Source organism: Carlito syrichta, unplaced genomic scaffold, assembly GCF_000164805.1.
Source record: "Carlito syrichta isolate Samal-C Ts95f unplaced genomic scaffold, Tarsius_syrichta-2.0.1 Scaffold169463, whole genome shotgun sequence".
Taxonomy (NCBI): Eukaryota; Metazoa; Chordata; class Mammalia; order Primates; family Tarsiidae; genus Carlito; species Carlito syrichta.
In genome coordinates this window covers 130,937-275,115 of record NW_007113559.1, presented here as the reverse complement: position 1 = coordinate 275,115, position 144,179 = coordinate 130,937, and the positions used below count along the sequence as shown (strand labels likewise).

Below are 144,179 nucleotides of genomic sequence, written 5' to 3'. Positions count from 1 at the left end.
GTGGAAGTCAGTACCAAAACGGCAAAGGGACTGAGAATCAGGAAAAGGAGGCAGACCCCAGGCACAAAGGCTGAGGGCCACATGAAAGGGGAGACTCCCTATCCAATGCAAAAAGAAGCCAAAGAGGGACTTAAGGTTGTCCAGTGACAAAGTAGTAATTCTGTTGGAAGAAGACCTTGAGGGCCATTCTGTGGCAAGGATTCGAGGGGAAGAAAATGGACATGAAGAGCCCAGCAGGAAGGCAAGGAAGCTCCGGCAGCTGTTGAGGCCAGAAGCTCCAGCAGTTGTCAAGGCGATTGGTCCAAGGTAGAGATGGAGAGAGAGGACAGAGTCCAGATATGCCCGTCACCTCAAACAAGGTGACACAGGGTACCTCGGCCCTTGGGTGGGAGTCCTCATCCTGCTGTGTACTCACAAGCTCCACACCTCAGCCGTGTCATTCCCATGAGCCTCCATTTCCTTTTCTATAAAATGGAAATGACAACATTCGCCAGGTATGAGGAGGCAGTGATGTGAAGGCACCCATCTACTGGGCTGGTTGGTGTATCACAAGCATTCACTTTTTCCCTCTTGCTCAAACACAGGCCAGGGGGCCACTGGTTGATGCTGATCTAATACATCCAAACCATGAAATGCTATGAATACTGAACATACACTTGATGCCAAATCCTCCTAGTTTTGGATGTGCTGTCAGTCCTCGTAGGTGCCGTGAGCCCCAGGGTTGTCTTGAGGGACAGAAGACTGTCTGGGTCCCACCCCATCTCAAGTCTGGGAGTCCCAAGTGGGAGGGTGTGGCTGGGTGGGCACCTGGCCGCCAACATGGATAATGCAACTTCCTACAGCTTGCAGAGGAATGTGTTGGAAAGAAGGTGGCAACCACCTCCAGCAGGTTTACTTCCAAATCTGTAAGGGTTAAGGAGACAGAACTCCTTCCGTCCCACAGCAAACATGCTCTAGAGGGAAGCAGATGGGTTTGTTAGTGTCAGGTCCCTGCTTGCTGCTCCGGGGGAGTGAAGAGCTTGTCTAATAACAGGGCTCGTGGTTCCAGTCACAATCCTTTCCCTTCCTCCGGGCTTAAAGGTTATCTCACCAACAGAAATCCCTTTTCTAAAACAGCTGCAGGCAGGAGAGAATTCTTTAGATTTCCTAAACTCGGATTTGAGGGATTGAAGAAGGATGGTGCTGCTGGAGGAAGTCTTGCTTAAAACAAGGCATCATGTCTGAACAGAATCTGTTTTTCAATGTGCCGAATAGCAGCCCAGGACTAGAGTGGTAGGGAAGGTTGCTGTGGTATGGCCCACCCATGTGAGGGCTCTGGGGACTCTGCTTCCATTCGCTTTCTGGCCTTGATTGATAGGCCCAGAAACCCCAAGTACAGATGACAGAAGGGCTCATCATGCCCTTACACTGTGTCCTTCTCACAGTGGCACACCTCTATCAGGTGGGCCTCCCCAGGAAACCTTAAATCCAAACCTAATGTGTTTGGTCCCAGATTTGCCCTCAGCTATGGGCTCTTGAGCCTCCAAGTCTCAGTACAAGCAGCGAAGAGGAATGAAGGCTATAGAATTAAAGGCAAGGAACTTGTCCTTCAGTCCGTACGGCCCACAAGGGGTGAGGGGTAGAGGAATGTCTCCACGTACCATCCCCATCCCCTCCCTGCCCAAGCTAAAACAGTTGCCCCTGCTCAGATGATAAATTATGAAAGCAAAGATCAAAGGAGAAGCTCTACCTTATTCCTACTTTAACTGCTGTAATGAATGTTTATTCCTTTCATTTGTGCCCTGGGCAATTTTCAAAAATAAATGAGATGAAATAATCTGCAGATGAAATAATCTGGCACAGAGCCAAGTCCTCCCAGACCCCCCCACCCCCGCCCCGCCCCGCCCCGCCCCGGGCATCCTCTAGGCAGACTTGAACACCACAGCCTATCATTAACCAGCTACCAGGGAGACCCAGGATTGTGAATATTATGGACACAGAAATACTTCTCAGAAACCAGGGCCAAGCACATTAAAAGTTAACCAAGGTGATTCCATTTCCAGGTATATACCCGAGAGAATTGAAAGCAGGGACTTGAACAGATATTTGCACATCTATGTTCACAGCAGCAGTATTCACAATAGCCAACAGGTGGAAGCAACCTGGTATCCACTGACAGATGAATAGATAAGCAAAATATGGCACATAGATGGAGGAGGGGCTCAAAAAACTCCAGAATTTATTTATGAAAAATTGTGTATTTATTCTTACATGTTTAAGCTTCAGTCACCTTCAAAGTACTCTCCGTTTGATACAATATGCCTATTGAGATGCTTTTTCCACTGCTCAAAACAGTTTTTGAACTTATCAATTTTGGTGCTTTTTAGTGCTTCTGTTGTTTTTTCACATCGGCAAAACATTCCCCTATGATAACTTTTTTCATCGGGAAAACAAAAAAAGTTGCTCAGGGTGAGATCAGGTGAATAGGGAGGGTGGGGCACAGGGCTCATGCCATTTGGGGTCAAAAACTGCTGAACGCTCAGCATGGTGTGGGTGGGCACTCATAAACCACCCATCACGAAATGGGCGAACACACTGAAAGAATCTCCAAAATAAAAAACAAGCCACTGAAGCTGAACACAGACTCTTACAACAACACTAGCTTGTACGCTGATGCTGATAGGTTCCTATCAACACTTACCTAGTGGGAGGAGGCCTGAACTACAAGGGGCCCGCCCTTCAAAAACCAATTCTGTTTTTTTAGCGTGCACTCCCGTATATGCAACAGGATACTATTCATTCTTAAAAAGAGGTTCTGACACATGCTACAACATGGATGAGCTTTGAGGACCTTATGCTGAGTAAAATAAGCCATTTATCCATAAAACAACAAACGATGTACAATTCCACTTCTATGAGGTACCTACAGTAATTCACAGAGACAGAAAACAAAATGGTGACTGCCAGGGGTTGGAGGAGGGGGAATGGGGAGTTAGTGTTTAACAGGTAGAGAGTTTCAGTTTGGGAAGATAAAAAAATTTTTGAAGATGGATGGTGGTGATGTCTGTACAACAAGGTGAATATACTTGATGCCACTGAGTTGGTACACTTTAAAACACTACAGATGGTATATTTTATATTACATATGTGTTTTATTACAATACAAAATTTTAAAATCTGCAAAAAGTTAACAAAACTCCCAGAGTTGGTTGATTACCTTGAAGGCCAGGTGGGGGCCAGCACGGTATTCTCAGGTTGTGCCCAGCACGGTATTCTCAGTTTGTGCCCACCAAGGCTCATGTCCTGAAAGAAGACCACTAGCCAAGAATCCCCAGAACTTTCTCCATCTTGTGTGCTTTGTAGACACATGAGGAAATGTGTGGGTCCAATGAACAGCTCAGCACAAAGGCTGTACTCTCAAGCGCTGCCCAAACTGCCTCTGCTTCAGAACAAGCGTATCTGAGGGGTGTGGACAAAATGGAGTTTCCTACACATGGAAATGTGTCCCAGAAGCCAGCCCTGGAAAGTAGAGGATGAGGTACCAGAGACTTGTCCTCACAACAAGCAGGATTGTATGGGGCTCCCACAACCCCAGGCCCATGGCTAGGGTCATCAACACCTGCTTCCCTGTGGTTGATTAGAGAGAGTCTTGGCCTGATGATCATGGCCCTGCCAGCGACTTCTGTGTGAACCTGGAGATGTCCCTGAGCCTCCCTGTTCTTAGGTTTCCTTCAGCCAGCCTGTGGGAAACAAGCTGTGGGATCGCATCTCCATAAGGGGATCCAGTTCTTGCATCCTTTGTCCAGGCTGCTGTTCTGAAAGAAAGCAGCCTGGACAAAGGATGCCGTATGCCAGTCTCCCAGGCACCACAGCCCAGCTACATGACCCGAGCCGAGATTCCAGTGGGAATGGAGCATCAGGGGTTCCTTCAGTTTCTGTACCCTCCCCACCCACAGCCCCACCTAATCCACTCTAAAATTCCAGAGGTCCCACTCAGCAACATAACACCCAAACACAGACAAGGAGCCATTGCGGACCTTGGTCAGCCATGAGGTCCATCACTCTCCACCATCCTCCCACATGTGGGCCCCCTGAGGCTTCATGTCACAGCCCATCTCCTCCTCAGCACTCAGGCCCTGTACTCCAGAGCTCATCATGCTGGGCAAATAAGGGCACCTGAAGCCTGGGCCAGCCCTAGCCCTGTACCTTCCCCAGACCTGGAGACCTTGGCTGCAGCTGGTCCCCAAACCCTGCAGATTCCTGGAACTGAGGCATGCTGACACCCCCAACCCTGGCAGAACCCACGGCTGCCGTCCCCTCCAGAACCTCAGTCCTGGGTCACTCCTCTCACACCTGCATCGCTGAATCCTGCCCTGTCTCCTCACTCCTTCACCCAAGCAACAAGACCGATTTCAGCCTCGTACTGAGTGCTCACTGTGGCCGTAGCTGAATCATTGATTTGCTTACCAGGAGAAGGCTCAGGGAGGTTCTCTGTTGTGAGTGACAGAGCAGGCACCTACCCCAGATCAGTCTGAGCCTAAACTCCACATCCAGGGGTTCTAAGCCCTTTTCCCTCAACAAGATACTTAACTCTTATTCTTTCTGGCTAGGCTTCTCTCTCCTTTCCCTCAGTCAAGTTCAGCAATTGCTGTTTCTACTTCTCATTTCTATCCATTTTTTGATTTGTACCTGTCAAACATCCACCCCCAACAACCCCTAATGCCATTCCAACTGGCTTGTTAACCAGTCCCTTCTGGCACCTGCATGCCTTCCTTCGGGACAACTTCCTCCCAGGTATCTGCCCCATTCTCCCCAAGGATTGGCGCTCCATGGACTGTCTTCAGCCAGTTTCTCTCCTCCCCAGCATGCTGCGGTAGGACAGTGCTGGCCACTCCCCAGCTGCAGCTTCCAGCCCTAGGCTGAAAAGCCCCACGTCCCTGTTTCCAGCCAAGACCTCCATCCTGATCTCCGACCTTGAATTCAGCTTGTACTGAATAGAACTCCTCATCATGGCCCCAAATGTCCTGCTCCTCCTTTTCTCAGCCAATGGTTCTATCAACCAATCAGGCATCCACCTGGAAGCCCAGGTAGAGACTGGATTTCCCTCACCTCCTCCTCCTGCCTCCCCAATCCTAGCGTCCAGCAGGTCATCAATTCCTGCAGCTCCTTCCTCCCAGCACCTTCTCCCTCCCCACTCCTGCTCTCTCAGCTCTGACCCTCTCCCTATCTGCGCTCCGTCCCCACTGCTCCTGGGCACGCTGATCCCTTCCCCTCAGTGGCTCCATCCTCAGGGTAGAGACCCTATTCCCTGGGATGTCTCACCCCCTGCTCCACCCTGTCCACATCTCCACCTACACGATAAAGGCTCCTCCACTGCCAAGGTCAAACCACCTACCCTCCCCAGCAGAGCTGATGGACCTCCGGGTTTGGCTCCTGCTGTGCCCACTGCTTAACCTCGCCACCCTGCCCCAATTTGGTGAGCATGTACTCTCTGCTCAGGTTTATTCTTTCACAAAGCCTCCACACTGTAGGATGCTCCCTTACCAGTCTCCATCTGGACCCCAGAATCCCTGCAGATGTTTCTACTGTAACACAGATGCTTTATTCATCTGTTAATACTATCACCTTCTAAGAGAAGGACCAAGTCCTTTTTGTATCTGAATCCCTGTCACCTAACACACTGCCAACACAACATGAAGACCTTCAAAAATACTTGTTGGATCTAGGATGCTCTCAAAGATCCTTCAGTGTGTCCTATCTGAGGAGCACAGCCTCACTCCCCAACCTACCATCTAAAGCAAATTTCCCTCTATCTCATCCAACAAATCAAATGTGGACATGGAATTAATGACCACTTTTTGACTCCTTGGAGCAGGGTCAGGACCCACCCGACTTTGACTGCCTCTTTGAGTGGGTCTTGCACATAGCGATAGTCCTGAGAAACCCTCATGTAAGGAGTGGCCCAATCGCTGCACAGATCTGGCACTTCAACACCACACCAGGGCAGACGTTCTCCCATAGGGATGCCCACCAGTCAACTGCCGTTCATGACAGCTGGGGACATCCTCTACCTCCCAACCTAGCTTCTCCTCACCTGGGGACATAAGGACCTAGCACCTGCTTCCAGAGCTCTCATCAAGTGGAAAACAGAGCCAAATCGCATCAGGACTCACCATGTTCATGACAGTGAGGATAAACCTCTGGGCAGCCTCCGCTCCGTGGTACTGCACCATGTCTGCGTCAGCCACCACCAGGGTTTCCACTGTGTGCTCGTTGGTGAGCCGTATGGCATTCCTCCGCTTCCGCCAGTCCTGCAATGGCCTCTCCCTCCTCAGGTTCTGCTTTTCTAAAAAATGATGGAGATGTTAGTGCAGTACTTAGCTGATTGATGTCCAAAACCATGCAGCAAAAGGTGTTCTGTTGAAACTCCCCAAGAGAATGGTCAGACTCAGCGGGTCCCTGTGCCCACCAACCTCCTCCATCACGTGGCACACTTGGGCTCACCCACGGGAAGGAGGATGACTCAGCACAAGGGAAAGGGCTGGGGAAGCCAGATGCCAGGTGGGCTCATACCCATCCACCACCACAGCCGAGGAGGTGAATAGGGCTGGATGAAGAGAAAACCTGCTCCTTCGGAGGAACACAGACAGCCCGCAAGGCTTCAGAGGAAGAAGCAGCCCAGACCTAGTGGGGAGGGTCTCAGGTCTATGACACAGAACTTGCAAAGGCTTCTGAAAGGCTGTGCCCACTGCTGATAACTGGGATACAGGACGCTGTCCTAGAGGCTGGCATTCCAGCAACTGTTTAAGTCATGAATGAGGAGCCATAAACATCAGCAGACAAAAAGGCATTATTAAAAAAATAATAATAATAATCGAAAAAAATCATAACCCACATTCAGGCTAAGATGTGAGTTTGCCCTTTCCTCATAACAGAGTAGGACTATTAGAAAAAGTGTGAGTTGACTCTATTGACTCTTCAGATAAAATATTTCCCTGTAAGATCTTACCTTGATAAACAGATATTGTTATCAATTAAAGAGTTCACCCTGTATACTCAAAGTTGCGGTGTGAGGAATGACACCTCTAACCCACAACAGGTGGACATGGGCAGCATACACTTCCAGAATCTAAATGTAAGTAGGACAGTTGTGCTTCGATTTAGTAGCTATTGCTTCTGTGTCAGCACTAGCCCACACGGACACATCTCTGCTACAATGAATGCAGTAAAACACTGTCTACATATGCACCAATAGGTTTCACAGAGAGACCCAATCATTCCAGAACCAAAAATGGATACAGTACCCCCCTTACCTGTGGAGAATATGTTCCAAGACCCCCAGTGGACACCTGAAGCCACAAGTAGGACCAAACCCTGTATCTATTTACTGTGTTTTGTTCTTTACATACATACCCATAACAAAGATTAATCTATAAATTGGGCATAGTAAGAGATTAACAACAATAACTAATAATAACATGTAACAATGATAATATGTTCTAATAAATGAAAGTTATGTGAATATTTCTCTCTTTCAAATATCTTATTGAACTGTATTTACATATTTTCAAACCATTGGTAACTGAAACTGTAGATAACAAAATCACGGATAAGGGGTAGCTACTGTATTATAAAATAATCTGAGATATGGATCATAATTTACAAACAAAAATTTGCTACACAGGAAATCAGGAAAAGGGGTCCAGCAGTTGAAATATCCAACTACAAAGAAAGCCAACTATGGTTGGTAAAAGGTAAAAGTCATGAAAATTACATTTGGGAAGATTATTTATTTAGTGATACAGAGAGAAGCAAATATAAATCTGTATGTACAGTTAGAGCCTAATTTTGCAAGCATGTTATACACAAGTATCTTCGGGCCCCAAAGAAAAATAAATAAGTACATACTAAAAAACCTAGGAAGAACTTAACTAAAACGTTAGTGGTAGATGATGTGTGATCTTCATTTTCCTATTTTTCCTCTCTGTATTTTCCAAGTTTATCTAATGAACAAGTATTACTTTGTTTGAAGAAATAGCACTGAGTTTGAGAAAAACACAGAAGTCACTTTAAACTCTAAATGACAAATACAGAAGGCATGAGGGTGCAAAGTGTGCCATCTGGTTTATCACAAACATATAAGATGGATGTCTCATAGGTCCCACGGGATGGTCCTCCTCCCCAGAACCAGACCCAAATCCCCTTGTGCCTTCTGGGCCTCAACAAAGGAATAAGGGAAAGAAGGGTCCATTCTAAGACAAAAGGCAAGGTGCTAGACAGCTTCACCTTTGCACATGGGCAGGATGAAAGAGGCCTCTGGTTGAAAATCTACTGAACTACCCCCACATTCACCAGCCAGGTTACCTCTGACCTGTCCAACCTGGAATTTGCAAAGAGCCTCCTTGTTTCCATTTTAAAGCAGCAGAGGTGACAAGCCACCCAAGCAGGTGTTTTGTTGTAACCACAACACCCATGTTCTCCCAGACAACCAGTTGTGAGCCAGATGGCAGACACTGACTTTCTCAATGTCAGTGTCCATAACATCTCTTAGAGCCTCCAGCGTGTGTTCTCATCTGTAGATGTTCCCCACATTGGCTGTTCGGCACTTATTTTCACACCTTGTCATACATTTTTGCTCATGTATGTACAGAAAGAAAGAACTGCACTCTTAGCATGGCCCAAAGGACGCATCAGGAATACTTATAAGAGCTGATAGTTTCCTAAGAAAAGTAGCCCATCCCATACCAGAGGAGCAAGTTGTTCCTGGACATTTAACACATCAAAATTCTGCACCGGGTATCTGTCTTTCAAATTTACAAAGGAGACTAGACTAAAACCTGTCTTCTCTCCCCATAGGGCCTTCGAGCTAATATAACAGGGTGTCATAAAGGGTGACATGCTGTGAGTTAGTGTATGTCCAAAATACTAAATAGCAGGTAAAACACAGGTGGTCAGATATGCTATGGTTGGGAAAGGGTTTTCACCATGACTATCCCATTTGCTCCTTTCATTGCTCCCAGCACACACTTGGTAGGAAATAAACACTATTGAACAAATGCATGCCGTGAAGTAATGAGAGGGTAATGAAAGATGCTTGCGCAGGTCAGGGCTTGCTGTGAAATGAGCGTCTAAACTGCAGGATTTAGGAACTGCAGATAAGAGACTGTGGACCTGCATTCCCCCTTTCAATGCAGATGTCCCTCCTAGGGGGGCTGACAGTGGGAAGGGGAGGAAGGGGGAGGGGACGGTGAGTGGGTGGCTGGAAAGCACCTCGGCCTTCACTTCCCCAATCTCATCAACCACTCCCCAAGATCTCTGTGGTTGTCACTTTCAACAAGCATTTCCGTCCTTACAGAGAGAAAAGAACCATAATATGTTTCTACCTTTAGTTTCCTAAGCTGCATAAATACACTCTATGGACAATGTCTCACAAATGCCAATATACACAGATGATAAGCATCTTCAAAAGTCAGAAGGAGAACACTAATTTCAGAAGAACACGCGAGCCGGGTCTCGACCTCACTGGAGAGGTCTGAGTCCAGGCGGGCAGGCGTGTGGCCGACTGGGGAGCATGCCAAGCTCTGCTGGTGACCAGCTGTCTCCAGCTGCAGTGGGAACAAGGGGGTGGCCCTCACCCCACTGATGAGGACACCACAGCCATGTCAGGCCTCAGGCCTTCTCCTGCTGTCACAGACACCAGGGATCATTCTTGAAGTCAAGCCCAGCAGTTTCTTTTGCCAGCACATTTCTGGAGTTGGTACAGACGCAGGAGGTTTGTAATTTCTGGTTTCATATTATTTTTCTTACATCCACTTTCCCTTTGCCTCAGTTATCCACTAAAAAAGAAATTTTTATGTATTTATATAAGAGACCTCAAATCCTTTTGGAGCAAAATGACGATGAGAAAAAGACAAGGAAGGAATAAAAGGCATTCTAAATGTACTTTTTTAATGTTTGAACTGTGACTTTAAAAGTTTGGGGAATGCTAAAGATACTCAGCAAATACTTACATTGTCATTGTAGTTACCAGTTTCACACTTTGAAAATGAAAACAAATTCTCAACTGTGAATCATCATATATATCCCTTTAGTTTAACCACAATACAGTATCCAGGTATTTACTAGGGAAAACAACACATGGATGACAAAATATCTGATGTGAAAGTTCAAAGCCAAAACCCCTCTCTAATTCCTCTACTTCCTGCTACACAAGACGAATCATCGCACCTTCCATTCTACCAGCGCCATTTCCAGGGCAGAACTCGAGTTACTCTTTGTGCCAGGCACAGGAAAAATCAGCTTCTCTCAGTTGCAGAAACAAATTAGAGGGCAGGGAAAGCAGACAGGGCAGAGGAAATGAAGGCAGCTCAAGTGGAAGGGCAGAGGGTGCTTCAGGCCAAGAAGACAATAACCAATTAGGTACATCAGCATCCAATATGCTTATAAAGTTGATGGGAAGACACAGGCTTAAACTTGGAGTCAAACACGAACATTCCCTACATCAGCATCTAGGGCCAGTCACAAGAATGCCCTCACTGTGGGCACAGGGAACAGTGGACAACCAGATGCTAGGCACCTAGGGAAGACTCCAGAAACAGACCTTCTCTCATTCACATGGACCACAGGTTTTCTCCAGTTCTTCTATGGGTAGGGTAAGGGGAATTCCATCAGAGCCCCCAGCACCATGATGGCGTGTTGCAAAGAATTCACGTGTAGGAAAAGGAAGTCCTCAACCCTTGTCCTCTCCTTGTGCAGACTCAGTGACCATGTGGAACAAGATAAACCACTTCCCCTGAAACATGAACCAGCTCTAGCACATGGAACACTGTGAGAGAGACACAAGGACAGGGAGGGAGAAATGACTCTGAGCACCCTCATAGGTTACTTCCTTGCATAGAAAATTTAAGGTGACTTACCTCAAAAATATACAAATTAAAATAAAATTGGGCAGAAGAATTAGGCAAAAGAAAAGACAAATATACCAACCAAGGGTTGACACAATAGCTCTGGTGATAAAGATCATAGCAGATAGTGACCCCATGCGCATGGAGCTGCCCACCATGTGCTGAGTCAGGGTTACAACTCATCCTACAGATGCACAAACTGAGGCACGAAGAGATTTGGTAAATTTCTTGCCTGGGGCCATTAACCTAGCTGACTTGGGTTCCAGGCCAGGCAACATAACTACTCTCCCTTCTCCCTTGAAATAAGGTTCTGACTTTCCTGAAACCAGAAGGAAAAAAAGGTAGGCAGATTACAGGTTTGTTGTTCTCTTCCAGCACGAGGAAGGATACCATTCCCCAGGGACAGATAATATTTTTCCTAACACCAACTCTAAAATAGAAATACCAAGGAAGACCTCATATCCTCATAAGGGTCAGTGATGCAATAGGCCCTATTTCTTTTCTTTTTTTTTTTTTGAGTTGGAGTCTCACTCTGTCGCCCAGACTGGAGTGCAGTGGCCGCTCCCGACCACCGCAGCCTTGACCTGCTGGGCTCCGGTGATCCTTCCGCCTCAGCTTTCCGAGTAGCCGGAATTACAGGCATGCGCTACCACGCCTGGCTGATTTTTTGTAGAGATGAGGTCTCGCTGCCCAGGCGGGTCTCAAACCCACAGGCTCAGGCAATCCACTTACCTCAGCCTCCCAAAGGTGCGGGATTACAGGCTAAGCCACCGAGCCCGGCATAATAGGCCCTATTTCTAACAACATTCTATGGCAAATGCAACTGTGAATTTTATTTAATTGTATCTTAGAGAAATTTTCAATAATGCCAAATTATCTAAAATTAAAAATGCTCAACAAAAAAAATTCTAGAAAATATTCAATCTGTGTATTCCACGTTGACAGTCTCAGGGGTCCCTCAGTCCAGAGAGAGCAGTTCAAGCACCCAGAAGAGGAGCCAACAGAACAAAGAACCGGTAGAGATGGGGGATGCAGAACTCCAAGAAAGGATGATGACAGAGGTGGCCTGAGTTAGCAGGGAGGGGGGCGATCCTTGTTTTCTGAATCAGAGTGGCGCTGGTCAGCTGGGTGGCACAGCTTAAGGGGGTGCTCACTGGGCAGCCCATATGAAGAGCAAAGGATCTGTGGTCCCCCAGGCTGAGCTGCTGGGCTGCTACGTAGGACACATGGATGGATATGCTATGGGTTTTTGGGGGAGGGGTTTTTTTTTCTGTAACTGCCACATCAAAAACTAATTCAAACCTAGAAACCAGAAGTAATCGTGGGAATGGCAGAATCTCTCAGACTAGATAGAGTAGGAGACTGGAGCTCAGGAGGCCACTCAGAGGGACCTGAAAGCCCCCAAGTAGCCCATTACTGGTGGGAGATTTGGACAGTCACCCTTGAAGGGCCCGGAGTGTCTTCTGACCCTGACCTCTAGCGCTCCTCCTCTAAGTTACACAGATAGTAGCATCCACTTTGCAGCCTAATGTGTGCCTGTGCCTTCTTGACTACATTGTGAGCCTAAGGACCTAAATATTCACCTTTGGATACACCACAGCACCTAGTACTGCCTGGTATATGGTAGGAATTCAACAGCATACTTATTGAATGAGTTGTCTAGAACGTTTTGGTATTGCTAATTAATAGCAATATTAATTTTAGGAAGATGCACATGAATGTTCTGAAATGAAATACTCACAGGTCACTTCCTCCACATAAGAGGGAGGGGCAAAGCCGGTTTGACATCCAACAGAGCTGGTTAGAATCTGCCCATGGACTTCCAGGGTGACCGTGGGTATGTTTCCTTGTCTACAAAACAAGGTGATGATTGATTCTGCCCTCTTGGGGTAGATGTGGGATTAAGTAAGGATCCACACTCAGCCTCTAACACAAGGTCAGATATATCCTAACATGCTCAAGTTGTACTGCTAGTCTTATTTCTAACATCTTCATGACATTACTATTACTGCTGTAATTACTAGGGTCTAAATACTCATTTAAAAACTTTGCATGACCCCAGAACCAAATAGCAAACTTAGGTGCTTTTATGTACCCTTCGGGTCTGACGTGTCATGTCCTCCATCTGCCAGAAGCTCTAGTCTAGACACTCACCCACCAACTCGCTGCCTTCCATATTTCCTACTCAGCAGGGGGCATGGACGAATTTCTCTCCAAAGGCCACCCTCAATCACACAAGAATAAACTGGAACTAATATAAAAATAACAGTTTCAAGAAGGGTCTGGGAGTGGCCCGTAGCCGTTCTTCAACATCCCACTGTAACATCCCAACATTCCAGGGAGAAGGGAACTTAATCATCGTAAACATGCTAGAACATAAAACGTGACTGTATGTGAAACCAGCTCTTTAAACCATGAAGCATCAGTGACTTTTCACATTGGTAGGAAAAATGAAAATCAAATGTTTTTCATTAAGATGGAAAGCAGACAGACAGTCTTTCTCCTTGGGAGAAAGGCCAACGGCCTCACAACTGGGCTTTCTGTGATCGACCCTCTGCTCTTCTCCACCTGCCCCCACAACCACATCAACTCTTTTTCAGGGCACCAAAGCTACCACTACTGCAGCATAAAAAAATAAGATGTGTGGATTCTCCTCACATCTAATAGCCCCACTATCTTTTGTAATTGACTTTCTTAAAATAAGAAGCATGAAGTATAATGAAAACACCATCAGGTTGGGAATCAGAGCCCTGGATATTCACCAGGCCTCATTTTGGTGGCTTTAAAGGTGTCACTTAACAGAAATGTCTCTATTTCCTATGCACCAGTTATCTGTCCCTTGTCTCCCAGTCCCTTCCTCTGTACTCCACTCTGTGGCACTGGGGCTGAGAGCCTGCTAACTATACTCCTCTGACCCCCCTGCACATGGCTTCCTGTTGAGCTTTGCCAGTAGAGGGTGCCAGGGGGATAATGAAAGGCAGGAGGTGAGGAGATGAGTCTCCTTGTGTTTTCAGCTTAGGAGGGCACTGCACCAGAAGTACTGGGGATAACCATGGCTCCAGTCTCCAGCTCTTGAAGTACTCCTACACCTAGTCTCCCATGATCCCTCAGAAGCACAGCCATCTGGACAAAGCCTAGCTGTACTGCCTAAGTGGTCTGGTCCCCTTAGAGGTCTACAGCCTCTACAGCCCTCTTCATCCAAGCTCTTTGATCTTGGAAATTCATCTCTTCCCTTTCATCTCTCCAGCCCTAGAGTGATAGTTATTTCCTGGGTCATCTCAGTTTTCCCTTTTGCTCATTCAAGCAGTGGCAATGATGTAACCAACACCCTGTGTTAAATCCCTCTGTTAGAAGTACCTAGCATGGTTCCAGTTTTCCTGGCTAAACACAACTGACATAGCCTAAAATGACAGGGTTAGTCTCTAAAGTTTACTGTTTTCATTTCATTCAAGATTAAAAGTTTTCTCCCCGTTCTGGAACTAAGGATTTTTTTTTTTAACCACAGAAATATTAGGATATTAGATGTGCACCTTCACTTTACTCAACACTGCCACAGACAAGAGTGTTGGGCCTATATTCTGAGTCACCATTTAACAAAGTCCTATGATGGAAACTCAAGTATCAAAGTCTACCATAGATTTCTCAACAACCTATGATCACCGTATCTAAGAACCTGAGGACAGGGCCTTGGAAATTCAGAGTCAAAGTGAGGAAGGTACTACAGGAGGAAACCTGAGCACAGCAGTAAGCCAGCAGTAGTTTTTCAGGTATAGTTTAAAGTTTAAACACATGCACTTACAAATACCGTGCTTTCCAGTAAAATTTTCAGGCCCCCCTCCAAAATTATTTTCTGACCACCTTTTTTTCTTTAGCAAAAGCAAAGAGCCTGTTTTATAGAAAAACCACCTTCTTGACTGGAAATGATGGCTCCACGTGTGCAGAACAGCTCCCAGCCAGGTGAAGTCTTCAGCAGCTGCACAAATCCAACATCCTTGAAAAATAATGGTCTTTTCTTTCTTTCATATTTTTTTTTAAAAAGGCAAAAAATAAGTTTTGCTCTCCAAGTATGAATTCTTGAAATAACTTCCCCCAAGGCCAAGTCATTTTTATAAAAGGCATCTTTTTCATGCAAATTCCTTATTTTAAAAGGTGGAAAATAAAGATTTTGGGGGGGGGTAGTAGGGTTGTGTGTGTGTGTGTGTGTGTGTGTGTGTGTATGTGTGTGTGTATGGTTAAGACCTTAAATGAGGAACTGATAAACCTTGGAGTCCAAAATCAGACTCTACATGAGAAAGGAGGTATGATCCATACCCATGCCCTGGAACACGGCAGGTCCAGGGTAGGAAAGCTGAGCTGGATCTGCTGAACCCTTCCACCCATGGTTGGGGCCACGTAAATACCATCCAGTGCACCACTGCCTACAGGGGAAGTTGAAAGATATTCATCCAGTCCACAAATATTTATTGAGAGCCCGTGTGTGCTAGGCACCACCACAATGTAGGTGACCATTTAGAAGAAACAGACATGAACCAAACAGACTTATAACTAAAACATTAAAAATATGACAAGTGCTAGCAAGTAAGGGTAGGCAGTGCTATGAGAGAATATAAGGAAAAGATCCCAATTTACATTGGGGGTTCAAGAAAGCTTCCCTGAGGAAGTGACACAAGGTCAAGATAGGAGGGATAAGTAAGAGTTAATGGGTAGGGGTTGAAGAAAGGAGCTGGCAGCAGTCCAGGCAGTGGGAACAGCATTGCACAGGCCCTGGTCACAGAAGGAAGCATGGCATGTTCCAGAACCTGCAAGGAACCAAGAATAAGACAGTTCGTCGATGCCAAAAAAACCTAAGCAATAGGCAGGGTAAAGACACAGAGTCAAGCAGAACATGTCAAAGGCTTTCTTTTTATTCCAGGAGCAGGAGGATGCCACTTATGGATTGTGTTCTGAATGCATCACCCTGAATCCTGCTATAAAACTGATTCCAATGCGGAGGTGAGAACACTGACAGGACAACTATTATATGGGCCCAGGTGAGAAGGGACAATAGCTGGACAAGAAAGGCAACTGCAGGTAGAAAGAAGCAAGTAGACTCAGCAGATATTTCAAAGCTGGGACTAACAGTACTGGAATTATGTAGGTGAATAAAGAAGAGGTACCATAAAGGGTAATTTTTCACTTACTTGGGTGAGTGGTGGGATCTCTGTCAGTGAACCAGGAGGCACTAGAACAGGGTCAGGTGTGCAGAAGGTACTGTGGGTTTTCACTTAGTTAAGTTTCAGGAGCTTTAGAAGTATCCTGTTGTTGGAGACAACTGGCTGACTGTTGGCTCTGCAGTCTTGGAGCCCAAGAGCAAGGAAGGCCTTCGTGCTCAAGGCATTCAGGAATCATTGGTATCAGACGAATCCCTCAGGTACCTCAAACCACATGACTAGATAGAAGAGACAGAACCACTCTGCTTGGGACCCAAGGATTTTAAAATTCCCTCAACTGACCTTTCACCCCTAGATTGACTTCTAAAGACTCCTATTACAGGCAACCTGCTTGGGTCCCCTCCCACTCTGGGAGCATCTCTGTCCTCTCAACAAATCCTGCTTTAAAAAAAAAAAAAAAAAGACTCATATTACTTGGAAGAAATCCAGAAGAGGGAGAAGAGAAAAAGGAGTCAAGAATGACTCTTAATCAGAAGATGAAGCAACAAGGCATCATCTGGGAACCAGGGAACAGGCCCTTACCAGACAGCGAGCCTACTAAAGCCTTGATCTTAGACTTTCCAGTTTCTAGAACCGTGAGAAATGATTTTGAAAAAAAGAAGCAGTGATGGAACCAACACCAGAGAAGAGAGACAGAGAGAGGCTCAAGATGCGAGGACAAAAGCAGAACAGGGTGTTCTAGGAGTCAGCCCTCTCAGTAGGGAGGACTGCTTGGCACCTCCAGTGCAGCAGAGTTCCCAGTAAAGAGGGAACTGACTGAACTACAGGGAGTCACTGGAATTGGGGGGGGGGGGATCTCAGTGAGAGCACAAGTAGGGGTGAATGGGGGGAAAATCAGACTGGAGAGGGATGAATGCATGTTTGAGAGGTGAGAAAATGATGAAAGCATGTTTGGGGCGGAGAAAGAAGACAGGGATGCAGCTGAAGGTACCAACATCGAAGGAGGATTTCCTTGAGATGGGAAAAACTCAAGTATCTGATGAGAAAAACAGGTCCACTGAGGCCTGTCTCCCTCGTTTTCTACCTTTTATCTCTACCAGTTGCATCTGTGGATGGCAGTTCCACAGACTCCCAACTAGGAAGAACAAGGCTTCTTCAGCACCCACTTCATGCATGTTCAAGAGTCCTACACAGCCAAGGATATGTTGTTGTTTCCTAAGCCTCTAAAAAGGGGACTCAAGAATTGTTTTATTCTTGTGTTCATTTCCTTCATTCTCTCATTGAATGTCCCTTCATGTACATTCAACCAGCCCTCATCAAGCCCTGACTGTACTAGCTACTCCCCACAAAGGAGGGAGAAAAGCATGTAAAAACTTATCAGTCCCTTAAACACCTCACGGATGAAAGAACCATGTCACAAATACTCATGCAGGAAATGCTGCAGAATGCCTGGGAAAAACTGACTTTAGACTGGAGGGAAGAGGAAAGGAAAAAGCACAGTCAGTAGATTAGGAGAGAACAAAGCCAGATAATTACTCCCCCCCAAAAAAAACCTCCAAAAACAGAGAAAATGGAAAATGTAACTTAGCATCATCTAGGAGGAGAAGACGAGTCTAACCTAGTAAGACTGCTTCAGATAGGTCATCACAGGATACCCCAAGAGCAGAATGCTACATTTTCTGGTTCATTTTACAACAATCTTTCACCTTTGTCTCAACCTCTAATAAATATTAAATGTACTTGTAAAAGATACAAGTACTGTATTGATTTGCTAGGGCTGCCATAAAGATGGGTGGTTTAAACAACAGCAATTGACCGGGCACAGCGTCTCATGCCTGTAATCCCAACACTTTGGGAGGCCCAGATGGGAGGATTGCTTGAGACTAGGAGTTCAAGACTAGGCTGGGCAACACTGTAAAACCGCATCTCTATAAAAAATAAAAATAAATTTTCCGTGCATGATGGTGCTAGTCCCAGCTACTCAGGAGGTGGAAGGATCACCTGAGCCCAGTAGCTTGAAGCTGCTGTGAACCATGATAGTTGTGATTATGCCACCGCACTCCAGCTTAGGGAAGGGTGGGACCCCGACTAAAAAAAAAAAACTCCAGAAATGTACTTTTTCACAGTTCTGGAGGCAGGAAGTCCAAGATCAAGGCATGAGTAGGGTTGGTTCCTTCTAAGGGCCACAAGGGAAGGGTCTATTCAAGGCCTCTCTCCTTGGCTTGCAAATGATCCTCCCTCTGTGTCTCTGTCCAAATCTCTCCCTCTAAGGACATCAGTTGTGTTGCAGTAGGGCCCACCCTCATCTCCTCATTTTAACTTAATTATCTCTTTAAAGATTCTTTCTGCAAATACAGTCAATCAGTAACCTCCCCACACACACTGGGCAGTTAGGACTTCAATGTATGAACCTGGGGGTCCACAATTCAGCCCATAACACTCATCTTCTTTCCTGCCTCAAGCAGTGTGGACAGGGCAGGCCACCTTGGCATGACTAGCAATGAGGTGTGTGTATGTAATTACCCAATCAGGACAGTGTGTCGATTCGCAGGAAGGACAGTCATTTCAGACAAATTAAAAAAAAAAAAAAAAAAAATGCCAGTGCTTAGAATGATCCTGTGCTTCCCACCACCACGTCTCACTGAAGTCTACCGCTGAAAGATAATACTAGCCTCCTAGAGCTTGACAGTTTTATCTTCTAAATTGATGGGGAAAAAAAAAAAAAATTCCCCAAACACACAGCTTGAGGGAGAAATTAATTAACGTGTTCATGTTTCAACCAGAGCAAGACAGAACAAACAAAAGCCTGAAAAGAAATCTAGGTTCTCTGCACCTGGAATCCCCCGTCAGGATCCTGGGAATTGTTTCTTTTGACAGATGGTCTTTCATCTTTGACAGGGAAGCACAAGAAACTGCAGACAGCTCAGAAATTCCTCCACCTTCACCATGAGGCTGAACCATTCTACAGACTAGTAACCCAAACCCTTCGACTTCACTGCTTTCACACAAAACGACCACAAAGCTGAGGCTTCCTCCTTCCACTCCTCCCCCAGTCCAGTCCCCCAAAACACTGAGCACATCCCGTGGTGATCTGAGGAGCCTCATCTCCCCAAGTTCTGGGCTTGTGGGCAGGAAGAGGCCTTCCCGCCTCAGGGCAACTACACCCAGGAGGGTACCGGAAAGCAGGCAGCATTTATTTATTTATTTATTTATTTATTTTTTGAGTTGGAGTCTCACTCGGTCGCCCAGACGGGAGTGCAGTGGCCGCTCCCGGCCACAGCAGCCTCGCCTGCTGGGCTCCGGCGATCCTTCCACCTCAGCCTTCCGAGTAGCCGGAATTACAGGCGCGCGCTACCACGCCTGGCTGATTTTTTGATTTATTGTAGAGATGAGGTCTCGCTGCCCAGGCAGGTCTCGAACCCGCGGGCTCAGGCAATCCACTCACCTCAGCCCCTAAAGGCGCGGGATTACAGGCTGAGCCACCAAGCCCGGCTCTTTCTTTTTTTTTTTTTTTTGAGTTGGAGTCTCACTCTGTCACCCAGACTGGAGTGCAGTGGCCGCTCCCGGCCACCGCAGCGTCGACCTGGTGGGCTCCGGCGATCCTTCCGCCTCAGCCTTCCAAGTAGCTGGAACTACAGCCGCGCGCTACCACGCCCGGCTAATTTTTGATTTATTGTAGAGATGAGGTCTCATCAAGTTGCCCAGGCGGGTCTCGAGCCCGCGGGGTCAGGCAATCCACTCACCTCAGCCTCCCAAGGCGCAGGATTACAGGCTGAGCCAATGAGCAGGCTCTATTTAGTCCTTTTTAAATAGATACGTTAATGAGAGAATGAAGGAAATAAACACAAGAATGAAACAATCCTTCAGTCCCCTTTTTAGAGACTTAGGAAACAACAACATATCCTTAGCCCCATAGGGCTCTTGGATGTCAGAATTTCTTCCAAATAGTGAAACACCTAGAGCAGTTTATAATTAGATGTTCTTCACCCCTCCATAGGCCCTGGAGTTTCACAGAAGCTCTACATGTCCTCCAAATGGGGGAAAGAAAGGTCAAATAGCCAACTGGTAGGACTAGAAGTGGGAAAAGAAGTCAAAATGTCCTCTTTTGGCCCAGACCAGTCACAGGAATATGATTCTTTCCTAAAGGAAGAACCCCCTTTCCAAATGACAAGGACCCCCAAGGCAAAAGGAACTGCCTAGAAAGGCTCAATCACTGAGCATGGCCGCATGCTTGGAAACCACTGATCTAATGAGGTTTCTACTCTCAATCTTCTGATGCCCTCATTAGGTTACCAAGGGGAGAGTGGTTCCTTGACAACCAGCTATTTCTTGAAGTACTTCTACATGCAAAGCAGCCCTCAGCTCCACCAGGGTGAACAAATCAGTCAAACAGTGAAGGGGATGGAAGCCCTTGTTAGACAACTCACAAATTCACCAGAACCCCCCACTCTCGATTTCCTAGAGCCTTTCTGTGTTTCCTGTGGCTTCCTCCAAAATTCAACTAAGAGGCTGAGCATGGTGGCGCATGCCTATAATCCCAGCACTTTGGGAGGCCGAGGCGGGAGGATTGCTTGAGCCCAGGAGTTTGAGATCTGCTTGGGCAACAAAGCGAGACCTCATCTCCAAAAAATAATAATAATAATAGGACAAGGAATTAAAAATAAAATAAGATCCAACTAGGAAGTTACCACATCATCACGCTAGCCTCCATGAGTTCAAGCATCTCCTCTGTTGCCCACACCATGACCTCTGAGCATGCTGTAGCTCCATCTGGGAAATTATTTTCCCCAACAGTCACTCATATGCACACCTCAACTGCCAGGTCCTAGCAGCTTCCCTGGATCCCTGAATCTAAATCACAATAGTTCATTTTTCTTTCCCTGGGAGTACTCACCACAATTTGTAATTAATTGTTCCTATACAGGAAACTCAAGAACAAGAACTATCACCCTAGTGCTTAGCACACAGTGGATGGCCAATAAATAATTTTTAAATACATGAAGAGTAAATAAAAAAAATTAGACTTTTGTGGTACTAAGGTAAATATGTTCCCATTATCATCTTTTAATTGTGTTTGATGATTAAATCTTTATCCATGCATTTACGTTAACCTTTTAACTCATTTCCGAGTCTTTATCTTTCAACTGAGGCTTTTAGTGCCTTTATATGATAAAAATTGATAATATTTGATCTGTCATGTTTTATGTTCCTCTTCTCTCTATAGTTTTCTATGTGATTTATATTTCATTAGGCCTATTATCTCTAGTAATTGGGTAGGCAATTCTACTAGTAAATTATCTTTACAATCTTAAGAAACATCCTTTACTCTATACAGTTTTCTGATAATCAATGTCAAGAATAAAATAGAAATTTGTTTTTATCTTTTGTACAAAAAAGAATTTAGCATCTTTTTTTTTTCCTCCTACATCCTTTTCCACTAACTCTGATTTGTAAACATTTTGTAACTTGAGGCAAAAATTATTATTAAAGCATTATACTTTACATTTTGTATCTTTCCTTAAGTTCTGAAACAGCCTTATTGAGATATAATTCATATATTATACAATTTGCCCATTTATTTTAAAATGCAATCGTTTTCAGTATATTCACAGAATCATGCACCATCACCACAATTTTATAAGTTTCATTATCCCAAAAGAACCCCACGCCTGTAGCAACCACTTTTTTTTTAATTTTAAAAATGTGGGGTACAGTTCAGGGTTAGGTACATAGTGATCATCATACAGGTAAAGTGTGGGTACCCTTATTGATGCCTCCCCCTTCTCATGGCAGTGTCCCACTACTGCCAATCCCTTTCTTATAGCATTATGGTAAATGTTCAGGGTCCACTTATGAGAGCAACCACTTTCTATTCCCTCTGCCCTCCCGCATCCTCAGGTCTAGGAAATAATTCATCTATGTTCTGTCTCTACAATGTTGTCTATTCTGGACATTGCACATTAACAGAATCATAGGATAGTCTTTTGTGTCTGGCTTCTCTTACTTATATTTCCAAGGCTCAACCATGCTGTGAGTGTGTCAATGCTTCATTCTTTCTGATGGCCAAATAAGGTTCCATTATATGAATGTACACATTTTGTTTATCCATTCACAAGTTGATGGGCACCTGAGTTGTTTCCATTTTTGGCTACTGTCAACAATGCTGCTGTGGACATTCATATACACATTTTTGTGTGGATGTTTTAATTTCTCTTTCATTTTTAAATTTTGATAACTCCATTTCATTTCTCTTGGGTATGTATTAGGTGAAACAGCAAGGTCATATAGTAACTCTATACTTAAACTTTTGACTGTTTTCCAAAGTATAATAGCTGTAGAATTTTACATTTCTAGCAGCAGTGTATGAGGGTTCCACCACACAACAGAACAGGAGCCTCAGCATCAGCAGTGTCACCTACCCACAATTATAGAGGTGTGTAGTAGTTTTAAATAAGGTCCCCAAATTATTGGACGGTGGGCTCTATCTCCTCTCCCCTTAGAGCTGGGCTTGTGAGTGCCTCAACCAACAGATCACTGTGGCAGTGACACTCAGGATTATTGAGGCTGGTCCTAAAAGACGGGCAGTTTCTGGCCTGCTGGAGGTCTTGCACTTGGAACTGTGCAAGGCGATGTAAGAGGATGACTACCACCATGCTATGGAAGCCATGCCACAGAGGCCACGAGTATAGTTGTCGTAGTTCTAGTCTTCAAGTCATCCACCTCCAGTGCCAGACATGTGAATGAATGCATTTCCAGCTCATTCCAGCCTCCAGACTTCAAGTCTTCCCAAGTGAGGCGTAGGCATTATAGAACCCAGACAAGCTATCTCTACTGTTAAGCTGTGACCCATAGAAACTGTGAGCATATTAAAATGGCGGTTTCAACGACCAAGTTTTGGGGTAGCTTGTTATGTAGCAATATTAACTGATGCAATTTGTTACAGTAATTATATCAGTTTTTTGTGCAGTAATTTGTTGGTTTCTCCCATGTACAAGCTAGGTAGAAACCCTTATGCCCTACTATTGCTTCCAAAGCCCAAAGCAGGGCTAGAGAACCCTCTGTGTTTCCTGAGCCATTCTGGACTTGGACAGCTGAGCATCCTGCAAAAACACAGACCCAAAGAGTCACTCTTATAGTGGTCTCTCACCTAAGCATAGCCCAAAGCTTGAACATGACTTGCTTCCTCCATTGCTCTTGGGAAGATGGGAGAACAAGGATAAGAGAGGACAGTGGCAGGGGCTGAGCACTTTATAAATACCAGGGGGCAAGGGCCACCCCAAAAGGCTGGGCACACGAGAAAAAGGCAGAGATGGACAAAATTATCTATGCCATCTCAGGGGACATCTAGCATTTTGCCCCATCCTGACAACAGAACATCTTGCCTTTAGGGACCATGCCAGACCCATGGAGCCGTCTATCACTGGCCCTACCCTACTGCCGTGTGGTGCCTTGTTATAGGACGGAAGAGAGGACTCTGCTTCCTGGATAGAGTTGCTGGTAAAGGGATAGGCATGTAGTCCAGGCAGGAGCATTTGAGTCCTTTAATAGAGTTTAATGTGACTCAGTTCACAGGTCCCAAGGACCATGTAAGCTGCAGTTGCCAAGGACCATCTTTGCAGCTATCCAGGAAGACCTGCCTGAGAACTAAGCCAACAAAGAGGGATATAAAGGCAGAAGATTGTGAGAGAAAGCAATGAAGTCCCAGCCACACTGAGGTAAATCCTGGGTCCAGCCATAACTAAAGCTCATATTACCTGATGGACTTTTCACATGACTCAATAGATTCCCTTTTATTTATTTTATTTTCTGGCTCAGCTTGAGATGGAGAGAGGCCTCCGCCTCTGGTCCCTAATGCTCCTTCATGTTTATCCAGCTGTAATGGGAACCATGCCGTTTTACAGTGATGGATACAGCTGAGCATTTAAGGAGGAGAAAATGAGATAACGGATATCACGTGCCTGGCACGGAGCCAGGTGTGTGGCTGGATCCCTCCGTGTGCTTCTGAAACAGGACGCCAGTGTGAGCTCTACAGCTCCTCTGTTGGGACCTGTCACCCTGCCACACTCACCTGATATAGCCACACCTGGGAAAGTCTTGCTCGTCTATAAGTTTTGCCTAAGAAGATGGCCCAATAATCACAAATCTGATTTGGACAATTACATTTTCTTTCACAAAAAATACAAAAGTCAATCCCCAAGCACATTCTGAGCAGCTGGTACACATCCTGCCAAAGACTTCTCTCCTTACAGGATTCACTCCAGATTGCTTTAAAATGGTAAGCTCCTCTACTCTATTTAAAATTTGATTCACTTCACAAAAATCTCACTTTTTAAACAACTGTTCTGTGACATCTATTATAGAAAACATCACACCCCTGGAGCAGAACAATCTCTACTTCCCCCCCCCATATCCGCAGACAACTCACACCCACCCCAGAGAAGGGTTGATAGTCCAGCCTTGTCAAAAAGTTATTGTAAAACATTTTATTTTATCTGGCAGACAGAAATGATGTTCAGTTGTCTGGAACATGGGCTGTTAGCGGCTGCTTGCCACAGACAACTGGAAGGCAAAAAGCAGAAGATGACAGCTGTAAATCTTAGAGTCCCTGAAGATAAAGCAAGCAGGGACATCACCATGTCTGTGCTGGTGGAGTCCCCAGGCTTTCTGCAGAAATGCCCATGTTGTTCACACTGGTGGCAATTTAGGGAAAACCATATTCCTACTGCAACATGAACAGCGCCCTCCTTTTTTGCTATTGTTAAATGCTTTCCCTTTTTAGGTAGTTATGGGTATATCAGAACTCCAAGTAACTGCCCTTTAACATGGTTGAAACTGGAATGTCTTCAAGGAGTCTGTGCTGGCAGCATTGGAATCATGAAAAAAAAAGTCATGGGAAAGGAAAACAAAATCCCAGGCTCAGCCCTCCAGCTCTGCCCTGCTTCCCCTCCCATCCATCCCAGCTACTTTCTCCATAAGATGATCCAGTGTGGCATCACCAGGGGAGTATGACTAAGCAGAGAAAGGGCACGTAGGGACATATCTGATGCACCTGGTCATACCTGAGGGCTCCACAGCCTGGTCAGGTGAGGTGAGGAAGCCACACTGGATTCACGGCCATCAATCCCTGCTCTTGTTCCTTCCTAGGTCCATGTAAACTCAGAGTTAGCTGGCCCTCCTCCAAGTCAGATATTTTGCTGGGTCAAAACTCTGATTTTCAAAACAGAGATGTCCCAAAGAAAGCTATGGTGTCCATCACACATTCGCATTTTCTACTGAGGCTGGAAACTGCATGCCAACAGAGTGACCCTGTTCACTAGTGGCCCTCCGCCACTGACTGACAGAGATCAGCCTCGGGAGGTTAACTTCCACAGCCATCTCAGGAGACACACCCTATCCAAGGTAACTCAATGAGCAAGTATTTAGAGCCAGACTCAAGGTCAGGCCCACCTGACTCCAGGTTCTGTCTCAGTTCCTCTCTGCCACAGGATCCTCCCTGTATCCCAAATCCATTCCACAGGCCTTGTAAGAGTTCTGAAACCTGCAAGGTGGCAGGCATATAGACAATGTACAAAGGTTCAGAAGACACAAGCCATCCCCTTTCTCTGGAATGACCATTCCTGGAAAATCACATGACTCCAGCAGAATATAAGACCCGGCTCAAATCTCACTCCCTAAGGAGCATCCGCAAATACCCATCATGACCTCCTTCCTTCCCCATTCTCCAGAGCCCTGGGCTGGTCAGCCTGCCTGCCTGAGGGAGGTCTGTGCACCTCGGCTTGTTTCTGGGAGCTCTCTCTCCACACTGCCCCCTCCCCACTGCTATTCATCACAGCAGGCAGGTTGAAGTGAACAGAACAGGGACCCCAGGACCCTTCCAGGGGCAGGGCAGGGGCAGAAAAAGGCATCAGGGAGGGAAAATGAGGAATATTTGAGGCTGATCACCTGCCCGCAAGGGGCATTATCTCCCTTGAACAACGTGCAGATGCTCATGTCACTGCAACACCCAAGCTACCAGACCCTCAATGCTGGGAAACACATATTTATACTGAGGAAGGCCGTTTTTGAAACTCAGAGGCAAGCCAGAGAGGCCACTGACAGGAATTAATTGAGGGGCTCAAAGTGCCGCTGAATACTCTGCACCTGCAAGATGATTAACTGCCTCAGAAGAAGGAAACCAACAGGCCAAACGTGATTCCGACAACACCCTCAGGGATGGAGTGGGCAGGAAACCCGAATGCTGAGCTGTCCCTGCTGTGGACTGCCAGCTCCACACAGGGAGAGGCAGTTGAGGGAGATAAAGCCTCTCCCACAGGCAGAGTCAGAAGCAGCAGCCGGCCTTAGCAGTGGTGGTAACCGTTTATTCTCTGGGAATAAGCTGTATTTCTTTAAGTATTGATATACACACTCGGACCCAGCAGGCCCAGCATTGACTCCCTAAGGGATGCATGGGACCCCAACCTATAAGCTGTATTTCTAAAGAATGGTTGTCTTCTTAGAGAGAAGCCCCTTCTCCCTCCCCACACGCTGAGCTCCCAAGCACAGGATGTGGCGTGGAGCTGCACCCACGGCAGATGTGAGCAAGCACCTCATCCCAGCTGGTCCCAGGTTCCATCCATGCCACCAGCATAGCCGACCACCAATGACGCCTGACATTTTCTGCTCCACTGGGTGGGAACACTCCCGGCTTTATTGGGCTTTTCCCCTAAGCTGCATTGTCCAGCTTTGTCCAAACGCAGTGACAGGGAGTTTGATCTATGACTTGCTAATGGACTGAGAAAGGTACAGGCTCCTTCCCGAAGGCAGTTTGTGCAACCCCACACCGGTTCCAGCGAGTGAATTCCCTGTCTGGTCGTGCACAAGAAATTGCCCGTTCCTTGGAAAGAAAGCTGTGCAGGAGGAACCCACTGCATTTGCAGCTGGAAAGCGCCCAACAAAACTGGGCAGCAGCTGTCCCGATGAGACTTTCTGCTGGGCTTTTCCATGAGAAATTAGGGGACTGAGCAAGCTAGACCTTTTTGCAAGGGGGAGGGGGTCGGAATGCAACCTGAAAGCCATTTCTTAAAAAGCCCAGAATGTCTGTTCTCCTTCCTTTGCCTCAGGCAAACTTTCTGGCCTGAGGTCTCCTGCCGGGTGTGCACGCCTCTGCTCAGTCACACATTCTCCCACTCTCTCCCTTAGAGGGAACACGAAGGCTGCTGATTCAAAAATCAGACACTTCTGCGGAGTTGGCAGGGGCCTCGCTCCCCACCCCCACCAACCCCGGAACCTCAAGCCAGCGCTTGGGCCATGCGCTCACTCAGCTGCCTGGCCAGCAGCCCTCTGGGGGCCACCAGCCCTCCTCCAACCTCTGGGCCAGCCCAGCTGCCAGGAGCTTCCCTGAGCCACCTGGACAGTCCCAGCCAGCGTGTACTTTAAATAATAAACTACGCATTCTTGATCTGTCTGCAGCTCGAGGCAGATTTTCCTATTTAAGCTGGAGGCCTTCTCTGCTTTAAGTTACTAAAGTGGGGCGGGCGTGTGTTGCATAAGAGTCCAGGGAGAACTGGAAAGAGACGACACCACTTCTCATCTAATTCCTCTGTTTGTGAAGTTGCATGTGGGAAATGGGACTCAGAGACACACACACACAAAATGGCAAGATATGCCCTTTTCTTTTTGGTTTCAATGCTTGAGTTTTTAGTTTTTCTTTCTCAATCAAGTAACGGGAATAGTCAAGAAGAGGTCCACTGTGCCTGGCCCTACATAGTGATATTTCTGGGTTCTCACAGAGAACATGTCCAACAGATAAGTGAAAAAGGAAAAAAAAAAAGATCGAATACTGACTGATTTGCAAGGCTGAGACTTGTGAGAAAAGCAGAGAAACCTATTTATGTGTTGTGGTATCCTTTCACCCTGCAAATATGTTCACATCCTAATCTCCAGAACCTATGAAAATGTGAACTTACACGGTGAAAGGGGCTTTGCAGCCGTGACTGAGTTAAAGATTTTGAGAAGCACACATTATTCCGGATTATATCAGTGGGCCTGATGGGGCCTTCTAAAAAAGAAGCAGAGGGAAATCTGACTACAGAAGAGAATTGTCAGAGTGATGCAGCAAGGGACGGACTCTGTCAGCCACTGTTGGCTTTGGAGATGGAGGAAGGAGCCACAAGCCAAGGAATGCAGGCAAGGAAACAGATTCTTCCTCAGAGCTTCCAGAAGGGTTAAAAGCCTGTTGACATTTTGATTTTGGCCCAGTGAAACTGATTTCAGACTTCTGACCTGCAGAACTGTAAAATAATACATTTGTGTTGTTTGAAGCCACTAGGTTTATGGTAATTTGTTACAGCCATAATAGAAAAGTCATGCCTAAGTCTTACCTTACAGCCAGAGTGCCTTAGATACAACCAAGATAACAAACAGCAGACGGAGATAAGCCTGATACTGAGAATGTAGACAAAGCGCTACAGGAGTCCAGAAAGCAAAGCGGGACAATGAGGTAGACCTCCTGAAGGAGGCAATATCTGAGTTGGGCCTCCAAAGACAAGATGAATTTTCAAGAGCAGTACAAAGACAGACACAGAAAGGTCATTCCACATAGTTCCACAGCCAAACTATACTTTAATATACCAAAGGCCCTGTGACTTAGGAATCTGCAACCTAGTTTGAACCCACTAAGTAAAAACACATCAAGCAGAGGAAACACCCCATCCCTACCCCCATGCACTAAAATCAGAAAACCTACATCAAATATTCTATGAAAATACAATTTACCAAAATTGACCCCATAAGCAACATGAAGTTTAAATGGGCCAATTTTTATAAAAGAAACAAAGTTATGAAGGAACTACAACCAGGAAATGCACTAGGCTAAGATGGTTCCACGGGGGATTCTACCAAATCTTTCCAGACCAAATAGCCTCGATGATTCACAAACAACTCCAGAGCACCAAAAGTCAAAGAGCACTTCCATAATTTTTTGATGGTGCTACTGTAATATTAACACCTAAACTGAAATGACAGCACACACACAAAGAAAACGTATAGAGTAGCATCACACATAAATGTGGAAGCAAAAAGCCTAAATAAGACATTAGCAAACAGAATGCAGTATCACTTTAAGGAAATAATACACCACAACAGAATGAGATTTATTCCAGGAATGTATGGTTGGTACGATATTAGGAAACCAATATTTATACAATATGCCATACTAATACATCTAAGGGAAAAAAGTACATGCATGTCTCCACAGTGTTGAAAAGGTCTCTGGAAAATCGAGGCCTGTGTCCATTTTTATTTATTTATTTACTTTAAAAAATTTATTTACCTGTTTTTTGAGACAGGCCTCTTGCTCTGACATCTAGAATGGAGTGTGGTGGTGCCCATAGCACACAGGAAACTTGAATTTGCGGCACGTCCAATTTTTAAAAATATACCCACACTGGTCGAATCTGGGACAGTTTGAGCATCAAAATAAATACATATAAATGAGTGTACATGGGGCAAAACAAGAATCTGCAAGTTCACACTTACATAAATAACTAGGAGAGAAGAAAGGGTAAGCGCTCCTCACAGGAGAACACCAACTAAGAATGTGAACAAGATGATAAGAGTTAGAAAAACAGCATTTTGAAATAATAACAACTGAGTCTGCTGAGAATTAAGACATGTTAAAACTAGTGAGTGAAAGTTTGATGAAGAATAGGATATTTACATAGTCTCAAAGTATCCCCACAAATTGCTTGTTAATTACACATGGAAAGAGAATAACTTTCCAGCGGATTAACCCAGAAATGCAACCTTTACCAGTAATAGAAGTTGACATCCCTAATAATAGGACAGACAGACAGCATGTGCCTCCTGACAAGATGCACTGAGAACACATCACTTCTGTGGTATTACTGCCAAAAACTCATAGCCGAAATCCAGTCATGAAGAAATGTCAGACAAAACCCAATTTAGAGACATCTTACAGAATAGCTAGTCTGTACTGGTATCTCTGAAGAAATATGACAATCAGGAGAGACAAATACTAAGGAACTGACCCAGATCGGAAGATGCTAAGGAGATGTGACAAGTAAATGCAACGTGTGGCTCTAGATTGGATTCTGGACCAAGAGAAGAAAGTTATGAAAGACATTACTGAGACTACTAGAAAATGTAAACACAAATGGTATATTAGATAATAGTATTATGCCAATGTTATGTATCTTAAGTCTTTCCCCAAGGTTAGTTAAGAGTTCTTAGAAAATATAAACTAAAGCTTATCTAGATAAAAAGACATGATGTCTGCAAATGCGTCTCAAGTGGTTCAGAAAGTAGGTAGAATGGCAGAAAGTAGGTAGAATGGTTCAGAAAGTGTGTAGAATGGGAGAGGGTTGAAAGGGAGGCAGGAAGGGGAGGGAGAAAGAGAAGAAAACAAAACTAAATTTGGGTAACAGACTTACCAAAGCTCCTTGCAACTATAGAATATCAAAATAAGTAAACCAAGCCGGCATGGTAGCTCATGCCTGTAATCCAAGTACTTTGGGAGGCAGAGGTGAGAGGATTGCCTGAGCCCAGGGGTTTGAGACAAGACTGGGCAATTTGGCAAGACCTCATCTCTACAATAAATTTAAAAAGTAGCCAGGTATGGTGGCACACACCTGTAGTTCCAGCTACTTAGAAGGGTGAGGCAGAATGATTGCCTAAGCCCAGCAGGCTGAGGCTGTGGTGGCTGTGAGCGAGAGTAAGACAGCAAGAGAAACAGAAAAAGAGAAAAGAAAAAGAAAACCAAAACTATGGGGGAATACATGTAAAGGGGACAAGGAGGAGAGAACAAATAGTGATTTTTTTTTAGTCTGGGTGGCTGGAAAACACTGGCTAAGAACACTGGGTATTAGACTGGTGAGCACTGTCAAAACACTGACAGGCGGTGCCTACAGCTGGACACGGGGATGGGAAGCAGGAGCGTGGGGTAGAGGTGAGGCTGGCAACAGAGACTGGGAGACATGGGGGCACTGCTCCTGGAGGGAACCAAGAAATATTGATTCAAAGCAAGAAAGGAAAGAGTAGCTGAGACCACAACCTTGTGCCCACTCCCTGGCAGCAGGGAAGGATAAGAAGCCCACCACCCAGAAGCGAGATTTGTATAAACCGAAGACTGAGAGAGGCACAAAGAGCATTACTGTCAAATTCCCCGTGAGTGATGACAGGAAAAAGCCCCCACGGGCTCTGTTGCAATGGCATGACCCAGAAGCGGGCGCCTGGTAGGAGACTTCAGTCCCATGAAGCCCATCTGGTCTCTGAGGTAAAGGGAAAGCAGAAAACAGTGAAAGGATGCTAGGAACACAGGACTGGAGGCCAGGAGGCAGGCAGGCAGCCTGGTGAGCAAGATTCCACCCCCTGCACCAGGTCCCGACTCCAGGGGCACAGAGCCCACCGGATATGGGCGCCACTGCTTCCTGCTGCAGTCTCAGCTGCCGGCATGGTGGCTCAGTTTCCTCCATCACAGGGGATCAGAAAGTGGTCAGGAGATCAGGACCCTCCTCCCTATCTTCCCTAGAACACATCCAGAGCAACACTGGTGATAGCTTTCCATCTGAGTACCTGCAATCGCCCCTTGGGATGTTGGCAGGGACACTTGTCTCTCTTGTCTACTGCAGGATCTTCAGTGCCCAGGACAGAGTTTGGTACACAGTTAGCAGTAAAGAGGCGTTGGCTGAGTGAATAAATCACTGCTCTGGGTAGGAGGGTATATTACAACTTTAAATATAGATCCCTAAAAACAAAATACACTCAAACCAATTTAGAGAAAACACACACATCCCCGTCACTGAAAGCTTAAAAGCACATAGACTATCATTCATAGTTACATGAAGATTCATTCAAACACTGCCCCCAGGTCAGACTTATCCATTTCTGATTGCCCGGGATCAGCCCTTTAGAAAGCAGGGCCTACAAGGAGCCATGGGAGCACAGGTGGACCCCCTGAGGCAGGAGGGGGAGTAGGCTCCTCTGCAGATGGCCCTTGCCCAGCCTCCAGGAGGCCCATATCTGCAATGCTTTGAACAGTCCTTCAGAGATCTTCCAGCTACTTCTGCTGCATGAGTACATTTTTAAAAAGGAAAGGAGGAACACTGTATAGCATAGATTAATTGATTGCTATGCAGGAAGCTGTTTCTCTAACTGAATAATACAGGGTTTTCTGGAAGGTAACAAAATTTCTTGTTATTAACATTTTTTAGACAGTTAGAGGCCCCTGGCACTATGCCTAGATACAGCCTCCCATTGGCTGCCTCCCTAGGACACCCTCCCTGGGGCACCCATGACAGCTGTAGCAGCTGCACATGCTGACGGGGCCATTCTCAGACACATGCCTCTAGCCTTTTCCTTTTTAAGGCCCTCCGACCTAGAAGCCAGCTCAGCCTACACAAGAACACCTCAGAAACAGAAGCAGAGAGCCGCTGGATAAGACTCTAGCCCCACCATCAGCAGGACAGCTCTGGGAGCATTCTATGAACAGCCCAGACTTCCCTTCAGAGCCAAGTCCCCGTTGCTCGTAGCAACCACCTTGACACACATTGCCCGTCCATTGGATTTTCCACTGGATTCTCCTCTTCCCTGTGTCTCTCTCCTCCCCCCGCCCCCATACTAATCACCTGCACCCAAGTCCTCATCTCAGGCACGGGTTTTAGGAAACCCACTCTATGGGGAGATGACACCTTATGTTTTAATAATAATTTCTACTTAATGAAATCACACATGCGTGAGTTCACTGAACTCCCAGCAACTTAGCACAGTAAAAACATCAAGAGGGTATTTTCTCTCTTTTACAGATGAGGCAACATGGGACTAAGAGGAACTAGCTGACTTATCTCAGCATCTCTACATGCTGGGAAGCAAAGTCAGGGCCCACCTGAGCCCGCTGAGCCCAGTCCAAGGCTGTGTCTACTCCCAGGCCACACAGGCAAGCAGCAGGCGGTGTCCATTTTACAGAACCCAACAGGCTCCAAATCCACACAGTCATACAGCCTCAGGGAATAGTAATAGTAACAATCATGATTTTTATAGAGTGATATTACTGGGTTTTCATTTTATTTTTCCTAAAGGGTAATTAATAAGCATCCTCCACCCACTCAAACACCTCAAAAGAAAATCCAAAAGATTTCCTCTGTCATTTGTCTGAAAAACACATAAAAATGAGAGCAAGAGACTTGGACGGAGACATGGCTCATATAAACCAAATGGCAGCATCAGAGATTCTCCTCCAAGCTTGTTAGAACTAAACTTGGAAGACAATAGCAAAGGCAGAAATGATCACTATTGGACAGTCACAATGTAAAAGGTGCCCCATGGGCTTTTCTGGAAGACACTGAAGTCCAAGAAGCATTTATCTGATGATCTCAACAGTGTCCCCCGTGAGCACCAAGCAGCTACAAAATGAGAACACGGATTTCCAGCCTCAAAGGGTAGCGGACCTGTCTGACCCTGTGGTCTTCCAGAATGGAAGCTCATTCAGTCGACCACTAGCATCCATTCCAGACAAGTTGCAGACACATACCAGAAACGCCACATAGCTGCACTACTGTGGGGTACCCAAGAAACACTTTGCCAGGTGTGTGACAGCTGCCCCCTGTGGCCCAGGGAAACAAACTCCAGTTCCAAGTAATGTTTACACCATTATGTGTTTTCTTCGAACAACGCTGGGAAGGGAGTCGGTGCTCGAAATTAAAGCCAACAAAAGAAACAGTGAGTTACTGAGGTATTTATGCAGTTTTCTTCTCATGCTATCGTGAAGAGGTGGCCTTTGTGGTCCTCAGGGCCCAAAGCACAAGTTGTGTGGGTACAGTTGCCATTCCTGGCTTTAGTTTCTGAAACTTGAGCTCCCAAAAGAATAACACTGGGAGGAGGTGCCCTTGAGATGGGGGCAAGGGCTAAAGCAGCCAAGAGCAGAGGATGGTGTCTTGAGGATGGGGCATGTGCTTTTCATTAATGACCCAAAAGCTAGAAGGACCAAGAGTTCATCTTGAAAACCCTGCCCTTACAAAGACCCAGGAATGTCTGCACAGCATGAAGGGAAAGGCCTCCATTAATGACTGAGGTGATTTCAGAATCAGAGAAGATGTGATTGGACTTTTAGATGATGAGATAATACAGGCATTTATTACATACCTAAGTCTGAGGAGTAAACAGTCATACGGAGGAGAAAACCATTCATGAATAATTCATGAAATATAGGCAGACAACTACAAAGATCTAGAAATAACTATATAAAATATAACACTCTCCTCAAATTTCTTCAATACTTGCTATACCCCAAATGTTTATGTCCCCCACAAATTCCTACATTGAAACCTAATCCCAATGTGATAGTATTAGGAGGTAGGGTCTTTAGGAGGTGATTAGGTCATGAGGACAGAGCCTTCATGAGATAAGTGCCCTTAGAAAAGCTGCCCATCAAAAAAGGACTGGATAAAAGAATGTGGTACATATACATGATGGAATATTATGCAGTCATAAAGAAGGACAAAATTATGAACTTCACAACAACTTGGATGGACTTATAGTCTATCATACTGAGTGATCTACTATAGAAACAAAGAACTGAGTATCACATGTTCTCACTCATATGTGGACCTTGAAGAACTATCGTAATACTACAAGAAAATGACTGGCAGTAGCAGGAAACTGCCGGGGATTGGGGGAGGCAGGACTGGCAGTAGTGGGAATCTGCTGGGGGAGGGGGCTTCACCTCATCAACAAAGGTACCTGCATAATGAACATTTATATACCTAACCCTGAATTGTACCCAACATCTTTAAAATTAAAAAAAAAGAATGTGGTGTTGATACATGTATAGACCAATGAAACAAAATAAAAGATGATAATATACTAAATTTGAGAATTTAGTATAATACAAAAGTAGACTATCTAATCAGTGGAGTAAATGGTGGTCTTTATCAGGAAAGGCATGGAGATAACTGATAGCTATATATAAAAAAGCAAAATTATATTCATTCCTCACACTCCATATCAAGATAAATTCCAAGTGAATGAGAAGGTTAAATATATTAAATGAGTTCACAACCATAGTAAAAAAGCAAATCTGAATTATTCTATAATCTGAGTGTGAGGGGGGAAAAAAAGAAAAGAGACTACAGTGAGCTAGCTAGTCCCATCCCCCATGTGAGGACAGAGCAAGGGGGCACCATCTATAAAACAGAAAGAGGGCCATCACCAGACACTGAATCTGCTGACACCTTGATCTTGGACTTCTCAGCCTCTGGAACTGCAAGTAATAAATTTCTGCCTTTTATAAGCCACCTAGACTATAGTATTTTGTTACAACAGCCCAAACAGACTAAGACAATACCTGAGACAGATACAAGGTAAAGAAAAGGAAACATCCAAGTGCCAGAAATGTAGAGAAATTTCATATCTGGAACAGTGGGTGAGTGATCTGAGGCCTCAGCAATCCAGCAGCTACTAGGCCCAAATATTGGCCTACAGGGAGAAGGGTCAGTGTTAACCTGCCACATAGAGATGGGAGATCTGGCTGGGACCAGAAGAGTGGCTGGACAACTCCACTCATGGCATGGGGAGTGGGAAGACAGGGAAGTCCCTTTTCAGAACTCAGGATACCAGTTGGACAAGGGCAAAGTCTCCAGTGAAAATCTCCAAGCCTGTGCTGCACACACAAATGTGTATCACGTCTACACTTCAGATGTCCTAGGGAAAAATGCTAATGTAGAAATTATGTTTGGACTCATGAAGAAGTCCTGGGACATCTGACGCGTGAAATTACTCAGTCAAGACTTTTCCATAATCCGGGGTAGAGAAGACTCCCTAAGATGGCAGGGCAGATTGAGATGGGGGACATGAGAACACGTCAGCTCATTTGAGCTCACAGTATAAAATTACAATCCACACAAGACAATGGTCCAGTCTAAGGGAGAGTGAGCAGATGCTCCCCAAGAAATTCAGAAGGTGGAATCATTCAAAAGACTTTAAATAACTATACTAAAAATATCTAAGGTGATTACAGAAAAGTAATACCATGATGAAAGAACAGGACACCATAAAAAGGACAGATAGCATCGGGAAAGAATCAAACATAACTTCCATAAGTATAGAATACAATCACTAAAATTAAAAACTCAATAGACACATTAAATGGAGATCAGACAAAGTTTAAGAAATATCTGGCAAACTGGGAAGCCAAGAGAGGAAAGTTACCAAAACATGGAATATATACAGACTAAAACACGAAAAGTAGTTACAAAACATGGGGAGAAGAATAGTTAAGTCTACATTCGTCAACCAGGAACTCCAGGAGAATAAATAGGGAACGGGAAGGCACATCTCAATGAAACAGAGGCTGAAAAGTCACAAGGAGTCCCAAATAGGGTAAATATGGGAAGTCCGCCAGAGATACAGTGCAGAACACAAACACAGTACTGTAACATGTTTCAAATCTGCAGAGAGAAAAGACAGATTACACAGAACCTAAAATCAGATGGACAAAAGACTTTTTGTAGCAAAAACTGAAATCACAACATAGTAGAATAGTCTCTTTAAAGTGCTGAGAGAAGATAAGACTCAACCTAGAATTTTACATTTGGCTAAATCATCATAAGAGTAAGGGTAACACAGGACTTAAGAGAGAAGATAGACAAATGGGACCTTATTAAACTGACAAGCTTCTGCAAAGCCAAAGAAACCATCAAGAGAGCAGGGAGACAGCCTACAGACTGGGAAAAAGTCTTTGCCAACTCTAGGTCTGACAACGGCTTAACATCCTGGATCTACAAGGAACTGAAGCGTACTGAAAAGAAGAAAACAAACAACCCCATTATAAAATGGGCAAAAGACATGAACAGACACTTCACAAAAGAAGACATTCGAGCAGCCAACAAACACATGAAGAAATGCTCAACCTCACTAATCATCAGGGAGATGCAAATCAAAACCACACTGAGATACCACCTAACTCCAGTCAGAATGGCAATTATCAACAACTCAAAAAATAACAGCTGCTGGAGAGGGTGTGGTGAAAAGGGAACACTTCTACACTGTTGGTGGGAGTGTAAACTAGTGCAACCTCTGTGGAAAGCAGTGTGGCGATTCCTAAAAGCTCTAAAAATTGACCTTCCATATGACCCTGCAATCCCCCTACTGGGAATATACCCTGAAGAACACAAATCACTCTATAAAAAAGATACCTGCACACGTATGTTTATCGCAGCATTGTTCACAATAGCAAAACCTGGAAACAACCATGCTGCCCATCAAAAGAGGACTGGATTAAAAAAATGTGGTACATATACACGATGGAATACTACGCAGCCATAAAAAAGAACAAAATCATGAATTTCGCAGCAACCTGGATGGAACTAGAGTCTATAATACTGAGTGACCTATCACAGAAACAAAGATCAGAATATCACATGTCCTCACTCATATAATGGACCTTGAACATCCAATGTAATACTATAAGAAAATGACTGATGATACTGGGAAACTATGGGGGGAGAGGGGGATGGGATTTACAGTAGCAAATATCTGTCTGGGGCTGAGAAAACACCTCTTATCAACAGGGTGTCTGAATGAAACGTAATTGTACACCTAACCCTTAACTGTACCCCACAAAACCATAATAAAAAATACTGATTAATTATTAAAAAAAAAAAAAAAAAAGAGTAAGGGTAAAATAAAGACCATTTGATAAAGAAAAGAAAATAACAAACATTTATGAATGAACTTCATTTAAAATGTTCTTTAAGTAAGACATTAAACCCAGAGAACTGGGTTGCAGGAAACAATAACAACAAATAAGTTGGCAAAGATTAAGAAAATCTAAATAACTCTAACTGTAAAAAAAAAAAAAAAAATTCAATTAGTTGGGAGAAGATAAAAACAGAATATAAATAATAGACAAAATAACATGGAGAATCAAAGTTAAAGCATTTAAACTCTTGTATTATAAATGGAATATACCTAAGATACCTAATACCTTTAGACATCCTTAATATATATGTGTGTATATTTTAATTTAGAAGTAACAGCAACATGCTGGGCGCAGTGGTTCATGCCTATAATCCCAGGACTTTGGGAGGCCAAGGTGAGAAGATTACCTGAGCCCATGGGTTTGAGACCAGCCTGGGCAACTTGGTGAGACCTCATCTCTACAATAAATTAAAAAATTAGCCAGGCATGGTGGCATGTGCCTGTAGTTCCAGCTAATTGGAAGGCTGAGGCAGAAGGATTGCCTGAGCCTAGCAGGTCAAGTCTGCAGTGGCTATGGGTGTGCCACTGCCCTCCAGCCTGGGTGACAAAGTGGTTCTCCAACTCAAAAAAAAAAAAAAAAAAAAAAAAGAAGTAACAGTAACAACAAAACTTTCACAGATTATAAAATTTGCACCCCAGTGAAAGGGAGAAGGGAAGATAAGAAAAAGCTGGTCAAACCACAGAAAGAAAGAAAAACAAAAAGAAACAGAAGCAAAACAAAAAAGCATAGTAAATTGAAAATGAAATATAAGATAGTAAAAATATGAATAATACCATATATGGCATTCAAATATATGAATAATACCATAAGCAAAAACATTAACCATGCCAATGAAAAGACAGATATTCCCAAACTGTACATTTTCAAAACTTCAGATACATTCTACTTTGAAGAAACATACATAAGACATCATGATGGAGGAGGACTGAAACTAAATCTAAGGAAAAAGAAACATCAGGCAAACATTTACCAAAATAAAACTTGACTGGCAATATTAATATTAGATTAAAACAGCTGGAAGGAAAAAAGCATTACCAGGGATAAGAATGGCCCATTACATGATGATAAATAGAATAGTTCACCAGGAGTATAGCTCTTATATCTGTATGCACCAAAAAATACTGCCTAACAACATATCAAGCAAAAACTGAAAAATTAAAAGGTGAATTTGGCCAAACCAAAATCAATTATGGGATTTTTAATAAACTTCCAAAACAAATGAATCCAATGAGCCCAAAATAATGAGAACATGAATGATCCTGACACACAACTTAAGCTAATGAACACATAGTACACTGTTCACAATAAGCCGGATTGGCAGTAGTGGGAAACTACCAGGGGAGGGGGAGGCACACCTCATTAACAAGAGTACCTGCATAATGAACATAACTCTGAATTGCACCCCACATACTTGAAATTAAAAAAAATTTTTTTTTAATTAATTATTCTTGGCGAGGCAGGGTGGCTCAAGCCTATAATCCCAGCACTTTGGGAGGCTGAGGAGAGTGGATTGCCTGAGCACGCAGGTTCGAGACCAGCCTAGGCAACTTGGTGAGACCATGTCTCTACAATATACCAAAAAAATTGGCCAGGCATGGTAGCGTGCCTGTAGTTTCAGCTACTTGGAAGGCTGAGGCAGAAGGACCGCCTGAGCCCAGCAGATTGACACTGGGGTGGCCATGAGTGTGCCACTGCACTTCAGCCTGGGTAACAGAGTGAGACTCTGACTCAAAAAAAAATTAATTGGGGACGGAGGGGCACGCCTCATCAACAAGAGTACCTGCACAATGCATATTTGTATACCTAACCCTTAACTGTACACAATTTTAAAATAAAAAATATGCTTAAAAAATTATTATTAGTAGTAGTAATTATTTTAATTTCTTTTAATTTACACATAAAATATTTACTAAAACAAAATGTCCATGTTCCATACCAAAGTATAAATGGCATATGAAATACAGTATGACCAAGAAGCTTCTAACAGACCTAAACTTCCTGTAGATAACAACTATAATGAACAAAATACAAAAATCCAAAGACTGAAAGGTAGGAAGAATCTGAAGGGAGTGAATACTTGGAAGATCAGCAGCACAGGAGACTGGGGGAAGGACTTGTCTGTGTTACACAGAATGGCTAATGCTTCAACAGAAAGCTTGTGGTCCTTGTGACCTGAAGAATCAACAAAGTGCAACAAAGTGACTGGAAACTATGGGGGGGAGGGCAAGGTGAAAAAAGAGATCCACAATTGGGAAGCTGCCCAAGATTCTGTATATAAATCTACCCAAATCTCTGGATGCTCCCTATATGGAACAGACTCTAGCTAGATAGAAAGAACTGAGATTTGAGTTGCCACCTATGATACAAATTTCTCAATTTGGATCCTACAAAATTAATTGCCAGCTAAAATACTCTTCAGACTAATGAGATTCAGAATCTTCACAACATCACATTTACAATATCCAGAATACAATACAAAATTACTTTACATATGAAGAACTAGAAAAATGTGACTCATTTTCAAAAGAAAAAACAATCCATGGAGACCAAACTCCAAGCTAACCCAAATGTTACTATAGCAGACAAGAATTACAAAGCAACTTTTATCACTGTGCTCAAAGACTTAAAGGAAAATGTGTTCATGATGAATGTAAAGACAGGAAATCTCAGCAGACATACTGAAACTATAAGAAAAGGAACCAAATGAAAATATCATATAGGCCACATTCTTCAAGTGCTATACATAGAATAATAAATCATTTTTTAAAGAGCGCATATGCAGAAGACACCCTTATGAAAATTGGAACTGGGAACCAATTCCTTCTCAGAACCCTAAAGGCCAATACATTAAGAAATAAAATAGACAAGTGGGACACCTCATCAAATTAACAAGCTTCTGCAATGCAAAAGAAACCATCAAGAGAGCAGGGAGACAGGCCACAGAATGGGAAAATATATTTGCCAACTGTTTATCCAACAAAGGCCTAACATCTAGGCTCTACAAGGAACTCAAACGCACTGAAAGGAAAAAAACAAGGAGTTCCTTTAAAAAGTGGGCAAAAGACATGAATAGACACTTCTCAAAAGAAGATACATGGGCAGCCGACAGATACATGAAAAAGTGCTCAGCCTCACTCATCATCAGAGAAATGCAAATCAAAACCACACTGAGATACCACCTAACCCCTGTAAGAAAGGCCATCATTAATAAAATAAACAACAAGAGATGCTGGCGAGGATGTGGAGAAAAAGGAACACTTCTACACTGCTGGTGGGAATGCAAACTGGTGCAGTCCCTTTGGAAGACAGTGTGGCGATTTCTGAAAGAACTAGAAATTGACCTCCCATATGACCTAGCAATTTCCCTATTGGGGATATACCCAGAGGAACTCAAGTCATTCTACCAAAAAGACGCCTGCACACGTATGTTTGTGAGTTTCAGGCTTTAGTCTGACCATCCAGATCTTAGGTGCCAAGTGCCTAAAACATCGAAAATGAGATCTTAAAGAGTCAAAGGACTTTGTTACTTATACTAGTTAAATTGCTTTGCTCTTGCATTGGAGATGTCTAATGCATCACACTTTCTTTTTCCTATTTCTTTTTTAGAGACAGTCTCATTTTGTCACAGACTGTAGTACAGTGGCATGATTACACTGCAGCCTCAAATTCCTGGGCTCAAGCAGTCCTCTCACCTCAGCCTCTTGAGTAGCTGGGACTAAAAGCATGTGACACCATGCCCCACTAATTTTTGTAGTGATGGAGTCTCTCTGTATTGCCCAGGCTGGTCTTGAACACCTGACTCATGCAGTCCTCCTCCCTCAGCCTCCTAAAGTGCTGGGATTACCAGTGTGAGCCTCCATACCTAGCTATGATTTCTTTAGCTTATTTTACAGTTTGTTTTACAAAACTAAAGCGCATGCACTCACATTCAGAAAGTAGCATTTCATGGTTCTTTTCCATTTTACAGACACAGAAACCGAGACTGGGCAACGTTAGGTTCCATGCCAAATTGATGACCATGAAGTGGCTAGTGTTGTGGTGGTGGTGGTGGTGTTTGGGTTTCTTTCTTTCTTTTTTTTTTTTTTTGCCTATATATAAGTATTTTTTTTTTAATTCAGTATCTTTGGGGTTACAAATAATTTTGGTCTGGGCTTTAAGTTTGCTTACTTCCCCACCTGTGCACATTGTACCTAGTAGGTGATTTTTTTGACCCTCCACCCGCCCTTCTGAGTCTCCAGTGTCCATTATATCATTCTCTATGCCTGCAGATCTTTGATTTAGCTCCCACTTATAAAGGAGAATCTGCAGTGTTTTGTTTTCTGTTCCTGAATTAGTTCACTTAGCGTGATGATCGCCAATTCCATTCGAGCTGCCGAAGACATTATTTCATTTTTTTGATAGCTAAATAATATACTATAGCGTATATATACTACATCTTCATTATCCACTGATCAGTTGATAGGCATTTAGGTTGATTCCACATCTTTGCAATTATGAATCGTGCTGCAGTGAACATGCAGGTGCAGGTGTCTTTTTTATATAACGACCTCTGTTCTTTGGGTAGATACCTAGTAGTGGGATTGCTTGATCATAGGATAGATCTACTTTTAGTTGTTTGAGTAATCTCTATAGCACTTTCCATAGAGGTTGTACTAATTTACACTCCCACTAACAGTGTATAAGCATTCCCTTTTCTCTGCATCTGTGCCAGTATCTATTGTTTTGATTTTTTTTTTTTTTAGTTGGAATCTCACTCCATCACCCAGGCTGGAGTACAGTGGCACGCTCATGGCCACCCCAGCATCGACCTGTTGGGTGCAGGCGCTCCTTCCACCTCAGCCTTCCAAGTAACCGGGACTATAAGCATGTACTATCATGCCTGGCTAATTTTTTGATTTATTGTGGAGATGAGGTCTCGCCAACTTACCCATGCTGTTCTCAAACCCATGGGCTTAGGCAGTCCTCTTACCTAGGCCTCCCAAAGTGCTGGGATTACAGGCTTGAGCCATTGCACCCAGCCTGTTTTGATTTTTTTTAAGATGACCATTCTGACTAGTGTAAAGTTGTATCTCATTGTGGTTTTAATTTGCATTTCTCTGATGATGAGTGATAGCATTTTTTCATAAGTTTATTGACCATTTTTATATCTGATTTTGAGAGATGTCTGTTCATGTTGTTTGCCCATTTTTCAATGGGATTATTTGCTTTTTCTTGCTGATTTGAGTTCTTTGTAAAGTCTGGATGTTAGTCCTTTGTCAGATGTATAGTTTGCAAACATCTTTCCAATTCTGTAGATTGCCTATTTGGTCTGTTGATTATTTCTTTTGGTGAGCAGAAACTTTTTAGTTTAATTAAGTCCCATTTGTTTATTTTTGTTTTTGTGGTTTTAGTCATAAATTATTTGCCTAGGCTGATGTCCAGAAGAGTTTTTCCTAGGTTTTCTTCTGGATTTTTATGGTTTCGAGTCTGACATTTAAGTTTTTAATACATCTTAGTTAATTTTTGTATATGGGGAGAGATAAGGACCAAGTTTTATTTTTCTGCATGTAGCTATCCAATTTTCTCAGCTCCATTGTTGAATAGGGTGTCCTTTCCCCAGTGTATGTTTTTGTCTGCTTTGTCAAAAATCAGTTGGTTGTACATATTTGGGTTTATCTGGATTCTGTATTCTGTTCCATTGATTCGTGTGTCTGCTCTTGTACCAGTACCATGCTGTTTTGGTTACTACAGCCTTGTAGTATAGTTTGTAGTCAGGTAATGTGATGCTTTCGGCTTTGTTCTTTTTGCTTAGGATTGCTTTGGTTGTTCTAGCTCTTTTTTTTTTTTTTTTTTTTTTTGGTTCCTTATGAATTTTAGGATTTTTTTTTCTAATTCTGTGAGAAAATGATGTTGGTAGTTTAATAGGGATTGAATCTGTAAGTTACTTTGGGCAATATGGTCATTTTAACAATGATGATTCTTCTAATCCATGAGCATGGGATGTTTCTCCATTTGTTTGTGTCCTCTACAATTTCTTTAGTTGGAATTTTGTAGATCTTCTTGTAGAGATCTTTCACCTTTTTGATTAAATATATTTCTAGGTATTTTAGCTTTTTGGCTGCTATTATAAATGGCATTAAATTTCTGATTTGATTCTTAACTTGGTGGCTATTGGTGTATAGCCATGCTACTGATTTGTGTGTGTTGATTTTGTATCCTAAAACTTTACCAAATTTATTTATCATGTCCGGGAGTCTTCTGGAGGAGTCTTTAGGATTCAGTAGATATAAGAACATATTGTCAGCATACAGAGAAAATTTGACTTCTTGCTTTTCAGCTTGGATACCCTTTATTTCTTTTTCTTGCTTGATTGCTCTGGCTAGGACTTCCAGTACTATGCTGAATAGGAGTGGTGAAAGTGGGCATCCTTGCCTTGTTCCAGTTCTGAGAGGAAATGTGTTCAGGTTTTCTCCATTCAGGAAGACATTGACTGTGGGTTTGTCATATGTGACTTTTATTATTTTGAGGAATGTCCCCTCTATGCCTGTTTTGCTGAGGGTTTTTATCATTAGGGGATATAGGATTTTATCAAATGCTTTTTCTCTGTCTGTTTAAATTATCAACAGACATTTCATTTTGTTTGTGTCCACTACAATTTCTTTCATCAGAGTTTTGTAGTTCTTGTAGAGATCTGTTTATGTAGTGGATCACATTTATTGCCTTGTGTGTATTGAACCACTCACTTGGGATAAAACCCACTTGGTCATGGTGTACTATTTTTTTGAATGTGCTGTTGATTCACTTTGCTGATATTTTATTGAGGATTTTTGCATCTATGTTCATAAGGAATATTGGTCTGTAGTTTTCCTTCATTGTTGCATCTTTTTCTGGCTTTGGTATTAGGGTGATACTGACTTGATAGAATGAGTTAGGGAGGAGTCCCTCCTCTTCAATTTTGTGGAATAACTTCAGTAAAATTGGTACCAGTTCTTCTTTGAAGATCCTGTAGATCTTCAAAGATTCGGCTGTGAATCCATCAGGTCTTGAGAGACTTCTGATTACTGTTTTAATCTCACTATTCAATATTGGTCTGCTCAGGATTTCTATTTCTTCCTGATTCAAGGTTGGGGGTTGTATTCTTGGTTGTATGTTTCCAAGAATTTATCCATTTCCTCCAGAATGTCTAGTTTGTTTGCATAGAGGTGTTCATAATGGTCTCTGATCTTTTGAATTTCCATCATACCAGTTGTAATGTCTCCCTTTTCATTTCTGATTGAGCTAATTTGAGTCTTCTCTCTTTGTTTATTAATTAATCTTAGCTAGCAGTATAACAATTTTGTTTATTTTTTCAAAGGGACACCTTTTTGCTGATCAATTTTTAATTTCAATTTCATTTAGTTCTGCTCTTACCTTTGTTAATTCTTTTCTTCTGCTAGCTTTGAGTTTCATTTGTTCATGTCTTCCTAGTTCCTTGAAATGTGATGTTAGGCTATCAATATGCGATTCTTTCAGTCTTATCAATGTAGGCCTTAAGTGCTATAAATTGTCCTCTGCACAGATTTGGCTGTGTCCCAGAGGTTTTGATAACTTGTTTCATTATTGTCATCTGTTTTGAGGAATTTTTAAATTTCTATCTTGATTTCATTTTTGACCTGAGGATCATTCAGGAACAGATTCTTTGACTTCTGTGTTTTTGTTTGGTTTTGCAAGTTCTTCTTGGAGTTAATTTCTAGTTTTATTCAACTGTGGTCTGAGAAGGTGCTTGATATGATTTCAGTTTTTTTGAATTTGTTGAGACTTGATTTGTGGTCTATCATATGGTGTGTCTTGGAGAATGTTTGTTCCATGTGCTGATGAGAAAAATGTATATTTTGTAGTTTGGGAAAGGAATATTCTGTATATGTCGTTAGTTTCATTAGCTCTAGGATTCAGTTTAACTCCAGTGTTACTTTGTTGACTTTCTGCCTGATCTGTTGGTGTCAGTGGAGTGTTGAAGTTTCCCACTAGTATTGTATTGCTCTCCTTTTTAGGTCTAGTAGAATTTGTTTTATAAAGCTGAGGGCTGTGGTGTTAGGCACATATACACTTAAAATTGTTATGTCTTCTCATTGGATTGATCTCTTTATCATTATATAATAACCATCTTTGTCTTTTTTTTTACTGTTGTTAATGTCTGTTTTATCTAATATGAGAATGGCTACTCCTGCTTGTTTTGAGTTTCCATTTTCATGGAATATTTTTTCCTACCCCTTTACCTTGAGTCTATAGGAGTCTTTGTGAAATAAGTGGGTCTCTTGAAGGCAGCAAAAATTTGGGTTGTGTTTTTTTTGGTTGTTTTTTTTTTGAGTTGGAGTCTCACTCGGTCGCCCAGTCTGGAGTGCAGTGGCCACTCCCAGCCACCGCAGCCTCAACCTGCTGGGCTCCGGCGATCCTTCCGCCTCAGCCTTCCGAGTATCCGGAATTACAGGCATGTGCTACCATGCCTGGCTGATTTTTTGATTTATTGTAGAGATGAGGTCTCACTGCCCAGGTGGGTCTCGAACCCACGGGCTCAGGCAATTCACTCACCTCAGCCTCCCAAAGCCATGGGATTACAGGCTGATCCACCAAGCCCGGCTGAGTTGTGTTTTTAAAATCTATTCTGCCAGTCTGTATCTTTTTAGTGTGGCATTGAGACCATGTACATTTAGAGTTAATCATGATATGTGAGGTATTATTCCATTCATCATACTGGTTGTTATCTGGTTGGTTTATTTATGTATTTTCTAAGGCTGGTGAGATTTATAGTTTCCAGAATTTTTTACTGGTTTATTTTGACCTTTTGTTTTATTATTTACAACTCCTTTGAGTATTTCCTGTAGAGCCAGTCAAGTGGTAGCAATTACCCTCAGCATTTGTTTGTCTGAGAAATCCTTCATTTCTCCTTCATTTATGAAATTTAGTTTTGCAGGATGTGAAATTCTTGGATGACTGTTACTCTGTTTGAGGAGACTAAATATGGGTCCCCAATCCCTTCTGGCTTGTAGGGTTTCTTCTGAAAAGTCTGTTGTTAGTCTGATAGGTATACCTTTGTAAGTTACTTGATGCTTTTATCTTACTGCTCTTAAAATTCTTTCCTTCACATTAACTTTGCATGACTAAATGATTATATGCATTGGGAAAGACCTTTTTGCAATGAATCTTCTGAGGGTTATTTGGGCTTTTTGCATATGGTTGTTTAGATCTACATGCCAAGGATCTGTAGCTTCTCTTCTTCCTCAGGAACACCTGTGATTCTTAGGTTTGGATGTTTGGCATACTCCCACATTTCTTGGAGTCTTTGTTCCATTCTCTTGATGCTGTTTTCTTTATTGTTGTCTGATTGGGTTAATTCAAAAGCCTTGTCTGTAACTCTGTTTTTTCATATTGTCAGAACTATTTTTCTGATTCCTTCTCATTTGGGTAGACTATTTCTTCTTATTTGAGGTTGTCAGGGTCTGACAAAGGCACTGTAGGGTTCCCTTGGTTATAAATAGCCTTGGTATGGTGAGTTTCTCAGTTGCCAGCTGTGGCAGTCCTGAGCTGCTGGATACCTATACTGGCTTATGGTGTCTTAAGTGGCTGGAGTGGCTTGGAAAGTGATGTTAGCTGGGATTTGGGATCAGGCCCTCCCCAAAACTGAAGTATTATATCCAGTGTGGTGGGTGACATCAATCTCCAGCCAGGAGGTGGGCTTGTGGGAGAAAGCTGGGTATGGTGGTGGCTATGAGGTTTCTCATTGGTGAGTATTGCTCCAAGGAAGTTCCCAGCCAGCCTAGATGAGGGCAAGGTCCTAGGTATTTCCCAGGTTCTCTGTTTGAGCTTTCATGGGGAGTGTGGGAGATGGGAGAAAGAGCTTAAGCCCCGCACAAGTGTGCACTCTTGGCTATGCCAGTGAGGATTGGGAGGGAACCCCTTGTCACTGGTAACGCTGTTGTGTAGGGCAGGCACAAAAAAGTTTATACAGAGAGTGAGATGTTGCTGTGGTAACAAGTCCCATCTGAACTCCCACCTTGGCCTCTGGCAGTTTGCCTTGGGAATGTCAAAGTGCAGCTGGCCTCAGGGCTTCAGGTGTTTTCCTGGCAATCTACCCAGCCAAGAACTGTCTGTAGCTGAGGAGCCTAGAGCCCATCTTCTGCCAGGCTGACTAGAAAGCAGCCACGCTGCCTGCAAGGGTTATGTTCCTGGGAAACAGCAACTGGCATTGCTCAAGGCTTTCTTTTTCCCTGTACCACTCCATATGGGCAGCAAAGGGGAAAGGCTATGGGTGAGGCAGTTCCCAGCGAGAGACTGGAGTTTCCCAAGGCTCAGGGGGTCTCCCAAGTTCACGGCAGGAGCACAGAACTCCTGAATTCCCCTCACTCACCTTCCCCACTGTGTCCAGAGGCTGCCAGCAGACTGTGGTAGTGTAGGCAGGAGTATGGCCAGTTCCAAAGGTTGACACATTTTTCTCTTCTTTGAACTCTGTGGTTATTATCACTTCTTTGAAGAGTTGTGGGGTTTGCTGCTGGTCTCTGGGTGCTGAGGAAATTTTGTTTACTCCATAGCAGGAGCTCGCTCAACTGCCTCACGTTGGCCATCTTCTATGCGGCTGGTTTGAATCTAGGTCTTCTCACTTTAAATTGAACCCTTCTCTTCCCTCCCTTCCAGCCCCCAAACATCTTATTTCTAAAGGAGAGGGAAGGTCAAGAGAAACAGAGACAGATACAGAATATGAGAATGAATATTTACAGAACTCCAACCTGAATTCAAGGTGGGGGAAAAATATTACCAGATTATTTACCTAACTTGATCCCTCCGAAATTGTGGGTATTTAAAGCTACTTGGAAGATAAAGGAATTTACGTTTGCAGTGCATTCCCTCCTACATTTTTGGTGACTATATTTGTGGATGAATAAGTATTGAAACATTAAAGAAACCATCATTCACTCTGGGTCACCCTCCCCACTGCCCCGTAGCCTTTAAGAGTGTTTTCACAGTCGTCAAGTCTGCCAGGTTTGGATCCTGTGGTATGCCTCCTTCCAGTTTGTTTGGTTAGTTAGCTAATGTGTTTTGCATTCAACCAAGAAAGTTCAAAATACTGTCTCTGAGAGAGCCGGCTCGGGTGCAAATCCAAGTTACGAGTGGCAGACTGTCTGAGTTCTCTGGGTGATGATTGAGCAAACCACCCACTAATTTTAGGCTGGGAGGGCTCGGAACACAAATTGAGTTTTCAGTAGAAAACCATGTCCTACCAAGACATTCGATAGCTATTGGAAACATCCTCTGACTCTAGCTCTTGGCCACTGTGAAGGTTCACATTCCTACTCATTATCATATTAAGTGCGGTAAGGATTTTATTTTTTTTTTTATTTTTATTTTATTTTATTTTATTTTTTAAGATTTTATATTTTACTTTAGATCATTTCACTCTCAAAGTTCATAGCATAGTTTGCCTTACTTTCCTATGACTAATGTAGATGGGAAGCAGTGAGCCCCCCGGCAACAATCTCACCCTTAAGTTGATAAACCAGGTAAGAGCACACAGGGCTCTAGAATCTCCTGAGTTGCCACTTTCAAGCTTGTAAGCCAGATACCAAATCATAGTGTTCCAAAAACATGTGCTAATTGACCCCACTTACATATATAATATTATTTTTCGAAAAATTGTCCTATGTTCGTGAGACAGTCTCATCTGCTTTGATTTGTATGGGTGAAGTCTTCACGTACAAAGCTCCATTTGGTCTTTGATAGGAAATTGCATATGGCTCTGGTAGACCCAATTCAGGCACCTTTTCAAATTTTCTGAAGCCATAAAAGGCCATTAAAAGGTAAACATGTATTTTCCAGGGTTACTTTTCCAATGTAGTTTTGACTTGCGTATAGAGTTACCCATATCTTATACTTAATAGTTTTGAACTAGAGTCTCTCATTGGGTTTTCCTGACAAATCTGTGTAGTAAGTAGAAGAGCTGATGTCATTACTGTTTTATAAAATAAATAAAAACAGAGGAATGGTGTTTACTTAAGGACTCCTACAGTGCATAATATTTTTAGAATTTACCATTTTCAGTCACCTCCTTTGAGTCAGGACTTGTGCTAGCTGTTTTACATAGAGCTACTAATATTATTTAATCCTCATAACCTCTGAAGTTGATAATAGGGATCTCACTCTACAGGTGAGGAAGGTAAGTTTCAAGGAAGTAAAATAATCTATCCTAGGTCTTCTTTAGTCTGATTCAAGCTGATCCTCATTACATTGTTCGGATTGGTATCATTAAATTCAATGGTTGTTTGTGATCCTTAATTAACTTTTAGTCTGTCAGAGCATTTGAGTGGAGAGTAGGTCAGAACTGACATAGATTTGGCTTGTTGGAGCTCAACCTCACTATATGCTGAACTGAAATGGTATAAATCCCTGCATTTGCATATTTTATGGAAATTGAGATGTTTCAATCAGGAAGAAAGTATAACATGAAAGAATTAAGATATTGACAAATATTTATAGAGCACCAATATTTACTAGACATTTTGATTAGTGCTTGCATGCATATTACACATTATGATCTTTATAACATTCCTGCAGGCCCTAGTTACTGTTTGTTTACAGATAATGAAACTGATCCCCCAAAAAGTCATAAATAATACATTGTACGTAGGGAAGGGCACACAGCTAACAAGTAGAGCTGGAAATGAACTGGGGTCTTTTAACCATGGGTCCATGACTTTCTGGCAGTGTCAGTGTTCAGTGCTCACAAGAGGTTCTGTTGCTTCTGGGGTCACTCTGCTATTCCTCAACCCATGGTCAGCCCTGTCCCGTTGCTTTCATTTGCATACCATTTGCATATCCTCACTTGGGAATTTCGGATAATTTAAGCATCAACCTAGAAAGCATTTCTTGAATTGTAACAAGAATTGTCTACAGGAAATCATGCATCTAAAGAAGGTATTCTATTATGCAGTCATTAGCATCTTGTTTAGAAACCTCTGCTTTTCAGAAATAATTTCACAGAAGGCAATGGAGTTATCTATCAAGCATTTCTGAGAAATAAATACAAGAGATAGATGTGTGTAGTTCAAATCAGGACAACTCAATATATCTGCACTGGGTATTTAAGGAGTCCTGAGGTAATTGAACATAGTAATTGCGTTGCTGTATCTCAAGGGTTTCACTGACACTTGTTTTGTTTGTTTTGCCTGAGCCCATAATTGCAGAAATATTCTCCCATGATGATTAGTACCCAGTTTAAAATAGACTGTTTCATTAAAGGTAACTCCATAATGAGCCCAGTGAGGACCCAAGCTGGGTCCTTTAAAGATAGTAATTCCCTCTTCTTGCAGCCTGACCATGTGCTCACAGAACTGTGTGAGTTAAAACCTTCCACTTCAGTCCTGTTTGAATGGCAAGAAAAGAGGAGGTCGAATTACATAGCCTTTAAGGTCTGTTCCAGCTTTAGCATTCTGTGATTCTTTGGAATATTCACCAAATAGAAGTTCAAAAATTGATTCGGCTCTCACACTGAGAGGGAAGAATGCCCACAATTGAATAAAAGATTAGGAGCTGTAGAGAGGAAATCGTTGTCTTGAGTGAGTTCTTTTATTGGAAATCAGCCTTGGACTACTGGACAGGAAATTAAGTTCTTGCCTGGGTCATTAATCATTGTGCCGATTTGAAAATTGGCAGTAGGGGGAGGTGGCTATATTTGAGGAGGAAGGAAGGAGTGGGCGGAAACAGCTTTCCTCAAAGCTCCAGTCTGAGTGGGCATTAGCCGGTAAAGATAAGTGATAGCAGCCACCCCCTTGTGGTGGAGGTGTCTAGATATTTTTGTCAATTCTCCTGATAGTTCCCACACATCTCCCCAAACCTGTTTCCCACTTCCACCAAAAGGAGGGAAATAGAATCACAGGATTTTCAAGGAACAAAGGCAGAGATGTGATGGTTTAATTGAGGTTTATATTTCCCTGTTCAGCTCAAGAAAGGAAGACGAGATGAGGGTATCCTTAATTTTTGCGGAAGCTAACATTGATTTAAAAAATCAGCAAAACCACGGGGCATGGGTTATGCCATGTCAGGATAACCTGTGTCCCTCAAACTACTGTATCTTTCACCATCTCCTGTTTCTCTCCCTCTTTCCAAGTGGAACCCCACTCAGGCGTCAATGTCTTCTGCCTCATAAAGTTGGAGTTTCTCTCTGCATCTGCTCATTGGGCCAGAAACATATTAAGATCATCCTGGTTTTAACTTTTCCTTTCTCTTCCCCAGTATATGACTGTCTCAGAGCGTTTGCACTTTTTAGTTATTTTTCCTGTAAGGTGAGAAGTTTTGATAAATAAAAACTCGGCAGCAGATTTTATTTCCCAAAAAAAATAACAATTTTGACATCTCAGAGTATCATGTGTCTTAAAGCTGTTCCCAGTAGAGTCTAAATATACCTCTGGGCTTTCTTATCACTCATCAGAGCTGCCTAGAAAATGTGCCCCCCTCGGGGTATGATTGACTAAGTCTTCTTTAAAGCTCTCTCTCCTCTTACAGATTTTTTCTGACGGGAAGGAGGCTAAGTTGGGTTGGGAAAGGAACCTTTTGGCTCCCTTGCAGTTTGTGTGGGCTTTTGCTCGTTCTCTCTCTCAAAACACCTGCTTCTTTCCGACTGTAATTTCACAATGTTCTTAACTGCTCGGCACGCGAGATGGTCCTCAGCATCCTTGACAAATCCTGCCCTGAATCGTCCTCCCAAGCAGCCCAGGAGCTGGCCTGTGTGGTCATGGCTTAGGAGAAATAGACGTCGCTCTCCTCCCTACAACCCTGCGTCTTCTTTCCACATTAGTCTTGGCTGCTCTAGCCCCAGTATTTAACACCAATAATAAGCACCTTAGAGATGATCTGTCAAACCGGGAAGTAAAAAAAATCAAATGTAACCAGGTGAAGTGTCACTGTCAGCCCAGGAAGAGCATTCTGAGCAGTTCAGGATGTGGAGGATGAATCTATTGCCATGAGCCGCCTCTTCACAGGAAATCACACAGGCTTGCAGTATTGAGGACGCCTTTAAATTAAAAGGAGTAGGCGAGGCTTCCGCCTTACTGGAGTTTGTATACCTATTGCGGGATGTGACACAAGCTGTTCGGGGACTCTTGAAGTTCTGACTTGGAGCACTGGATCACAGCAGTAGCAGGGGCCTTGACCTTCTCGTTCGGCACTTGCCCTTGAAGCCTGGCTTCCAGTGTCAGAGCAGTTTCCCATCTGTAGACCCACGAACTTGCCCTTATTTGCGCCTTGACCCGCTACAACACCAAACACTGGTGAGAACTGTCCTTGGAACTCTCCTTCCCACTCTCTAGAATGTTCCATCTATCTTCTAGGTTCATTCTCTCTTTTTTTGGTTCATCCCTACTATGTTCTCTTGTCACCCCCTATAAGTTTGTCTCTTTGATCTTGGCTTCTCCCATCCTCAAGTTAGCAGCCTACTGAATACATTTCTACTTTTCTTATTTTATCATCTCAGACTCAGCTTCTCTAAAAGGAAAAAAAAATTCTCCCCTAAACTGGATACTCCTCTGCTAAGTCTATTTTTGTCATTGTCATTTCAATCCACATCCCAAGCCATCACACTGGTCACTGATATTCTTTCTCCATTGTGCCAGTGTTTTCAGGAAAGAACCCAAGCAGCCTTCCAGGGCGCAGATAGGTGGGGACAAGCATTAAGGGCTTAGAAATGGTAGGCTCCACCTCTGAAGCACCAAGTGCCAAACTGCACTGAATTCTTTTCTGGGCTTACTCCATTAGTGCTTGTAGCAGCCTATCAGATGCTACATAGGAGGAGCCATGCTCTACCCAGGGGATGGGAACAGGTACCGCTTTCCCTCCTCTTCTCCAGACAAAGCAGGACTGACTGTGCCTTTTAGTACAAGAAGGATGAATGGACTCTAAATCTAGGTTGCCTGCTGCTGGCAACTCACTTGGGGAATTTGTGTTTGGGGTCTTGCATCTCCTTCCTTTCTTTGTCCTTTCTTAGAGTGGTAAGACTTTCTAATGTGCCCTCTTTTGGGATGTACCTTTAGTTCTGCTGGAGGAGGAGCGAGCGATGCATACCTTAGTGTGCACAAGTTTTTAAGAGAGAGCGATCGAGGGAGCCGGATAGAGCTTGGTGTGCACTGACCAGCGTGGGTCTGAAGTCCTGTACTCTGGCGCTCATTCATTCAGCAGATGTACTGTTGATTGTGCAGAAATGTAATACTGGGTATCACTTGAGTGGTGCCACCCGGCCCCTGCTCCCACACGTGACGGGGAGAAATACTTCGGGTGAGCAGTTTTACAGTTAAGATTTAATTGAAATGGTGCTAAGTGCTGCAAAAGCATGGTCGGGGCATTTGGCTGTGCTGTCTCCAGGCCTTTCATCTGAGGAATCATGAGTGCATTGGAACAAGGTGCATATCGAGTGGGCTGGAGGGTCTGAGGGGCAATATGTCAGTCTTCTGCTTCAGCATCTCAGTAGCTCAACTCCATACTGTCCTTCAGCCTTCCCACCTGTTACCAAGCCCATCAGACTGTCCCAGCTGTGTGTTTCTCCCCTATGCCCATGTAGTCTCTCCACTTCCATTTTTTCTCCTCATTCTTCCACCTTCACCTCTTTTAAGTATCCAAAGCCCAACTGACCTCCAGGCCCTCCCTGACATCCCACTGACTTCTCCATCCTAACAATGCATTTGTGATCTGTCCCTCCTCTGATTATACCAGGAGTTCTCAGAGGAGGAGCCCTGTCACCCCTTGTTAGAAATGCAGGGTCTCAATCACCATGCTCAGTGGGGCCCAGCAATCTGCTTTCACAAGCTTTCTGGGTGATTTTGAAGTGCACACTAACATTTGAGAACCACTAGCTTATGTGACTCCTTTAGAATGGTATTATGTGTTGCCTTATTTTCTTATTCCATATCTTTTCTCTCCAATGAGATTGTAAGTCCACTGTTTTGCCTGCATTCATGTTTTTACACAGTGTTAGTATTTAACAGTTTAATGTATGTTTGGATAAATCCCTGAAAGCTATTTCAGTCATTTTTTTACCTCCTTTGATATGACTAGTAGTTTCAAATTGATCTGCTTAGAAATTTCTGGCATATGTAGAGAAATGTTAAGTTCTTCTGAAACCTCTGAGAACCAGTTGAGAAGTTCTCATTGGAAGGGGGTACAGTGTAACACAAAAAGGGGTCTAACCCCAAGGCTATTCTGTGGGTTTTTTAAGTGTGGGCAGAAATGTTTCTGAGATTTTAGATTATGCTTTTCTCAAATGATTGATGATAGCATTAAAGAAGGAGGAAAAAAAGCAACCAGAATTATCTATATGACATCAGTTTGGTAGAAATGATCAGATAGAAGGAGGAACAGATTTTCTTGTGAGCTATAGCTCCTGGTTAGATTGTGATGTTAGGGTAATGCTATGTCAGAGTATCTCTTTATGGAATTTTGGAAAGATTGTTGGAAAGGCAGTTGTTTAAGGGTGGAATATTTTAGTTTGTTTATCAAATCCAATGTTTGGCCTGTAAGACACTCAAAATGTTCCCTTCTTTCCTCCTTCCTTTTTCCCCTCCTTCTCTGTTTCCTTCCTGTTGTACTAAATAAGTATTTAAAATACTAATCTTAACTTTTCTTTCCAGAAATAAAAGTGTGGAGAAAAATTTTACTTCATTCCGTTTCATCCTGATAGTACATTCCCTTCCTACCCTCCCATATGCAACCATTTAAATGTATTTATTGTGCCTTTTTTCTTTGGATATGTATTTCTAAAAATGTAATGGTTTGTAATGCAAATATTTTAGATTTACATACATGATATTGTGTTTTAAATCTCTCTTTTTTTTCCACTTGGCATTATTTAAAGGTCCACTCTTGTTTCAAAATCCATTCTTGTTACTGTGTGTTTGTGTGGTCTCCCAAGAGTGGGCAACAGAAATAATGGTGCAGTAGACATCCTCATGCATTTCTTCTGCGGTCTTGTCTTGGGAGAACCTTTCTTTGGAACTTATGCACAGAAGTGAAATTGCTGGGTATTTGGAATATGAAGAGTTAATTTGACTAAATGGTGCCAGCGCACTTTCCACAATGGCTGCCCCAGCCCCACTTCCACCATAGTCCAGCAAGACTCCTACCCACATCAGGAATTTTCAGTTATGCTGCCTTCATAGGTGTGAAGTGATAGCTCTTAATGTGCATTTGCTTGCCTATGTGCTTGCCAGTCTTTGGGGTAGCCTCCCTAGTAAATTGCCTGTCCATGTTCTTTGCCATCATTGTATCGGTGGTGGTGGGGTATCGTTCTTGACTTTCAGGACACCACTGAATACTTCCAGTATCAGTCTCTTTGCAGTTTTAGATTTTGCAAGGATCTTCTATCATCTGTCTGTCAACTTTTCCCGCAGTATCCATAATTGAACAGAAAATCTTAAAGTAATCATTGTTCTGCCATATACTTCCAGCTTTTGAAGTACTCTGCCCCGAGGTGCTATCGGTTAGGGATTCATTTTAGTTTTCCTCAATATAGTGAGCCACTGTTACCAACACCAAAGACCAAGTAGTCTTTTCCAGTTGGCCTGTTGTGGTATCTTTATCATATACAATAAGTCCTCTGCATATGAATGAGTTCTGTTCTGAGAGCACAGTCATAAGTCCAATTTGTTTAAGTTCAGCAGAGTTAGCTTAAGTACCCAATTAACACAACCAACTATACATAACACCACTACTTTTATGCTTGCTTCCAGACATTCTGGGCTTGAAATAATGATACTATGATAAGGTACTCTATACTGTACTGTACAGTAAAGTACACAAAAGCACAGCCACTTGTAGAGGATGCATGCATGTGGCAATGTACACCAGACATGTGAACTAATTTATGTGATTAAACATGTGAACGCATGTTTGCATCTTTGAAAGTTTGCATCTTGAAAGTATGTATGTAGGGGACTCACTGTAACATAAATTTTTGTTTTGCATGTTCCTATTCTCTCTAGCTTCATTCATTCCACAAAATGCTTAAGTTGAAATGACCTCAGAAAGTTAGAAGAATAAACTGCTTCCCAATGACTAGTAGGAATAAACTCATGAAAATAATGTCATGTGCTCTTAACGCAGCCTTGTAAAGTTTCAGCTAGACTCCAGGTTGCAAAACAAAGTAATTGCTGAAAGAAGCTATTACTTGTTGGCATTGCCTGTTCTCCCTACAGAGTGTCAACTAGACCAACCAGCATAAATTTAGGTTTCTTCCCACTGTCTCCTATAATGATTCAGTTTATCAACTCTCTAGTCATTTTATATTTCCAAATTATCTGTAAGATATGCAAAATAAACATGCCACCTTAAATCATTTGCAGCTTAAAAACTGAGTATACATTGGAAAAATTCAGACCTATACATAAATGAAAGAGAAAGAAACAGAGATTTCTAAGTATTTTTCTGCTCATTAACTCTCCTCTGAGTGCCTTGTGTACTGCCTTGATCAGAGTAATAAAGAGGTAAATAAGTATCTTTGAAATTGTAATCTCTTAACAAATAGATTGGGGAGGCAAAAGCTAATTTGGCCCTTATTTTTAATTCTGCTACTGAATATTGATAATCAAAAGTAATATGATTACTTTACTAATTATTTACTATCAAATGGGGGCACATTGTCCTTTGCTGAGCATTGTACATACATGGCCTCATCTAATCCCTGCAACAGTCACATGAAGTAGGTATCATCCTCCCCATTTTATATGTCAGGGAACTAAAGCCCAGAGAACTGTCCTCCTTAGATCAGACATCTACTAAGGGGCAAGACTGAGATTCAAACCCAGGTCTGCTTGCTCCAAAATTGGGTTCATGTCCACTGCTCACACCGCTTCCTATGAGTGTGAATTAAACCTAAGTAATGCCTCACTAAATGAGGATGGTTATATTTACACAAAAATATTTGAATATTTGAATATATGTTTTACAGGAAAATGGTAAGCATCACCCTAACTCATTAGCTTTCTAATCATTCCATGTCACACAAATGAGCTGGTGTCCAGCTTTAGGCATTGCCATTTTTGTTTGTTTTAATCATACCTGTTTCTTCATAATGAGCTATCATCACCTTAGTATAATGAATTTTCTGTGCATATCCTTTTGTTTGCAAAGCTCAATATTTGATTTCTTCACTCATCCTATGTCCAGACATTAATGAAGGCAGTGCTGTCTCTGCGTCAGCAGTTACCATCAACATAAGATTAGTACATCAATCTACTAATTACCTGATGAGTATGTATCTTATTTACTTAATAGAATATTAACCATAATTCCCAGTCAGCATCTGTATAGATTCTTAAATACTATACATTCTCCATGTAGCCTTCTGATATCCCTGGCATTCTAAATGTTTTGGGGTTTTCTTTTTCAAGAAATAAAATTTTACAGCCACAAAATGAAAAAGTTGATCCCCTTAGTGCAGTATCAGAAATCATAGCTGCTGACTTTGTTATTATGGTTCTTTTTAAATTCCTCCCAGTGACTTCTGCTTATAAAAAGCCTGATATGACATTAGAAACAGGAGTATTTTTTCTTTGGCATGTATCTGTTCCCTGACAAAGTCACTCCTCTGTAAAAGTTCTTTTTCTCTCCAGCCTTGTTTATCCCATCAGGCATTCCTGCCAGAAGCAGCCCTGTTTACATAACTGCCCTTGTTGGTCGGAATATTTTACCAAGCAGCCATCCTCCCCTCACACCACAGCCTGTTTAACATGGAATAGGGTCAAAACCTGAAAGGCGTTAGAGAATGCTCAATAAGCTAGATTTGTGCTGAATGAAAGCGGAGGCATTTGGATGAAAACGAAGTATTGGGAGAGGGGAGTGAGAGCAGGGGCGTTTTGTCAGTAAAGATTGAAGAAAACAAAAGAAAAGAGAGTAGTTCTTTTGTGAGGGAGTGGAAGGGAAAACCGTTCACTGGTTTGGGAGTGGGACAAAGGTATGTATTGACTGTTGGAAAGCATGTGCATTCGTTAGCCACTTGAACACAAATGGAACTGCAGGTCGGCTAAGCAACAACATGGCTAGCTGCGTCTCCATTTTCTAATTAAAAGGAAAAGATTTAACAAGAATGAGGTGTCTCAATAATAATGTAGGCTTTTTCATTTTACTAGACTTTCCACTTTTTACTGCAGTTTTGACTGATTCTTAACAGACGTAGTACTCTAGGCCACCGTCACTGTGGTCACAAATATATTAGAGGAGTTGTATTTTAAGCATGAGGCATTTTAATTAGAATTGCTCTTTATTTGAACACAGGGGTTAGTAGGCAGCTTGTCATGGAAAAGATCACACTTGGGCCAAACACAGTGGCTCACACCTATAATCTCAACTCTTTGGGAGACTAAGGCAGGAGGATCACTTGAGGCCAGGATTTCAAAGATCAGCTTGGACAACATATCAAGAGCCCATCTCTATCCACCACCCCCAAAAAAAAACAACCAGAGATGGTGGTGTGTTCTTATGGTCCTAGCTACCTGAGAGGCTGAAGCAGGAGGATTGCATGAGCTCAGGAGTTAAAGGCTGCAGTGAGCCATGATTGCACCACTGCGCTCCAGCCTGGGTGACAGAGTGAAGCCCTATCTCAAAAAGAAGAAGAAGAAGAAAAGATCACATGTGTTATTTTCCAATCTCTATCTTTCCCAGAACTGGAGTCTCCAACCAGGTGGCAGTAAGCACCCTGAATGACTACCTTCTGCACTTTTCTCTCTTCTGCCTATCTCCTTAACTACCAATTGTGCCATTTCTTTGTCTATGTCAAATTTAGAATGGTTTTTGATGTCTCATAACTAGAGGAGTTTTTCAGGCTTACTGTAAGAAGAAGCTAACACTTTGTCCTGTCCAGTAAGAAAATCAGAATAACAGCATGATCACCCTCCTTTTAATTGACACCAAGTGCATCCCTATCCCACACTCCAGCTCCCCTCTGATGTATCCGTTTATTGAGCCCTCATCCTGTGCCACTTACTGTGTTAAGCCCTTTTTGTATGTTTGGTCATCCTAGTAAGTCTGGCATCGGTATTCTCACCCTGCGTTATGGCACTAGGAAGCAAATGGAGTTATGGAAGGTTATGATGAAACGAGTTACATGGTAGGAGGAAAGGCCCAGATTTGAGCTCCAGAAGTTAATGAACTAACTGCTGTGCAATGAGTGGTGGCAAAATGATAATCAGTGAATGCATGTTGATTGGAAGTTAACAACCCGGTGCTTACCATGAGAGCAGAACATGCCTGACTCTGGGGTGACTACCTTAGTCTTGTTCAGATGCAAGACTTCAAGGAGTCATCTGCCTGCCTTTCTCCTCTCCTCTCCTCTCCTCTCCTCTCCTCCCCTCCTCCCCTCTCTTCCCCTCCTCCCCTCTCCTCCCTTCCCTGCTCCTCTCCTCCCCACCCCTCCTTTCTTGACTTTAGTTTTTTAGAGTAGTTTAAGGTTCTCCGCAAAATTGAAAGGAAGGTACACCAGTTTCCCATATGCCCTATTCCTCCACGTGTACACAGCCTCCACCATCAGCATCCTATACCTGAGTGGTACATTTGGGTTTTTTGTTTGTTTTTGAATTGGGGTCTTGCTCTGTCACCCAGGCTGGAGTACAGTGTCAGAATCATGGGTCACTGCAGACTCGACCTCCTAGGCTCAAGCGATCCTCCCGTCTTAGCCTCCAGAGTAGCTGCGGCTACAGGCATGCACCACCACATCAGGCTAATTTTTATGATTTTTTGGAGAGATGATGTCTCACTATGTTTCCCAGGCTGGTCTCAAACCCCTGGGCTCAAGCAGTCTTCCTGTCTTGGCCTCCCAAAGTGCTGAGATTACAAGCATAAGCCACCATGCCCAGCCTAGAGTGGTACCTTTGTTATCGTTGATGAACTGACATTGACACATCATTATCACCCAGAGTCCATTTACATTAGGGCTCACTCTTGCTGTTGTACATTCTGTAGTTTTGGACAAATTATAATGATATGTATCTACCAATATAGTAACTTACAGAGTCTGATCACTGCCCTAAAAATCCTCTTTGGTCCACCTATTCACTCCTTCCTCCTCCCTCACCCCTGACAACCACTGATCACTTTACTGTTTCCTTTTGCCTTTTCTGGGAATGTCATATAGGTGGAAATAGACATTGTATAACTTTTTCAGATTGGCATCTTTCACTTAGTATTATGCATTTGAAATTCCCCCATGTCTTTTTCATGGCTTGATTGCCTTGCTATTTGTAGCTAAAAAATTTAATGAAAATGTATCCCTAAACTTTACAGAAATGCAGTGCAGGATCTATACAGCGTGATTTTGTTTTATTTCTTTGCTAGCTTTCCTATATCCAAGTCAATAAATACACGAAGCTGGATCGGGGGCAGGGAAGGTATTACAACTTGGACTGTCCTCTCAGCCCCCTTCAACAGTGCTGTGTATGTGCTACAGCATACTTTTAAGAAATCATTCCTGTTTTTGTACATAGAGTTTAATCACTTCAATTTTGGCACCATTGTTAAAAACTAAATCTCTTATAATCAAGGCACTTTTTTTCCTAATGAAAACCACAGCTTGAGCAGCTGCTTGTATTATTGTGTCTCCTCTGTGGTCCCACTGGTGTGTGGGAGTTTACTGTTAGGCTGTGGAAAAGGGAGCAAATAAGAAGCCAAGAACAGGGTCATGTTTCAATAGAGAAATAATGGTGGAATGCTAAAATCCTTGAATGTTCTCCTCACCCTCCTCACACTTGGACACACAGTCTGGCTCTCTTTTTCCTTTCTAAGTACTTCCATAAGGCATGGAAGAGAGACATAGAGCCATAGTACTGAAAACTCCTAGACTCAACTTTGGTATTATACAGCCTGCCTTTACTTTTGCCTGCAGTTGTAAGATAACTCTGTGCTGTGTGTGTTCATCGTTTGTCTGTTGGCTTTGCTGTGGTCTTCCTGTCCTTTTTTCTGGGTTGAAATCGTGTTGATTTGTGTAAGAGTCTTTTTCTTAGGTCAATGTCTATGTCCTGTTTTCATTTTTTATCTGTTTTCTTATCTCCCTCTCTCCCTATTTTCTCTTCCTGCTGTCTATTTTCTGTGCACCTTTGTTTGCTCCTACTCTCTTCATACTACATGCCTTAGAATTTCAGAAGTAAAAATTAAAGTTTCATTTTTGCTGCTTTTAATTTTTTATGTAGATACAGAGATCATTTTATATTTCTCTAAAAGGATACTACATCAAACAAAGTTGCTTTTTATATATTGGAACCTTGATTTTTTTTTAATGTAGGTTTTTGATCTTAGAAGCAGCTACTTCATCCAAGCTACTGGCTACAATGCCATGCCTCATAAAAGGGTATCTGGGTTCTGATTCCGCAGAACAGGGTGAATTCCCAGTGGCACCATGCTTCCGTCACCCTAAGTTATACTTAAATGAAGGTGTGCTTTATCATTTCACCAGTTGTCAGGATCATTTTGGGGATTAAGTAAAATAGTCTGAATAGCCCTTCCAACTCTATCAAAGAGTCCATTGCATTTATAAAAAAACTTTTTTTCTTGTTATTTTTTCAGTAATAGACAAGGCATAGCCAGCTCCTCATCTTATTGATTTCATCAAGGAGATGTTGGTGGCTTTTGGAAGCCACATAATAAAGGTGGATTTGAGGTCAGAATGTGAGTTCCAAACCTGGATGTATTACTGGCTTGCTCTGACCAAAGGCAAATTCCTTAACATCTGTAGTCAGCAGCAGTCTCCTCATCGGTAAAATCTCTAGTACTACCCGCCCATCTCCATGAGTTATGTTATCTTGTTTCTTATTATAGAGTTGTGAAGTACAAGTAAGGATTTACCACATAAGTAGGCTGCATCCACGTGAAGTTTGGGCTTCTAGGTGGCCCTCACTCCCCCGGTAGTGGACCAGGTGCTCTTTGGTGTTGTCATGTGCCCCCAGTTTCCCTCCCTCCCTCCTCTAGCAGTGCTCAGCGACTACCGATCCCACCTTGTGCTGATGTGACTAGTGATCATGGCCCACTTATGAGTGAGAACATGTGGTATTCAGTTCTTTGTCTCTGTGATAGTTCTTAGTATAATGGTCTCCAACTGCATTCAAGCTGCTGTGAAGGCCATGATTTTGTTGTTGTTTATGACTGTGTACTACTTCATCATGTATATGAAACACATTTTCTTTATCTGATCCATTTTTGGTGGGCAACAGGGTTAGTTCCATGTTTTTGCTGTTGTGAGTAGTGCGGCAATAAATATGTATCTGAAGGTGTCTTTTTGGTAGAGCGATTTATGTTCCTTCAGGTATATTCCCAGGAAGGGGATTACTGGATCGTTTGGAAGATCGATTTTTAGTTCTTTTATGAATTGCCATATACTGCTTTCCATAGAGATTAAACATCAACAATGTACAAGCGCTCCCTTTTCTCCGTGGCTGTGCCAGCACCTGTTGTTTTTGGACTTCTTATTAATGATAGCTATCCTTACCAGAATTAGGTGGTATCTCGCTATAGTTTTGATCCAGCAAATGGTGCTGGGAAGAATGAAACTGGACCCCTACCTATCACCATATTAAAAATGAACTCAAAATGAATCAAGGACCTAAATGTAAAACCTCAATCTATAAGATTCCTAGAAGAAAACATAGGAAATACTCTTTTGGACATTGGTGTGGGCAATGAATTCATGACCAAGTCCCCAAAAACAAATGCTAAAAGCTAAGATAGGCGGGACCTCATCAAACTGAAAAGCTTTTGCACAGCAAAAGAAACCAATGAGAAAGTAAAGAGACAACTCAAAAAATGGGGGAAAATATTTGCAAATTATGCATCTGACAAAGGCCTAACACCCAGGATCTATAAGGAACTCAAATGAAGTGGAAGAAAAAAACAAAAAAACAAACAACTCCATTAAAAAGTGGGCAAAGAGCATGAACAGCACTTCTCAAAAAAGGATATACAAGCAACCAACAGACACATGAAAAAATGCTCAGCCTCGCTAATCATGGACTGTTGAATGAGGTAATATGTGTGAGAAAGGTACGCTGACAGCAAAAAGTCATCCTGAGATGACTCTAGTCCAGTGGGTCAGGCTCTTTCTTTTCTATTTTGTCTTTCCAAATCTGATAAGAGTCTCTTTCTTAAGAAGCTGATCGTTTGATGTATGATTCTCTCTTCTACTTCTTTGTCAGTGCTGGTGTTGGACACGTTCCGGCATTCTGAGTTGGGCAAGATCTCCTATTCTTTGTTATCATTTTTTTGTGGGTTCAATATGTTTGGCAGGCCAGTAGACGTAGGAGCTAATACACCCAGGCAGAGCATTGTCAACAGTATAGGTTAAATGAGCTTGTTCACGTTGCTTATGCTAAAAGCTATAAACAGAAGCTTTCACTTCCGGACCATGGTTTCAAGTGAAGGGAGAGTGAAGTGTTCTTGGAGCCTAGACTTACCACCTAAATTTCTTGAACATTTCTTGAGCAACATTCACCCACTCACATATAACATCACCTAGATCGGTGATGTAATAAGCCCTTGGCCAAACCACACCTCTGCCCTACTCTCTCAAAAATGCAGAGCAGTCCTTGCGCTAGATGAGATTTTTGTATTGGAGGTGACTATTAAAAACCATTAAAAGTTGGACACATTTATATAAAAATCCAGATTTTCTGCCTCTGGGAATCAGCAAGTGTTGGAGTTTTGAGGTCACCATCTCTACCCTTTTTTTAATTTTACCAGTTTATAACTTTTCAGGTTCCCTGAGTATTTGAGTTTGAGGCTCTCAAAAATACATGTTTTTCTTCAAAGAAACCATTTATTGAGTTTCTAGTATGGATTCAAACTCTGCTATCAGAGAAGACACAATTTCTGCTGTTAGACATTGTGGTCTGAGAAAATAGTACAAAAGCAAGTGAAATGTATAAGGAATAAGTAAACATTAAATTCTGGTAACAAGTATAAATAAAGATAAGCATGAGTTGAAGTTCTTAGGGAAAGCTTCATGGGTAACATTGGACTTTAGCTGATGCTTAAATTCCTTTCTTCACTCAGCCATCATAAGCACCTACTGTGTGTCTTACCCAGCACTGGAAATAAAAAGGTGACTAATACATCTCCTGCTTTTGTTAGAATTCTTACTGTTTAGTTTACAAAGATAGACAAATAAGGACAATAAAATATTACATATGCTTGGATTAAAATCTGTAGATAAGATAATGAAATCACTAAAGAGATTGTGGTCAATTGCATACCTTGGATAAGAAGATTATTTTACAGAATATGAGATAAATGAATTGATTTGGAAGGTAAATAGATTGGCCAGACCTGGTTATAAAGGAGAAGTATTCCAGATTGTGCATTCAATGGAGTTCATTGTGGATAGATCTCGAGGGGAGAAAAGTGAGAGCCAGATCTTAGAAGGCCTGTGTGCACATCTCCCATGTGTCTCCCCCAAATGCACTCTCCACTACCTCCACCCTGCTCCGCCCCAGAGGCTAACCCATAAGGCTAGATCAACAGACTAACCTGCCTTTTGATATCTAGTTAGTTTCAGCTGATTGATAGACAGCCTTAGCCAGAGATGGGCAGGAAGAAAGTGAGGTCGAGGTCTTTATTCTCTGTTGGCTGCCTCCCTTGAAAGATCACCCGGGGCCAGCCACTTCTCTTCTCAAAGCCAGGGTATTTTTATGCAACTCTTTCTTTCCAGTAACTAGCCCCCCCCCTTTGTCCCTTCAGGCCAATTGTGTTGACATCTTCTCTGATACAGTCCCCAGTTATCACTATAGCCTACCCACATCATTACCAATAGTCCCATTGTAGATAAGTCCAGTACAAATTATCCTAAACTGGAATACAATTAAATTCTGATTTTAAGCAGTGGTATAAGGATGGTTCCCTGGAGTGGAAGTCTAGAGGCAAGGCAATCAACCAGGAAAACTGACCAGAGTGAGAGATGCTGTGGTTGGGAATAGCGATAGAGATAGAAATGAATTGATTGACGTAAGAAAGGGAATAGAGTTGAAATTGATACCAGTTGGACAGGAGAGATTAGGAAAATGAGTCAGTGATGACCACCCAGATTTCTGACTTGGGTGGTTGCTTGATTCAAGAAGAAAAATGATTTGAGTTTTGCATGTGCTGATTGTTGAGATCTTTGTGGGAGAGCCATTGGAGGTGTATTCCACCAAGGTATTGGGTAGAACAGTGTGAGTCTCTCTTTAGGAGAGATCTGAGAGGAAGGTTAGTGTATTGTCAGTTTATGGGGGTCCTTGAAGCCAAGATGATAGAGGAGGTCCCCCGGGAGAGCTGAGGGAAGGAGAAAAGATGTAAACTTAGAAAGGAACATGATCGAGCACAGACCTCAAAATGTCACTGAGAGGATCCATAGTTTTGCACAGACTGAGGAAAGAGAATGAGCGAAGGTAGAGGGGAAAGGGATGAATGGATGTTGGTTGCGCAGATGGCCGGAAAATGTTTGCACAATATAAGTGTAGCCAGATCACAAAGGGACTTATAAGCCAAGGCAGAGGAGCCTGGGCTTGGTGGTTAGAGATTAAAGTGCTATTATATGTTTATTTATTCATTTATTCTTCAAGTGTTTATAGAACTCTTAGTTTCTTGAGAGAAATGGATTTTTTGTTGTTGTAACATTACTGTCGTATTTTAATGTGAATAATGCAATGATGGAAGAACAGAGGTGGAAATGGGCTTAACATCTGGAGCAGTAATACTGTTACAGGGTGATGAGGATCAAAACCAGAATAGTAGCAGTGAGTGCTGGGGGCACAGATCTCAAGGACAGAAACTCCCAAGATTTCGGTCATAACATATTAACAGTCAAGTTCATTGTAAGACCTTTTTAGGTTTCATCCTGTTTATAATAAATTACAACTGAACAATGAGATGCAATGAAAAATGCAGTTTACCCATTTTCAAAAAAAAGGAAAACCATTTGCATGGTATGAAATAGCTTGGCTGGGTAGAACATGGATCCCAGAATAATTCAGTGTTGAATCCAGGTAGACCTAATTGAGATCAAGAATGGCATTTCAGAATTGAAAAGAGAGGTTTGACCACTTGTCTTACACAATCTCAGATGGAGAAATAAGTAGAAATACCTACAGATTGTTTATGGTGAAGTTCACTATTTTTTATTGATGCTTTCTTTCCCTGGCTTTAATTCCTTTTGTCTGCAGTTATATGTTTTGAGTCTTTGTGCTGAGATTTGTTCCTGACCCCTCTTTTCCCCCAATTTTACTTCCACTCCCCTCCCTCCAAAATCATAATTTTAGGAACTAACTAGAAGTGAAGCAGGGAATTGGATTTTAGAATAGGAAATGCCAAATTGTAGTATTTCAGGTTTATGCTTTTTATTTTTTTTTAAATATGATTAGATTAGCAAAAATTTTAGAGATTCAGAAATTGGCAATAAGAAAATGAACAGAAAGTTCACAGAATATGAAATATAAGTTACTTATAAAAATAATTGTATCCTCCTTTGTAATAAGAAAAATGCAGCTGGGCTCAGTGACTCATGCCTGTAATCGCAGCATTTTGAGAGGTCGAGAGGATTGCTTTAGCCCAGGAGTTCAAGACCAGCCTAGGCAACATAGTGAGATCCTGATTCAAAACGAAAGAGGGAGGGAGGGAGGGAGGAAAGGAGGGAGGGAGGAAATGCAATTAAAATCCCAATGAGATACAATTTTTCACCTGTCAGATTGGCAAATTTTTTTTGTTTTGTTTTGCAATAAGCAATTAGGAAAGGCATTGTTGGTAGTATAAATGGACATAGACTTCTACTTAATTTGGTAATAAATATTAAGACTAAAGATGCACTTACCCTTTGGCTCAACAATTCTTCATTTAGGCATTTTCACTCTAAGGTACGTAGATTAAGTACACAAAGCCTTTGGCACAAGAATATTAACTTCGGTATCACTGTGACTCCTAAAGACTGGAATAAATGTGGATGTCCTTCAGTAGGGGACCAGTTAAATTAGTCACCATGCACCATGTGCAATACTGTGCAACTCTTAAAAAGGAGACAGATTTTTCTGGTGGAATAACTGTGCAGAGTACAACTATTTGTTTTGAAAAAGGGTGGCAGCATGCATGTAGACTATACCAGATACTGTCTCTGGACTGATGCCCAAGAGACTGATAGCAGCTGCCTCAGGCCTTAGCTAGGAGATCTGAGGATAAGAATGGGGGTGGGGGAAGACTTATTTCACCCTACACCCTATAATACTGTTTCAATTTTTTGGCACATGCATATGTTAAGTAATCTCTAAGACTCTTCACATTACTCAAGAAAGGGGAAGCAAAGTAGCATTCACTGTTGGTGAAATGAATTTTCATGCCCTGTTGGTGGGAGTGAACATTTCCATAAACTTTTTTAAAAGACAAAATATTATTGGTTGGTACCATTCAAAATAAGGCACTGCCTATCTTTTACAGGGCAGTTCTACTTTTACATGTTAATCCTGTAGAAACTCTAGCCTGCCTGCATACATACGATAAAAATACAAGAGTGTTTTTGAACTTAGATATTGTTTTACAAGTGCAGATTCCTGTCCAGGTTTATTTACTTCTTAAAAAATGGCAAGTGGTTTTTTGTTTCTGTCACTTGAGAATTGGCCACTTCTTCACATTTGGAAATGGCCCAGTGGTTTTAAGGTCTAGCTATATGAGCCATTTAAAATACATTTTTTTCATACAAGTGACTTGAAACCGTCTAGCTTTATGTCTGTGGGCTGGCTCTTAAAGAGATAAGAGGAGTTTGGTTATTCGTTCATTCATTCATACACAGTTTTATAAGCACCTGCTTAGTGCCATGTGTGGTCTGATGCTGAAAATACCACACTGAATGACACACACCTGGGCCCTCCCCTTCATAGCATGTTCAGTATTCCAGGGTTCCCTTTTCCTAGCCCTTTTGCTCATGTTAGCCAGCCTTAGCCACGTTGCTTTGGTGTTCCGGTGCCATGTTTCTTGCTTTTGCTTTCTTTTCTATTTTTATCACTTTGGATTGGTTTCTGTGGTGTTTTTCTGCTCTCAGTAACGAAGGAGATGTCAGCAGAATGCTGTTGCCCACTTGAATTATGGGCCCGTAGATGGATCCTGAGGGCCTCCGTTCTCTTTCCATTTCTTTTTATTTGCACATATAAAGTAGACCCCTGTGCCAAGGGGATGGCGGACAGTGAACCCATCGCCATAAAAGAGGATTTACCACAGGCTGTGCTCATTGCCAGCGGTGATGGTGGCCAGTGAAGCACGCGTCACAGGGGGCACATCCTCACTGGCGGCACAGTGTGGACTTCCTGCTAACCATAACTTTCCAGCCAGTAGCAAACCAGACAGACCTGAATTTGACCACCTCTCACTGTCCCTGTTACTTCTCTGCACCTCAGCACTATTGCTGTCTCTTCTTAATTAGCAAAATGTGTTTCCATTTTTCATTTCTGCCAGGTGACCTTTCCCTCTAAGTAAAGGAGAGCATGTTGAGCATCGTGCAGGTTAGAAACTTAGTTGAAGGGAAGATTTGGGGCCTCTTAGCTATACTTATCTGTAATCTCTTGTGAGATCAGTCACCATATCTAAAGGGACACACACAAAATGGCTATTTTCTAGATGACAGTTATTTCATAATATCAGTTATGAAATATAATTTTAGGAATACAACATGAAATACAGCATCCATCTTTGCTTTTTAAATATGACCTCCAGTTTATGTAAATCATAATTGGTGAGCATGTCATTGGTGTTGAATTTGTTCCTGGGAGTTTCAGGGGCCTGCAGATGGAACTGCTCCCACAATGGAGACATATTATGAAATCATCAAAGCTACTGAAAGACAATGCAGCTTCCTCCCTCTCAAGAACAGAGTTTGACAGTAACATCTCAGAACAGATGTTTCAACAGTCTCCAAATGTTTTTATTTGGTGGCACAAAGACTCTGTTATTCATGAAATGGTCTGTTAAAAAATTAGTTCCTCCATGTGGGGATTGTGGGAAAATGTGTCATGTGAATTGATTTCACTTTGGCAGGAAACTGGCTCTTAACTCTTTAGATTGTCTCCAAGGTTTGATTCCAACAAGGTTCAATTCCAGATCACAGCAGTTGCAGAGAAGGTGGTAAAACCGTAGTCAGTGTCTTTCCCAGAGTTGATTCATCTGAGGATGTCACATTCTTTTATTTTTAAAAAAATAGAAGTTAAGTAAAGGTTTATAGAAATTTGGTCTTGTGAATAACAATGAGAAAATGTGGGCCTTCGTGCTGGCTGGTTATTTGCATTATCTTCCTAAGACAAGTCCACTTCTACAGCTTATCTTGTTGATTTTAGACTCCAGCTTAAAGAAAAATCTGCCATTTGAAGACAGACATGGGCAGCTCAGGATGTGGTTTAAGAGACCTTGGTGTGACTGTCTAGTAGTGTGGAAGAAAGGGACTGGTCATCTTCACTTCTCATGTCTTGTCTTGCCACTACCCCAATCTGTACTTTCCACTCCTAACCGGACAGAGGTCAAGCACACTGTGGCCTGTTTTAGCAAATAACATTTTTGGGGACACACCTGCTGTCACTCATTTGCGTATTACTGTGGCTTCTTTTGTGCTTCATCACCAGCATTAAGTAGTTGTAAATAGAGACCGTCTAGCCCACGAAGTCTAAAATATTTACAGAACAACTTTGCCAACCCCTGCAATAGGAAGTCACATGTGTACTGTGACCCAGCGTTTGAACATTACATTAAGAAGATATTTGGTAGGTTTTAGCTGTTTCCATTTTAAAGGTAGTTGTGGAGTATAAGAAATGTAAAGTATTATTTGACTTTTGATAATTTAATATCTCACAAGAGAGTGTTTAAAATACAACAATACATAGCTACAAATAAACATATTAATTAAAATCTTCCAGGACAATCTGAAAAAAACTATGGAAAAGAGGAGAGAGATGTTAGTGAACTGTCTATTGGGTATTCACCAAACAGTGAAAATAATGAATAAAAGGACCCTATGTGATGCACAATACACTTAAATGTTGAAAGTTGTAGGTAGTATTTGCATATTTAGTTGTTACTTCATTTTTTCTTATTCTCTCATCTGTGTATGTTCATTGTTCTTAGTACAGTTTCTTGTACATGCTCCCAGTGTATGTGATTCTGAAGTCTTCTCGTCCAATGAGATGACAATCACAGGTGACTGTCCAGCTAAATACTGACACCACAGCCATGCCAAATATGATGACACTTTGGGTCCATCTGCTGAAATACGTATGAGGCTTGCAATAATACAAGAGCACAGACACAACAGAAAAATAATTAAAGCATGCTTAAAGAACAAGAACCCAAGTTGAGGGAGAGGAGGAATAAAGGTAGTTATATCAAGAAACCAAGACTCCTTTGAGCCAACGTCAGCAATCATGCTAAACAGGGAAGAAAAGAAAATAGGAGTTCTAAAGCTCTTATTTCATGAGAATAAGCATTCTACTTTATCAGGAAATACATTTTTTTTCCTAAGAGGACTCTCTTGCATAATCTTTTTTTAAGGACTTGATCAGCACCTGCAGTGCAGAGATACTGCAAACCTGTACCATCCAATATGGCACCCCTAGTGACTTGTGGCTACCAAGCACTGGAAATGTGGCTAGTCCAAGCTGAGATGGTCCATAAGCATGAAACCTACATCGAATTTAAAGATTTAATGTTTAAAAATAATGTAAGATACTGATGATGTTTATATTGAATTTAGATATATTATTTAAATAATATATTTAAACCAAATATATTAATTAGTTTATCAAGTTTACATTAAGTGATATACAAATAAATTTAAATTATATAAAATATATTGTTAAAATTAATTTTGCCTCTTTTTACTTCTTTGACGTGGCTACTAGAAAATATATAATTCCATCTGCGGCTTGCACTATGTTTGTATTAGCACTGATTGATAGGGTAACATTTTATGTATTAGGGTACAGTGATGCCCTTTCCAAGGAATGCATTTCTGAGAGGACAGAATGGAATTTGGTGTAGGCATATGGTTTTTGATAGTCTCTTCACTCAGAGATTGGGCATCTGCAAACAGCTTAATATTTGGCATACATACAGATTCCCCCCACCTTGGGAACATTTTTCTAAAATGTTGATCACAAAATTTAAAATTAAACTATTCATACTCTTGAAAAGATGATATCTCTTTCAGGTTTTCATGAAATTATACCTGGCTTAATGATAGATGACTTGGATTATGTTCAGGTTTCAAATCTGTCATTTCTCTTTTTATTCTTCTAATTAGAAAATATAAATCACAATTACAGATAATTGGAAATGTTGGCAAATACCTGGTGTCTCTGTGAAATGGTTTGAAATATTCCAACCAAGGACCTAGAAATGATAACTCGCTGAAGACTGCTTTTGCCCCCTGGTATAGCACATCCCAATCCTAAAGATTGTATATTTCATTTTGTAAGATAATTCCAAGTGTATATCTAGTTCCTGCTGGACTGTAAGCTTTGAGAGGACAGAGATTTGTGTCCGTTATGTTTATTGATGAATCTCTAGCATCTAGAATAATCCTGCCACTAGCAGATGCTAAAATAATGTGTTGAAAATATGAACGAAAGTTGTCCTGTTTCTGCCTGTGAGATCTGCCTCATGAAAGCTTTTAATTCCTTGTTACATTTCTCGAGGATTACACTGTAAGCAGGATGCACAAAATACTAAAAAAAACTTTGTCTTTGACTTGATTACATATTTTTTTTTTATTCAAGACTGAAAACAAGTCCTCTAGAATGTAGCGGCAGTGGAACAGATATTGAAGATGCATAAACAATATAATAGATCCTTGAACTTTTAGGGATATTCAGAGTTCTTCACAAACCCCCAAACTGTCGATACCATGGTAATATAGTTTACTCACATGAATTTCATACAAAGCAATAAAGAGAAGAGGAGGAGGTCACTTGGGGCTCCAGGGGCTGAGGGGCTACCCTCGTTGGGAGGAGGCTCACCCCACAGCTCAGCTCTCTACGGCTGCTTCACACTCATGCTTCAGCAATAGCACAGGTCACAGTGGCTTCACACTCATGCCTTGGCGGTGTCACAGTGGCCCCACATGTGTGTCTTGGTGACATCACATGTCACAGTGGTGTCACTCATGCCTCAGCAACGTCACACGTCACAGCAACCTCACACTTGTGCCTCAGCAATGTCACATGTCACAGCAGCTTCACATTTGTGCTTCAGTGGCATCACACATCACAGCAGCTTCATACTCATTCATCAGTGACATCACACATCACAGCAGCCTCACATGCGTGCCTCAGAAGTATAACATATCGCATATCATGCCTTGGCAATGTCACACGTCACAGTGGCCTCACATTTGCATCTCAGCAAAATCAAGCGTCATGGCCGCGTCACAGTCATGCCTTGGCAACATCACACGTCACAGCAGCTTCACACTCATGCCTCAGAAATATTAATATCACAGAGAGCTTCACACTCGTGCCTCAGCAACGTCACACCTCACAATGGTTTCACACTTATGCCTCAGTGACATCACGCATCACAGCAGGCTTCACACTCAGTCGTGCCTCAGGGACGTCACATGTCACAACAGCCTCACACTCGTGTCTCAGTGACATCACACATCATGGTATCATCACATTCTTGCCTCAGTGACATCACACATCACACTCATGCCTCAGTGGTGTCACACACTACAGTGACTTCACACATGCCTCAGTGACATCACATGTCACAGCAGCCTCACACTTGTGCCTTAGTGACATTGCACATCATGGTGACCTCATACTTGTGCCCCAGAAACATCACACATCATGGCAGCTTCAGACTTGTGAGTCAGTGATGTCACACGTCACAGCGATGTCACACTTGTTCTTCAGTGATGTACGTGTCACAGCATCATCCCACTCATGCCTCAGCAACATCACACATCACAATGGCTTCACACTCATGCCTCAATGACATATATCACAGCAGCTTCACACTCATGACTCTACAACATCACACATCTCAGCAACATCACACTCATGCCTCAGTGATGACACATATCACAGCATCTCATGAGCCCTTGACATTGGCCATGTATTATTGAAGCCAGTGAAAACCAGGAATCTACTATATTATTTTGTCTTACTTGTAAAAATTTTAAGTACTAAACTTAAGAAAGTAGTTCTCCCAGGTTGCGAAGCCTTGGTTTTAGAATATAATATTTGTGGGTGTTATTATAAGTAAATGGCAAGGTAACTTACTGTTAAAAACAAAATGAGTGACCGTATATAACAGAATACATTTTCACTTGGAGATCAATTGACACGTATGTATACATTCAGTTAGGTTTTGGACCTCTGGTGATAAACTTCTGAATGTAAACAAAAAAAAGGGAAAAAAATACGTCTGTTTTCATTTTCAAGCTGTTTTTAAAATACGTACACATATATATTTGTAGTTTAATGAAACCTGCCATGATGACTTTTTTTTTAATGAAGAAGATGAACAGAAATCTTTACTAAAGATGGGTTGGAGCAAAAAAAAAAAAAAGGATGCTGTTGCCATGGTGACAGCTGTCCAGCAGACACATCTCACATCTCTTCCGTGTATCATGTGTTTTAGGGCAATTCAAGCTGCTGGAACAAGACCGAGATATAAAGGAGCCAGTGCAATATTTCAACAGCGTGGAGGAGGTGGCTAAGGCATTTCCTGAGCGTGTGTACGTCATGGAGGAAATAACATTCAACGTGAAGGTAGCTGGTGAAGAACCAAATATTTATCCTCGCTAAAAATAATTTAACTTTCAAGTCTGTATGTACAGAGTGAGTGTTCCTCCGCACCTCCCAGGAGAATTTGATCTTCCTAATGGGTTGGCTACAGTGGCCAGAACTGCATGTACCACAGCTGGCCCGACTCCCCGACAGCTCCTATCTTTTGTTAGAATTAAAACCTGATATCTGAGTTCAAAACTATCGCTGTTAAGGCAGATAAAAGATTTTTTTTTTTTTTTTTTTTGGTTTCGTTCTCTAATACATAACAGTTGTTTGGCCAACAACTGTGATTGCTCCACTTCCGTCAAAGGGATACGATTAAACTAATACCAAACACTTATTTTTTTAAAAGAAAGGAGAAGGCTTCCAGAGCATTGCTTGAAATCAGCATGTCTCCATTCCATTCTTTGTGGTCTATTTCAGCATACATAGAGAAGACTGATAGGTGGGACATGGGCCAGAGAAGACTGTTTGCAGGGCTTCATTTATTCTGCATTCTTAGAGGGTCAGTGCAGCCCCCTTCTACATGTTGAAGAGGGATGGACCAGAGAAGCAAGCCACCACCTTATTGCCTTCACGTCCACTCTTCTGCCTTCACGTCCACTACATTTTCTTCAGCAACACCCACAATTATACACAAACATTTTAGAAAGTGATCACGTTGAAAGAATTTTCTGTTTAAACTTTTTAGCCCAAAATTCAACTAGGTGGCCTTCCCTGAACATTTCAAGATTTAGGAAGCAAGAGTCCTGTTTTTCTGAGAAACCCACTCTATGTGAAAAACAGCCTGCATGGGATCTTGACACAGGAATGCAACCGTGTCTCTGTGGGTGAGTCACCCACCTCCTTCAGGATAAGGAGGAAATGCCCAGGACAAATGGTTCTGCCCATCTTATTGACTAAGCTAAGTCATTTTGTCTTTCAGTTTTATTATTAAGATGGGTGAGATTTTATATTTTGTAAAGTCTTTACTTAGTAAATTATGCATATCTACAAAAATATTAATCATGTTTAACTCTTTCAGTGGCCTCAGTATATTAGTCGCCAAGACAACTTACTTTCATTTACACTGAAAATCTGCAAGAACATGTTTTTCATTTTTAAACTTATCAAGATTTATTGGTCAGAAGTTAATTAAATCCTATTCCATTAGTGTTTTGATATGATTTAAATCGCTCCTTAAAACTTATATTTAGCATTATCTAAATGAAAAAAAGTAATTTAGAAAGTGAATACTTTTAAACTGTTTCCTAAAAACATTTCATTTGCTGATAAATTATGAGAATTCAAGCATAAAATTTTTTATGATTAGAGACAGAGTCTTGGCTGGGCACAGTGGCTCATGCATGTAATCCCAGCACTTGAGGAGGCCAAGGTGGGAGGATCTCTTGAGCCCAGGAGTTCAAGACCAGCATAGGCAACATAGCAAGACCCATCTCTACAAAAACTAAACATAATTAGCTGGGCATGGTAGTGTGTACCTGTAGTCCCAGCTACTCAGGAGGCTGAGAAGAAGGATTGCCTGAGCCCAGGAAATCGAGGGTGTGGTAAGCCGTGACCTCTGTCGTGAGTCTCCGAAACAGCCTAGGAGATAGGGACTGTGCTCAAAACAACAACAAGAAGAAATAGGGTTTCACTCTGTTGCCCAGGATGGAGTGCAGTGGCACAATCATGGCCCATCACATCCTCAAACTCCTAGGTTCAAGTGATTTTCCCACCTCAGACTCCCAAGTAGCTGGGACTACAGGTGTGCACCACCACACCCGGCTAATTTGTTGATTGTTTGTAGAGACAAAAATCTCATTGTGTTGCCCAGGCTGGTCTCAAACTCCTGGGCTCAAGCAGTCTCATCTTGCCTCAGCCTCTCAGAGTGCTGTTCAGGCGTGAGCCACCCCACCTAGCCCATCCCATGTTTTGTTACATTGTTCATGTATAGTATTTTTAGAAGATGCCTCTAGCAGCTTTCTCTTGTGAATTTGTATTAAATCCACCATAATTGAAAGGATAATACTGAAATTCATACAATTTAATAGAATTCTTTGTTGTTGTTTTTTTTACAAAATATCATAACTGAGTGTATTCATTAAAATGTGTTTAGTAGAGATGCAGCTAAGAGTTCAAAGACACAGATAAGTGGGTGAAATGTGTGCTTATAGCATCCATAGAGCTAATTGGATTTGGGTTGAGTTCTGTGCTATATAAACATAAATATTTAGTATTTCTAGTCTATTACTTGTAAAGTTTTAAGATGCCATCACGTCCAGCCTGCATGACCCATTGTGACATTCTTCAATTCTATTTAAAGAAGGATTGTAATAGGAACTTCAGGAAATTTACATGAATAAAATACACAAAAGTTTCTGTGCTTGGCGATAAACACCCAAGTAAATAAATAAACTGAAAATGTTATAGAGAAGTTGCCTGGATACTACCTGGACCAAAAATAATGTTGGAAGTCATGGTCTTCTTTAATTGAAAGTAGACTGATTATAGTATCTGCTTGAGAACTAGGAGGGTTAGGAAATGGCATATTGGGTTATTTCTTCCCCTGGAGAGAAAAAAAATGGAAAGCAGTACTATTTCTCCTGGATGTACCTATTATCCAGGAAGCAGTTTTTTAAAAGAAAGATTGCAAGGCTCCTTAGAAAATTTTACCCCCTACCCTCTACTGCAAATACAGCATAAATCAGACCAACAGGATAAACCATTGAAGAAACCACTTGCAGTTAAGAATTGATAGCTATCAAGCATCATGATAGTCAAAAGATATTATTATTATTTGAAGTTAATATACAAATGTATATATTCATATATATGTATAAGTTCAAATTGAAATTAACCATAAGAATATGGCATCAAGGCGGGCTCGGTGGCTCAGCCTGTAATCCCGCACTTTGGGAGGCTGAGGTGAGTGGATTGCCTGAGCCGGCGGGTTCGAGACCTGCCTGGGCAACTTGGCGAGACCTCATCTCTACAATAAATCAAAAATTAGCTGGGCATGGTAGTGCACGCCTGTAGTTCCAGCTACTTAGAAGGCTGAGGTGGAAGGATCACCGGAGCCCAGCAGGTCAAGGCTGCAGTGGCCGGGAGCGGCCACTGCACTCCAGTCTGGGTGACAGAGTGAGACTCCAATTAAAAAAATTAATATGGCATCCAACCGGGCATGGTAGCTCACACCTGTAATCCCAGCACTTTGGGAGGCAGATGCAAGAGGATTGCCTGAGCCCCCAGGGGTTTGAGACCAGCCTAGGTAACTTGGTGAGACTTCATCTCTACAATAAATCAAAAAATCAGTCAGGCATGGTGGTATATGCCTGTAGTTCCAGCTACTTGGAAGGCTGAGGTGGAAGGATCACCTGAGCCCAGCAGATCGAGGCTGTGGTAGCCATGAACGTGCCACTGCACTTCAGCCAGTGCAACAGCATGAGACTCCGACTCAAAAATAAAAAAAAAATATGGCATAAAATGAAAGTAGAGAAAGAATGGGAACTCCAGTTCTGGTTTTCTTCCCAAACTGTAGTCGAATTTTTAATAAATAAATTCCACAAATAGTATTTGTACTATTTACATATTTGTCTAAAAATGAAACATTCTTTTTAACTTGAAACTAAATAAAGTTTCTTTAAAAGATGCCTTGATTTGTTTAAAATTACCTACCTGATTTGTCTCATCATTAATTAACTACATGAAATGAATTCATATGCATTAAATGTTCAATTCTTTAACCAGCAAACATATTTTGGGTGCCTGCTATATGCCCAGCACTGTTCTAGGCACTGGGGGTAATCCCTACTGGCTGGATGGAGATGACAGATAATAAATGTATAAACAAGTATCAGTACCACCTCCAGGTAGAGATACCAAGAAGAAAGTTGGATATACAGGTCTGGAACTTGGAGAGAGGTCTAGGCTTGGAGTACATATTTGGGGCTCGTCTTCTGGAAGACATTTCAGCTTTGAGTCTAGTTGAGGTTATCTACACCAGTGATTCTCAATCAGGACTAATTGTGTCCCTCGGGCGACACTGGCAATGTCTGTACCCAGTTTTGATTGTCATGACTGTGGGATGGAGGATGTCACTGATAGTGGGTGGGGGCCAGGGATGCTGCTCAGTGTTCTGCAGTGCTCAAGAGAGGCCTCCACAGCCAAGGATTGTCCAACTCCAAATGTCCATAGTGACAACCCTAACAATAGAGAAACCCTAACCAAGGAACTGGATAAAAAGAGGAGATCTAAGGACTGAGCCCTGGAATACCTCAGCATTGAGGGTTTAGAGGAGATTGAAAGGGATAGCAGTGAGGTCCAAGGACAAGCAGGGGCACGTTGTACCCTGGAAGCCAAGTTTCACAGAGGAAGGAGCAACCATGTCAAATGCTACTTAGTGATTGGGTTAGATGAGAACTGAGAACTAACTAATATTTAGCAAACTGGGAGTCACTGGTATCCTTGACAAAAAGGATATAATAAGCAACTCAAAGACCTGGGAGGTAAGTTCACCAGGGCAGTGCAATGGGGTGGTTCTAGAGTCTTGTATGGGTACATTTCTGGTGAGATTGCTCAGCACCCGCCTTTCTTTCTTCCAGCTGTCTTTGGCTGCCTGGATGAAAATAGAGTAGACAGAGAGCTGGGTCCTACCAGATGAGTATAACAGAGATCAGCAAAGGTGTTGATGGAAGGTGCCCCAGAGTGACAGGTAGCATGAGCCATCGAATCCACACTGGGTGAGGAAGTGTGAATACAAGATGTGTAACCCCCATGAAAATCATATTCCTGATGGAGTAAGGGAACTTAAGTAGGTATGTTTAAGAAAGTGAGGTGCAAAATAGAGGGTGGTAGTAGAGTGGGAAACGCTTGAAATTGAACTTCAGGCAGTAAGATAGGAAGGGACAAGAGTGGTTCTGTCTTCAGATCTAAACCTGTCCATCCGAGTGAGCAGCCGAGGTGATAAGAGCAGAAAATGGGAGGTGAGAGGGTCAAGAAAATGAAAGGCTAGTTGGCAGGTGACCACTCGCTGATAGTTTGTGTACATGTCCTTCAACGCCTGCAAAAGTAAAGGCCATTCCATGTTGTGGGAATAGCAGTCACCTACCTCTTTCACCACATCATTTTCCTTTATCCATTCGGCTTTTCCATGGCAAGAATCTTGTGTGTGTTTACTTGCTTTCCTGCATATTTGGTTTTTTAACTGCCATAGGCTCTTTCTCTCTTATTTGTCTCTCTCGGCTTTTGCATCGACCATCTCTATTCTCATGTTTGCTTCCAAGGTCAGATGATGTTCTGTTTCTCAGCGGGCCACCACGATCAAAGGCTCATTCTTCTACATTTTAATAGCAGAAACAACCACACTAACAATTTTCAGGGCATAAATCTTTTGTTAAGTGAGCCACCCGTGATCTAAAGAGTAAATCGGACCACACAGTGAGTGGCTCAGCCTCGGAATTCAGAGCTGAGTTCAGACCCACACTCCAGGAATTGACTGACCCCAAGCAGATCACAGGACCCTTTCAGCCTACAGTGTCTTTGCCTACATAATGTGTATGATACTATCCACCTTCTAGATTTGTTGTGAGAACTAAGCGACATAATACACTCAAGTCCTTTTCAAGTGTCTAGTACAGGGGATGGCAAACTATGGCCCTTGGGCAAGTCATCTGATTTTATAAATAAGGTTTTATTGGAACAAAACCGTGCTCATTTGTTTACCTTATTGTCTGTGACTGCTTTCATGCCAATGGCACAGTTAAGTCATTGCATCAGAAACTGTATACGCCGTAGAAACTAAAATTATTTCTATTGGAACCTGAAGGAAAAAGCTTGCCAATCCCTGATGCAGAACATAAAGTCATACAAAGTTAAGTTTCACATAGATTTATTTGTTTGAGTCAGGGTCTCCCTCTGACGCCCAAGCTTGAGTGCAGTGGCACAGTCACTGCAGCTTGATCCTCCTGCCTCAGCCTCCCAAGTAGCTGGCATTACAGATGCCACCAAAACCGGCTTTTTTTTTTTTTTTCTTTTTGTAGAGACATGGTCTTGCTATGTTGTCTTGAACACCTAGGTTCAAGCAGTCCTCCTTCCTCGGCCTCCCCAAGTGCTGGGTTACAGGCTTGCGTCCCTGTACCTGGCCCAAATTTCACATTAAAATTAAAATGTCCCACCGCAGATTATTTCACTTACTGTTTACTTAATACTTTATATACAGTGTCTTATTATTAAGAACTCAGTACAGAGCAGCTGTTTTTTGTTGTTGTCTGAAAATACCCCTTTACTTTAGATACTTTGGGGTAGACTTATTATACCAGTACCTAGTGAATTATTTTAAATGTCTTCCAGCCTTTCAAACCTAACCCAGCAATGATGAGAAATTTTCCCACACATGCATTTTCTGCCATCAAAATAATAACTAACAAGTGAAGTTTTTATTTAAATTCTGTCTTTGCTGTGACAGTTGTGGAGAGAAAGGGAAGACGGGGCAGCCTTCAATTTGTTATTGGTTCTAAGGCATCCTGTCTTCAGTGCTGTAGTCCAAAAGCTTTCTACATTGAAATTACCACTCTTAAATTGGAGGAAGCCCAGATACCCTAATCTGGGTGCAATAATGGTGCTATTTTAGTTCCAGCTAGTGAGATCCATACTGTTCTACCATAGATTCCCCCAGAGGCAAAATAACAAGTTTGCATTGTCTCAAATAGGGAAAGTGACCTACTCGTGAGATTTCAATCAGACGTGAACTGTAGTTGCAGCCTCTGCCTGCCCAGACCTCTTCAGACCTGTTTCCACACTGTGTGACCTGGACAGCCCTGTCACCTGCCTATCAGCTTCTGATTAGTGGCTTTGGCACCTGCTTTGAGTGCAGTGGTGCGGTGCTAGGCAGCGGTGTCAGTGCCTAGTAGCACAGCCATTGTGGTGGGGAGAAGGATTTCACAGGTGACTTTTTAAAAAAAAATATTGACAAAGTGATGCTATAATGTGGGTATACAATGTGGAATGATTGAATCAAGTGAATTCACTTATCTGTCACCTCAAATGCTTATTTTTTTCTCCTAATCTAACTGGAACATGTATCCTTTGATAAGTATGTGCTCATTCCCCCATTCCCCGGCCTCTGTCTGCATCTGTGAGTTTGATTCTTTTTTAGTTTCCACATGTACATGAGACTGTGCTCTATTTGTCTTTCTGTGCCAGGCTTATTTCGCTTAACATAATGTCCTCCAGGTTCATCTGTGTTGCTGCAAATGACATGAGTTCCCTCTTTTTTAAGGCTGAGTAGTATCCCATTGTGTATGTTTACCTAGCAGAGATTTTTTTTTATTGGAAAAGAATCATTAAGGTTCAGGGAACTTAAATGGTAGCTGAGCTTCTCAATACTGAGAAACTTGACCAAGAATAAGATGTTGAAATCCTATCCAACAAGACTAGAAAGTTTGCAGACTTGGAGTTTTTATAATCATCAAAATTGTATCCAGAAAGGGCCTTAGATATTGTCTGATCTTACTCTTTCTTTTAACAAATGTGAAAACTAAGAAACAGCCATATTGGCTGACTTCATGAATTTGTAGGAAGCCACAAAACTACTTAGCAGTACAGCCTGGTATAGAAACCAGCTCTCCTGATTCAATTCAGCCATCTTTCTGCTCAATCACATTCTATTTGTGGATTTGAGATAAACCCCCAAGACTGTGATCAGAATATGCTTTCACTTTGACACAATAGTTTATGCAGTTAATTTCCTTTTTTAAAAATCCATATAAATGTGTTCAATAATTATTGTATGTTGTACAATATATAGCCAAAATCTTTTTGTCATTTGTATTTCTGAAACACTTGTGGTATGGCACACAGGACTTGGAAGCTTTTATGAATGTTATACAGGCACCTTTTTTTATCTTATTAATACCAGAGTGTGATGCCAGTATTTAAAATTAAAATCCTGCAACTTATGTGAACAAAAGTTTTCTGAAAAAGGAATTTGGAGGCAGGACTTTATTCCAGTGAACAGTTTGCAAACCGGGGAGATGCCGCCTTCAGTGTAAAACAGAGGGCAGGTTTGGGAAATCTGGCAAAGGTTTTTATTTACCCAGGTTCCCAATCGGGTCTATTTATGCAAATAAAGGATTGAAACTCACCTAGTTCTGATTGGTTGGCACAGTTGAGTTCCAGTTGGTTGATATAGCTGAGCCCTGATTGGTTGATACAGCTGAGGCCTGATTAGCCATGGCAGATGAGCTCTGAAAGTCCCATGTTGAACTGATGGACGTTGGGTTATTTGGAAACTCAGAGTAAGTGTGTGTCCTCTAGTCAGCAAATGACTTGGCTCTATTTTATTTTTATTTTTTTATTTTTTAGAGATGAGGCCTGCCAAATTGTCCAAGCTGATGTCGAATCCCTGGGCTCCACCTCCACTTGCCAAAGTGCTGGTATCACAGGCTTACACCACCATGCTCAGCTTCTATTTTAAATTTAGGTCCAGTTAGCCACTTGGGATCCATCTTGAAAGACTGGCTCTTTCAGGTTCACATTTGCTCACATTTACTTTGATGTTTTCTATCAACATCAATGTCATTTCTAATTAATTAGATAGTATCAAAATGAGCTTTCCCAAAAAATTCACTGCAGCATATTAATCCACAATATTTTAAATTGTTCACCAGTATCTGTAGAGAAGCAAGACTAAAGTTGGGGCCATTGCTTTGCTAAACTCTGGTCATGTCATGCGGCTCTTTGAGCTATGGCAGCCATGTTTTCCTAAGCTTTGACCCTCTCCCCTACCTTGGAGAGGTGAATATCCTCTCTCTTTCTCTCTAATTTACTTTTTAAAGAAACTATATTTTCCAGTCTAAAAAAAAAACAAAAAAAACTAGAGTTGGGTTCTTGCATCGTTGCTTGAAGCAGAGTTGACAATACACTGAAGTGGCTAAAATGCATTGCTTGAACAAATAAACACAAACTCTGAAGTTTAATATGATTAGTGCAACTTAATGCCGATTTTAAATTTTTGCCAACGCTTCCAAGTTACTGAAAGTCACCATTTTTTTTTCTTAATTCTGAGATTTGAGGGAATCTGTGTGTCTTTTATTTTAACATATGAGGTGCCCTTTTTAAAGTTGCCATCTAAAAAAGTGCTGAGAAAATGATAGACCTCCCTTTCTCCTCACCAGTTAGACTGTCTTATTTCCATAGACAAAGTAGTTAAACTAAACATATGTCCTGTTACTTTCTTTATTCATTTTAACAGAACAAACCACAGATAGGGCCTTGAAAAGACATGAATAGAGAAGTTTGGGGCAGCTTGTGATTCTGTGCTTGTCATAATTTTTTATGTTTTGTCATCTTTATGATCATGATTATCCTTTAAAGCACAAAAACAGCTTATTAGTAGACTTTGTTCTGCATTCGTTGGTCATTCTGTGGTTGTCCTGTAAAGTAATCACAAAATAGTAGTACTGAAACATTTAGTTATTCTCTGGGGTTTTTTTATTTTGTTTTCACAGTGTAGTTCAGTCGTAACCACTACTCTTAGTTTAAAATACCATTCTGTCTCAATAATTGAGAAAAAAATTGAGTTTTTGTCTCAATAATTGAGAAAAAAGTAATCTCCTCCTTGTGTTTTAATTTATAATAATGCCAGAGAGGCAGTTTTTTCCTGTGATTTTTCAAAATGGATGGGAATCATTTGCTCTGGTATTTTCTATCTCCTCTCTGGAGTCTTTAGAGCCTGAGTCATTCTAGCTAGCCAGCTTTTAGGGTAGCTGAGAATTTTAACAAAATTCTGTCCAAAGTGACTATAATTTTCTTTAAGTATTCTAGACTGCACTTTTCTACCATCTTAAAGAGAATACTTGAACAAAATTTAAACTTACCATCATCTCCTGTTCTATAATTCATTGAAGCAATCAGCACCTCTTGAAATGAGTGTGACCTTTTTTTTTTTTTTTTAAGAGAAGAGAGGGTTTCACTCTGTCACCCAGGCTGGAGTACAGTGGTACAATTCATAGCTCACTACAGCCTCAAACTCCTGGACTCAGGCAATCCTCCAGCCTCCCAAATAGCTGGGACTACAGGTGCACACCACGATGCCCAGCTAGTTTTTTGTTTGTTTGTTTGTTTTTTGTAGAGGTGGGGTTTTGCTGGGTTGCTCAAGCTGGGAGTATGACTTTTCCCTTTATATGGAGAGACCCTAAACCCTGAGAATTTGATGTTTTATGGTCTCATTTAAAATTTTTGTTTGTTGCATCCTGTGTCTGTTAGAATACCTGGCTTAACAGTCCCTGTTTTTTGTTTCAATTTTCACTTCTGTGTTGTGGACTGGAAATTGGTAACTACCATGCTTGATAGAGTTTTGATTAGGTAGGAGTAAGTACAATAAGTTAAGAATCTTTTCAGTTTTCACCATAAACACTATCATCAACAACATCCCATCTTTTTGTTAGCTCAGCGCCTTGTTCTTAGCTACATTCCAGAGAGGTCAAATTATGGATGACGGTGCAACCTGAATTTTGTCAGATGTAAAAAGGAATTTTTTTAATGAATGAATGGGTTTAGATGTCACCAATTTTTATTTTTATTTTCCAGGGTTTTTTTTTAATTACATGGTTTCCTTAGGGTGAGTCAGATGTCATTTATTTTCAAGATTCATTCAGAATGATAAATTGGATACAATTGTGAGGTTAATTATTTCAATGTTTGAAGACAGCTCAGTGTTGTTTTTTTTTTGTCATCTGAGGTTTCGAGACCTCCTCCAAAAAACTACCAGTTGGCAAGCCCTTTGCTGTGCTGTCACAAATTAAATCATTGCCATTGTACTTGTCATTTGTGCCCTATTTCCTGTTTTGTTTTAGAAAAAAAACACAGGGCTGACATTTATCTTAACTCTTTATGCACTGTCTTTCTTATTTTCTGACAATTTCCCAAAGGAAAGTTGTGAAAGTTGGGGGAGATGGTGTCATAATTAATCAAATATTGTCTGTGTAATCTAAATCTCAGTCAGATCGGTACTTATGAGTTGGAATTTTAACCATGTTTGATCATTAGAACAACTGTTGTTAGAGAACAAATTTCCTATTACCAGAACCTTCAAAGAGAGGGCATGTGTGTGTGTGTGTGTGTGTGTGTGTTTTGCATGCACACACACGTGCATGAGTGTAAAATTTTACATCAGTATTTTAAAATGTTTCCTGACCATGAGGTATTAATTCTGAGTGGCATTATGAACAGTAAAAAGTAAAACCCTTGATCGTTTCCTGGATTAGACCTATTAGAGTTGTTTAGATAACACACTTTGAATTACTTCCTCTCAGGAAACATTGAAGCTGGAAATATTAACCAGGCACACATACTGAAGCACTTAGACCAAATGCATTGTTTCTTTTGCTATTAGAAAAAAATAAAAAGGAAAGAAACTATGCAAATAAATTACATCTGTAGAAACCTGAGGAGACTGTCTGGCTCAACTGCTAAAGGAAAGGGATTTATTTATGAGATTCTTCATCTGTCACTGACAGTGACCACAAAATTGGCCAGCATGTTAGTTTCATAATTTATGCAGGGCTAATTGCTAGCATTAATAATGACTTCAGAATTGAAAGCCTGGAATAACAGATTGTACTCACATATGTTATGCATTTTTATGTATGGGAGCAGGCGTGACTTACTGAAGAAGTACACATACACGAAAATGTAGACAAAACTGTCAAATATGCCCAGAGAGTGACATTTAGGAAGGATAACTTTGCTCTGTTTAATCTGCACATGTGCTGTCTGATTCATGTCTCACACAATGGAGGACATTCTCAGTTTCTTTGGTGTGCGTTGCTTCACTAGACCTATAATTTCTTCATTCTGGAGGATGTATGTTTACCAAGTTAAAACAGTGTCAACTTAAAGAGATGGGAAGGAACATTTTTTGTTTTTCTTTCACACTTGGAAAGCACTGTTTTCTCCCTGTGTAGCAATCCGAAATCATTTGCTGTTTGAGTGAACGTGTGTGTTTCTCAAATCTTACACATCCTTTCCCGCAATATCCCTAGTCTCCATTCTTATCCAAATGGGTGAACTGCCAAGTTTTTCACAAAAGTTTCCAAAAAAATAAATAAATAAGGAAATATAGCAATGCAGCTGAGAGTTTTGCAGACTAGTCTATTCTAAAATGGTATGTTTTGAATCATCTCCATATGTTCACTTCCTTTGGGATGTAACTGTAATGATATTTCAGGCTCTATCCTGACATTAAGTTTTATTCTGGGATAACATATTCAGTAAAATCTTGAACAAGTCTTCAACACAGAGAGAAGGATAATGCTTAGCAGTAGTGGTTTGGTCTTGAAAACAGTAGTAGATGAAAACTCAGAAATCAGCATGGAAATACAGAGATGTGAAGGGCAATGTGAAACAGAATTATAAGAAGTAAAATGTTTTTATTGTTCAAAAAATAGTAATAATGACCTCTGTTTATTGATAACCTACCATATGCCAGGCACTATAGGCAGTTGATTACACACGTTCACTTATCTTGCAAAATACATGGTGGTGTTCCATTTCATAGATGAGGATCTTGAAGCTCAGAAAAGTAAAAACACAGTCAGCATGATATCTCATGCCTGTAATCCCAGCACTTTAGGAGGCCAGGGCAGGAGGATTGCTTAAGCCTAGGAGTTTGAGACCAGCTTACACAATGTAACAAGACCTTATCTCTACCAAAAACAACGTTTTTTTAATTAGCTGGGCACGATGATGTGCACCTGTAGTCCCAACTACTCGAGAACTGAGACAGAAGGATTGCTGGGGCCCAGGAGGTCAAGGCTGTAGTGAGCCATGATTGTGCCACTGCACTCCAGCATGACTGACAGAGTGAGACCCCATTCAGAAAAGAAGGGAAGAAAAGTAAAAACACTTTGTCTGAGCTCACTTAACTGAAATGGCAGGTTTCAAACTCAGTGAGTAGTTTACTTAATAGTAGTGTGTCAGTTAACCATATTGTGTCTGTCAATTTCCAAAGGCCATGATTTTTTCCCATTTATCTATATTCAGGATCAGCAAACTTTTTCTATAAAGGGGCAGAGAATAAATATCTTAGAGTTTGTAAGCCATACAGTCACTGTTGCAGCTGTTCAGCTACTGCCACTGTAGGCTGCCAACAGCCATAGACTACTTAGAAGTGAATGGATGTGGCAGTGCCCTAATAAATCTTTATTTCCAAAGTCAAGTGGTGGGCCAGATTTGGACTGTAGTCTCTGTTCTATATTGCTGTAAGTTTAACTAGATGCTAGTTGGAAGTGAAAGCCTTAGTGATAAACCAAAAGTTAAAATGAATAGCAAATGATTCTTGGTGACCAAAATCAAGAGAATTAAATAACTAAAACCAGGAGCCAGGCACAGCAGCACACACACTTGTAGTACCAGATACTCAGAAAGCTGAGGCAAGAGGATCCCTTGAGCCCAGGAGCTTGAGTCCAGCCTGGGCAATGTAGCGAGACCCCCATCATTTAAAAAATAAACTACCCAGAAAAAAAATAATAACTGAAATCTTGAAGCTACAAGTCCTATGGGAAAAGAAAGTCAGCCCTCATATATGTCAGGTACTATCCTTTGTAAATGATGTATTAGCTCTAAACAAACAAACAAACAAACCCCTAAGCTATATTTTTTAAAACTGTCAGGGCCATGAAAACAAGGCCAAGAAGCTCACAGGTCAGAGATCCAGTGTGGTATACTGACTTGACCCTGGAATATGAAAAGGGCATTTATGGGGGAAAAAACTGATAAAATCCAAATCGAGCTTGTAGTTTACTGAATAGTATTGTACAAATGTTAATTTCTTCATTTTTATCAATGTGCCATGGTCATGGAAGATGTTCACAGGAGAAGGTAGGTGAAGTGTATACAGAGAAACTCTCTGTACTTCCTTTGCAACTTGTCTGCAAATCTGAAATTCTTTCAAATAAAAGGTTAAATTTTATTTATTTATTTGAATTCCTGGACTTACCCCAATTTAGAAGCCTAGCATCTATGTCAGGGCCAGGTGAAAATGAAACGTAGAAGTAAACACAGTTAAATTGAGATCTTGTCAAAACAATTAATAACTGCACAGATCTGAGTCATCTAAAATGGTCTTTAAACCTTAGCAGCATGAATTACCATTAAAACAATATTGTCCTGGCCTTTAGGTACTTGTAATGACTCCTGCAGAGAAATTTACCTCCCTATGGAAAAAAGAGAGCTGTTTGGTTTTTTATAGTAATAATGTTGATTGACAAATCACTTGTTCCAAAGATTAAAACTATTCAGAGATGACCTAGAATAGTGAGTAAGAAATTATTTGCAAAGATTGTTCTTCCCAGTTTTCTAAACATATACGGATGATAACTACTCAACAAGTAGTGTGAACATTGTCAGTCATGTTACCCAGGCATTTTTTAATTAACATAAGAGAAAAAAATTCAGTCTCAGGGTTAGTGTAAGCCTGATACCAAAACCTGATAAAGATAGCATAATAAAACTCACCTGCAACTAAGATACATAAATCATAAATCAAATGGTATCAGAGAATCATGCAATACTGTCTTAAGTGTACCATGATCATATAGAGATTATTTCAAGCTTGTAGGGTTATTTTGATATTTAGGAATCTACCATTATAAAATCAGCACATCAGGAAAAAAACAGTAAACATTTGACCATTTTATTGAATGCAGAAATAGCCTTTGATTCATTTTTTAAATTTCTTTGTGGAAACGTTTAGCAAACTAGAACTGGAAAGACACATTACATAGATGATAAATAACATCTCAAATCAACAAACTTCTCATAGTTTTATATTAATGCACAGATGATATTCACATTAAAATACAAAACAGGGCAACTCTCTCAGGGCCCCTCCGACTCTGGGAGCTTTTCTGCCCTCCCAATAAATCCGACTTTCAAAAAAAAAAAAAATGTCCACTCTGACCACCACCACGCTGTTATGCAATAGAAAGGATGAAAATTTAAAAGATGAAGATACATTTTTCATCATTTATGTAATATATAATCACCACTAATCCCAAGAGAATCAACTGGAAAAAAACTATTATGGTAAGATCCTAGACATACAGGATATCCACAAAACATATTCAACAACCACGGATCAGCAGCAATGTCCAGGGACTGAGGGACTGATAATGAAGGCAAACTTAAATACTAATAAGGGAAATAAAAGATCTGAATAAATGATGAGAACTCCCGTGTGCCTGTTCAGAAATGCAGTTAAAATGATGTTACTTCTTGCCAAGATACCATATAGATTAATGCACTTCAAATGAAAGTATCCGTGCAAACCATGGACAAAGTGATTCTAAAGTTCATCTGGAAAAATAAGCAAGCAAAAATATCTAAAACTTTTTCTTTTGTGTTGTTTTTACCTTTTGTTTTTAAATAATTTCAGTCCTAAACAATTGCCACAAAAATAATATGAGAATCCCCTCAGCACTTTATCCAGATTCACCAACGTCCACCATTTTGGCACATTTGTTTTTATTAACTGCTCCCCCCAGCCCACTCACCTATAAATATGCACATATGTGTAATATTACTTATCTTTTTTTTTTTGAGTTGGAGTCTCACTCTGTCGCCCAGACGGGAGTGCAGTGGCCGCTCCCGGCCACCGCAGCCTTGACCTGCTGGGCTCCGGTGATCCTTCCACCTCAGCCTTCCAAGTGGCTGGAACTACAGACGCGCGCTACCATGCCCAGCCCATTTTAATTTATTGTAGAGATGAGGTCTCGCCAAGTTGCCCAGGCGGTCTCGAACCCGCGGGCTCAGGCAGTTGACTCACCTCAGCCTCCCAAAGGCGTGGGATTACAGGCTGAGCCACCGAGCCCGGCTATTACTTATCTTTGTTGAATCATTTGAGAGTAAATTGAATGCATTATGCCCCTTATTATATATCAGTGTATATTTTCTAAGAATATTGGTATTTTCTCATGTAAGCATAGTACATCCAGGATCATGAACAGTGAAAACAATACTGTTCTTTATAGTCTCTGTGCCTGGTCTGCCAGTTGTGCCAGTAGTGTGCTTTATTGTGTTTACTTTTCATTTCTCTTTATTTCACTTTATTCTGGAGCAATTCTTCGGCCTTCTTTTGTCTTTCATGGCATAGACATTGTGTTAAGAACACACACCAGGTGTTTTATAGACTATTTCTCAGTTTGGGTTCCTCTGATATTTCCTCATGATTAGGTTTTGGCAATACAGCTGACTGTAGTGTTAGATTAGGGAGGTCATGACCTTCTCAGGGACTCACACTCAGAGGCACAGGAAGTCTATAGACCTCTCTTTGTTGACATTAAACTTGATCACCTGGTCGAGGTGTTGTCCAGTTTCTCCACTATGTAGTTAACTTTCCCCAATTAATATGCATTTGGGGGTAGACACTTAAGACCATGCTCACGACACTCTCCTTAATCAAACTTCTATAATTTAGCATCCGTTGATGATTCTTGTATAAGCCAATCTCTGCTATAAGAGTAAAATTCTAATATTAATAAATAGTAAATAATAGTAAAGTTGAAAAATTATAATTTTTCCAGTCCTCCACACTTGTCAACTTTTCCCCCATGCATTTTTTAAATTAGTTTATCTTTTTTACTGTCAGTGTGGACTTAGATGCCCCTATTTTATTCACCAGGTTGTAATTCACTGTGGCTTTTATTTGTTGTGATGCTCAGTTTATCCCGGATTTTGCCAGTGGGAGCCCACGTAGGCTGACTCCTGTGTCTTTTGGGCGTGGTCCCATTGTCTTTTGAGCACCCTGCTTTCTGGCACAACAAAATGTTCCAAGCCCACCTTGAACCTTCTCACCTTACCCAGGGAATCAGTCACTTCTTCAAGGGATCCTGGTACCTTGTAGGACAGATGATTTGAGAACTGGGTTTGGCGTACTAGGCATCTTAGAAAGAAATAAGCTAAGATATACATACAGGGTGGGGGGGCAGGTGTCGTTTCCTAATATTGTGAGTTAATACTGATACCACCGATTCCAGTCTAACTCCCAAGGAGTTCTTTCTTGACTTTTCTGCCTTTTTCCAATTCCATATTTCTGTCTCTCCTTCCACAGAAAAAATTATATAACTCCAAAACATTAACACATTTACCCATTCATTCAATCTTATATTACACATGAATTTGATACAGACTCCCTCCACCCATATGCCTGTGAAAAACAAATTTACTAAAAGGAACATAATATTGTTGCCCTCCCCCACACACACTGGCCTTAGGCAAAAGGCAGCATTCCATAAGTTACTTGGATTATTTCTCTGTGATTATTTTATTGATTCGGAGTACAGTTGGATTCATCTGTTTGTATTTGCATTCAGTTTTAAGTCTATTTTAATCTTGTGGACTTAATTTTTTGAAAATGTAGAACACGAATATGCAACCGGAAAGTCCAAACTCTGTAGCAAGGTATACTCAAAAAGGTATCATTTTCTTCCATCTTCCTAGTTCTACCCAGATCTTTCTTTCCCTGTCTCCCATAAGTAACCAGTTTCATTGTGTTCTGGCTATATGTTTTCTGTGTTTCTTTTTTTTTTTCTTTAACAAAAATAAGCAGAAACTGAGCTCGGTGGCTCAGCCTGTAATCCCACGCTTTGGGAAGCTGAGGTGAGTGGATTGCCTGAGTCTGCAGGTTTGAGACCCGCCTGGGCAACTTGGCGATATCTCTACAATAAATCAAAAATCAGCCAGGCATGGTAGCATGCGCCTGTCATTCCAGCTACTCGGAAGGCTGAGGCGGAAGGATCGCCGGAGCCCAGCAGGTGGAGACTGCAAGTGGCCGGGAGCGGCCACTGCACTCCAGTCTGGGCGACAGAGTGAGACTCCAACTCAAAACAAACACACAAGCAAACAAACAAAAATAAGCAGAAAACATATACACGAATTTGCTTCCTTTATTTTTTTGAAACAGGGTCTCACTTTGTCACCCAGGCTACAGTACAGTAGCCCTGCAGTCTCAAACTTTTGGGCCCCAGCAGTCCACCTGCCTCAGCCTCCTGAGAAGCTCAGACTACGAGTGTGCACCATCACACCCAGCTACCTAAAATTTTTCTGTAGAGACAAAGCTTCACTATGTTGCTTAGACTGGTCTCAAACTCTTAGCCTCAAGCAATTATCTCTCCTCAGCCTCCTCAAACACTGGAATTATAGGTGTGCGCCACTGTGCCCAGTCCCTTCCATTTTAAACAATAAAAAAAATAGCGTACTGTACAAACTTTTTTTCCACTTTGCTTTTGTTCACTTAACAATATATCCTAGCCCAGGTACGGTGGCTCACACCTGTAATTCCAGCATTTTGAGAGGTAGAGGCAAGAGGATTGCCTGAGCCCAGGAGTTCGAGAGCAGCCTGGGCAACATGGCCAGACCTCATCTCTACAATAAATCAAAAAATTAGCCAGATGTGATGGTGTGTGCCCATAGTTACACTACTTGGAGGATTGAGGTGGCAGAGTTGCCTGACCCCAACAGGTTGTCTGCAGTGGCTGTGAGCATGTCACTGCACTCCAGCCTGGGTGACAGAGTAAGACTCTGACTCAGAAAAAGCCTCCAGACTTTGCCAAATGTCCCTGAGGGGTGTTCAGTTACCCCCAGTTCAGAATCACTCATCTGTATCATCTCTGCTCGAAGCATAGCATCAAAAAATGAAATCACAAAGAAAAAATTTGAAAATGTTAACTACATTTTAAAAAAGACTTTAACACTTACAGAAGTTATAAAATTGGAATTCAAACAAGTTGAATAATAATATAACATAAATGACATACTCATCACATAAAACCTAATCAATAAGAAGAGCTCTAAATAGCCACGTAAATATTCAAAAAAATCAGTATGCTAATAATCTGAGATTTCTAAAATAAAACATGAATAAATTTAGGATGCATGCTTTACCTTTCATATTGGTAAACGTGGCACAAACCTCAGTGTGTGTGAAGGGAGACAGATAATTTCATAAAGTGATGGATACATAAATAAGACCAACATTGATGGACACAAGGGCAACGCCTGTTAGACCTTTGAGATCGTACATAGCTTTGGTCCCTGCGGTTCTATTCTGGTACTCTAGCCTGAAGAAATAATTGAGCTGTGAAAAGTTCAGTTGCAGTGCTGTTCATTATGGCTAAACATTGGAAAAACCCATCTGTGCTTTTACTCCACAGTAAGGAACTGGTCAGATAAATTAAGGACGTCTGTATTTTTAATGAAATACACTAGGTCAGTATTACAGTGAATGCAGTTATGTACTTGGAGGAAGTAGATAGATCATACTTAGAAACTCAGGTAACAGAATTGTCTGTGTGTGTACTTATCTCTGAGATATATTGCTCTTTTTCCTTTCTATATATGTAAAATTTGAGAGATTATCTTTAGTAGCAAGATAGTGTAGAAATTTTTCATTTTTATATTTGCATGTCCTCATGTTTCTTCCAATTAATATGAATAGTTTATATAATAAAATAAAATGGAGAAGTTAAACATTTTTAAATTCCTTGTCTCAATCTCAAATTTTAAAACTTTAGTAAAAATTTTTAAAGTAGAAAATTAAAAAATTTTAAATACTAAAAACAAGAAATGCTAAAAACATGAAAGCATTATTTATAAGTGAAAAATAAGTAATGATAACATGAATGTCCCAAGAGAATTATCCATATGGTAGACCACTCTGCATGTGTAGGGAAAAAAGGTGTTTTTAAAAGTCTAAACTAATACCATCTCGGACAAAAAATGGTTATTGTTAACCACATAAATATTCTAAAAGAAATAGAATATCAACCAGGCAAAGTGGGGACCAAAGGAAGGCCCAAACTGTATCTGCACGATGTCCACTTGTTTACCTAACCCTGAATTGTACTCCACATCTTTAAAATAAAATATATATTTTTTCCATGGAGTGTCCACATTTAGTATCAGACACAGCACAGCATTTTCTTCTGTGTGTGTGCGCGTGTGTACATGTTTGTGTCTTAATCGGAAGTTCTTTGCTTCTTTGTGTGACTATTAAAGGAAACTAACCTGAAATGTGATCTGTCGCACTACAGGTTGCTTCAGGTGAATGCAATGAAGACACTGAAGTTTACAACATCACCCTGTGTACTGGGGATGAACTCACTCTGATGGGGCAAGCAGAAATCCTTTATGCAAAGACTTTCAAGGAAAAGTCCCGACTCAACACAATCTTCAAAAAGATCGGGAAGCTCAACTCCATCAGCAAACTGGGAAAAGGCAAGATGCCATGCCTCATTTGCATGAACCACCGGACCAATGAAAGCATCAGCCTCCCATTCCAGTGCAAGGGCAGGTTCAGCACCCGGAGTCCCCTGGAGCTTCAGATGCAAGAGGGTGAGCACACCATCCGCAACATCGTGGAGAAAACCAGGCTTCCTGTGAACGTGACCGTGCCAAGCCCTCCGCCGAGAAACCCCTATGACCTCCACTTCATCCGCGAGGGGCACCGCTACAAGTTTGTGAACATCCAGACCAAGACCGTGGTGGTTTGCTGTGTGCTGCGGAACAACAAGATCCTCCCCATGCACTTTCCTTTGCACTTGACTGTCCCCAAGTTCAGCCTCCCAGAACACCTGGTAAAAGGGGAGGGATGGCCGGAGACCCTGGTCCATCACTGGCTGGGTATCTGCCAGGAACAGTTCGACATCGATGAGTACTCACGGGCTGTCCGTGACGTGAAGACCGACTGGAACGAGGACTGCAAGAGCCCCAAGAAGGGCCGGTGCTCTGGCCACAACCACGTGCCCAACTCCCTCAGCTATGCCCGCGACGAGCTCACCCAGTCCTTCCACCGGCTCTCCGTCTGTGTGTATGGCAACAATCTCCATGGCAACAGCGAGGTGAACCTCCACGGCTGCAGGGACCTGGGGGGAGAGTGGGCCCCCTTTCCTCATGACATCCTGCCCTATCAGGACTCTGGCGACAGTGGGAGCGACTACCTTTTCCCGGAAGCCAGTGAAGAATCAGCAGGCGTCCCGGGGAAGTCAGAACTTCCTTACGAAGAGTTGTGGCTGGAGGAAGGCAGGCCCAGCCATCAGCCTCTCACTCGCTCCCTGAGTGAGAAGAGCAGGTGCGAGCAGTTTAGAGGTTCTGTCCGGTCCAAGTGTGCGACTTCTCCTCTTCCTGTCCCTGGGACTCTGGGAGCAGCAGTGAAGTCTCCAGATACTGCCCTACCTCCACCTCCAGTGCCTCCCAAATCTGAAGCCGTAAGTCCTTTCTGTTTGCGAGTGCTACCAGTCTTTCTGCCTCTCTGCTTAACCATCCACTAACTTATTTTCTTGACGCAAGGAAACTCCCCAACTGAAGATTACCAGAGTTAGCAAATGTGTTTAGTTTGGAGTGAAATATACATGCTAACTAGATTACTTTGACCAGTTAGGATTAGAGTATTACTCTATGTTTGATGAGAAACTATTGAAGAGTTTTTAACAAGAGAGGTTTCGACCAGGCATGGTGGCTCACACACCTGTAATTCCAGCACTTTGGGAAGCCGAGGCGGGAGGATTGCTTGAGTCCCAGCTACTTGGGAGGCTGAAGCAAAAAGATCATCTGAGCCCAGGAGGACGAGGCTACCGTGAGCCGTGATCATGGCACTGCACTCCAGCCTGGGCAACAGAGTGAGACCCCAACTCAAGGAAAAAAAAAGAGATTTAAGCGTGACTTTTGCTGCCACCCAGATAATGAGTTATAGGGAAGAGAGAATGGTGGGGGGAGGCCAGGGCGGAGGCAGTTGTAGTAATGTAGGTGTGAGGTGGGGAAGCCCTGGGCCACAGCAGCTGGCAACAGCTGGCAGGGAGAGACGGCTAATTCAGGGTGTGCTTCAGAGGCAGACCCAGCAGCATTTACTGATGGATTGCATGTGGGGCGTGAAGGAAAGAGAGCAGTTAAGGAAAACTAGAGTTTTAGCTTGAGCAACAGTGTGGATATCAGTGCCATTTACAGTGATGGGGAAGACTGACGGAGGAGTCTATTTACTTGGGGATGGGAGGGGAAGCAATGGAGAACCAAGAGACGTCAGCATCACTTTAATGCTCTCCTCATCCCTGAAGTTATGCTGAGATCGAAGCATAATGGGGTTACGTTCACTCTCTCTCACATGTGTGTGCTCGTGTGCACTCGCTCTCTCTCTCCCCCCTCCCTCTCCCTTCCCCCTCATCCCTCTCCCTCTCCCTCTCCCTCTCCTCTCCTCTCCTCATTTCTTTCTCCCCCCCCACACACACTCAAGAACCAGGTGCCAGGGTGGCTTTCTTTAACACCTTAAACATAACTCACTCAGAGCTAGATGAGACTTCTATCAAATTTGAATGTAAAATTAAAATTTCAATACAAAGTAGGAGAAAGGACCTTCTGTTGTTTTGTTTTGTTTTGTTTGAGTTGGAATCTCACTCTGTCACCGAGGCTGGAGTGCAGTGGCACGATCACGGTCACCGCCATCTCAACCTGCTGGGCTCAGGCAATCCTTCTGCCTCAACATTCCAAGTAACTGGAGCCACAGGCACATGCCACCACGCCTGGCTAATTTTTTGACTTATTGTAAAGATGAGGTCTCGCCAAGTTGCCCAGGCTGGTCTCTAATCCCTGGACTCAGGCAGTCCCCTCACCTCCACCTCCCTGGTGAGAGCCACTGCACTTGGCCTAGGACCCTCTGTTTTGATTGTGTTCTTTGATTGACAGCCACTCTGAACCTTTGCTGTTCATTTGTGATCACTGGATTTCATTATATCTGAAGGGAGAAAGTGCTAGAGGCATTGGGTGTAATTCTGTTTATTTCCTTGACAGTATCTTTGATAGTGGTTTTCTTTTTGCTATCTCTAGAAGAATCTCATATAGAAAAGTTAAAATCAAAACCCATCTGGCTGAAGTACATACTGGGGGGAGGATGTCTTCCTTGTGCCCCTGCCACGTAGTTTTAGGATACCTCTTGAGCCCTACCTAGGTCTATGCAGAACTCAGTTTCAAAACCATGGACTTCCTGAAGTAGATGTTAGAAATACAATCATCAGCTGGGCTTAGTGGCTCAGCCTGTAATCCCAGCACTTTGGGAGGCCAAGGCGAGTGGATTGCCTGAGCCTGTGGGTTCGAGACCAACCCGGGCCACTTGGTAAGACCTTGTCTCTCTACAATAAATCAAAAACTAGCCAGGCGCAGTAGTATGTACCTGTAGTTCTGGCTACTTGGAAGGCTGAGGTGGAAGGATCACTGGAGCCCAGCAGATCGATGCTAGGGTGGCCATGAGCATGCCACTGCACTCCAGCCTGGGTGAAAGAGTGAGACTCCAACTAAAAAAAAGAAAAGAAGAGAAAAAGGAATATAACCCTTAACAAGCCCTGGGCTCTGGGCCCTAATCCTCCTCAGTTTTATAGGGAAGAGATGGATGTTATACAAGCTAAAAGGTGATCAACAACAGAAGAGAGACAGACTTTAAAATGTGGGCTTTCATAGGGGAAACTTCTAGTTGGGGGATGAATAGGGGAAGCCTTCCCAAAGGTGTTGGCATGTTAAATGCGCTTGGAGAATGTACGTGAATTGAAAGAGCGGAGAGAGGAGCAAGAAGAGCCTTCCAGACCAAACAGCGTGATCAAGGGAGTGGAAGCTTGAAGCACACGTGAGGGGGACCAAGGAGCCCCGTCATGCTGTTGGATGAGGCTGGGTGGGGTGCGGGAAGGGCTGTGTTGCTTGGAGCACTGGAGCCGGGATGTGGGTAGCCACAGTGCAGGGTGGAAGTCTATGCCAGGGCCAGGCCTAGTGGTCTGTGAAGAGCCCTCAGTTGCCATAAAGCTTTCCCAAGAGAGGATCCACCTCTGACCCTTAGCTCCAGGACATAAGAACTCCCTAGAAGCTGCAGATCTGGACTTGCCCTCTCCGTCTTACAGGACCTTCCAGGGACCATAAGGCCCAAGCCCAGAGATCCTTGTACTCAGTGGAATATTTGGGGAAGTCAGGCTGGAGTTGGGGTCCTTGGTCCTTACGTTCGTGTCAGAGATTCCCTAAGGGTGTTCCCCAAAACCGAGGTAAAATGTAAGGGGGCATGCCTCTAAGCAAGTACTCCTGGCACTTCAGAGATGTCTTAACTCAGCTATATATTTTATGTTACTTGAAGGCTAGGGCTCTGATCTTCAATAGGAACATGACCACATGAACGTTTCCTGTTAAACTTGGATCCTGCCTGGCCTATAGTGGGGACTCATGTTTGTTGACTGACTAATAGACTCATCCAAGGTGGTCACACCCAGTGTGATTTACGTAGCCAAGTCTAGCAGTAGGAAACCTAGCATCACTTGTTTTTTCTGTGGCTAATGAAAGATGAGTAAGAACGTAAATATTAAGAGGTCCGATCTTGACCTTGGCACTAAAAAAAATGCAAGAGTTAAATTTGAAACTAAAAGCAAATCTCACAGAAGAAACGATTTTGGCATCCAGCCTAAGCTGTAATTTCTTACGACGTAAGAGGATCTTTTCAGAGTATGTCCAGTGTTTATAGAATGCTATAAACATACAGTTTTTTTGTAAACACCTGAAATCATTTAATTTACTTTTTAAAAAATAGGCATTTCAAATGAAGTCATATTATTTATGGGTTCTGTGACCATGAAGTGAATTTTCCGTTTTTAGGATGTGCGTGGGATCCAGAGAACGTCATGATTGTTAGATGTGGCTTCAGCTTGTAATTTTCAAGAGGGAACTTTAATGGGGCATACATTCAAGTGCTCCCACAGGATTAAATAAAAGTTCTTCCTTGGATGGCTCCAGTGGAGGGCATCCTGGGGGAGAGATGGGCTGTGTGTCAGCAGGTATCCCACTAGATGATTAAAGATGCTGGTGAGCATTCAAGAGAGACCAACCGGACATTCTCTGAAAATGTGAGACTCCCACCAGGTCCTTGGGAATAGAAGGTGCCTGTTGCCCAGGCAGGAGTGCAGTGACACAGTCATGGCTTACTGCAATCTCGACCTCTTAGGCTCAAATGATCCTCCTACTTCGGCCTCCCCAGTAGCTGGGACTATAGGTGTCGCCCAAACTGGTCTCGAATTCTTGGGCTCAAGCCATCCTCCCAGCTCAGCCTTCCAAAGTGCTGGGATTACAGGCGTGAACCACCTTGCCCAGGGGGTGTCTTTTTAAGTTAAGGGAAGCAAAGCTGGCAGTTGAGAGGGTTCTGTTTAGCCACAGACCTGCCCATATTACCCTCTGGAGGTACCATGGCTGCATTGCGGTGCCTGTCAGCCTGTTTGCTTTCTGGTAAGTGCTGTGTTCCTCACTTTCAGCTCCAGGGTCCTTAGTTGTGACATATATATATTTGTACTCTCTTCCCAGTAGATTTTAGACAGTCTTTGTTTCTTTGTGTGAACGTAACAGTAAATCTTCCCTTTTGCATGTAATGCATACCACGTTTCCCACGTGGTGCTGCATCCACGCTATGTTTCCCATAGCCCTGGCATCATCTGGGCACTGCTTGTCAACCCTTTCCTACCTGTATCTTTAAAAAGGGAAACCGGGTTGTGGGGCCAAACAGAAAATCCTCAGAGGCAGAATCAGCAACTCAGCCCTGTTCGGATGCGTTGGACTTGATTCCCTACGTATTCCCTTCCTCACAGGAATGTCCCAGGGAAAAGTAAACAGCTCCTGTCGAAGATCTGAGCCGGATGCAGCCTCCTGCACCCTCTGGGACTGCTGGGACTGAGCCCAACGGAGGCAGATGCCGTGTGGCATTTTCACTTAAAAAATGTTGCAAGGTGCCCCCAGATCAGACTGACCTGAACGTCTCTTTTAAGTGGATTATCCTTATTGATCCATACGTGTGTTCTAACAGGCTCTCTATTTCGTGACATTATAGGCCTCCGTTTGTCCATCGTAATTTTCTGGGTATTGGCTTGTGTGTCTAAGTATTTCCCCAGATGCACTCTACAAGTGGCAGTCTTCAAGAGCTGTCTTCTTTTCTCCCCTCTTTAGAAAATGCCATTTTGAAGAGCAATGCTGGGAAGACTTCATATTGCACAAAATTCTATAAATAGAACGTCTGACTCCCAGATGCTCTGGGCTAAGCAGTGAATTGCAAATGGTTTATCAAAACTACAGGGTCACAGCTTTTCTAAAACCACTTGGATGGCAGGGTCCTATCTGGAGACCCCAGAACCCAGTGGTCAGTGTCTCCCTTCTGTCTTCAGTAACTAAAAAAACACCTTCACTCTTGGTTGTTGACGTCATAACAGTTCCTGAGCCAGGCGAAAGGGAAATCGCAGGAGGAGCTTTTCGGTGAACCTCTGGTTTCAACCAAGTGTCGCTGCAATCCTGACTAACGCATTAACCTTTGCGATAGACAGGGATGCCCCACAGCTTCTGGGAAGTGAGGCAGGGGTTGACCTTTAAGATGGAGTAGTGGGATGTGCATGTCCATCGCTCGGAGGCTGGAAAGGCTTCTTTACCGAAGCACACTGTGTTGATGGCGTTTGAGAAAATAAAACTTAGAAGGCATATCCACCTCCAGAGACAGATGGCCAGAGTCAGCCTCTGGGGTCCTCAGATGGAGGCCAGTTGGCCTCCCGTTCCAAAAGCATAATGGCAGATTGATGGGGCTTAGTCCAGTTGGTACTTGAAAAAATCGATTTAACTATAGAGGAATCAATTGGATTGTCTCAGTCTTCCTCGGACAGGCCAAACGATTGATAAGAAAGTGGAAGCAGATCCCAGTCATCTCGGGGTTTTCATTTCCCCTCTCGGTGGAATTCAGGAGCGGTGTGATCTGCCATACTATGTGATAGATCATTAGGGGTGTGTAGTACAGCGTCTTAGAGCACTCGCACATGGGTTCAAATCCTTATACCACCACTTAGTAGCTTCATACCTTGGACAAAGTTGTTTTTTTTTTTTTTTAAGAAAGAGAAAAGTTTATTTAAAAGTAAATTAGAAAGAGAAAGAGAAGGGAGAGAGAAGATTCACCTCCCCAAGGTGGGGGAGGGGGCCAAAGCCAGGAAGCATGGCAACAGCCATAGCTCAAAGAGCACATGGCCACACCAGAGTCTAGCAAGGCAGTGGCCCTGGACAAAGTATTTAACCTCCTGAGTCAGTTGCTCTGGGGATGATTGTGTCTTCTGTGCATTATGGTACTATACAGAGGACTTGGTACTTCTCCCTGGCACTTGGTAAACTCTCAAAATAAATAGCAATAATTTAATATAGGATTGATTCCAATTTAGGGTCAGATAGAAAGTGGCTGTTTTGAGGGGTTTTTTTTCTTTGTCCTTCCTTGACTAAAGGATGGGAGAGAAAGTCACCCTTTCAGGTGCATGAAGCCCCTCCAAAGAGTCAGGAGGTAGATGGATTGTGGGTGTATCCATCTCCACAGACAGATGGGCAAAGTCAGCCTCTGTGGTCCTCAGATGGAGGCCAGTTGGCCTCCCATTCCAGAAAGTGTGTATGGCAGTTCATTTTGCCAGTCTCTAAGATATTACAAAAACACAGTTGGTTTTAAAAATAATAAAATATTCTTTTAATCTGACTTTGAAAATGTCTACTTGGTAAGGTAGGTGTTGGGTTATAGCTACCTAGCTGTGGAATCATCATAAACCTAATCTTTTTTTTTTTTAATTATAAAGATGTGGGGTACAATTCACGGTTAGGTATACAAACATCGGTTATGCAGGTACCCTTGTTGATGAGGTATGCCCCTCCCTCCCCTAGCAATTTCCCTCAAATGCCAATCCCACCCCTCCTCCCCTGACAGTTTCCTACTGCCAATCCCTTTCTTATAGTATTATAATTGTTCAAGGTCTGCTTATGAGTGAAAACATATGATACTCTGTTCTTTGTTTCTGTGATAGATCACTGCATATGATCAACTCTAAATCCAAAGTTGCTGCGAAGTTCACATGTCTGTCCTTCTTTATGGCTGCATAATATTCCATTGGGTATATGCACCACATTTTTTTAATCCAGTTCAGCTTTGATGGTTGGTTCTGTGTTTTTGCTGTTGTAAATAGAGCTGCAACAAACATACATGTGCAGGTATCTTTTTTGTAGAATGATTTGAGTTCCTCCAGGGAACTCAATAGGGGAATTGCTGAGTCACATGGAAGGTCAATTTCTAGTTCTTTCAAAAATGTCCTCCAAAGAGGTTGCACTAGCTTGCATTCCCACCAGCAGTGTAGAAGCATTCCCTTTTCTCCACATCCTCACCAGCATCTGTTGTTGTTTGTTTTATTAATGATGGCCATTCTTACTGGGGTTAGGTGGTATCTCAGTGTGGTTTTGATTTGCATTTCTCTGATGATTAGTGAGGCTGAGCACTTTTTGATGTGTCTGTTGGCTGCCCGTATATCTTCTTTTGAGAAATGTCTATTCATCTTTTGCCCACTATTTAAAAGGGCTGTTTGTTTTTTTCCTTTTGGTGCATTTGAGTTCCTTATAGATCCTAGATGTTAGGTCTTTGTCAGATATACAGTTGGCAAATATTTTTTCCCATTCTGTGGGCTGTCTCCCTGCTCTCTTGATGGCTTCTTTTCTTTGCAGACGCTCGTTAGTTTGATGAGGTCCCACTTGTCTATCTTATTTCTTAAAGTATGGGCATTTAGGGTTCTGAATAGGAATTTGTTGCCAGTTCCAATTTCCATCAGGGTGTCGCCTGTGTTTTCTAAGATTCTTATAGTTTGAGGTTTTACGTTCAATTTTTGATCCATTTAGAGATCATAAACTTACTCTTAAGCCAAAAAAGATTTCCAGGGATGCTTGGCATCCTGTGGAACCCAGTGGCATAATCCTTTAGTGGGGGAGTTAGGAGTTTTGAAGAGCCACAGAGCACCTGTGAAAAGCCACACAAGGCACCAGGGCTGAGAACAAGTGTCAAGACACTGGTGTTCCCAGGCAAACCTGTGCAGAAATATTAGAGGTGAGAAGCTGTTGTGGATAACAACCTCCAATCCCCAGATGTGGCCAGGCTAGGTCATGGTGCTGCGGGTTCGCATAACTCTAGATGTGCCCACCCTACAGAATCTGGGATCCCACACAATTACCTCAGTAAGGAAAGCATGATTAAAACGTGTTTGTTTGTAAGGTTGAGGGATAAGACTATGAGAATTGACTCTACTCTGAATTTTCATTTTATTTTTTTTCATTGGGCTTTTTTCCCCTATCAAATATTAACGTTAGAAGAGGCATTAAGCCGGACTCGGTGGCTCAGCCTGTAATCCCGCGCCTTTGGGAGGCTGAGGCGAGTGGATTGCCTGAGCCTGCGGGTTCGAGACCCGCCTAGGCAGGCGAGACCTCATCTCTATAATAAATCAAAAAATTAGCTGGGCGTGGTAGCACGCACCTGTAATTCCGGCTACTCAGAAGGCTGAGGCAGAAGGATCGCCAGAGCCCAGCAGGTCGAGGCTGTGGTGGCCGGGAGCGGCCACCGCACTCCAGTCTGGGCGACAGAGTGAGACTCCAACTCAAAAAAAAAAAAGAAGAGGCATTAAAGGATAGATTTTCTTAAGTGAAACTAATGTATTAATATTTAAGTTTAGGCACTAAAAAGATTAATCTGGAAGTGACTATTTACTTTTAAAAATAATTGCTCCAACATTTTTAAGTACGGAAAGAAAACTGTCAACCACCATTGTTTTGTAACATCTACTCTTATATTCCACTGTTTTATAATATACATGGATATGTTTTTCAATTCTATGTAATGTATAGTTGATCTTTCTTTTTCCATTTTTAATTTCAATGATCTAGCTTTATAAAAAGAGTTGATACCTGAAAAAAATAAAATAACTGCTCTAACAAAAGGATCCACTCTGGATACCACTAATTAACGAGGCCTCCTAGGGCATTTGACATTTAATTAATTTTAATTACAACTTCTGAGGAGTACTCTGTAAGCAAGCCATACCTATGTTCACATTTGTTAATTGAAATGGGACTAAATTATTATTGTGTTTTGGTAATTTTAAACTAATTGCCTTCCGTTTCATGTTAAGTTGTTTTTATATGAAAGCTTCTAGGCCAAAATAAATTTTTTTCCTTTTTCTGTGTCCATTGAAAAAATTTTTTTCCTTTTTCTGTGTCAATGATTAGAATGTTAAGAAAGATAATTATAATATTGTAGTAGATAAGTTTCACATCTGCACTCTTGGGTACCATTTATATGAAACCACATGAATAGGAAGGTTATGTACTATTCAAGTATATCCATCATGTTTTTTACTCCTTGCTCAGGAAAGGTCTTTATTCTATGCCCCAGTGGCATATACTTTCTTCTGAGTCCATGGAAGCACCCTAGGTTTTAAACAAGTACTTCTTTTCAGAACCACTTGCCCCTCCTGCCACCAAGTAAGTGGCCCCATGCCTCCCTTGCCTGAGGCTGGAATATTGGAGGCCATTTCTGAGAAAGGTCTGTCTTAGGTCCTTATCATCAGTGGATAAAGATGGAAGAAAGGAACTCGTGCATCAGAGAATCAGGATTTTCACTGTAAATCACACTTGTCCTTGTGTAATTAATCAAATAGAGGTTCATTGATGGGACTTCGTCATTATAAAAGTTTAATTTCTGTTTGGCTGAAAATATCCACTGATGGTTATGTGACAGGGTTATGAACTCTTTGTATAAAAGCCTCTTTATAAATAAGGTTTCTTAAGGCTGTAATGATTTTGTTATCTGGGAGAGGGAGTGTGGGAAGAAATGTACAATACAGGGCAGAGGGCATGCAGCAGAGGCAAAGTTACAAAGTTCAAGGAAGCATGGTTACAAAACTCCTTTCTTTGGATGGCTGGCATTATCCCGAATTTGAAGAAGAAAACTCACAAAAAGGTGACTAGTTTTAGATCAGTTTCACCTATAGTGTCTGTATTTTTTGAATCATCAATATGGAAACAAAACGATCTTTACCCCTCCCAAGTATTCCAGAACCTCTTTAGTGATCGCCCACGGTTCCAAGTGATGTGATCATTAAGACAGGAGGTACACTCCTCCCTGCCTTTTTGTCCCCCCCATGTGACAGTAGACTTTAGACTGAGGTTGTTTGTGACCCCTCGGCAGTTGTCCGCAGATCCTTTGTGTTGTGTATAAGAGTTGAGCAACCACTGTTCTGAAGTTTTTTGTTTTTTTTTCCAAAAGGACATCTGAAGACTGTTAAGCAAAGAATGTGTCATAGATACGTGCCTTGTTTACCTTTCTTACACTGTCTCTTTGGTGCTGTTAGCTCAGGGGTATGACAGTGACATTTCTTCCATAGAAGTGGAGTCAGGAGTTCCAAGAAACAAAGGCCTTCCAGGAAATGTCATACCAAAAAGCCCTGTTCTAACACTATGCTGTTTCATATACATTTGATGTGTCTTTTATTTCTTGTATTCTTTTAATTCCTAGGAAGTGGTGTCGGAGAAAGATACGTCACAAGAAAAAGAAATTAGTTCATAGGTAATATGTAGAAAGTACTCCAGTGGTATGTAGTGTTTTGATTTTTGTCTCCAAACAGCTACATGTAACCCTGTTTTCTCACCATGCAGTGATGAGCTTTGTACTGTTAACAAATTCCCACACATGATTTTTAGCATGTAGCTATTTAGAGAGGAGACCTTGTTTTCCATTTTTCACAAATTAGTGGCCTTTTACCCTGTGTTCACTTGTGTCCCAATTAAACAAGAGTTAGAGCAATAGGGAGTGGAGAGAGGAAAGGAAAGTTAAATACTTACGTAAAAGTCAGGAGATCAAATTAAGCTTTCTGGACAATATTCTGAAAGTCGAGAAAGCAGTCCCAATCTGGGATTCATTTGATTTGGACCAAAGATTGGAGTTGGTTTGACTCTGTTGACCCCCTCACTTAGAGGCACAGAGCTTTCCTAAACATTTGTGCTATTAGTTGTGTTTCATCTCTGCTTCAGATGATTTGCTACCTTTAATTATTTTTCTAGCTTTTTTTGGCCAGCAACACCATGACAAAGACAGAGAACAATGATGGGAAATGTGTTCCCCCCTCTATTTTCTTATATGAAGGAAGAACACAGGCTCCCAGAATCAATGTGCACTCAACCTCCAGGCTTTGGGCATGCATGTAGAACCCATGCACATGTCTCAGGCATCTTCCAAGCTTAAGAAAATATTTAAACTAAGCATGCCTCCTTCTATCCAGTGTCCTTTCCTAACAACGGCCTCGCCCCTTCCCTTCCAGCCAGAGTTCTGGAGAAGAGCTGTCCGCCCTCACCTGCATTCCTCCTGTCTCCTTTCTAGCATTGACTCTCTCTGGAGTCTGACTCCGTGACCTGCTGGCCATCTCACAAGGGACTCAGCCTCCTTCCTGACTTCCTGGCATCTCTCCATCTTTACACTGCTGTTCCCCTACAGGCCTCCCTCCCTTGGCTTCCTAGACATCATCAGGCGTGGTTCTGTTCTATGAGAAGTGAGGTGTTTGTCTCCTCCTTTTTCTCCCCTTCTGCCAGTCCCTTGTTGGTCCGACCTTCACTTCTCATCCGGGATCTCAGTGCCGCCGTAACGTCAGATTTGATCAGAAGAACATTGAGCTTGAAGTTGATATTTTCAAAACTGAATGCCAGCCGGGTTCGGTGGCTCAGCCTGTAATCCCAGCACTTTGGGAGGCTGAGGCAAGTGGATTGCCTGAGCCCGCAGGTTCGAGACCAGCCCAGGCAACTTGGTGAGACCTCATCTCTACAATAAATCAAAAATTAGCCAGGCATGGTAGCACACACCTGTAGTTCCGGCTGCTTGAAAGGCTGAAGCAGAAGGATCGTCAGAGCCCAGTAGATTGACACTGGGGTGGCAGTGAGCATGCCACTACACTTCAGCCTGGGTGACAAAGTGAGACTCCAACTGAAAAAAGAAAAAAAAAACTGCCTTGGTTTCTCCCAAGTCCTGTTCTTCTAAATGTCTGTCTGATGAATGGCACCAGTGTTTGTTTTGTCATGCAAACCCCCAGAACAGAGTGTCACTCTGGTACACTCCGGTACACTCCTAATTCTTTCCCAAGACTTTCTCAGTAAAATTACCCATGAATCTGTTCTTCTCCTGCTACCTTGAGTACATTCATGATGCACCCACAAACCCTTACACATACTTTTATCATCATTACACTTTCCAGTTTGTATCTTAATTATGTGTTTGACTCCTTCCCTCACAACCAACTCCATGGGTTACTCATTGTTGTATACTCAACACTGGCTGAGGCCGGGTGTGGTAGCTCACGCCTGTAATCCCAGCACTTAGGGAGGCTGAGATGGGAGGATTGCCGGAGTCCAGGAGTTCAAGACCAGCCTGGGCAACATAGTGAGACCTTGCCTGTACCAAAAAAAAAGAAAAAATAGAAAAATTGGTCAGCATGGTGACACATGCTTGTGGTCCCGACTAGTCAGGAGACTGAGGCAGGAGGATCACTTGAGCCCAGGCATTTGAAACTACAGGGGAGCCCTGATTGTGCCACTGCATTCCATCCTGGGTGACAGTGAGACCCTGACTCAAAAAAAAGAAAGAAAACACTAGCTCAATGCGCATATGATAGGCACTCAACATATATTTGAACAAATAGATAACAAAGTGGAATTCACGGTAGGAAAAGAGAAAGTGGTGGCCATATTCTTCAGACTCTTGGGCACAATGGAAGTAGGTGCCTATGATCTGGCTGTCAGCCCTGGGACAGACACCTTTTACTGCTTGCTTCAGACCCCCCACTATTAAATTATGTTGCCTGAATATGCCTCTCTAGGAATATGTCTCCCTAGGAATATGCCTCATAGGCCAAAGAGAAGTGACAGTTCGAGAAAGAACAGAACTCTCCATTTCTACCTTTCCACAAATCAGCTTTCTGTTTGGCTCTGGGTTCACTATCTGCTATATGAATGCCAAGGAGCGCTGTATTAATACCAGGGTAGTGGTGCCTTATATTTGACCAGAATGAAATCACTGAACAGTTTAGAAAAGAAAAAGACTTACTGGGAAGGAGCAAGGCAGGTAGAATCATGGTAGACATGGAACAGCAGGAAAGAGAAGCTTTTGGGCCCCGGCAGCACTCAGAAAGCAAAGCCTTGGGTATGAATGGGAGTTGGCGCCCCGCGCCACCACCTGAGTCTGTGCTGTGCTCATCCACCGTCATCAACAGGACTTTGGTGCCAGGAGCTTCTCGGAAACACCCAAGCTGCCGTAACCAGATATCACCCCCAGAGAGACAAAGGTCACTCGTAATCTGTGGTAGATGGTAACACCTACCTCTAAACAAGATGCCAGCTCTTCACCAAGCCCCAGGGTTGGAGGTTCATTCCTGATAATATACGTGCCTCTCCCACTTGTGTTGCCCGGTGAAGGTCAGTCTTAAATGCTGCGCTGGAAATAAATAGATAAATAGTCCCCGAGGCACAATATCATCTTTTGGACCATCATTTTAGAATAGTAATTACTCTGGGGGATGCTAGATTAAAGCCACAGCATTTCCTAGTTCAAGAATACTGTCATTGTCCTTGTCACTCTGATACTGTGTCAAAGTGTGGCAGTAGTGACGGAGTTGGTGGTGGTCATGAGTGCCAGGTCTGCTGGTGCCTTTCTTTTTCTAGATGGACACTAATGCGGGTGTCACCAAAAAACTAACATCCAGCCCAAATGACTTGTCAACAACAATTTCCACATAAAAATATAAAAGGCATTCTATGGTGTATGTTTAAAAGTGCCCTTGTTTGTTGTATTTTTTGTGACGTCTGTTAACCTCTATCTGACAATCCATGTGACATGCTTGTGCCAGGGGTGACAAATCCCCAAGGTCTACCATCCCAAGGGAAGTAATAACAATGATGACAGTGCCTGCATTTTAACTCTTAGGCTAACTAACATACACAGAGCGGAAGTAAATGTAACTCTTGGGGCTGGGCAGTAGGACCTGACCTTCAGGTGGGTGGACAGTAAAATCTAAGCAGAAGAGGAGGCAGGAAAGCACGGGGTGTCCTGAGAGGACACTGAATCCACCACTGTGGATGGACCTGCGTGTCCATATAGGGGAACAGGAGGAGAAATTGCTAAAAAGCGGGGCTGGAGTCCAACTGCCGAGGTCTTGGGTGGCAGGATCAGAGGGGACCACTGGAGATGGCAGGTAACATGAGGACAGCCTCATCTGGGGCTTTTAGAAGGACTCTGCTGAAAATGTGGCACTTGAAATTAAATACGAGGAAATACCAAAGTGGCCTGATTGGCTACTCAGGCTTATACCTTGCCTTTTATTGTCAGATAAAATTCATCTAAAGCACAGCGAGCTTCCTCCTGAATATAACTGCCCCATGTTGAATCAAATCAAGAAGCAAAGAATAAAGAATGGTTGCTGTTTTGGAGGGTGTGTGAGATGCAGGAAGTGAAGTGGTATAGTCAACCCGCACTGTTTGTAATGTCTCTGTCCCTGTTGGTGTTGCCCGGTGAAGGTCAGTCTTGAATGCCACACTAGAAATAAACAGAAGGGCTTCAGTCCACAAGGCACACTGTCATCTATTAGATCCTTATACCATGGAATCCTTCCCCTAAAATGCAGTGAAGAGGGACCTCGTGGGGGCAGCCACATGTGCAGCAACAAATTGAAAGTGACAGAACCACGTGGGGATGTGTTTGCAAGTCACCAGGCATACCCACCTGCTGGGGGTTGCCCTCACCTGCCTGGGGTAGCACAGGCCCCTGATTTTGTAGCTAGAGGAAATGACACTTGAAATGCTTGTCATGAACAGGGCCCCTTTAAAGTCATCTTAAAAAAAAAAACACCTTTTCTCCAAAGTGGGTTTCAAGTAACTATTTCCTCACTTTGAACTCATATAATTACACCCAGAATGCCCTCTTATCACAACAGAAGAAAATCTTTCTCTGGCCTCATATTTTTCTCTTCACTGACAATATCCCGTCCTCCTGTCCCTCTCTCTCCCCCTCCTCCGCCTCCTCCCTCCCTTCCTCTCTGTCTCTGTCTCTCTCTCTCTCTCTCTCTCTCTCTCTCTCACACACACACCCCACACACACACACACACACAGTTTTTAAAATCCTTTCAGATGCCACGTAACCACCCCCAAAACCTTCCTTGTCTCAAATTCTGTGTTGAGGGCTGGCTATCAGCCCTCCCACTTAGCCCCCTGCTGACCTCCTACCAGGCCCTTTAGCCCACAAAATCTTCTTTTCGCTGTTCCCCTCCCCCGGCCATTGTGGAAAACCTTCTGGCAAGCTCTTCAGGAGTACCCAGGCGTGAAGGGGGTGGCAGCACCAGCTCTAGGTGACCTTGACTGCCTGGGGTTGGTCATGGGAACAGGAAAAGAAGACTCCCCTGAGGTCAGAGTCACCTGCAAGCAAGCACTGCTCTTCCAAGTTCCAAGACCAAGGTCAGCCGACTATTTTAAATTAAAATGTAGACTGTAATTGGCATCTGAGCATATTGTAATTGACATCTCAGGTAAGCAGTCCCTAATGAAATGTCATATTTAATGACTAATTCCAAAGTTTAGAAAATACTAAATTGAATCCAGCATTAACCATGTTTTCCTCATGCTCCACTTTAACCCAATATTGAGAAGTGACTATTTATTTTAAAATTTTAAAGTTAACTGATAGACTTCTAATTTTCTCATAGTCTCCATGATTCCAATTACTACAAGTCTAAATGGAACCAAGCGCATCTATAATAAAGTGACACCCACCCACCCTAAACTCCATAGATAATTCCTGGAAAAGAAAAGAAACACAGTTGACGCCTGTTCAGTTCAGTAACAAAACAGAAGGAAGATGGACCAAGGCCAGGGAGTGGGGTGACCCAGCCAGAACCTTGGTATCCTGTGGGTACTCGAGCTTCTTTTGTTTTTTTAGTTGGAGTCTCACTCAGTTGCCCAGACTGGAATGCAGTGGCACGATCATGGCTCACTGCAACCTTGACCTCCTTGGCTTTGACCTCCTGGGCTCAAGCGATCCTCCTGCCTCAGCCTCTCGAGTAGCTGGTACTACAGGCACACACCACCTGGTCTTGAACTCCTGGGCTTAAGCGATTGTTCCACCTCTACCTCCCAATGTGCTGGGATTACAAGCATGAGCCACCACACCCAGCCTAATCCTCAGCTTCTTAAGAAAAGATGACCCAAAATTGGTACAAAGGCTTTTCCTTGGGCCCAGTGAACAGTCCTTTCTGGTCATTATCCAAATCTCTGGGTTTCTTCTCTACAGTCACCCACCACTCTTCTGAAGCTCACAGGGGAACGCCTACATCAGTTGGGGAAGAAATGTGCTACTCCCATATTTTGTTTTAGCCTAAAGAACTCTTCCAGATGAAAATCTTACCTTTCACCAGTCTAATGGGCTTCCATAACCAGGCCTGTGGGTCCCACTGGTGGAAGCAGTGATTCCTGGCCCTAGGAAGAAATGCAGCAGATGAGACTTTTTAAATCGCTTCTCTCTCCCTCTATATACGTATAGAGAGAGAGATGGGGATCTCGCTGTGTTGCCCAGACTGGTCTGAAACTCCTGGCCTCAAGCGATTCTCCTACCTCAGCTTCCCAAAGTGCTGGAATTACAGGTGTGAGCCACACACCCAGCCCCATTTCACTTCAAATTGAGGTTTGCTGGAGGCCCTCCCATGACCACAGACATTTCCAAGAAAGGGGGTTTTCTTTGGCAAGCAAGTCAGGCCAGGATGTGAGTTTGTGGGCTGGTGTGCAGGCATTGTAGGTTGTAGAAGATATAGTGTAATAACACGGACCCGCTTCATTTCATGTGAAGCAAACTCAGTGCCAAAGCGAATGGGAACTTGCTGTCTCATGGTCTTGATTATCCCAGAGCTGCCTGGCCAGAAGGGAGATGAAGGTGAAAAAATTAGGGGGTGAGGAGGGGTGAGGGAGATGGTCTAAAGGCAGACCAATAGGGAGTTTCAAAGCACAGCATTTTCAATCGAGTCAGAATTGGCTCTATTTTTACCTCTGTCGGTTAGGGTAGACTAGCAGAACCTGGTATAAACCGCCCCCTGCTGCCCGACACAGAGAAGTGCATAAATGTGCCCTCTTCATTAATAAGATTTGTGTTCTGAAATGCCTGTGGGGAATGGAAAGCAACCCAGGGTCCTAGCAGGCAGACTCAGAGGAGCCCTGGTCACCTTGATCCTCTCCAACATGAGGATGGAGGGAGGGCAAAAGAGCTGGACGCGGCTCTTGTAATAAGTGCTCGTTCAGGGGTTTGGAGAGCTACCTCATTACTCTTCCACAACCTTATTGCTCAAAGTGTAGTCCCAGCACTTTGGGAAGGCGAGGCAAAAGGATTGCTTGAGCCCCGGGAGTTTGAGACATGCCTGGGTAAAATAGCAAGACCTCACCTCCACAAAAAATTTAAAAATAGTCAGATGTAGTGGCGAATGCCCGGAGTCCCATCTATTCAAGAGGCTGAGGCAGGAGGATCACCTGAGCCCAGGAGGTTGAGGCTGAGGTGAGCCAGGATGGTGCCACTGCACTCCAGCCTGGGCGACAGAGTGAGACCCTGTCTCAAAAAATATAAATAAACATTTAAAAAAGAAAGAAAAAAATATAGACTCTTAGGCCCCACCCTAGTTCTGCTGAGCCAGAATCTGCATTTTAGCAAGATCTCCATGGGATCTACATGCCATTTACAGCCTCAGAAGGAACTTTAACCCAGAAGATCTGTTGTTCTCCAAGGTTTCGATAAAATTGAATTCAGTCTGAAGAGTGAAAAACGCAACCCAATAGGAGAGTTAAATCCTTTCAAGATCGAGAATGCTTTATGTCCTTCTTTTCTTTTTTTTCTTACTTTCTTTTTTTTTCTTTGAATTGAGTCTCACTCTGTCATCCAGGCTGATGTGCAGTGGCATGCTCACGACCACCACAGCCTCAACCTACTGGGCTCAGGCGATCCTTCCACCCTCAGCCTTCCAAATAGCTGGAGCTACAGGCACGCACCACCATGCCCAGCTAATTTTTTTATTTATTGTAGAGATAAGAGCTCACCAAATTGCCCAGACTGGTCTCGAACTCATGGGCTCAGGCAGTCCTCTCACCTCAGCCTCCCAAAGTGCTGAGATTATAGGCATGAGCCACCATACCTGGCCCTGTCCTCTTAATCCGTCTTTTGTACCCATCCTTACACTTCACTGGATCTAACCAAAGATGCTTTAACTTGCCGTGTTCTCCTTGACTTGCTATATTTCAGCAGCAACCGGCACTTGCCCAGCCGTTTCTTTCTAAATCAATCTGTCCCAGCACATATGCGACAGGCGTCTGATTTGCTCTCTGGCAGCCTCTGTGTGTTTACCACCGTTCTTGTTTGCTGGAATCTCCTCTCTCCCATGCGTATCCCCCTGCTGTTAATCGTTTAGCAATAGCGACCTGAGCAAGTCTGCAAGATAGAGCTGGCCCCCTGTGTCATCAGTCTGTCACTAACCTGGAGTGTTCTTTTCTGCGCCAGGTCAGGGAAGAATGCCGGCTCCTGAACGCCCCACCTGTTCCGCCCCGGAGCGCAAAGCCTCTGTCTACCAGCCCCTCCATCCCTCCTCGCACAGCCAAGCCAGCGCGGCAGCAGACTCGCTCTCCCAGCCCCACCTTGTCCTACTATTCTTCAGGGCTGCACAACATGTAAGTCTGCTTGCCAGGGCCCGCTGAAATGTTATCTTCTCGTACACCAGCACACAGGTTCTTGAGAACATTGTCCAGGCAGCCATAACTCAGGCAGGGTGGTGGGAGAGGAGATGGTTGTTGTTGTTGTTTTGAGTCACCCAGGCTGGAGTGCAGTGACACGATCATGGCCACCACAGCCTTGACCCACCAGGCTCAAGTGATCCTTCTGCCTCAGCCTTCCAAGTAGCTGGAACTGAAGGCGCATGCTACCACCTGGCTAATGTTTTTATTTATTGTAGAAACAGGGTTTCGCCATGTTGCCCAGCCTGGTGTCAAACTTCTGGATTCAGGCAGTCCTCTCACCTCAGCCTCCCAAATTGCTGGGATTACAGGCATGGGCTACTGCACCCTGCCTATTGTTGTTTTTTTGTAATAATTTTGCTGGGAGAACATCAGGAGAACCCTGTTGGTTTTGAGCCAGGTTGCAAGAACCAATGTCTTGGGAAGAAAGATGCCATGAGAATCCTGAGCAATCCAATGAGGGCTGCCAGCTGGAGTCTCTTGGAGGCAGCCCATGGTTTGCCCATGGGCTGCCTCACAAATTGGCATCTAGCTCTTTTTTTTTTTTTTTTTTTTTTTGAGTTGGAATCTCATTCCGTCACCCAGGTTGGAGTGCAGTGGCACGCTCACAGTCACTGCAGTCTCGAGCTTCTGGGCTCAGGTGGTCCTTCCGCCTCAGCCTTCCAAGTAGCTGGAACTACAGGCGTGCACCACTACACCCAGCTATTTTTTTTTTTTTTATTGTAGAGATGAGGTCTCATCATGTTGCCCAGGTTGGTCTCAAACCCATGGGTTCAAGCAGTCTTCTCACTTCCGCTTCCCATAGTGCTGGGATTTCAGGTGTGAACCACCACACCCAGCAACATCTGACTCTTTCTGCACTGACTTTGATATAAGCAGACAGCACCTCCAATCAGGACCTACAATTGACTCTAAATGTCCACCCAGACAGGAATCCCTTTTTAACCCTTGCTACTTACTGGGCAGCCATTTCTTCCTGTCTGGACTCTCCCAGTCCTGTGAGCTCATTCTTTTGCAATGCAGTTCATTCCATTGTTGGCAAAAATTCCAGTATTTTTTTTTTTTAATCCTTTATAATAGCAAGTTGAAATCTATCTCTCGGTATCTTTCAAATATTTCTTAAGTCTAGAAAAATAAAAATAGGTCCACCCCACTTCTCCTTGTTAGCCCATGAAAAGTCACAGTCAGCTATGATGTTAGTCTTCTCTTCTCCAAAAGAAACAGCCTCAGCCGGGCTCGGTAGCTCAGCCTGTAGTCCCGTGCCTTTGGGAGGCTGAGGCGAGTGGATTGCCTGAGCCCGCGGGTTCGAGACCCGCCTGGGGAGTGAGACCTCATCTCTACAATAATTCAAAAAATCGGCCGGGTGTGGTAGCGCAAGCCTGTAATTCCGGCTACTCGGAAGGCTGAGGTGGAAGGATCGCCGGAGCCCAGCAGGTCGAGGCTGCGGTGGCCGGGAGCGGCCACTGCACTCCAATCTGGGTGACCGAGTGAGACTCCAACTCAAAAAAAAAAAAAAAAAAGAGAGAGAAACAGCCTCATTTTCCCCTGCTATTTCCCTCTGACATTACTGTTGGGTCCTTCATCAACCCGGTCACTTACCTTTAAGCACACTCTGGTTTCCCTGTCGCTCTTAAAATGGGACCCCTAGAGTGGAACACACTGCTCCACATGGGATCCTGGCAGTTTAAAGTAGCTCTCTTTGCAAGTATTTTTTGTCCTCCAGACATTTAAATCCTTATGCTGATGTTACTTGGTTGTGCAGAAACTAAGATGTGGGTGAGCATTATATATGAAGCATTTCTTCCTACCTCAGACTTTTGGACAGACATGGCATCTTGGGTGGTGTGATGCAGTCATATCATTGAGGCACAAGGATGGCAAGCATGAGGCACCTGTGTTTCTGTCACCCCACCCTTGCCCATTGCAGACATCCCTCGCCAATCACGGCACCTGTGGGTGCAAAGCCCAGACATGACTTATGACTTTTTCTTGTCGCAAAGATCCAGGAACCTCTAATAGTGATTTTCTTATTAGCTAAAATATGTTTTTTCCCATCTCCACTGTAGTATTTAAAAATTCTTAGGTATCCACAATTACCAATGAATCTTAATAATTTAAAGATTCTTTAAAAAAAAAAAAACCCAGTGAAGTTAGCAGGTACTTTATTGCATTCATGTTAAGAAATACTTTGTTTTTTTTCCCCCTCACTATACTTTTCTACTCAGCAGTCACATCCAAGAATGATGAAAGCCACTTTTTTTTAAACTAATAATCCCTTTCTGTGTTTGTTTTGAAGCAGCGTTACTAAAAGTGACACAAGTCCTTCTGAAAATGCTCCTGTTTCCTGCTATCCGTGTAACCGAGTGGAAACTGATTCCGTGGACCTGAAATCCCCCTTCGGAAGTCCTTCTGCGGAAGCTCTGTCCTCTCGGCTCTCATGGCCCAACCATTATTCAGGAGCATCAGAGAGCCAGACCAGGAACGACTTCCTGCTGGATCCAAGCAGGAGCTACAGTTACCCTAGACAAAAGACGCCAGGCACACCAAAGAGAAACTGCCCAGCCCCTTTTGATTTCGATGGCTGCGAGCTCTTGGCCGGTCCCCCCAGCTCTGTCACTGTAGAATTCAGCAACAGCGTCTCCGGCTGTCCCAAGTCAGCCAGCTACTCTCTGGAAAACACGAACATGAAAACTCTTGCAAGCGGCACGACAAAGCAGAGTCTGTCTTGCCCTGCCTTGCCCCCCAGGGCCCCAAAACTAGTGGAAGAGAAAGCTGCCTCCGAAACCTCTCCTTTGCCTCTGAAAATCGATGGTGCTGAGGAGGACCCCAAGCCTGGGTCACCAGATCTCTCTGAGGACCAGTATTTTGTTAAAAAGGGCATGCAGGACATCTTCTCCGTCTCCTACCCTTTCTCCTCTCCGCTGCACCTCCAGCTGGCCCCCCGATCCTGTGGCGATGGGTCCCCGTGGCAGCCACCCTCTGACCTGTCAGGACTGTCGATAGAGGAAGTGTCCAAGTCCCTTCGGTTCATCGGTCTGGCTGAAGACGTCATATCGTTCTTTGTTACCGAAAAGATTGATGGGAATCTGCTTGTTCAACTCACGGAAGAAATCCTCTCAGAGGATTTCAAATTAAGCAAGCTACAAGTGAAGAAAATAATGCAATTCATCAACGGCTGGAGGCCCAAAATATAGCCAAATAAGCCCAGCCGGCATGGAACCAAACCAGTCAGAGCGGGTGCTGGAAGGGGTGGGCTGGGACAGTGTCATGTTTTTGCACTAAAAACCTTCTCTGTAAATGGGGATAAGAGAAACTCTTACTATGCAGGTTACGTTTCTGAATGACGAACAGGCTATTTTGTACATCAATAAAAATGCTGTCCAGAACACTCGAAGGTGTGCCTTGTACGTCACTCAACACTCAGCAGCTGTGAAAAGAACAAAAGGCATGTGCAGAGAGGCCACTCTTACCCGAGTAGGTTTATGCGAGAAGGTGTGATATTTATTACAAAATAGCCAAAGCTGAAAGACACAAGAATCTTAAAAAACAAAAACACTTTTGTGCGACAGTTCCCTTCTTTCAGGGATTGACTTCAGATGATTAGCTGTCTTCTGTGCTGTCGTTCGGATTGCTTCACGCTAATTGTTCAACTCCCGTGCCTAAAATGCTAGTGATATGAAATGACACTTTCATGGTAGACACTTGGTGGGGACCATTTTATCAAAAGGCATTTTCCAAAAGTCACGTGTTGATGGAGAATGTGTGATATCCTTGGAAAATACACAGATCATGACCACAATCATTTATCTGTAACTGCTGCTAATTTTATGAAGCAGAGAAAAAACAGAGTATGCATATATATGTGTATGTGTGTATGTACATGCAATACACCCAAATATGTTTTAAACATAATTTTGAATCTGATATTTTAGATAACATCTGTTCGCTTTCAAATACCCATTGGGATTCGGGGACCGTTAACTAAGTCGATCCTCTTAGGATGAGAGGGCAGGATGATTCCAAAGATTCTCAGCACTCTGTCCCTCGAAGCTCAGTCTTAACTGGCTGCATCACTGAAAACTTGGAGCCAGTCAGTAAAGAGTCTGTTTTGCAAAATTCACTGTGATGGTAAGCCCATTGTTGGGCTGGTTTTGCGTTCCCATTCTCCCATGCGGATGTCTGGGAAAATGACAGTTCTCTGGTTTGAGGGTCTTCTTCCCCATTCGTCTGATAAGGAGACATCTGAAGGGCACTTCCCAGAGCGTGTTGGGTGTTCTCGACCTGTGTCTTAACTTTAGGAGAGCTCAGAGTTCAGACATACCATTCGTTATTACAATGTTACATCCATTGAGTAATTGTTAAAATATCAATTAGGAGACTCATTTCATAAACCTCCTCTTCCAAAGAAAATACATTATTTGATTCCAAGAATTCCGGTCTGGGAATCTTTACTAAATGTGATTGAATATTCCAAAATAGAATGGCGTCTCATCATCATCATCATTCTTGACTTTTTGAAAAAATCTAGATCTTAGGAAAGCTTTAGTTCTCTGAGCAAGGCATCATTCAAACAGCACTACCTCCCCCCTCAGCATCCTCAGATTCCGGGTGGATGTGTGGACACTCTGTGATCAGGGTGCACACTGTAGCCTCTTGGATGGGGTAGGTTGGCCAACAAGGTGTCGGCGTGACTTGCAGGATTGGCTGATATCATCTCCTCTTCCTGCTCAAAAAAACAAATAAGTTCAAAGATAAGACCCACCAGTCTAGTTTTTTAGACCTGTAAAATATGTCTTTATTTCTTGGCGTTAGATAAATGTTTTTAAGTCCATTTCATGATTTAGAGTTGCGGGAATTGATACCTATTCTAATTATCCATCTTAGATCTCCTTTAAAAAAAAAAAAAGGTAGCATTTTTTTTCCTCTCTTTTCTCCCAAAATGTAAATACTCTAGATAAAAAGAGTACCCTGTAAAACTGTCAAACTGGAGCACTTCTTCAAAAGTAACTGACAGATCCATGAGGAAGTGTCTGTTTCAGCACCCACAGGACAAGATACCCGTACGACTTTTCGTGCTTAGAAAACCATCGTTCAGTGTGAGGCGACTCTCCCTTTGTGAAGCTAATCTCTCATAACTGCTTGTTAAAATAAAAACAGACAAGATACAATTGCAAGGCTGCAAGTTTTCATTGGCAAACTCTGTTGAATCCATTTTAAAACACTCAGCACGCGGACACAAGTCTCCAACTCAGGAGGGAGGAACAGGGTCAACTTGGGTTTGCTATGAAGGTTGCCCCACATAAACAGCTAACGCCTTTTATTTTTTTCATTTTGCAAGAACTTAAAATAGAGTTGTTTTCTCTTTGTCCATTTGTTTGTTTTGGTCTTGGCATATTTCTATCATACACACATACACACTTTTTGAGTCGAGGTCTCATTCTGTCACCTACATTAGAGTGCAATGACACAATCTCAGCTCACCGCACCCTCAACCTTCTGGGCTCAGGCAATCCTCCCACCTTAGCCTCCTGAGTAGCTGGGACTCAGGCACATACCACCATGCTCGGCTAATTTTTTGACTTTTGTAGAGACACAGTCTTAACTATGTTGACCAAGCTGATCTCGAGCTCCTGGGCTCAAGTGATCCTCCCACCTCAGCCTCCCAAAGTGCTACAATTATAGGCACGAGCTACCGCACCCAGCCTCAGTTCTTATTGATTGGCAACACAGAGTCCCTGAGGGCAGGGTCTGTGGTCCGTGCGTCACTTAAGCATGAAACATTCATTGAGGACTGTGCTGGTGTCACTCTACCAAAAAAAAAAAAAAAAAAAAAAAAACCCTGCCCTCTTGGGGCTCATACTGTTTATGTTTAAAATCTCAGTTGCCGAGACCATGTGTGGGTAAGAGAGACAAAATCCTCTGGGCAGCTGGATGGATGGAGAGTGACGTATGTACCATCTTTAAGGGACACACAGATAGAAGAAACAGCAGCTCCTGTTAAGGGGTATAAAATAAACACCACACAATCATTAAAACGTAGAATGTGTCAGAAGCAGGAAGGATCTCTGTCTCTTACTACCTAGTGTGTTTGGTTGGTTTTTTTTTTAAACTGAACTAGAATTTTTAAAAATTGTGATAAATATCTTCTGGCATCTCTAAAAGCCACAAACGAATGTCATTGTCGTGCCTGAGCTGAGCATTTGTCGTGGAGGGCCTTAGCACCCTGACTAGACATGGCATTCATAGCCCCAAGAAAATCATAACAAACGCAGGGCAGGGATAAGGAGACAGCCCTTCCCTCCGGAGAGCTGCGATTTTGCAGTGAAAAGCGATGTGCAGAGAACCCCACAAGCAGAACCTTTCTAACCAGCCAAGTCAAGGCTGAGGACATCTTCTGGCAGGTTTCCTGTAATCAGAACAGTGGCCGGAGGATTGAGGGGCGGGAGTGTTTGTCTAAACAAGACCTTTTTTGGGTCTGCGGCTGAAACCATCGTGCCCCCATCAGAAAAGACAATCAGCAATAAGCCAAGCCAGGCAGCTAAGACTTACAGTGTAGACTCGACTCGTGTTGGGAGGCAGAACTCCGACACTCGCAGATCAATCTCCCAAATTCTCCTCTTTAGGTTGGGCCGCTCAACTTTATGAACTGTGAAATTTACTTACACCCTTTCAACCCACATAGACCATTCAAGTTTATGAAGTCACCACGAACTGCCCGTTCAGCTAAATTGCGGGGTTTATTCTTGTCTCACGTAGAAATCTAGCGATCTTACAGGAAACATCATGACAGCCCGTTTCAGCTGTTTTCTGACACGTGTGCGTCGACAGCCTGTGCTCACCTCCCGGAGTCACACAGCTCTCCAAGAAGTTGGGGGGTGGACGTGGGTGAAGAGGACCCTTCATCTTCTAAATACTTCGTAGAAGTCACTGCTCCTCATGCCTAGCGGGTATAAGATTCACATTTCGAATAACAAACTTGAAAACAAAACAGTCCTCCAAAGCACCTCGTGAACTATTCAAAGGAAGTTTTCATTTCAGGCTACCAGAAAAGTTAAATCCGCAGTTGGACATAGGAGGCTTTCAGAAACAGGCCCCTTACATCAGTGTCCACTATTTTTCAAGTTATTGAAAGGCACCAACCTGCGAAGGCGAGAAGAAGAAAGGCTCGGAGTGTCAATGATGAAAAGTAAGACTTATACTGTGGGGATAGAATATTCTGGAATTCGTAGGGCCACATTGCATTTAATCACATTGTTTCGTCCTTGACAACTGGTGTTTTAAAATCTGTCTCATGGTGATAGCCAGAAACAAGGAGTAAACTTGACTTCAGTTAGAACTGTATACAAATATCTTCTGTCATTTTGCTGCTCTACTTTTTAGGCTATAAATTTTGAAATAGAGCTTATCAGATGGCAGGTTTCTTTGTTTACAGTCTCCTGTAGTAGGACTCAGATAATTTCCTAGCTATAAACTTTTTCTCCTACTTTCATATTAAGTTCCATTTAAAGTATTTCAGCTAAGTTTAAAAATTGAATTCAGTTCATTAACAATTTGAAGAGTCCTCCTTCAATGGAAATGGTGTATTCTTTGAAAAAAAAAATCGTAACCATCGTCACAGTTTCTTTGCTTGGAAAACTTGGATTGTTAACTACAGTTAACAGTTGCGTTACTTACCAGAGCATTATCTAATGGGCTGAATGTTTGTACCTCAAGATAAACATGGTATGTTATGTCTAAAAAAAAAAAAACCCATTGTCTGTTGACTTAAATGGTTCTGAAATGTCTATAAATAAAGAAATTTTCAAAGTTTCTTTTCTCGTAGTTGTTCCTCAGTGAGTCAGACCTAGTACATAGACTTCTGTTTCCCATCCTTATTTAAGAGTAAGCACCGGGCATGGTGACTCACACCTATAATCCCAGCACTTTGGGAGGCCCAGAGGAGAGGACTGCTTGAGTCCAGGAGTTCGAAACCAGCCTGAGCAGCATAGCGAGACCTCATCTCTATAAAAATCAAAAAATTAGCCAGGCGTGCCTATAGTTCCAGCTACTTGGGAGGCTGAGGTGGAAGGATAACCTGAACCCAGGAATTTGAGGCTGTGATGAGCCAGGATTATGCCGTTGCACTCCAGCCTGGGCAACAGAGTGAGATCCTGACTCAAAAAAAAAAGACAGGAACTTGTCTGGAGGGAGTCCCGATACTGCAGGCCTGCTCTGTATGAATAAGGGGTGGAAGTCTGTGTCTCTTGTGCATAGTCAGAAGGCTCATGACCGGGTAGCCTGATAGCACTCTGAGAGAATCCAGTACCTGTGGCCAGGACATAAGAACAGCAGATGAATATAGGTGAACTGGTAAGCTTTAAAAAAAAAAAAAAGGAGAGGGGTACATGTATGAATAGGGAAAAGAAAGATAATATAAATTCATATTTCTTTGTCTTACATACAGTGTAACTTACATAATTAGAACTGACAAACAGTGAGCAGAGATAGTTGAGAGCAATGGAGAAAAGTGAGTATTTCACACATGGCAGCTTCCACCAGTGAGCGTTAACTGGAGAATTGCAAGTGAAGGTCGGTCAGGAGCTTTTTTTAAGAAAAAATTCAGTTGGAGTCTCACTCTGTCACCCAGCCTGGTGTGCCGTGGTACACTCAGGGTTACCCCAGCGTCGACCTGCTGGGCTCCGGCCATCCTTCCACCTCAGCCTTCACTACAGGAGTACACTACCACACTGGGATAATTTTTGATTGTTTTAATTGTAGAGACAGGGTCTCGCCAATTTGCCCAGGCTGGTCTTGAACCTGCGAACTCAGGCAATCCACTTGCCTCGGTCTCCCAAAGTGCTGGGATCACAGGCTGAGTTACCAAGCCCAGCCAGGGGCTTTTATTGTACTCAAAATAGTGTGAAATCACTTCCAAACGTTCTATGCCCTAAATTTTCCCGTCTTCTTTTACTAGGCTAAAGCCAGCCCCAAATCATTCATTCCATCTTGTCCTTAAGCCTCCAACCCTTCCCTCCTAGTTCTCAGGGTCAAAAACCTGTGACTAAGCCCATGTGTGTCCACTTGAATAGATTTTAGGAATGTGAACTGGAAGAACTTACAGGTTTGAGGTTGGTTGACTAAAACCTTTAGGGATCTACTCAGTATCCTAGGAGTACTTCACTAGCACACTCCAACCCCACCTCCTGACCCACAAATTGGATATTGCAAGGGAAATTGAAGTTTAGAAATAAGCTGGGTTAAGGCAGGATGTGGTGGCTCACGCCTATAATCCTAGCACTTTGGGAGGCTGTGGCAGGAAGATCACTTGAGGCCAGGAGTCTGAGACCAGCCTGGGCAATGTAGTGAGACCTCATCTCTATAAAAAATTAGCCAAGCATGGTGGCACATGTCTGTGGTCCTAAACTACTTGGGAGGCTGAGGCAGGAGGGTCTCTTTTGAGACCAGGAGTTGGAGGCTGCCGTGAGCTATGATCATGCCATTCACTCCCGCCTGAGTGACAAAGTGAGGCCCTATCCCTCAAAAAAAAAAAAAAAAAATACACAAGTTGGGTTAGAATCAAATATCCTAGCTGGACGTGGTGGCTCATACCTGTAATCCCAGCACTTTGGGCGGCAGAGGCAAAAGGATTGCCTGAGCCCACGGGTTCGAGACCAGCCTGGGCAACTTGGCAAGACCTTGTCTCTACAATAAATCAAAAAATTAGCCAGGTATGGTGGCGGAAGCCTATAGTTCCAGCTATAGAAGGAAGGCTGAGGTGGAAGGATTGCCTGAGCCCAGCAAGTCGAGGCTGTGGTGGCCACTGCACTCCAGCCTGGATGACAAAGAGACTACAACTCAAAAAAAAAATTTAAATAGCCTCCAATTCCTTATATATCTGAAGTTAGAAAAAGGCAGACCATCGAAAACAATAAGTAAGTGCTGAATAAGTTCTAATTTCACTGAAATGAATTGACCTTTAAGGCATGCCCGCCCCTGCTTGCTTGAAACATTCATGCACATCCTTCAGGACTTGCCAATTCTTATGCCCATGCCGATTTGATTTCACTTCTGCACTGACAGACCCCTCTATGTGTATCTCTGTAAGCTGTAATCCCTTAGTATCAGGGCTTACATCTTCATTGTTGTATCTTCGAAAGGAGATGCTACTTGAGTTTCTATTGACTGACAGCATGAATGCCATCACATTCCTGATGGCGGCCAGTCTTTGCACCATCAAGAGCCAGACTGCAGCCACATGACAACAGAACGAAGTCAAGTCAAATGAAGGATATCAATGAAATTTGTACCCATAATAAAATATCTACTCAGATATTTTTAAAAAGACCACAATATGGACTTGTCTAGAGACCCCAGGTTGAGTTTGTATCATTTGCCAGTGAATACATTTGCCTTGTGGTTTATTGAGGCCAATGACTTCCATTTTTTGATGGATTAAAAAAATGAACCAAAAATATCCGTGTCCCCATAGATTGTCTCAAATATTAGCTCTAAAAGACACAGACAGCTGAAAAGTAGTAGATATGGTTGAATGACCTAAGCTAAGAGTGGTCTCAGGGCCAGAGACAGCGATGGGTGAGTGTAAGATACTGACTGCTTCTGTGTGCTCGGAAACACAAGTAACCAGGAGACATGGCACAGGGTACAGAAAATACCATCCGTGGGCAAATCATAGATGTGTGCAGCCAAAGAGGACCTTGGAAGTGATCTGGTCCCTCCTCTTAGCGTCTTAGGAATAAAACTCATGGAGGATGAGGGGCTTGCTTGACTACATATGGGTGTGACAGCCAAAGTTAGAAATAAAATCTCCTAGTTCCTTATTTTGTGTTTAGTTCCTGACAACACAGTCTCCCAATTTCCTTGACTTTTAACTTTCCAAAATAACTTTTAGTGGTTGTGTGTGTGTGTGTGTGTATTATGTATAGATTGCCCTACATGAGGCCTCCAGCTTCTCTGTTCTAAAGCTAAAAAATTAGAGAAGAGTGTCATCCGATACTTCCTAGTCAGTGCTACATGGAAATCAAGAGAACCCTCTCTGCTCTGAACACGGCACAAAAAGACTGATTCAGTGGAGATGTCACATGGCAAAACGTATCTCTACGAGTTGCCTTCTGCTAGCACAAGTAACTTCCGCATCTTTCTAGCATCCTGGATGATCAATTCAGGGACATCTCCATAATGTGCTCCAGACAGCTGGTGTACACAGTTATATATCCGAAGTTAGACATGTAACAGATTCACAGGTAGCACACACACCTATCCACTGTATTCAGGGTAGCTGTTCTGGGCACAGTTTACAACCCGAGCACCTTGAGAAGCAGCTGTAATGCTAAATCTGGCCACAGGGTGTCGGGCTTTTCCACCCAGCCAATGACGACCCAACGATTACCCCAGCCAACTTAATGGAGTCCAGTGGAGAGTCAGAGATTCCCACCAGGAAGTTTTTGGTCCAGCCATAATGGAGGTCTCCATCTTCCCATCAGTCACTTTTCGACTTCCCTCAGTCAGACGCGTTGGAATCCTGAGCTTAAGGAATTGGAAAGGGGGCACTATGGAGTTTTTCAAGCCAGATGTCCACTAGGGAAGCCAGTAGAGGGATGTTCAAAGGGTAAAATTGCTGTCATACGCCTTGCTACTTCTTGGTTCAGAGTCTCTGGAAATTTGAAAGCGAGTTGCTCTTGAGTAAAAAGAAGTTGTACTTTTTTTTCTTTAGATTCCATTGGTTGGTTTTGAGCCACAAACCCCTCAATCTGAAATAAAATCTGACAAGTAACCTTACACCAAAGCTCACTTTCAAGTCTAGATTGAGAAAACATATCTTCAAGCCTCCCCTTCACCTTCAAAGTCAAACCATGAACCCACCTAATTGATCCTGGAAAGAAGGATAAAGAAAAGAGAAATTCAAACTAAGAAAAAGAGAATCATCAAACTACAGTTTTTGTATAAATATATTTCTACTTCATTATTTATGTTCTTTACTATTCTCATTAGCAGAGTTATTGACAAAGTAAAACAAACCTCCTTTTGAAATTCACCTTTTAAGGAGGTGACTGACTTTTATAAACCCAGGAAACTACCAACAATTTCGTTTTTCATACTTTAGGTTGCCATCTTGGAGCAGTAGAATTGCCAGTTAAAGCTGTCATATAGCCATCGCTATCTGTTTTATTGCACATCTGTGATTTGTGAATAAGAGTCATGGAGATGTGTGATTGTTCTGAGAGTACCACAAGTCACAGAAACTCAGTTATTCTCATTGTAAAATGGCCCCCACTGCTGTTTTGTTTTGCTTTGTTAATCTTACCCCACCCTGCACATTACAGACCTCGCTTTTGGTTTCTTGTCTAGATGAAGACTGTAGCGTTATGCTAGTTCTGCCTATGTATCCTATTTGCCCCCACCTAAGGTTGAGAAAGTTCAACAACATAAGTTATCATTTTATCATATAAGCAAATGCAATCTTGAGATGTCTTGTGACCAATCTCCATCTTTGAAACAGAATCACTCATAAACCCTCCTAGTCACAAAATCTGAGTCCTGGACAGAAACTTCAGCTCTCTCATACTGTGATTTGGAGATCTCCGGAGTGGAAGTTTCCAGTCCTACACCAAACAGTTCTCGTTTTGCAACTTAAATTGTTCACCTAATTTTATGGTTTGTGTGATACCTTTCTTTTTTTAACTGTTCACCTATTCCCTAATGGAGATAAACTGTGAATCTGGTCATTTTGTCGTATTCTTTCTCAGGCCTAGAGGCTGTTACTTTTCTTTCTAGTTTTTCTATTAGATGAGAATAGGATGTTGAATCCTTGCCACCATGGTTTGGCTCTGTGTACACCAGTTGTCTGGAGCATATGACGGAGATCTCCCTGTGTTGATCATCCTGGATGACAGAAAGATGTGGAAATTATTTGTGCTGGCAGAAAGCAACCTATAGAGATACCACTATTATAGTAACTTGTAAAGGACTATGATCCAGTTAATCATTGATAGTTTGTTATTTGGAAAATTGAGATAACTAATTTATCTTTCACAGATAACTCACTGTAAAAGAACAATTTGAAATGTGGAACAAGAGAATGAAGTGCATGTTCTTCTTAACTATTAGATATATCTCACCAGAATTAATGCCCAAGGGGAAAATGCTATTATTTACCTCTTGCCAGCTTCTTGGAGAAGCATACTGTTCACTTTATTTCTTTCTTTCTTTCTTTTTTTTTTTTTGCCTTACCAGGTGGCCAATATTGACCATTTGTAGACATCTGTCTTCTCTCCATTGGCTTTGTCAGAGCATGATTTCGTTTTAGAACTGTAAAGGAAAAGTGTCTCTAATAAGATGCCAAACTCTGTAAAATATTTTTAAAGGTTTATTCTAGCCAAATATAAGTGACCTAGGCCCATGGCACTATCCCAAGAGGACCTGAAAACATGTACCCAGAATGGTTGAATTATAGCTTGGTTCTATACATTTTTAAGAGGACAAAGATTACAGGCAAAACATAAACCAGTAGCTGTGAGCTTCCCATCGGTTCAGTCCAGAAAGGCGGGACCTCTCCAAGTCAGGGCTTGCAGGTCATAGGTGGACTCAAAGATTTTCTGATTGGCAATTGGAGTGAGAAGAAGTTCAACTCTGTCTAAAGAATTTTGAAATAACTTTTTTAAAATGCTGATTTAAGGTAAGGAGACTAGGGAAGTCGAGGTTCTTGATATGTAGATGAACCTTCGATAGCAGGCTTCGAAGAGAATAGGTGGTAAGTGCCTTAAAAGGTACCCAAGTCTGGAACCCCCCAAGAAGGGAATTCTCTGCAGATGCAGATTTCCACAAAATGGCTTTGAAAGTCATACAATATTTTTTATTTCCTTCTTTTCCTGTTATGTGATGTTATGCCAGAGGCAGGTTGAAAAGTGAGCCACATCCTAGACGGTTAATAAAACCCATTTGATAAAATTTCGTAGGGGGACTCTCCTGGCCCCTTAGTTAGGAATGTGGGAAGAGAGGAAATAAAAAGCTCAAGAGTTTAGTCCTTGGTAGTCAGCAGTCATGACTAGCAAGAGGGATTTGGTACCCAGCAGGCGCCCAGTGACTCCCACACCCATTTCCTAGGCTGCATGTTGTCTCTCTCAACCAGCCTTGTACCTCCTGACCTAACTTACTGCTCATGGAAAGAAAGGATCCCATCTCCTCTGCCTTCTCCTATTGTAGGCTTCTTCTCACACCTCTTTCCCTGGGGCTGCTCAGAGCTTTACTCATAGGTTGGTTCATAAGTCTGTAGATTTGTTTTTGGCATGGCAACGCTGTGGTGTTGGAAATTTGTTTATCGTTTGTCATTTGGCGTGACAACGTTGTGCTTGTGAATATGCCATGCATTTTGTAGATTTGAAGAAAGTTAGTGCTATTCATGGGCTAAAGAAAATGGAGTATTAAGTGGAAACAACCAAACACTTCCAATATATTCTTCTGTTTGAGTTTAACAGAGGAGTGAAGGTAGCAGAGGCAGCTCAAAACATTTGTGCCATGACCAAGGAGAATGTCATGGAGAAAGCATGACAGAAAATGGTTTTGTCATTTCAAAGAGGGTCACTTTGACCGGAGTGATTCTCCATGTTTAGGAAGATCATGGGACTTTGAGGAAGAACATTTAAACGCTTTACTCTACAACGATCCACATCAGTCCACCCAAGAATTGACAAATGTGATGAACTGTGACCAGCTAACCATTGTGCACCATTTGCATTCCGTGGGGCAAGCATAATAATGCAATAACTTATGCATCAATCCAGTATCTCCAGCTAGTTCATTGTCATGCTTCAAAACAGTCTCTAATATGATTTTCATGAATGTGTTCTTATTCACAGCTAGAGCTCCACCAGGCTAACCGCAATGGAAAAATTCTGTGGATCCTCTAGGCAGCTGGAGGAAGGAAGGGCAGCTGGTGTGCGGCTGTGTGGGTTCATTCATTGAAGGAATTTGGGGGAAGTGCCTAACATTCTCAGACAGTAGAAATGTACCTTTTCAATAGTATCAGATGAAATGAATGCTAAAGACAGGTTAGAAATTACTTTTAATCTGTAAAATATTTATCACTCCCTCCCCCCCCCCGGCATGTCTCTAAGAGATACTCTCAGAACAGTTAGGGGAAAGTATATTTCACCTGCTCCTAGGTTGAAAAATACAGTTGTCTCCTGGGCTCACTGATCATGTCATTACACTCCAGCCTGGGCAACAGAGTGAGACCACATCTCAAAAAACACTGGTGAGAAATGAAATGGTAGGAAGGAGTCTTTCCATGAAGGTGACTGCAAGGCAGGTGAGGGAGTCTGGTCTTCATCCTGAAAGCAACAGAGAAACTCTGTCATTGTAAGGAGGGGGATAACATGAGATGATAAGATCACTGTGAATGCAGGGTGGAAAATGAGTTGAAAGGAGGCAAACCTTCATGCTGGAAGGCCAGTTAGGAGGCTGTAGGAATCCATGCAAGGGATGAAAGGGCCTGAATGGAGTAGGGCCAGTGACTATGTAGAGAAATTTACCCACTAGAGCAGTGTTTATGAGGCAGAATCGAAAAGACACAGCAGTTGATTAAACATGGTGGCTAGTATTTATTTTTGAGAGTGTGTTTCTAAAGCTTCCCATAGCCCCACGTATCTGTAGGACTCTCAAACTTTTGTCACTCTCCTTCTTAATACAACATGGGAAAGGGAAGTAACAGATAAATATTATATGATAGTTCTTCAGGGCTTCTAGATGTAAGAAACTATTAAATACAAATTTGATGACAAATCATGGAGCTTGCTATTTCCTGACCACATTCACATGTTGAAACCCAATCACCAATGTGATAGTATAAGCAGGCAGGGTCTTTGGGAGTGATTAGGTCATGAGGTCAGAGCCATTATAAAAGTGATTATTGCCTGTATAAAAAAGGCCTCAGAGAGCTCACTAGCCCTTTCTGCTGTGTGGGGACAGAGTAAAAAGCTGCCGTATGTAAGGAAGGTCCTCTCCAGACACCAAATCTGTCAACATCTTGATCTTGGAATTTCCAACCTCCAGAACTGTGAAAAACAAATCCCTGTGGTTTGTAAGTCACCTAGTTTATATTTTATTATAGCAGCCCAAATAGGACTGGTGTGCTCAAGCCAGAATTCCTGGCAGACCCTCTCCTGCATGGAAGGATAAAACAGGAACCTGTCATGCAAAATCCATTGGCAGAGGAGCTCGGTAAGGATCTACCAGGGGGTAAATCTGCATGGGAGTTTCCCTCTGTGCACCCAGCCTCTGTAGCATTCAAACACTGTGAGTAGGGATTTCCTCAATGTCAGAAGGCTGCAGCCACTGCCTGCCAGGCCCTTTGGAGGCTGCACCCAGCGTGTCAGTGGCCGGGGAATGGAAGGTTGTGCTCAGAGTAACTTCAGTAGCAGCCTCAGAACAAGTGTCACAGCTTACAAGCAATGAGGGAGAGAGGATGGCATCCAGGTTATCCACTTAGGCAACAGGATAGAAGAGAAACAGGATCAGGATATGAAGATGCTGACTCAGCTTCAGGTGTGTTGCATTTCAGGTGCAGATCAGTGAGGACTACACAAAACTGAAACCCAACTGCAATAGCCTAGTCAAGTAGGGATGGGTGTTCTCAAATAATAAGAAGCCCTAACAAATTAGTGATATGGTTTCTCAAGCAGGTCATCCAGGAGCTAGAACCCTTCAGCTGTCCTGCTCCACTGCTCTCCCTGATGGCTTTCAACCTCACCATCACAATTCGAATCCTGTATCTCCAGGCATTTTTGCTGAATTCCTAGAGAGAGGATGGTTGGAAGTGTGAAGAACCAAAGACATACGACCACTGAATCTGTGCCTTTTTAATCAGAAAATTTATATCCCAGAAGCTCCACCCCATAGATGTCCAGTTGACAAAATCCAGGTCACATGACACCCCCACTGCAAGAATTCAGTGGGTGAGCATTTCTAACCCTAAACAAATAGGTATCCCATGGGCAAGGAAGAAGTAGGGACTGGACACTGGATAGGCAACCCACAGTGTCTGCTGTGGGCATGTAATGAATGTCCTTTGCCTCCATGTTGACTGTAGGAATGTAGGCCATCTTGTGGAGATATTTTTGAGTTAGAAGTTGAAGGCAGAACTCAGCTCTAGAACAAGTTCAATGACTCACTCTCTGGCACTGCATTCTTATTCCTGCCTGTATTTTCAGTTGTCTCAAGCCCATCAACAATTTTTGAGAAATGCTGCATATTCTGTTGCACCTTCTAGAAATGCATAATGCATATTAGTATATTAAAGACTCTGAGAAAGTCTCAATACAAATCGACTTGATTGTATTTAACCCAACATTTCTCCAACATTCCTCAGACCATACTTTAGGAAATGCTGGTCTAGAGCAGTATTGTGAGATCATCTAGTTTGGTACTCCTTGGTCATGTGATTCCATAAGAATTAAGGTATTGGCAGGTCATAGGAAATGTGGAGTCTCTCCGTCTTGTAGGGTAAATGTAGGCTGGTTTCCTGAGTATGCAACCTCTGCAATCAACACAGGGCCTTATACTTAGAGAGCCCCTCACTGAGGCCAAAGCTCTGCTGTTGCTGTCTTGAAATTCTTAATTTTTGAGCAAGGAGCTCTTATTTATTTTACAATGAGCCCAGCAAACTCCATAGCTGGTCTTAAACACGCAGAATAAAGATCATATATATGTGACATATGTATTTTTAACTTTTTCCTGTTCCAGTTGCCTGCCAGTTGAAATGTTTGCACTTCTCACTGAAATATATAAACAGGTATGAAAATACCAGAGCATAGAAGCAGTCTATCATTCCAACACACTTCCCCCACTTTTTTATGGATGATAGGGAGATGGGGTGTGTCAAGTTTGTATCAGACACAGTAAAAAAAGAAATTAGGCAACCAAAGCAAAAATAGACAAGCAGGATTGTATCAAGAGTAAAAACTTCTGCATAGCAAAGGAAGCACACAACAAAGTGAAGAAACAACCCACAGAGTGGGAGAAAATATTTGCAAACTATCCATTTGATCAGAGATTAATAACCAGAATATATAAGGAGCTCAACAACCCAACAGCTGAAAAATAAATAATCTAACTTTAAAATGGGCAAAAGATCAAAACTAACATTGCTCAGAAGAAGACATACAATTGGCCAAGAGGTATATGAAAAAATATTCAACAATACTAATTATCAGAGAAACGCAAATCAAAACTACAATGAGAGATCACCTCACCCCAGTGAAAATGACTTTTATCAAAAAGACAAGTAACAACAGATGCTGGCGAGGATGTGGAGAAAGGAGAATCACTGTACATTGTTGGCAGGGAGGTAAATTAGTACAGCCACTATGGAGAACAGTATAGAAGTTCTTCACAAAACTAAAAATGGAACTACCATATGATCCAGCAATCCCACTACTGGGTATATATCCAAAGGAAAGGAAATCAGTATGTCAAAGAGACATCTGCACTCACATGTTTATTGTCGCACTAGTCACGAAAGCCAAGATATGGAATCAACCTAACTGCCCATCAGTTGATGAATAAATAAAGAAAATATGGTATATTTGGAATATCATTCAGTCATTAAAAAAATGAAGTCCCGCCGGGCTCGATGGCTCAGCCTGTAATCCCGCGCTTTGGGAGGCTGAGGTGAGCGGATTGCCTGAGCCCGCGGGTTCGAGACCCACCTGGGCAACTTGGCGAGACCTCATCTCTACAATAAATCAAAATTAGCCGGGCATAGTAGCACGCGCCTGTAGTTCCAGTTTCTCGGAAGGCTGAGACGGAAGGATCGCAGAGCCCAGCAGGTTGAGGCTGCGGTGGCTGGGAACAGCCACTGCACTCCAGTCTGGGCGACAGAGTAAGACTCCAACTCAAAAAAAAAAAAAAATGAAGTCCTGTCATTTGCAGCCACATGGATGGAATGCAGGTCACTATGGTAAGTGAAATAAGCCAAATACAGAAAGACAAATATCACATGTTCTCATTCATATGTGGGAACTAAAAAAGTGATCTCATAGGGAGTACATTGATGGTTACCAGAGGCTGGGAAGGGTGGGGGGAGAAAGGAAGAGAAGATGATTAATGGGTAAAAATACACAGTTTGGTAGAAGAAATAAGACCCATTGTTTGGTAGATCAGTAGGGTGTCTATAATTTACAATAATCTATTGCACATTTCAAAATAGCTAGAAGAAAATAATTTAAATGGTTAGAGCAAAACAAAAAGACAAATATTTAAAGTGACGGAGGCCGGACACAGTGACTCACGACTACAATCCCAGCATTTTGAAAGGCCGAGGTAAGAGGATTGCCTGAGCTCATGGGTTCAAGACCAGCCTGGACAACTTAGCAAGACCTCATCTCTGCCATAAATCAAAAAATTAGCCAGGCATGGTGGTGGGTGCCTGTGGTTCCAGCTACTTGGAAGGCTGAGGTGGAGAGATCGCCTGAGCCCTGCAGGTCGAGGCTGCGGTGGCCATGAGCATGCCACAGCACTCCAGCCTGGGTGACAAAGTGAGACTCCAACTCAAAATAAAATAAAGTTACAGATACCCCAAGTACACCAATTTTATCTTTACAAATTATATGAATGTATTAAATTATCACGTGTCCCAAAGAATATGCATTTATTATGCATCATAAAAAAGAAATTAGCCTCATTTCATTATCATAAATGCATATGAAGAGAAATTTAAAGTAAACTTTTTTAAACACTAGAATAATTAAAAACTTTGCCTTAGAGAAGGGAGTTATGTTTTATTAACTTAAAGATATTAAACATGTAGCATAGCACATAAATGTAGTCAGTGCCCAGTTGACTGATTGACTGAAATATTGATTGATGACTAAATAAATTTTTTTCTCAAGGCCTATCCAGAGATTAGAGAAACTCTCTAGTTAGACCTGAGACCCAGATGACCACTGTAAACTCTGGTGACTCCCAAGATCTGTTTTCCTTGCACTAATCCTTTTGTACAGTTTATTCACAGATCTGAAATTTAACTCATGCTAATGCATAGAAGCTAGTCATGTGACCACCATGAACCACCTTACCTACCCGCCCCCCCAGATCCCCACACATATAAGCAGCAACCACAAATCTAACTGGTCTTTCATACCGAAGAAAACACCTACCAACAGGTACATAGCTTTCATAATTGGAGCTAAGTTTGAGATCTTCTCAATTAGGAATTGCTTTTGGAGGTGGACAAGAATTATATGATAATATAAACAGACTTACCCACAAGACTGACTGAGAAACAAAAATAATGAAGCTGATTTTTTTAGTGTTAGCTCCAGGCATGTTTCATGCAGAGTTTTTAATTTCTTTTTTCACTGTTCTACCATTTTCAGCCTAAAATATATTTCTACTGATGACCCTTATCACCACAGCCTTCATGAATGGAAAACAAAAAGGTATTAAAGACCCCGTGGGAAAAAGAAGTGTTGAGTTCCACAAAGAGTAGTTCATGAATCAGTATACTTCTCTGTCTAGGATAACTTTCTTTGACTTTGAAAAGCTTAAACAGAGTCTTGGGAGCAGTATTGAAGGAATAAAATTGCCTTTAGGAAGCAAGAGCCAGCCTTTCATTTCTTTGAAAGAAGAAAGTTAAGCCCAAAGGAAAAGCAAAGAAACATAAAATGTGACAAGGCTTATGTATTAGCAGAAGGAGGGAAGGAGGTTCTTTGTCATCATCTGTCATGTAAAGTGGCAAGATAATGAACCAACAGGGATTGACCTTTTCACTGGAAGGAAAGAACTGGCATTTAGATTATTTTTCTGAGGTTGAGAACTGGGTCTTATTCGTCTTTACAACTCTCCCACAGACAACACAGCAATTTATCCCTAGTGGATGTTCGGTAATATCTGCTGGTTATTTGATGGGTGAGTGGATGGGGGAGTGTGTGGGTTGGCTGGTGGAGTTAGATTTAGCAAATTCCTCTCTTCTCAAAAGTGATAACTGCCTGTTTCTCGTAGTCCCATAAGCGGCACGCATGTCCATAGGGCCATTTCCCGCCATTAGGTAAGAGGATCCCCTCCAGAAGGCATCTCATTTTTGTCACTGGATTGCAAGATTGTACGTCTTATTTATTTCAGTCCTGTTCTCCCAGGACTCTCCTACCTGACCCTCAGCCTGTCCCTTCTGGGATACATTCAATAAATATTTGTGTTATTGGGTTGGTGAATTTAAGTAAATTGCATATTTAAATTCTACTTTTGAAAGCAATCTCTTCTTTAAGAAATGTTTTTAGAAAAGAAGATGAATGTTTCCCAAAAGTGCTAAGTGTGTTGAGATATCTGTATTTGCCTATTCAAGAAAGCTTTTTGTAGTTAAAATTGAAGCATACATTTAGTTTTCAATCCAAAGAAATAATGTCATAGCTTTTAAAAAATGCAAAGCACCCAGTTTTTCTTGCTTTGCTAGTTTTTCTTTTTATTTTCTCATTAAAAATGATTTTTTTAAAAAGTTTTCAACATTTTAATGAAGATATAATTCTCTCTAAATTATAATGTGATTTACTCTTTATGGTTTGAAACACTTGCCTGTATTAGGTTTCGTTCTCTCTGTGTGTGAGCAACCAGATGCATTGTGCTAGATTTACCTCAAAGTAGAGACAATATTAGTAGTCATTTGAAGCATCTTTAATCCCCACAGGCCATTCTATAGAGGATCTCTTTACCAGTTCCTTCTTTGAGCAATTTTAAGAGACTGCAAGTCTAAAAACAATATACAACATAGTGTTCTGTCTGAGATGTAGAGAAAACAGGCAAAGGTTAACAAAAATACAAAGAAAGAAATTTAACTCATTCCATTTTATTGAAAGCAATTTCCAAGTAGCTTATCTGTTATGAAGATAACTTCATCCAAGCATTTATTTAATAGTTAATTAGCAGCGTCTCTTAAAAGATTTCTGTAGCTTAGAAAACACAAGGCCATCATCCTAGCTAATAATATCAAACTGATGAGCAAAGACACAGTACCTACGTTTTCAGCTGATGATGTGGCAAAGATCATGAAATTCTGCAAAACTCAATCTAAAGTGAGTTATAAATCGCACAAATACCAGCTAATGGATAATGAGATTCTATTCTACTGTTGATAATGTGCAATGTAAGTGTTTCCTGTTTCTTAAATAGGATATCTTTGACCATTTAAACAAGTCTTTAGCACCAAGCATCCACAGTCCTGAGTATATTAAAAAACCCATTTTGTATATGCCGCTTGGAGGTAATGAGAAGTACTTCGCAAGAGACATGCATAAGAGGAGACATCAATGTCTTATTAATAGGTGAGAGCACGCTGAGTTAATAGTGCATTGATAACTTATTTTTATTGTCCCCTGCTCACCACGCTTGTGTGATCTGGTGATGTAATATTAGCGAGAAAACAAAAAGCCAAACCAGCACAATGACTGTGTCATCAGTTTCTGGTATAAAAATGTGCTTGCCTTTTATTGGAAACATTTTTTATCCTTGAGAACATCATTTGACCTTTTTCACAAATATCCTATGTCCAATATATCAAGCCCTACCTGCAAATCCCCACTTCTCAACCCTACCCTTTCTCCAGCACCAAGTTTCAACTTGGATCTACTGAAAGATCCAGCAAACACCTGAAGGATCCCGACTCTCTTTATTGTCAAAATCTCCCTCTAACTAGGGAGATTCCTAACCCGAATCACAACTGTGATCTCCTGAAAGAGCCAGCAAACACGCCCCAAAACTCTAACTCTTTACATCATCTAAGTCTCCCTCTCACCTATGCCATTCTCCATCTTTCCATTCTACTCTTTGTACAAAGGCTCAAAAGCCAAGTGGAGCTTGAGCAAAGACTTTGGGTGCTTTCCTCCATCTAAGAACTTGCAATTGGCAAATCTTTACTCATCACTAACTCTGTCCCTCTTGAAGTCAGGCACTGGGGATGGGTAGACATGAGACGCTATGTCTCCTCTCTGCCTTGTTGTAGAATGAGACAAATGTATTCATTAAACATGCATTTGTTAGTTACTTACTCCTTGCCAGGTTCTACCAGCCACTGACAAAACAGAAAGTAGAAGTTCCAAAACTTATTCTCAAGGGGCTTACAGTGGAGAACACAGAGACAGACGTGGAAAGAAATTAGTGCCTAAGAGTGGTCTAGGCGCCATGTGGGAAGTATAAGAAGAATGTTAGAGGGCACTGGTGGTTTTTGTTTTTTCAGAAACTTGCTCATGGCAGGTCTTTCTTTTAAAGATGGGTACAATTCAGGATTAGGTATACAAATGGTCATTGCACAGGTAAAGTTTGGGCCTACCTTTGGTCCCCACTTCGCCTGGTTTGAGATCAGGTACCCTTATTGGTGTTATGTGCACTCCCCACCCCGGAAGTGTCCCACTACTGCCAATCCCTTTCTTATAGTGTTATGGTAAATGTTCAGGGTCTGCTTATGAGTGAGAACATGCGGTACTCAGTTCTTTGTTTCTGTGAGAGATCACTGAGTATTATAGATTCTAAATCCATCCAAGTTGCTGTGAAGTTCATAATTTTGTCCTTCTTTATGGCTGTGTAATATTCCATCATGTATCTGTACCACATTTTTTTCATCCAGTTCACTTTTGATGAGCAGCACGGTTGGTTCCATGTTTTTGCTATGGTGAATAATGCTGCAGTAAACATATGTGTTCAGGGATCTTTTTCATAGAGTGATTTGAGTTCCTCTGGTATATTCTCAGAAGGGGGATTGCTGGGTCATACGGAAGGTTGATCTTTAGATCTTTTAGGAATCAGCCCATGGCAGGTCTTTCTGCTATGAATCTTCCTTTTTTCTTCTCTTCTTCTCTCTAATAAACTCTGTTTTAAAAAAAAAAAAAAAAAAAAAGGTACTGACAGAAAGTACCAGAAAGGAGATAGTAAGAATGGAGGAGGAAAATATTACACAGCTGGGAATAGTGGAGAAGTTTTCAAGAGTACGATTTTAGCTTTCAATGCTTCCCTCGGATTATGTCAAGAATTCTTTAGAAAATATTTCTAATCCTAGCATTTTGGGAAGCTGAGACAGGAGGATAGCTTGAGCCCAGGAGTTCAAGACCAGCCGGGACAACACAGTGAGATTGCATCTCTACAAAAAAAATCAAAAAATATGCCAGGCGTGGTGGTGCTTGCCTGTAGTCCCAGCTACTCAGGAGGCTGAGGTAGGAGGTCGAAGCTATGGTGAGTCATGATGGTGCAACTGCACGCCAACCTGGGTGACAGAGTGAGACCCTGACTCAAAAAAAGAAAAACTTCTAAATACGTTCTCCTAATAATCCTCAGCATCTGCCACATTCTTGCTGTAATTTGTTTGGATTTCCACTTCCTCGTTACTTTTTAGGTTTGTCTTCCCAAGATAGAGTAACCACCCGGTCACTCTCTTTTATATAAACATGTTTGTAATTCTCTGCCTAACACTTATCAAAATCCACTATTTTTCTTATGGTTTCAGGTTTTGGGGAATTTTTTTTTTTTGGCCTGTAAGCTCCAAGAAAGCTGAAACTTTGTCTTGTTTGCTGCCATCTCCCAAGTGCCTAGAACGGTGCCTGGCACACAGAAGGTTCTCAACAATATTTTTGAATGGATGGATGGTAAACTCACCGGGTTTCCTGGGATCAGCTTTGCGGGCAGACCATTCTCTGTTTGTCAGATCTCCCTACTCCACCCACTCTTCTTCCACCCTCATCAGCCCTGAATCAATATCTGGTATTTTTCCACAGGGAAATAAGTCTTACAGCCAAGAGTGCTGATCACACCTTTTCTAGGACCTTCTCCAGGGGCTCATAAGCTTTAGACAAAGGTCACGGTCAGTGGCGTGAAAACCTGTGACAACCAGGAAACTCAAGCTAAGTCTGCACAAATATCAAATCACAGTAATATCATTTTTAAAGAATAAATAAGATAAACTATATCAAGAAAATGAATTCTGGATTCTAGACAAGTGTTGTCTTTTTGCTGTAAGTTTATGGCCTTTGAGTTCAAATTTCATGAGGATTTAGAATTTGGGGTGATATGTTTTGCTTATTTCCTAACATTTTCTGTCAACAACAGGGCTACCATTCTGAGCAGAGGGAAATGGCACAACTATACGTGATAAGCACATGAAAAATGTCCCCTGAATATGATTTAGGCCTAATTAGCTAATAATTACACGAATACAATGAGATATTATCCCTGCTTTGAAATTTCTTTTCAGAAAATAAAATGTGTCTTTCTTTTTTTTTCAACCGTGTATTTAATTATGCTAATCTATTCCATTCAATTCCACAAATATTTATGGAGTCTTCCTGGGCCTTTGGGGCAGCAGAGGTGAAGGGAGGATCCTGTTAGGTATTTAAAGGTGAATAAGAACCTCAAGAATTAGACAGGTACTGTGGCTCATGCCTGTAATTCCAGCATTTTGGGAGGCCAAGGCAGGAAGATCTCTTGAGCCCAGGAGTTCAAAACCAGGCTGTGTAACATAGAAAGATCTCATCTCTACAAAAAATTTTTAAAAAATAACTGGGCATGGTGACGCATGCTTGTAGTCCTCACTACTTGGGAGGCTGAAGAGGAAGGAACCCCTGAACCCAGGAGTTCGAGGCTGTGGCGAGCTGTGATTGTACCATTGCACTCCTGCCTGAGGGACAGAGTGAGGGCCCAACTCAAAAAAAGAAAAAAAAACCCAAAAAACAGAAAAAACAGAACTACAGGAATCCTAAAACCTAGTGTCTTACCATGGGTTCTAGAACATTTTCATACACACAGCTCAGATTTAAAAGAGCGTGTCTCTCTTCGCTTTGTGTTTTCAATATGCCACCTGGAAACAAGACCAGAGGAAGCCACACTGCAGGCGCACAAGCATGTGTTCACGGTGCCGGCCCCCCAATTCCCCAAACTGTCATGGTGCTGGTGATCCTGGTTGCCTTCTCCATGGGAAAATTAGCAGGGCATCTGTTGCACTGAGCTCAAAAACAAAAACGTCCTCTGCTGCTGGAGGAGATAACATACGCAGAAGGCTGGAAATTAAAATAAGCTCAGCAGAGGACTGCAGATTGTTCAAATTAACCCACATGAAAGCCAGAGGAACAGTCAGTCATTTAACTGGGAAATTAGTCTGTGGCTGCAGCCGATCTGGGAGGACAGATGACTGATTGGCGAGTGTTAATAAACCCGGGGAAAGGTGTAAAGTAAGCCACGGGGAAGCAAGGGAATGCAAGGCAGATGGACAATTGGATTTGAACAGAAGGAGAAAAAATGGAATTTTTTAAAAAGATAGCCATAGCGTGTATTTCCACAGATGCAAATATATTCTGAGCCCTTTTTCAGTTTACTGTCAAAATAGAAGAAACAGGTGCTAAGAAATGCCAGGGTAAGAACACTGGAGGTTTTCCATAAATCTCAGAAAGCATTGCATCACTTCGTATGTTGTTGCATACGTAGGCACTTTATAAGATTCTAAACACAAATGCAGTCCCATGAAATTAGTTGATCCGTGAACATAGCTCACTTCTAGTCTGTTGAGATACAAAAGAACCATTTATTCACTGCCATTTGGAAATGAATTACCTAGGTGACCAGTCTTGCCATTCTAAGAACCAAAGCTTTTCAATTGGAATCTATTTGTTGAATAAATGTATGACACTCTCTGTTGAATGAGTATATGAATGAAACTTTGTTGAATGGTTGTACAAATGAATGAATGAAATGGTTTGTACGATTGCATTCAGCAGCAGACACTGAACACAATTGCTTGGTGACATTGTAAATGTAAGTTACGCTGCAGGACCATCATACAAGGACACCCTTGAGGGCTCAAATGTGAGTTGGGAATCACAGCCTCACCCAGGTCATCCTCACCTGGGGAGTCAAACATCAAAGAAGCAAGTCTAGAGGGTCCAGGGGATCAGCCATCAGGACCCTGCCAGTGATGGCCACTGAGGTGTCTGCAGAGAGAGTGCCACCTGAGGGGTACATGGTTAGACCCCACAATTGGTTAAAAACAGTGCCAGGTTTCTTGGGCGCGAGGTGGAAGTCTGAGCTCTGTACATTGCTGGAGAGTCTGATATTTTTCTTCTAGGCAGCTATCATGGACTCAGATCTAAGTCCTAGGGAAACAGTGAAATGCGAAAGGGAAACGAAAGTCATTACTTTTATAAAAGATCTCTACAGGCCGGGCTCGGTGGCTCAACCTGTAATCCTGCACTTTGGGAGGCTGAGGTGAGTAAATTGCCTGAGCCGGCGGGTTTGAGACCCGCCTGGGCAACTTGGCAAGACCTCATCTCTACAATAAATAAATTTTAAAAATTAGCCAGGCGTGGTAGCGTGCGCCTGTAGTTCCAGCTACTTGGAAGGCTGAGGCAGAAGGATGGCCGGAGTCCAGCAGGTCGAGGCTGTGGTGGCCGGGAGCAGCCACTGTACTCCAGTGGCTCCAACTCAAAAATTAATTAATTTAAAAAAAAATAAAAGATCTCTACAGGCCAGGCATGGGGGCTCAAACCTGTAATTCCAGCACTTCGGGAGGCTGAAGTGGGGTAATTCCAGCACTTTGGAAGGCCGAGGTGGGAGGATTGCTTGAGTCCCGGAGGTCGATTCCAGCCTGGGCAACATAGCGAGATCTCATTGCTACAAAAAAAAAAGTCAAAAAAACTAGCTGGGCATGGTGGTGTGCACCTGTAGTCTCAGCTACTCAGGAGGCTGAGGCGGAAGAATCTCCTGAGCCCAGGAGGTCAAGGCTGTGGTGAGCCGTGACCATGCCACTGCATACACTCCAGCTTGGGTGACAGAGAACCCAACTCAAAAAAAAAAAAAAATCTCTACACAACACTGGTAACAGCTTTGAAGACAGGAGTTCACTCCAGGTTGCCACAGAATTGTTTCAGAGAACACACAGCACACAGCAGCACCTAGCTGATGCAAGTCCTGACCACCAACGGCAGCAGCACTGGCAGTTGCGGCCCTTCACCAAAGGACACTCTTATGACAGCTATGGCTCCAGTGTGGCACAAGCACAGCTCATCCATGCCACAGCTACACTGCCAGATCTGTGGACTCTAGCAGCACTAGGAGAGGCTTAGGCTTATTAGCTGCAAAGACTGAGTGAGCACAGTGTGTCAGGCTCTCTGCTAGACTGTAGTGACCCAGTGATAAATAAGACACACTTGGACAGAAGCTCTGGCACTAGTTATATAAAAACAGATCTGCCATAGTATACAAGAAAGGGATTGGCAGTAGTGGAAAACTGCTGGGAAGGGGGGTGTGGTTTGCGGAAAAGGCAAGATTGGCAGTAGTGGGAAACTGCCGGGGAAGGGGAGCACACCTCATCCACAAGGGTACCTGCATAATGAACATTTGTATACCTAACCCTGAATTGTACCCCACATCTTTAAAATAAAAAATAAACAGATCTTCTGGTCCAATGCATGCCCAGGTTGTCGGTTCTTGCTTGAACGGTGTTGTTCCATCAGGAGTGGTCTGGGTGATGTGTTCTCTTGGGTCCCTTGGTATAGTGACCCTGCAAAGGAAAGATCAGGCCTCCAAGAAAGTATGCTGCTTGGATGGTGCTGGTGTCTCCAGAAGCTGGAAGCAGGAGCCGGCCAGGCATGGTTCCTTGGAGGTAGGTCTGGGTTCTTCACAAGATCACTGTTCCAGGCTTCCAGTTTCCAATAATTCCAGTTGCTTCTATTTGTTCCCCCGGGCCGTGGGTGGTTTCTGCTTCCTGCAGTAACTATTTCTATGTTACTGCAGGGTTCCTGTTTGCTTTTCTCCAGTATTTGTTTAAACCACTCCCTGTATTAAGTTTTCTCTATTAAAAAAAAATAGATATACTTGGTCTCTGCCCTCATGGCGCTTGTATTCTGGAAAGGACTTGGCAAGCGTGTTAGTCTCCTAGGGCTGTCGTGACAAAATGCCACAAACCGGGCAGCTGGAACAACAGAAATGTGCTGTCACTCAGTTCTGGAGGCCAAAAGTTCACAGTTAAGGTGTCAATAGGGCTGGTTCCTTCTGAGGGCTGTGAGGGGAATCTATTCCATGCCTCTCTCCCAAGGGGGTGTGCTATTGTCTTTGGCGTTCTTGGCGTGCGGAAGCATCACCCTGACCTCTGGCTTCATCTTCACTTGATGTTCCCCTTGTCTTCATGTCTGTGCCAACTTCCCCTTCTGTAAGGACACCACCCTACTCCAGTCTGACCTCGTCTTAACGAATTACATCAAGGATCCTATTTCCAAATAAAGTCACACTGAGGTACTAGGGATTTAAGACTTCAGCATATGAATTTAGGAGGACAAAATTATAGGGGAGAAAAATAATTCTCTGTATCCTTCTGTGATCTCAACTGGGTCCCTATAACGAAAGAGAGATTAACAAGAGAAAAACGGATGCTTATCAACGTGTATGTTTCATCTGTGCATGGGAGAAAACAGAGGCTGTGGTGAGCCGCGATGGCGCCACTGCACTCCAATCTGGGTGACAGTGAGATCCTGACTCAAAAAAAGTGCATTTTGTAGATTCCTCTGGTTCCCTCCCTAGGCTGAGAATGGTCTATTAGTCCTTATCTCCCGTGACCAACCTTTGTCCCTGGTAGACAGGGCAGGGAAGGGACACCTTTGTAAATGTATATCCTGCTTTTAGGCAAATATGGGGAGAGCAGAGAGCTTTCCTGCATCTGCTTCTTCTCAATTGCCTTCAGCTCAAAGTAATCCTTGCGCCAGTGGCATGTTTTGGAGTGGGGGACTATGTTGGCGGTGCTTCCTGTTCCCTGATGGTGCACTCCATAAGCTCAGGAAAAGCACAAGTGGGAGCTGGAGCTGCAGAGGGGGAATGGTGGATGACACATGTAGCTGAGAGGCATTTCTGAACCCATGTGAGAAAACCCCAGAACTTCCAGAAACTATTGCCAAGCCCTTGTGAGTGGGGGATGGTCCCACCGAAGCAGATGGAGACAAAGTCCACAGAAAAATACCTTGTTCTACCCTTCATGAG

General features: G+C 42.5%; 1 protein-coding gene across 1 annotated transcript; it reads left to right on the top strand.

The window, feature by feature from the left end:
• The first annotated feature begins 54,557 nt into the window (after positions 1-54,557).
• On the top strand, positions 54,558-117,732 carry GAREM1 (GRB2 associated regulator of MAPK1 subtype 1). The gene is made up of 5 exons (XM_008051302.2): positions 54,558-54,603; positions 74,391-74,521; positions 94,609-95,781; positions 113,962-114,128; positions 116,488-117,732. Exons 2-5 carry the CDS (start codon positions 74,495-74,497, stop codon positions 117,383-117,385), a joined length of 2,265 nt encoding a protein of 754 aa, XP_008049493.1. The 5' UTR covers positions 54,558-54,603; positions 74,391-74,494; the 3' UTR covers positions 117,386-117,732.
• Positions 117,733-144,179: the final 26,447 nt, after the last annotated feature.

Excerpts from the sequence above, each read along its gene's own strand:
- GAREM1 (XM_008051302.2), top strand. The coding sequence starts at position 74,495 with ATGGAGGAAATAACATTCAACGTGAAG. Across the intron at positions 95,782-113,961 it reads TGCCTCCCAAATCTGAAGCC|GTCAGGGAAGAATGCCGGCT; the intron begins GTAAGTCCTTTC and ends TTTCTGCGCCAG. Across the intron at positions 114,129-116,487 it reads TCTTCAGGGCTGCACAACAT|CAGCGTTACTAAAAGTGACA; the intron begins GTAAGTCTGCTT and ends TTTGTTTTGAAG.